The sequence below is a fragment of the Peromyscus californicus genome, unplaced genomic scaffold (assembly GCF_007827085.1).
Source record: "Peromyscus californicus insignis strain IS unplaced genomic scaffold, ASM782708v3 Scaffold_8__1_contigs__length_139910024, whole genome shotgun sequence".
Lineage (NCBI taxonomy): Eukaryota > Metazoa > Chordata > Mammalia > Rodentia > Cricetidae > Peromyscus > Peromyscus californicus.
This window is the reverse complement of record NW_026294606.1, coordinates 12,142,037-12,286,215: the sequence shown is the minus strand read 5'-3', so window position 1 is coordinate 12,286,215 and position 144,179 is coordinate 12,142,037. Positions and strand designations below refer to the sequence as shown.

Here is a 144,179-nt window from a genome sequence, read left to right as displayed (position 1 = left end):
TTATTAAGCACTCTCTCCTGTATTTACATTTGCATTTCTTGCCCCTCAAAACTACTGAAATTACTGCACACGAATATGGAGGGATTCAGACCAACATTCAAAGGAAAGAAAAATAGGGGAAGTGACTTCCTATTCCCTCCCTATTCTTCCCAGGTGAACCCACCTGGGAAAATCAAACCCCAAACAAAAATGTTTTGCTTGGTTATCACAATAATATAGGTAATTTAGGAGCTTTTCAAATCTAGGTCAACCAGCTATTTCTACCCTCCAGTAATTCCACACTCCTCTTTGCTCGCAATCGCTCACACAGACCTCACTACCATGGTCATATGGGGCATGCATAACTCCTTCCATTCACTGATTTTAATTAACTTTTAAGTGCATGTGTGTCAGGGTGTATATGCATGTTCATATGTGCCCAGTTGCACCTGAGTGCACATGGAAGCTGGATAAGCATTACCCTCAGAAATGCCATCCACTCCTATGATGCCATGTCTCCCATTGGCCTGGCACCCACCTATTAGACTAAAATGGCTGTTCAGTGAGTTCAGGAATCCTCTGGTCTCTATATCCTCAGCACTGGGATCACACTCTCATGCCACCACACTGCCTTTTTACTCGCATTCTGAGGCGCAAACTCGGGTCTTCGAGCCTGTGATGCAAGCACCTCTAAGCTTACATCGACTAAGCGCTCTCCCTAGCTCGTCCTTTTAAATCTTAATTAATTTATTTCAATTATATATAAAAGTAACAGTTATAAATACACACACACACACACACACACACACACACACACACACACACAATTGATGTAGCATGTTGAGTGTTGGTACCTGAATATGTTGTGTATCAGGCTAAGCATATCTCTCTCCTCAGACATTGTCTTCAGGGTGAGAACTCCACACTTGCTTGTTGAAATGCACAGTTCATTATTGTTATCTGAGGCTGTTGTTGTACCATGGCACACATGCTCCTATCAGTGAACAAGATCCCACTTGTCAACTCCTCCCCATCTTTCCCCCTTCTGCTCTCTGGTACCTGACAACCACCAGTGAAGTTCAAAGTGGTCCTAAGAGAGAGGGACAAGGTCAAGACAAAGGAGCCAGATGGTTGGCCAAGGTATTGAGCCATTGGCAGGGGGTGGGGGTGATAGATACTCTCTTTAAGTCTCGGGGAACCATTCCATATGTGAGGAGACGAAGATAACCTACTGACCTTGGATGTGTACACTTAGGGTGGTTGGGGCTAGGTGGTCACACTGGAAAGGTGAACCCATGCTTATGAAGGTTCAACCTTGAGCTGTGCTATCCTCAAGGATTGGATTTGAATGCCACAGAGAGCTGAGTGGATTCTGCATGGCTTTGCCTTGAATGCAGAGGCATGGGTTCTGACCATCTTCCTCTCTCAGATCAACCCCAAACTCAAAAGTTTCAAAGCTGTAACAATAAGGAACCAGCTGAAGGCCCTGAGTTCAATCCCAGCATCAAGCACACATAAAAATACCTGGAAATCTAGGGTCACAGGTAGGAAGCTTCCCCTCACCGAAGAATTCTTAAAGCTTCAATGCATGTCTGAAGACTACTCTTCTGGAAACATTAAAGAAGAAAGTGTGGTGTGTGCTTTTATGAGAGAATGTGCACAGGTGGGTAAGTGAGTATGTGGATGTATGAGTGTGTGAATGTGTGCAGATGTGCAGGTATGTGGATATGTGGTTGGGTGTTTGGGGGATGGATGTGTTGGTATGCAGGGATGTGGGTATGTGGATATGCAGGTACCTGGGTGTGTGTATTTGCAGGTATTTGGGTGTGTGGATATGCAGGGTATATGGGTGTGTAGATATGTGAATGAGTATATGGATGTATGGTATGTGGGTGTGTGGGAATATGGGTGTGTGGATTTGTGGATGTGGGTATATAGGTCTGTGGTGTTTGTATATGTGGGTATAAGAGTGTGTGGGTATTGGGTTGTGGATGTGTGGTTTTGTGGTTTTGTTGGTGTGTGGATGTTTGGATATATGGGTGTGTGGGTTTGTATGTTTGGATGTGTGGGTTTGTGGGTAAGTGGATGTATGGGTTTGTGGATGGGTGAGCATGTAGGTGTGTGGGTTTGTGAATGTGTGGGTTTGTGGGTATGTTAGTATATGGGTGTGTGGTTTTGTAGACTATGGGTTTGTGGATGTGTGAGTGTGTGGGTTTGTAGACTATGGGTTTGTGGATGTGTGGGTGTATGGGTTTGTGGATGTGTGAGTTTCTGGATATGTAGGTGTGTGGGTTTGTGGTTGTGTGGGTATGTAAGTGTGCAGGTATACAGGTGTGTGGATGTGTGTGGATATGGGTGTGTGGGTGAGTGGATGTGTGGATGTGCATTGTAAAAGCCCTAATGGAAAGTTCCTGAGTTTTCCCATTTTCTAAGAAAAATAATCCCTTTCCAGACATTAACTAGCCTTGGAAATTTTTTGCCTGAAGTTATTTACACAAATTGCTGGGCTCTTTCAAAGTCTCCCGTCATGAACTCTGAGCCAGAGGTCCCCAGTGGCATCGTCAGGTGCCTCTTCAGCCCTGACTGATCTGCCAAACCACACTGAACCCTTCCCATTCGGGTCATTCGTGACTCCGCTTCAAACTGCAGGCAGGTTTGCAAGAGTCAAGTGTAGAGAGTTACGTTCCACACAAACCTTATCTACTGATGTAAGAAATAAGCGTATTTAAACATTGATAATACTCATATTGGTGGCAAATAGCAACCGAAGATCAGAGACACAGTATCTAGCCACACAGCAAACCACTGCCTGCCCAGTGCTCATGAGCTTAGCAATGGCTTTGCTGGCACTTTCTCAGTAAAGGAACTTAAATATGAAGCAAATTCAGGTCAGTACCTCCTGGGACAGAAGTTGGTGCCTGTCGCTGGTTTCTGCAATAACAGAACTCTAGTCTCCAGGAAGATTAGATACAGACAGCTAATTCCCATAGAATCGCAGCAATTATTTAAGCTGGTCCCCCTTATTTACTGGCAGAGATGTTAATAAGAGGGCTGGGCAGGCAGCTCAGTCAGTGCAGTGCTGCTGTGCAGACAGGACCTGAGTCTGACGCCCAGTGCTCATAAAAAACCAGGGGTGCACATTTGTAATCCCAACGCTGGAAAAGTGGGGGCTAGGTGGCCAGAGAGTCTAGTCAAGCAGTGAGCTCCAGACTCAAGGAGAGGCACTTTCCCAAAAAATAAGAACACCTGAAATGGCCCTCTAGCCTCCACATACAAGTGTACCCACGTGCGTGTATACACACAGGCACACACTTGTGCATGTACACACAAAGAGAGAAGAGGCCCAGACTTCTGCAAAGAAAGAAGAGCCAGGTCTTTTATCAATATGACTATTTGTTTATTTATTTATTTATTTTGTTTTTCGAGACAGGGTTTCTCTGTGTAGCTTTGCGCCTTTCCTGGAACTCACTTGGTAGTCCAGGCTGGCCTCGAACTCACAGAGATCCACCTGCCTCTGCCTCCCGAGTGCTGGGATTAAAGGCGTGCGCCACCACCGCCCGGCCTGTTTATTTATTTTTAATGGTCTTAAATTGGCAATAGACCTGATGCTCTAACTTTTATTATTATTTTATATTCTTATTATGTTTTATTTCTTTATTTTGCATGCATAGGGAAATGTGTGAAGGTGAATGTTTGGAGATCAGAGGACAATATGCAAGAATTGGTTCTCTCCTTCCACCATGTGAATCCCAGGGGTTGACCCCAGTCAATAGGCTTGGTGGCAGGCACTCTTTCCCACTAAGCCATTTCATTGGCCTCTTTTAGCTTTTACTAGCCACTGGCCACACTGAGCACCTGATCTGTATTGAGATGTCTTGTAGATCTAAGATTTAGCATGTGGAAAGAAAAAGAGAAAAAAGTACTCGTGTTTTATACTGAATAAACCTTTAATTGATTAGTTTTGATATGTGAGATACTAAATTTAAAAATATTAAAATTGATTTCACCTGTTCCTTTTGGTCTTCTGCTATGAATAATAGTGCAGTTTGAATTATACATGTAACACTCCCATTCTGTGTCTATTGGACAGCACTGATTTACAGGACAGCACTTGCTGCCCCAGGAAGAGGGCTGCAAGGACTCTCTTTTCAGAACTTGCCAGAAACAACCAAAGAGAAAGAGGACATCAGTTCCCATCTCTTCAAAAACTTCTCACCAAGTCAAGGAAGAGACACTTTGCTGCCACATAATAAAGACTAAAGCATTGTTTAAAAGCAATGAGATAACATTATGTTCATGCCTAAATATGTATGCAGGTGTTAGTAAATTTAACTTTAAAAAGGGCCCCAGGGCTGAAGAGATGGCTCAGTCCATAGAGCTCTAGTCAAGGAAAAAAATCAAACCTGATTTCAGATCCGTGACACCCACATAAAAAAAAAAAAAGCCAGGGACAGCCTTTCATGTCTGTAATCCGGGAGACAGAGTCAGGAGGGTCCCTAGGGTTCACTGCCAGCAACTTAATCAAATCAGTGAGCTCCAGATTCAGTAAGAGATTCCACCTCAAAAAATAAGTAGGAGTGCCACCAAAGAAGACCCTCAACAATGATCTCTGGTCACCACACTAATTTAAGTACATGCATGTGCATGTGCATGTGTGTGCACATGTACCCACAAGTACTTGCCTACACTTGCACACAAACACACATACACAGAGAGAGGAAAGAGAGAGACAGACAGAGAGAAAGAACATCAGCAATTTTGACAACATGGAAACCATCATCATTTTTGACACATCAGTTGTTTCCTGGAAAAATCATTACCAAAATCAATTAATGTCATAGAAATCAGTTTAGACCTGAAAAGACATCTGTCCATGGCCAATGTGTCCCTGCCAGAAGCACAGATGACCAATAGAGAGGTTGGGGCCACCCTGAGAGGGAGAACGGGACACTGGTTATCTGCGCTGAAAAGTCAACGCTGAATACTTCCAACACTCAGGCAGTAGAGCTTTCACACCAGGGGCAACCAAATTCTCTCTTCGTCACGTAGAAATTCTCTGGTGCAAAAACATCCTGCGCTCATCCCGGATACATGAACTTTCTATCTGAATCCATCAACTGATTTCAACATGTCAGCCATCCCTTGGATGTCAAGAATCAACAATATATTTTTTACTACAAGAGGTAATTTCTTTCTTTATAAAACAGGCCCCATTATTTTTCAGAGATTTGGGTTGCTCAATCTGATGTCTGTCATTTGCGGCTAGAATAAGTCATTTCTAGTGGCAATACAGAATTACGTGTGCGAGGGAGGGTGGAACACATATGTGAAGCTGGTAACAAGGTCCCCATCTGCCCTTCTCAGGCTGAAATAGTTGTGTTGGCAAGACTGGTTGCTAGCCAGCTGCTGGAGTCCCCACCCTGCCCAGCATGCCTCTCCACCTGTGTGTCCCAAGCCTCAGGAGCATCCCTGCTAAAGCACCCATGAGAAAAGCTTCTAGAGGTTTCTGTCTAAGCCCTGCACATGGGTTTCCAACACAGAAAACTGAGTAGTTAGCAGTGACCCTGAGCCTGGCTGTATTCAGCAGCTAGCCCTGGCTCTTCCCATTCCTTGCCCGTGTTATCCAGGGAACAGCTACTAGCACTAAATTCAGTGTCCTCAGTCAAAGGGGCCTCCTTCCTCTGTCATCTTCTGCTTCTCAGATAAATTGGGGGTGGGGGGGGTGGGGGTGTTGTGTCTTCTTGTGCCCCAGCTCAGGGGTCTCTCAAATATGAAGGGCTAGCACAGATAAAACTGAACACTTTGCAATTTCAGGCAACAACAATAAAAAAAAGTATGATTCTCATACAAATTTGTTAAATTTATTCTAATTTTATCCTCCTCTTTTCTCTCCCCCCGCCCACTCCACCTCCTCGAATCCAAATGCCATGGGAAAGAGCACATTTGGAATGATTTGAGATGTAAAATACTTCAGCTTTTTGCTGTTACTTACAAAATATTCCTTTAAAATAATATTATATGGGTCTTTTTAAAGCAAATCATAAAACTTCTGCTAGGATAAACTAGCGTGCATGGGGGTAACAAGGACCAGAATGTGAAATAAATCCCCAAGCAAGGCCGGCTGTGCACGAATTCCTCCACTCAAGTTACATTGTGCTCCACCTTGGAAACCATGGAACAATTGAGGAGCGGGGCGTCCGGTTCCAAAGTCTCCCCCAGCCCCAGGGAATCTGAACGGAGGCGTGAAACTGCAAAATAGGGTGGAGAAGACCAAGCCGTGGGCCCCCAGCTGTCTTCGTCCTCTGATGGAGACCCACGTTCTTACACCTAGGACGAGACGGGGAGCCTGGCCTGGGTTCCCAGCTTCCCACCGGGAGAAGAAAGGGAGTCCCGTGGATATCCCAAGCCTGGTCTTTAAAATGGAAAGGAGACGCTGAGGTGGGTCTCTTTCCAGAGCATTAAGTCTAGAGGCCGGGGTCCCAAGCTTGAGGAATCCCCCATCAGTCTCTTCTCGTTTCTGAAAGCTTCTTTCTCTCGCTGTACCTCTTTCCGTGACTTTTTCTAAATCCATGGGATCGACTTCCGCATTCATGACAATACCTGCAGTCAAAGGATTTTCCCAACCGCAACTCCTGTTAGGACGGGATCCCTAATCTGTGTAAAACCCAGAGGTTTTGCTCTTTCAAAGCAATGTTAGCTGCTCAGTCTATCGTTCTCCCTAATGAGTTATGGATGGCTTCGTGCTCACCGCTCCCCTCCCCTCCTGAAGGATGGCTGGTCCCCCTCTCCCAGTTCGGGATGTATATTGCTCTTCACCCCCAGAGAGTAATCTGGATCCCCGGGACTTGCTAAAAGCGCCATGAACCCGCGAGCTGCATCCAGCTCCAGCTGAGAGCCGAGGTCGCTTACCTGGTGAGAGCCCGCTCAGCGCGGCAAGTCTCCAGGCGCAGCTCCGGGACCCTCGGCGCTCGGCGCGATGCGGTGGCTGCTGAGGCGGAGCGCGCGCTGCTCCCGGCTGATGACGCTGTCAGCTGCCCTGCGCCCCGCACTGCCCCTGTGCACCGCCCAGAGTACTGCACGCCCAGTGCAATGCCCAGAGCCCTGCACCTCCAGTGCAACGCCCAATGCAACGCCCAGTGCAACGTCCTGCGCCCTACTCTGCCCCTCGCTGCCTTGTGCACCCGCCTGGGTTTTGCACAGCCTCGCAACCACCAGCACCACGCCACCGACGTGCACCTCCGGTACACGCGCCTGGCCCTGCGCAGTCCTCCCACGCGGTGCTCTCTTGCTCTGGCCTCCTGCCTCCGGCTCCGCCCTCTTCAAGCTCTGGCTTTGGAGAGGCACCGTCGCTGCGGTGGCCACTGGGGCTCCAATGGCGCCTGCTTTTCGCCAAGAGCCTTTAGCTGCCCTCTACCGAAAGCTTCTGGAATAGATGGCAAGAGACTGGAATTTTCTGAAAATTCAGTGACTCGAAATCATTTTGTTGAAAGGACATTGGATTCTTCTGTTTCCAACTGAGCGCGTACCCTAGTGTAGTTAATCACTACTTACCACACAATAAGCCTTACTTGGTCACTGGGTAGTGTCTTGGCTTCTCTTCCTGTAGCTGTGACAAAGGCAACCTAAGGAAAAACGGGTTTGTTCCGGCCTGTAGTTCACGGGAGGGAAGTCAGGGCAGCAAACGCCTGAAGCAGCTGATCACATCTCACCGGTAATCAAGACTTAGGGCCGTGGAAGCATGCTGCTGTCCGGATCGATTTGTAGAGTTCAGGGTCCCCTGCCCAGTGAATGGTATGACCCACAGTCAGGCCATTGAGCGTCAGTTAAGTAATCAAGATGATCTCCCACCTACATGCCTGTGGCCGGTCTCCCAGGGGAGTCTAGATCTTATTAACTTGACAGCACTAATCACGTACTAAATCACGTGACAACCTGTCACTGAGCGGTCCCGAGAAATGCCCTGCCAACCATGCAGCACGAATGAATGCACTCTAAAAGTCTTTTTTCATCCTTACTTTGTCCTTAGTGAGTGATAAGATAACTACAAGATGAGGATTTTCTCCTCTAAACTTGGCTTAATTTATAGAGTCTATAAGCTATAATATAGAAAGTCACTTTTCTGTTTGGTGAGTTTCTGGGGTCCTGTAATGTCAGATGACATTGCCCCTTGAAGTTGATTTCCAAAGTAAATCTCTGCCCTGCTAGTCACAGGAAACATGCATTTTTAAAAATCTTACTTAAAGTGTGTTTTCACCATTTGTAGTGAAGAAAATGTCTTTTTGCTCCTGAGGTTAACCTGATTCTGGCCTTGCAGCTGTGGTCGCTAAAATATGAAAATAGCAGACCACTTTTAACAAAGCCATGTGAGAGTGGCCTCCACTAATACAGGCCTACTTCAGTCATGTCTGTGAGCAGGGTGTCCACATGCCCACAGTCTCTTCACTGTGAAGGGCTGTGTGGGGCCGGAAAGAGGGCTCAGTCACTACAGTGCTTGGGGAGCACTCACCTGAGTGTGATCCTATTCCAGAGGTGTGGAGTCAGAGACAGGACCCCTGTCCAGCCATCCTAGACAAATAGGTGTGTTCCAGGTCAATGAGAGACCTCAACTTAAAAAAAAAAAAGTATTTGACATCTGAGGTACAAAACTAGTGGTTGACCTCTGGCCTTTACATGCATTTACATACATGTGCACCCTCTTGTGCACACATGGGTAAGTGTGAGTGGGCACACACACACACACACACACACACACACACATACACACAAAGAAGGAAGAAAGGCAGGCAGGCAGGCTAGATCTTTGTGACACTGGGGAAAGTGACCAGAGCAGGGAGCCCATGTGTAGACAGGCAGCTGCTGAGTCTAAAAATCTGAAAAACCACCCAGGCTAACAAGTCAGGTTGCCGCTTGCCATGACAACCAAAGTGTAGGTTGTCGGGTTAGAGGACGAAACGGAACCTGAGACATCAACAAGAGAGTGATAAGGCTGAAGAGGGAGAAACACTGGGCAAAGCCTGCTCCCCTCCCGAAGCTGGAGCAGGGATCTCTCTGTGGGGCCCTGTGCTCGGCCACTGGACATCACCATTCCCTCTGGGACTCTGACACAGTGGACCCAGATGCCCTACTTAAGGACGAGCAACTGAAATGATGTTCCTGGCCTCTCTGCCATTTGTCATGCGCCCCTCGCCCCAGAGGCTAGCTAAGCTGCCTGTCAGCTGAGAATCAGAAATCCCAGCACAGCACAGAGCCTTTGCTGTGAAGGTTGCCAGCATAGCCACCTCTATGAAGAAGAGTGATAAAACAGTGAACCGGGCACCACACTGGAACCTACATGCCAGTGAATGCAGTTCTCAGACATTTCCAAGGTCCTTACGTTGGTAAACCTTTGTTAAGAGTAGAAGACCCCGACTCCCAACAATGCTGGGACCTAGGCTCTTCTCCTACCGACAGAGATCCCATCCAATACCCTAGGACCCTCCTGGGACCTCATTTGAGCTCCTTAGCAAGCCTTGAGGTTTGACTTCAGAAGCTACCAAAAGCGCAATATACTTGGTAGCTGCAAAGACACCACAGTGACTCTCGTGAGCAGCCCACGCCCCTGCTCTGGAGTGGGTCTCCTCCTTTCCTGGGTGTCTCCCTTTCCACTGACTTCTGTTCTTACATTTGTTGAAAATGCTTAACAAACAAACAAACCTCCAGCTCTGCTTCCAATGGCTTGTCCTGAAACTCTTTCCTACAGGGAAATCAAGAATTGGGATTTACGTCATAATGGACCAGGAACTGAGGGTAGGAGTGGGCTGGAGGCAACATGGAGCAAAGCAGTGTCTCACCCTGCTGCTTCTGGCCCTGTCACCTCCCATAATGTCCCCCTAAGCATCTGTCCCATTTTCTTCTGAACTGCTTTTCCTTGTCTGTATATGCCAAGCATGGGGCAACTGCTAATACCTCTTAAAACAAGACTCCAGTCCAGCAGCATTAAGTACAAATATATATATGTGCTACCAAAGCAAATCTAAACCATTACACCACATCACCCCAAACTTCATTTAAATTACATGATCCCACCTCAGAACTTCAACCTCAGAATCTCCTTTTAATTGAGACATCCTCATCCCCAAAACTGCCCACGCCTGTGAGAGGAGACGCTTCCAGCCACAGACTTCTGAATATTAGCAAACATCAGAATTACTGGAGAGAGGAGTGAGCCTGTTAAATGCCATGAACACTGAGTCTTGATTTAATTAAATCTGACATAGGATTCCTGGTAATGGGACTGGGGCTTTGAGCAGGGCCCTAGGTAAGGGATGCCCTACCGTGATGCAGAGCCAGGTAACAGATAATGGTGGACTTCTCTATGCTGGGGAGGAAGAAACAGTTCCCCTCTCTCAATGGCAAGTGTAAACTGGCATAGCTTGCCAATCCAGTGTCAATCTTTTGAGAAAACCCCGCCCTTCTTTACAGACTTGCTGCAGGGCATTTGGGTATATATGAAGAGGCTCCATACCTCCTCCTCCTCACTTTGCTCTTGGAACTTGAGACTGTGCAAGCTTACCCTTGGCCAGTGCTCATGTTTACAGAAGGCACCGTTTCTCCCCACAACCAAATATACATGGCTTTAGGAAAGGAGGACTCTGGGCAGGTGTAGACCCCTCCAGACATCTAGGCTGATGACGGCCTCATCGGAGGCATCTCTGTCCCACTATCGCCCTCTGCTGGTCATCTTTGTGTTCTGGCCAAACTACACCTCTCAAGGCTGTGCAGCAAACCCGCTTCCTCCCCATGTCTGTATAATGGTTATCAACTAAGCCCAGGCAGGACCTGAGTCCACAGTGGTAACCAGCCAGCAATAAGTGATTCTCATGAGCGGGCATAAATTGCTGAAGACTAGAGAGCCATGGCTGCTTAACAAGGAAACTTGTGGGTAATGGGAGAATGTACCTCTGATGATGTTCCCCTCTGATGGTGTTCCCCTCGGATGGTGTTCCCCTCGGATGGTGTCCTTTGGAATTTGTCCTCTTTTCACAACTTTTTCCTAAGACAGGATTTTCAGGGCCAGCAGCCTCAGGAGCTGTGGGAAACTGTTAGAAAGGTACATGCAGGGCTTCAGCTGAGACTGAACGCTCACCACATGCACAGCATTCCATCCCAACACTACATAAACCACGCATGGTGGTGCACATCTGTCATCCCAGCACTCGAGAAGTGGAGGCAGGAAAATCAGAAGTTGAAGGTCCTTTTTGGTTACATGCTGAATTTGAAGCTAGCCCCATGCTACATGAGATCCTGGGGGTCAAGGGGTAGCAGAAAGGAAGGAAGGAAGGAAGGAAGGAAGGAAGGAAGGAAGGAAGGAAGGAAGGAAGGAAGGAAGACAGGTAAGCATACTGCAGCTTCACCCCAGACACATTGAAACTGAGACTCTGAGGCTTGGTGCAGCATTGTTATTTAGCAAACGATCCCAGAGCTTCTGACACACAGCAGAATTTTAAATACATGGCACTAAAATTTGTCTTTTCAGAACTACATCCCTCTGCAGATGCATGTTAGCATATCTCCCCCAGAATTGTTGCAAGGTGCCATCTTGAGGGAATGCGCTCAGGGCAGCTTCATGCTCACGCCCTGGTGATGTGTCTGGCAAGAAGAACTCAGCAGATTCTCGCAGCATCACAGTAGCTGGCAACTGTCCCTGTAGCCCTTCCTGATAAGGTTCTACCATATATGGATTGAGGATTCTGCTTCTCAGAGAACATCCCAGCCTTTCTTAAATCCCACCCCACCCTGGTCCTCGCCCAGGTGCCTCTTCGCCTGAGGTGACTGTGTCCATATTCATAACCAAGGAGGAGCCAGACCTCACAAGCTAAAGCCTGAGCTCTGCATAGCAGAAAGCTCAGTACGTGTGTGTGTGTGGGGGGGGGGGAGACAAAAGGCTCCTCCAGAAGGGGAGAGGAAAATAAGAATTCTCTTTGTGTTTCATCGGAAAGTTCTCCAGCTCCACAATATGATCTCTGGAACCGGGTTGGCCATCCAGAGCTGGCCCACAGTGTGGCAAAGGAGCCACTTCTGCAAAAGTGTTTTTGCCCTGGGGATGTCATCTTGGGCAAAGTGCCTCTCTTTGGTAGCAGGGCAATGGCCAGAGAAGGGGCAGGCTCAGCTTCTGCTGCACATATACCCAGTGCCGAAGGCAGTGAGCTCAGTCTTGAACGGCAGATCTTGCACCCATGACCAGCTGTCAAGGGTGGTTTGCAGAGGACAACGGCTACAGATGAACGGTTTCTGAGGTGGGTTCCTCTGCTGAGAATGAAGAGGGTTAGTCCTGACTCTGTGTTGTTAATTACCCCTTTGGGCTCAAGCCAACCACACTGGATGCTTTTAAATCTAATGAGGGCTCTGGCTGTCTTTTCCTGATCCTCCTTGGATATTATGTATGTTCCATTAAGGAGGAGGCACCAGGCTGGCGCTCTGTTCTTAATCTTTGCAGCTTACCCGAGCTCCACAGATGCTAAAGCTGACATCTGTTCTCTATAATCTGGGGGGTTTCTTGTCCCTGCCTCCTGTAAGGCTGACCTAGTAGTTACCCAGGTCCACCTGAAATGCAGGTAGAAACATAGTCAAGATCGTATTGGTCTGTGACGGTTCATCTCGACTGTCAAGTGGGTGGGATTTAGAATCACCATGGAAACAAGCCTCTGCTGTGCTTATCTATAGGGATTCTCCATATTAGGTCAATGAAGGTGGGAAGACCACCCTGAATATGGGCAGCACGGGGTCCGAGGCTGAATAAGAAGGAGAAAGTGAACTGTGCACCAGCATTCATCACTCCCCGCTTCCTCCCTATGGACAGGCACGATGTGGCCAGCTGCCTCTCAGGCCTGCATGCACACCTCCCTGGACACGGTGGGCTGCACTGGGGAGGTGTGAGCCAAAAGAAACCCTCCTCAGATGCTTTCATCAGTATTTTGTCACAGCAATAAGACAAGTAACACACACGGGCACACACACACACTCACATATACTCTCACACACATGTATACACACAGAGACTCAAATCTGTGTACACACAGGCACACACAAACAGACATGCATGCACACACATCCACACACACACGTACACATGCATATAAAGCGAGCGTCTCCTGACTGCCTTGTGTAAGGCTGAGCAGCTTCCTGCTTGGAGTAGAATCGTGTTATTTTGGTTTTCAATCTCTGTGAGATTTTGCTTTAAAAAAATACTTATGAGGAGAAAAGATGTATTCCACTCACAATGTCAGAGGTTTCAGTCAATCATGACCACCAAGGCGCTGAAGAGCATCTCACTTCCTGTTAGACAGGAAGCAGCAGAAGGGATGCCTGCATTTTCAGGGCTTGCTTCTTTCCCCTGTTTTATTTCTTCTTTAATGGTTCTACCCACATTTTGGGGTGGGGGACGTTCCCCATGGAGCCACATCACAAACAGCAAGGTGTCTAACAATCCGGCGAGACCTGAGTCCCTGATTCAAGGACTCATAGACACACCCAGAGTGACTAGCCTCCTAGGTGCTTCTCAGTCCATTCAAGCTGACGGTCAAGGTTGCCCATCATCACACCCAGAAGAGATAGTGAAGTGGTGACTCACATGGGCTTTCTCTGGACATGGCATTGTGGATTCAGTTGGGAGAGGTCACACAGACATTGCGAGAGTGTTGCTTCCGGACACCTGCCCTTAACTCACAAAGAGAAAGTGGTGCCACAGATGCGATTTCCACACACAAACTCAAATACCAGCAAGTATGACCCCTTCTTCCAGAGGGAACTCCAAAACCCAGGCAAAAACCTGGAAGAGCTGTGATGAGAACAATGGCAATGGAGTGGGAGCCGCAGTGTGCAGGAACCATGGTTACAGGAAGACACGCACATATTACAGAATGGCTCAGACTATATTAGGCATGATGATTAAACTGCAGGCCAGCTCTGGAGGGAAAAATGGCAGAATTCTCAGGCTCTTTCCTCATCTCAGTCATTAGGAATCCTTGATAGACATCCTGACTGACAACTCGAGAAACCGAGGAGGCTGGAGAGGTGGCTCCACATGGACCAGCACGCGTTGTTCTTGCAGACGATCAGACAACTCCCAGCTACTTCCAGCTCCGAGGTATCTGAGGCCCTCTTCTGGTCTCTGCAAGCAGTGCACCCATGTGCTCACACTGCCCCCTACCCCCACACGGACACACATTAATTTTTAAGAAATTAATTTTTAAAAGACAGAAATTAAGGCTTGAGTCGTTTTTCTAAAGGCACTCAAGTAGCCAAAGGAAAGATTCAAATCTTTCAAAACGAAATCAGACACAAACAAGCAGCCAAAAGTACACAGTGTACACAGACCAAAGGGTGTCCAAACAAGCTTACAAACAAAATCCGAACTGGTGGGATTACAATATCCTTTTGACATCAATAAGTAGAAATAGTGTTAATGAAACAGGAAGGTAAGTAACTCTTTCCCTTTGGAACATTTTTTTGAATCAGCCATGTTGCTGAGTGAAGGCTGGGGTAAAGGATACTGAGGAGAGGTGAGGAAGCCTAGTGCATACCCAGGCAGCAGAGAACAGATGCACCACATGAAGCAGAGCAAGGCGGTGATCCAAGGTGAGCTTGGAATCAGGCAGAGAGGAGGAGGCATCTGTCAGGGTACCCACCTTGTGGGACAGAGATTCCAGCCTCCAGTCTGGGACTCACTTGTGGGTGAGCTCAGGGAGCCTGGCAGAAAAGAGGAAACCCAGAAGGTAGGCTCAAAGGAACTCTGGAGTGTGCTGAGGCATCAGAGCAATGGTTCTTTCTCTTTGCCAGGACTCACATCTCCCTGAAGAGCCTCCTGCCCACAGTTCTGTCTTAGACTTCTCCTGGCAGGCTCCACAGTTATCTGTCAGTCAGAAAGGTATTCGGGGAAAAAACACTGATTCCACACCTCTGAGTCTGCCCCAGCCTGGGCATGCAGAGACCCACTGCACCCCAGTGCTCCAGGTTCACTCCCTAAACAGCATCAGAGGCATGGAGGCTGTCCACATAAGCCAAGCCACCAGGCCAGCTTTGGCCATTTGAAGAGCTGATGGCTTGTACAGCTTTGTATGAGAATTAACTGCAAGATATCTCAAGGCCGAAGAAAGAAGCAGGTCCCTTGTGGTGGTATACGATGGTAGGTGAAGGCTGAGGGAGAGGAGGCAGGAGGATAATGGATTTACAGCTGCCAGCAGCTACAGCTTTACCAGGGTGTGGTGGTGCACGCTTGAAATCCCAGCAGTCAGGAGGTGGAGGCAGGAGGATCAGGAGTTCAAGGGCATCCTTGACGGTCTAGTGCATTCAGGCCAGCCTGGTTGTATTAAACCCTGGCTCCAACAAACAAACAAAAACAGAGCCAAGAAAATCTTTTGAGGACTTCCAAGATGAGCTGTGGTCCTGAGTGACAGGAAGACCCGGGAGGAGGACAGGGCAGCGAGTCTCCATGCTATCCAGACCACCCTGCACGCCAGCTTCTAACAGTCCCTGCAGTAACAGTTCACTAAGGCAGCACTCAGCAGAAAGGCTGATGCCCAGAAATACCTGTGGCTTTTCCAACGGAGCAGAACCTGGACACAGAGGAGGCCTGAAAGACAGCTACCTCTCCGTCATCCACACTGGCCTCGGGCACCCTCAGCTCAGTGGTGAGACCTTGGTTATGAGATAATATACTGAACATTCTGTGTGGGGTGGATGTTTGGCAAAAACTAGGTATGATCAGTCCTTTAGGACAGCAGGCTAGTCACAATCTATAACCCACCTGCATTAGGCAGGACCCCACACTGGACAATATTCGGGGCTCTGAGAACCAAGTAATCCAGCTCATCCCTGCTTACTGAAGACCACAGAAGAGAAACTTTTTTCCCAAGGCTACTGACTCACCGCAGGAGAGGCAGGTGTGCAAGGACCTAGTGGCAGAAACTATGTGTATAGAAACACAATTACGGGAGAACATATATGCATACAACATACACATATGCACATCTGTCCATATCGAGAGACACAAATGCACATACATATGCAGGCACACACATGCACACATACAGGCACATACACATCTTCATAGACACACATATAGACACACATACACAGATGCACATACACAGAAACATATATACATACACATACACACCCAGACACAAATATACACAGGTACAGACACACACACACACATACAGGTATATACACATAACACACACACACATATATATATATATATATATATATATATATATATATATATATACACACACACACACACATGCACACACAAACACCTATACATATACATGTACATATACACAGACACAGACACATACATACACACTCATATATGCATATATCCAAACATATACATGCACATACAAACACCTACATGTACACATGTCCATACACACAGAGACACATGCATACACATCCATACATTACACACACATGCACAAAAACATACACACTCAAGGCTGCAAGGCCATAGAATTGCAGCTGTGCCATAGCCACACTGGATTGCTTCTGTCTTGTGCATTATTATTGGCCCATGAAACACCACTTCCTTCATGATCTCTGGACAGGAAATGCACCCAGCAATCTCTAGGATCCAGCAATGCTGCTGTGGCTCTCCCCACAGAAGAGCTCAGACAAATGCAAGTAACAACTCCTGAGTCTTCGCAAAGGCATCTGGGTGGGAGGCAGCCGTGATAGCAACCCATGTCACTGCTCTAAGATCAGATCTGAGCCAGGGAATGCCAGCTGCTGGGTGGGGAGCCTAGCACACTGCACTGGCCATGGGCTGTGGTGGCACCAACATCTCAGGTGCCAGCGGCTGGCTCCCTTCGGCTAGCTTGCGCTGCCCCTAGCCACAGTGTGCCCGGCGTGTCCCCTTCCAGCCACTCACTCGTCCTCTGATTTCCTTTTCCAGTCCTGACAGTGGCTTTGTGCACGGTGTGCTCCTTCACCAACTTGGTAAGATCCCACATTGAATCTTTTTTTTAACTCTGCTTTGAGTAACAGGGGGAACATTAAAAGCTGATTAGCATTCAAAATCTGCATTAGTGGAAATAACTAGACTCACAGAACGAGACAGCCATCTGCATGGCTTCAGTGACAGAGGCCTACAGCTGAGCTGACTGGGTGTTTCAGTGACTGCAGAAGCTGAGGAGCTGGCCTGGGCTGCATTTCTTCCCTATTTGTGTTTTTTCCCAGTGCATTTACAGTCAGGAATGAGTGATGGCTATTTCCTTGCGGTTGATTTTACATGTTGAAGCTTGTTCTATGCAAGGGCATCTCTGTTTGGTAGGAGGCTTTGGGTGGCTTAGCCAGCCTAAGCTGTGTGCAAAAAGTCTATCTTGTAATGATACCTCTGGCCGGAATTCAGATAAGAGAGGCAGGGGAGTCTGGCCTCCTCCCAGGCACCCTGATGACATAGGGGTGCCTGGAATCTGCCTCCTCCCAGGCACCCCGATGGCATAGGGGTGCCTGGAATCTGCCATCTCCTTCCCCAGCACACAGCTGGCACAGGGGTGCCTGGAATCTGCCATCTCCTTCCCCAGCACACTGCTGGCACAGGGGTGCCTGGAATCTTCCATTTCCTTCCCAGCACCCTGCTGGTACAGGGGTGCCTGGAATCTGCCTCCTCCCAGGCACCCTGATGGCATAGGGGTGCCTGGAATCTGCCATCTCCTTCCCCAGCACACTTCTGGTACAGGGGTGCCTGGAATCTGCCATCTCCTTCCCCAGCACACTGCTGGCACAGGGGTGCCTGGAATCTTCCATTTCCTTCCCAGCACCCTGCTGGTACAGGGGTGCCTGGAATCTGCCATCTCCTTCCCAAGCACACTGCTGGCACAGGGGTGCTTGCCTCTTACTTCCTATACTAGTTTGGAGCATCCATACAGCTAATGAGAACCTCATGGAGAGAGTGCCTGGTAATTGCGGCTGCTTCAGACAGCCTTTCTTGGCAGTAACAGAGAGGAATGAAGAGGAATGCTGAGACTTGTTTGGTCTACTTTGTTTGGTCATTGTTCTGGCGTGTTTAGTATCTTGGAGGAATTTCATGACACCTCTGCATGGAAGAGGCTACTAATGGTGTCTCCTTTTACTAATTTGAGCACCAGGAACAGAAAGGTGAAGCAACTCACCCCAAAACCATGCAGCTTGTAAATGTAGAGCTTAACCACTGCATGAAAACAGCCTTCAGGGTGCATTTGATCTTACTTGGCACAATTGGCATTCAAAAGCGATTTCCCTAGTCTCCTTTGCCACACTTGAGGATGTTTGTAGCTGCAAGAGTTAGAGGCAGAGTTGTGGACATTATAGGAGTTTCATGAGATTGGCAGTAAGCTCTAGAAGTATCTTGAAGAGTCTAGAGAAATGTTGAGCCGACCTCTCCCCAAAGTGTGGGCTTTAAAAGATGCCAGAAAGGATACAGAGCATTTGCCTGAGTGAAGCCACACCTATTTCTGTCTATTTATTGATCCCATTCTTCACTGTTTAAAATGACACATCTTCTAGACCAATCACAAACTAGATTACCATGCTGTCCACGCTGAAAATGCTTGGCCACAGCTTCCTGTCTCTGCAGCCTGAACTGCACAGTAAACTGAGCAGTGAGGAAATAGAAATATTCTCGCTTCAGAAAATGGACGTGTCACTGGGTGTGAAAAGGCCCATGATAGCAGATCAAGCGCGGACAGAGATGGAGATAGATGGCAAATCCTCTTCCCCTTCAGCATCAGCACCACTGTGTACCCAGCTGCATGCCAGGACCAGGCAGAAGTTATCACCTAAAGAGGGGTGAAGAACACCGCCCTCCCATGGGCTTCTTGTTCTCACTTTATTTATGGTGACCTGGGGTGAAGCACAGTTGGTAGAATGCTTGCCTGCCACGCTCAGGGCCTGGGTTTGATGCCAACACAACAACAACAGCAAGCGTGGTGGTACATGTTTGCCATCCCAGCACTGAAGAGAGTCAGGAGGATGAGAAATTCAAGGGCATCCTCTGTTACCTGTTGAGTTCAATACCAGCCTAGGAGCTATGAGAACTTGCTGTCATTAGAAAAGAAGGGAGGAAGGAAGGAAGGAAGGAAGGAAAAAAGAAAGAAAGAAAGAGAGGGAGAGGAGGAAGGGAAGAAGGAAGAGAGAGAAGACAAAAGTAGAAAAATGAAAAAAAAGATAGTGTACATGATGAATCTTTTGACTAAGAATTAAAGGATGGGAGTGTCAGGTGTGGAGCCATTGGAATGGTGTATGGTAACGGATGGGTGTATATGGACAGTTTCTGCTCAACTATGTACCACACTATGGTGATATTTTATTTGTACTGAAATGTGATTTTATTTGTTTATTAATAAATAAAGTTGCCTGGGGGTCAGAGCTAATAGCAAGCCATAGCAGAAGCCGGGCGGTGGTGGCACACACTTTAATCCTGATCACATGACAGGGAGATTTCTGTGTGTTCAAGGATATAGCCAGCATGAAGACACACACCTTTAATCTCAATACCAACCATAGAGACCTAGAGGTCTGTATAGACAGGCAGTGATGAGGAGGTCATGTGGTTGGGTTTACAACCAATAAGAAGGCAGAACAGAAAGTCAATAAAAAGACAGACACACAGGAAGTAGGTCTCTCTCTGAGGAGAAGGACAGCAGCGGCAGGAAGAGTAAGAAAGTGGTTTTAAGTCTCAGCTCTCAGCTACTGCTCTGACCTCTTGGGCTTTTAACTCTGCATTTGGCTCTGTGTTTCTTTTTTAACAAGACAGTTACATCTACACCACACTTCAGAGCAGAAAGTATTGGTTTCACTCAGAGTTGAAAACAGGTGAAACTGGCATCTGAAAAACCAGGATTTTCTGTCACAAACCACACCTGCTGTTATTTTGACCAACTTTGAAGCTATTGATACATTTCAGTATTTTCACATTAAAACTGAGCTCTCATAGGCAAATGGAGATGCTAAAAATAAAAGTAAGGAGTCACAGTATGCTACCATTTTCTCATCTTTTTAGAGGAGTAATTGACAAACTAAAATCGTATGTATTTGGAGGTTTACATTGTGATATCTCGGCATATATGTGTTTTAGAGATGATTAACATAATTTTATCATTAATATGTCACTTCACATGTAAATCGTGTGTGTGTGTATGTGTATGTGTGTACTTAATATCCGCAGTCCATCTGTGTACATCATTATTAATTGTCATCATCCTAATGTTCCACAGATTGGAATTGCTCTGGAGTCTGACTGTTACTTGGTTAAAGAAATTTACAAACACATGAATGTTCCATTCTACCAGATCTGTATATATGCACATATATATGGACACACAAATATACACATGCACATACAAATGTGTACACATACATTCACACACATGCACATATACATATGCACGCACATATATGCATACACACATGCACAAATACATACATGCCCCACATGGTCTTTCATTAAAAATAATGATAGAAAAAAACATTTCTCTGTCTCCTTTTGACAGCATTAAGCATTATCACTAGGCAACATGGCCTGTGTAATGTAAGGTGGCTTTCTAAGTAGTAATTTATTTCCTCCAGTTACATAACTACATTGAGACACTGACAATCCATCTCCATGTAACTGTTTTATTAAGTGGACCAACTTCTTTTCTTGGCTACAGTTCACTAAACAAAATTCTGCCCTCTTTTCAGGGACTAGGCAATGGACTTGTAAAGCGTCAGTCATATGGACAGAACAGCATGTTTTGAGAATTGTGGCTCAATGATTGCTCTAGAATAAGTCAGTACAGCCACCCATTTTTTGTGAAGGAAACAAAATTGTCCCATTTATTCAGAATATGTTGTTTCTTAAACTGTTTTTGGTTTATGTTATGTCCATATCTTTCTCTACCCACCCCCACCCCGTGTGTGTGTGTGTGTGTGTGTGTGTGTGTGTGTGTGTGTGTGTGTGTGTGTTCACATGGGCACATGAGCACACATGCATGTACTTGCCATAAGAGGCCAGAAGAGGCATAAGATCTCCTGTAGCTAAGGTTACAGGATGCTACGAGTCACCATGTGGGTGCTAGGAAATGAACTCAGGTCCTCTGGAAGAGCAGCAAATGCTCTTAACTGCTGAGCTGTCTCTCTGACCCCAGAATGTATTCTTGAGTGAGAACTTCAGTGAATAAAGTCGATGTTATAGATTCCCTTAACCCTCCATTTCTCCATAATGTAGCCCGCTCAGGGTGAGCAGAGCAGGAAAGATGGGGAGTTCCTAAAAGCTGACCACAGATACTACTTATATAAAGTGTGTGTTAACTATGTGTGCAAAATATGTGCGTTGCTTGCTTTGTATGTTATATGGTGTGTGGTACATAATATGTGGACATTGAATATATGTGTGGTGATGGTATATAGCTTGTATGTTCTGTGTGAGTAAGGTATGCAGTGGATACAATATGTGGTGTGTTGCATGTGATTTGCATGTGCAGCATGTGTTAGGTATTGTATGGTACAATATGCATCCTGTGTTATGCATATGTATAGTGTGTAGTGGGTAGCTGCCATGTGACTTTTCCTGAGGATCATGAACGAACCTCTATTCTAAGAACCAATGACAGACTCAAAAGTTCATCTTGACAGACCAATGAGTTTATTGCAGTTACTTACAGAGTATGGAGGAGGTTAATTATAGAAACATGGATAATTCAAAAGTAGCTGTACCCTAGCCTGGACAATGACCCACAAAACCTGTACCCTAGAGCTCCTGCATGACATCGAGGGTAAGAGAGTCTTGTCTCTTGGTCTCTTTAGCAGTTATTATTGATTACACAACATTAATGGGCCTTATGAATCTTGTTAGTTTCAGGAATTTCCTGGGATTTGTGAATTGTTTTACTTCCTGAGTCTCATAAGTCTCTTCCCTCCATCCCTCCAGAATGGAAAGTTTCCATATGAAGGACATTGCTACACAACAGTGGTGTATGCAATATTCATCATGTATGTGTGGTGTGTGTGTTTAAGACAGCATGCATAGGGTAGGGGGTGTGAGTGAATGTCCCATATCTCTTCCATTTCTGCCCCTCAGAAAAATACCACTTTGGCCCATTAAATCTGGATATATACATGTACATATCAGATTGAATTTTTAAAGAAGGGCAGACACATGTGGTTCCCAGCCCATCTACAAATCCACTTTGAAGAGCTGAACCCATGAGGGACTCTTGGTAAGTGCTGACATGGACTAAAGCTCATTAGACAAGAAGTGGGTTAGTTGGTCCCTTCTCTTCTGACTCCTTTCCTTGAAGTCTGAAGAGTGCTGTGGAAACTGTCCGCATTTACCAGAAAGCTCCACACTGGCAGGTTTGGAGTATCCTAAAGTACGCTAAACACACACACACACACACACACACACACACACACACACACACATACACACACACACACACACACACACACACACACACACACACACACACACATACACACACAAAACCCTCCTGGGCAGTAATAATTTTCTTCCAAAATATCAAGTGACATCCAATCCTTTTACTGCAGACACTTGGATAGTTGACATTTCACTGTGCTTAATCATTTGAAAATGACTCAACATTTCTTCCCAAAATTAATATGCTGTCTTGACATATTTGGAGATAAGAAATGAAGCTTGAGGCATTTCAAGAAAGAAGATGCAGTGGTTATTGAAAAAGTCACTGCACTGGGGAAGGAGGGCTGGGTAGTTGCTCATTTTCTAGCACAGTGGATTATCTAGAGTGCAGCGTTTCTGCTTAGCAGGCATCAGTCAGGCTTTTCAGCTCAACATGTCAACACCTACCTGTCTGAAGTCATGTGCATGCCCACTGCTCACCATGCTCTTCACGCTCTCTGATGTGGAGGTGCATTGTCAGATAATGGGCCAGATAAGACACTGAGTCTCCTCCAAACGAGAGCTAAGAGACTGATAAGACAAGCCATAAGTTGGGGGAAAATATCTGTGAACCACCTCATTAATAAACAAGTTGCCTACAATGTACAGGCGACCTTCTGCATCCATGCATTCCACAGCACAGACAATGAGGAAGAAATAGCAGGAGAGAATAGTTCCTGTGTAGAACATCCACAGACTTTTCCCTAACCCTTTTTCCCAGAATAACAACTGTTACATAGTGCTTCGATTGCATTTGGTATCACAAGCAATCCAGAAAAGATTTAAACTCTTCCGATGTGAATATTCCATTATTTTGTGTAAGAGGCTTGAACATCCCAGCATGTGAACATTGACAGAGGATCCTGGGGTTAATTATGGATCCTGAGACAACTCTTCATGCCAAACTCTCAAAAGCCAATATTAAGGAATCAGAAACGACAAGGAGAAAAATCTGAACAGACATTTCATCTCAGAAAATGTAAAGATTCTCTCCAGTCATTAGGAAATTCAAAAGGAAAGCCTGTAAGAAACACAGGGCACCCCATTAAAATGGGGAGCTAAAATGTAAACAAATGGCCGACCAAGGGTGAGTAGCGGGGTAGACCACCTGAAGGGCTCCTGCACTGCTCCTGAGGTGTTCTAGTTGCATCTTTGACTAAAAGCAGCTTAGGGGAGAAGAGGTTTACTTCACTTTGCAAGTCAATGTCCATCGCTGAAGGGTCTAGGTAGAAACTCAAGCAGTGACCTGAAGCAGAAACAAGGGAGGAACCTGCTTGCTGGCTCCCTCACAGGCTAGTGTAAGGCCAGTTTTTTATATAGCCCAGGGGATGGTGCCACCCATGGTAGACTGCCCTCCCCCTGCATCAGTTAATAATCAGGACATATCCACAAGACAATCTGATCCAGGCTATCCCGCAATTGAGACTCCCTTCTCAGATGACTCCAGACTATGTCAAGTTGACAGTTCATGCTCACTAGAATAGACAGATTATTAAAATAATTAAGAATAGCAAATATCCAGCTGCTCCACTCCTCTTTATCTGTCCACAAGAAATGAATGTGGAAGCCACCACAAAGGTTGGACGTGAACACGCAAAGGAACTCTGCTTATAACAGTTACAACCTGGGAACAGCCCAAATGTCCACCAACTAAGCGGACAGTTAATTTCTGCTGCAGCTACAGGATGGAGTAGTACAACAAAAAAGAAGTAGACTTTTGCTTCACACTCCAGTGCTGGATGTGCCTAGAAGCAAGTGCCATGAAAGAAACCCTCCAAAAACAGGGCACACTGTGCAGTTACATTTTAATATAATTCTGAATAATGTGAATTATTGTGAGTGGTTGTGGGGAGGGATACGGGAGGAGAAAAGGGAGGGCTTACATGAAGATGGAGCAAGCTCCAGAGAGTGAAGGGTCTGTTCACTGCCTTGACTGTTGTGCTGACCATGTCCCATGAACCTACATACGCCAACGCTTACTAAATTCCGCACTTCAATTATGCCTACCTCAGTGCGTGTTAATTAGGCATTGTTGTGGTGTGGATGGTCAATGTTCACCATAGGCTCATATGTTTGAACACTCAATCTCCAGCTTGTGACGCCATGTTGAAAGGTTGTAAAGCTTTTAGTGGATAAGAAATGCAGCCTCAGTGGAGGACGGGGGTCACTGAGGGCAGCCCCTTGCGCACTCTGCTTCCTGTCTGCTCTCTACTTCCTGACTACAGATGCAGTGTGACCAGCACTCACACTCCTGTGACCATACCTTTTCTGCTGAGGTGGACCAGAGCCTTCATACTGTGAGTCAAAATAAGTCTTTCCCTCTTTAAGTTGCTCCTTGTTGGGTGTTTGGTGACAGCATTGAGAAAAGTGATTAATACACACAACAAAAATACAAAAAATCTTGAAAAATGCAACTGAAATGAAAAAAACTAACCCCCGAGAAGAACTTGCTTTTTCACTGTCTTGGACTCCAGGTCCCCTCTGCAGTGTCAGCAACTGGAGCCAGGCGAGGCGCTGCCACTGCCCTTCCCAGTCTGAGCAGGTTGTCAAAGCTGAGAGATCACCGCAGCTTCTCTCCACTGTGGACGAAGCTGGGTCAGGCTCAGGAAACCCTGCTCGTTAAACCGCAGGAGCCACCTGCTCCTCCCAAAGGCCAGGCTGAGCCAGGGAACCAGGGTTTGGAAGAAAGAGGTGGCTGAGTCCCAGCCACACAAGGTGAGTATTTTCTAGACAGCTTGGTACAGCATTGTGCCTACATGCAATAACGGTGCAGAACTCTCAGACTCCGCAAAGAGGGTGTCTCATGTCAAGTGTTCTTAGGCAAAAAAAAAAAAAAAAGTACTAAAGACTTCTTTCTTTTTTATTATGTATACAGTGTTCTGCCTGCATGTATACCTGCAGGCCAGAAGAGGGCACCAGATCTCATTATGGATGGTTGTGAGCTGAATGTGGGTGCTGGGAATTGAACTCAGGACCTCTGGAAGAGCAACCAGTACTCTTAACCGCTGAGCCATCTCTCCAGCCCTTGAAGACTTTTCTAGACCCTCAAAACTCTCCCCATGCGAGAGATTAGCTGGACCTGGGCCCTTTTCTCCTCAGTCAGCCAGGACTCTCCAGTCAAATGAAAAATGAAAGGCAGGCAGAGAAGAAACACCAGTGAACAGGTCCTATATAAGGGCAGGTTCTCCAGAAACAGCCAACGCAAAGGAGGAGGAAAATGTGAACAGTCTGTGAGGTGGCTACCTTGTGACTGTTTGCCTGTTGGTAAGGTGGGGCCCCCAGATCTGGAGACCCAGGCAGGGGAGGAGACTGGCGGGGAATAACTGGGGAAGGAGAAACCAGTCTCTTCTTCTCTAGAGGAGTGAGGAATAAAACCCTCAACTGGAAGCCGTGAAGCCGCAAACACAGGCACATCCTTCAGTATCCAGTACAGGGTGTCCAGGTCAGCCACTCCACATTATGAAAATGCCATTTTATGAATGGAAGGCTCAGCTGATCAATACGTGTGCTTCCTCTGCCCTCCTCTGCTCTCTCTGGGGACAGAGGCGCTGACCACAGCTCTGTGGAGATGAGGCTGGCAGAGGGAGTACACTGCCGGGGTGAGGACCCCAGAGGCAGGCCCAGACCTCCAGACAGGCTGAAGCCAGAGGAGGCAGCGCCAGAGCACAGAGACCCCTCCAGCTCCAGCAGGCTCCCAGGAGGCCACTTCTAGTGTCTGCCTGGGATTGGCTCACTCTTCCATCTCACTGCAGGGAACTGACCCTTTCCTCTCTTTTAAGGTTATTCTTGTTTTGATTTCTCCCCTGAACCTGTTGCCACTGAGGGTCGCCCTGTCACCCAGAAACTTCTATCAATTGCTGCCTCTTCCTAGGAGAGCAGATCCATGGTTACTACCACCAGCACAATTCCCCTGCCTCAGGTCCTCCAGAAATGCATGGTGTCTTCCCAGGCTGTCCCCCTAGCCCACACTCAACACAAATGTAAATCTTACGTCTCCCCCATTCTCTGTTCTTTTTTAGTCAGTGTGATGGTTAATTTTGTGCCTCAACTTGACCAGGCCACAGGATGCCCTGACCTTTGACCAAGCACTATTCTGAGAGCATCTGTGACACAACATTGGGGTAGATTGAGAGAACAGATGGCCCTTCCTAGTAGGTGGGCCTCATGCGTTCAGTGGAAGGTCTGAAAAGCACAGAAATTGGCCCTCCCTGGTGGCAGAGAACTTCTCCTGCCTGGCGGCCTCTGAACTAGGGCACTGCTGTTCCCCCTTCATTAGACTTGAACAGGAGTGCATTTCCTCTGAGCATGGAACCTGCTAACCTGGGGCGGATGCTACACCATCCTGAGATGCTCCAGCCTGGGGAGCATTTGTCAGTCCATCCTACAGGCTAATATGCTAGTGCTAATGAAGAAGCTAACGAATGAATGAGTGAGTGAATGAATGCATTGGTTCTGCTTCTCTAGAGAATGCTGGAGGCTAAAGTAGGGTTTGGAAGAAGGATGTACGGGTGAGTACAGCCTGGTCTCCTGCTTCATCCTGGGGAATACAGCCTGGTCTCCCGCTTCATCCCCATGGGTACAACCTGGTCCCCCCTTCATCCCCATGATTACAACCTGGTCTCCCACTTCATGCCCATGGGTACAGCCTGGTCTACCCTGCTTCATCCCGGGGAGTACAGCCTGGTCTCCCCCTTCATCCCCATGGGTACAGCCTGGTCCCCCCTTCATCCCCATGGGTACAGCCTGGTCCCCCCTTCATCCCCATGGGTACAGCCTGGTTCCCCCTTCATCCCCGTGGGTACAGCCTGGTGTCCCCCTTCATCCCCGTGGGTACAGCCTGGTCCCCCCTTCATCCCCGTGGGTACAGCCTGGTCCCCCCTTCATCCCCGTGGGTACAGCCTGGTCCCCCCTTCATCCCCGTGGGTACAGCCTGGTGCCCCCTGCTTCACTAACACAGAGGTCTGTGTTTTACAATCAGTGTAGATCCTGCATTTGGGACTAAAAGAAAGTGAAAGGATTGTGTAACCAAATGAGACTGGGAAGGTAGCTCAGTTGACAAAGAGCTTGAAGACCTGAATCTGATCTCTAGAACCCCTGTTAAGAAACAAAACAAGAGCAACAACATCCAGGAATTGTGTCAAGTGCTTCCATTCCCGGCACTAGGGAGGCAGAGACAGGTGATGCACTCAACTTGCTGGCTAGTCAGTCAAGCTTGTTTGTTGAGCTTCAGGCCAGTGAGAGATACTGCCTCAAAAAAAATGGTGGATGGTACCTGAGAAGTGACACCTGAGGTTGTCCCCTGACCTCCACATACAGGTGCATGTGTGCACAACACTGGCATGTGCACACACACACACACTTATCTAGCATAATTCTGTGAGAACACAAGGCCTTACCGAGTGAATGAAAGGCACCATGCCTTCCCAGAGTTCAGTGGTGTCTATGCAGCATCAAAGGGCTTCTCTGGACCCTCAGATCCCGGCAAACCCACTCAGACACTGCATCAGTGAACAGGAAGTATGCCCCAGCTCAAATAAGTCCTGGCAGTGGCTGTGGACACAGCTCAGTGACAAAGCAATTGCCTACAACATGAGATGTCGGCTTCGGTGTCCAGAACAGCAAGAAGAACCCCGCCCTCAGGCAGGGTACCCAGGACCTCAGACCCCAAGTGGTTCACAGAAAAATGGGGAGATGGCATCCCTTTGCTGGGACTCTGAGGGATGAAGTCACTATTTGTCCCCAAACCTTGCAGGGCTGTAGTGGGCCCCACCACGGGCATCAGAAAGCAGGCACGCAGGTGTCTCCCTGGCCTAGGACAGTCCTTTTAGACCCAGGGACACTTGAATTGAGAAATCTGGAATGGAATGGCAGTTGGCGTCTTACAGAAGCAAGTGCGAGCAGCTAAGTGTGCTGTCTATTTCTTATTTAAACAGCCAAGGGAAATGCGGTCTGTGGAGATGAAGGAAGAAGTCGCTGCCCTTGAATAATTAATTGCTTCATCTCTTGAAAAACTGGTTTATTATCTCCAACGGAAGTGCTCCTGCTCTCCTCTGCCTGTGCCTGCGTGACAATCAAACAGATCTGCTCCGGCACCACATCGCCTCTCCCTTCTTTAGACTTCTCTCCTGCACCTGAGACCGGGAGACATTTTTCATCACAGCTGGTTTAAAGGAACCACCCCAGCACACGTCCAGTCCCGAGCCCTGTCCCTCTCAGTGAACATCCACACAGTCAAAATGGCCATTTGGAAGCTGTGGAGCTTTGCTTAGGATTTTACACCTTTACCATCAAGTACGTTTTTGTTCACTTGTTCACCACATGCAAAGGGGTGGGGGAGCCATGACAGAGCTGAAACTAGACGGGGAAAAAACATATCTCTTGTCACGACTCCTGTCCCTTTGCCTGCATTCCATCCTCCTTCATCCCTGACATTACCCTCTCTTGGCCTCCTTTCTGAATGTGACTCTACACCCACACTAACATTTTTATGTATACGCATTAGAAGCCAGAATCTGCATCTGAGACTGGGTCACCTTGCCTAGTAATACACTTTCCATGTCCCTCCTCTTTCTGTAAATTTTGTGATTTCAATTTTATAGCTTAATAGTATATACACCACATTTTCACTATCTGGTCATTCGCTGATGGACTTCTAAGTCGGTTCAGTTTCCTTGGTATTATAAATAGAGCAGCAATGAACATGGATGTGCAAGTACCAAGACTGAGAGACATCTTGGGAAGATCCTTTTGGATGAGCACAACCCACAGAAAACAGGCATCCCCATTCCTTTGTTCTGTAATGGCGACTGAGCCTAGTTACTGCAGTAACAGTGATTTCTCACTGAGATGAGAAAATTAACCCAGAGCCAATGAAGACAAAGCTGGGGGTCTCCCTCCTGACGAGCTTCGATGCTCAGCATTTCAATGCATCGATTTTTAACAGTCACGGATTGTGTGGTGTGAGACCTCGTATGACACCCATGAATGTCTGTGTTTTCAAGTGACACAGACTGTTAGAACTGAAAGTCCACCGTCTTAAAATGGAGACATTGAGGTTAGGATAAACTTCTGACTGTTGACTCTGTAGTGCCGCTTGCAGGCAGGCAATCTCTGATTCCTGGGCTGAAGTGGAAGAAGAGGGAATCTGGGGGGAGGCACATCTAGTTATGGGGTACCCATTGTAACACCACCCTCCTGATTCCCCAGAGTCTGGTGACCTGAGCTCCCATGACATAGAGTGGAAGCAACACAACATAATCATCAAAGTGATTGGGAGATATTTGTAACTATACCTCAGAAGTCCCGGGCATACTAAATGGGAAACACAACCCTCTCCTGCTGCATCAGCACACCTTGGTGGTGTCTGCCAAACCAAGCAGGCCATCTTGGCTTCCCACAGTATCATTTTTTACATGTATCCTTTCTTCCTTGATCTACTGTATGGACCCACAGGGGAAAAGGAGAGGCCCAACTCCTGCATGTTCTGCTCTGACTTCCATATGCATACTGTGGCACACATGTGCCCCCCTACACACTCACACATACAAATAAATAAATGTTCAGATGTGGGGTTCCTGAGTGACGCTGAAATGGATTGTTGGGGACTAAGGAGTTAATTTAACGCCACAGACAGACAAACTGACAAATAGCATGGTGGTGGCTTTAAGGAGGGCTCAGGTCCTAGCTCCAGAGGCAGCATGGCAGAGCCTCTGAAGCAGAATCCATCCCTCCTGGCAGAGTCAGGGTCCTACAGCTTTCTGGGGATGGGTAGTCAAGGTTTCTATTGCTATGTTAAAACACCATAACCAAAAGCAACTTGGGGGAGAAAGGGTTAATTTTATTTTGTCCCTTTCAGGTCACTTTACTGAGGGAAGGGATGGCAGGAACCTGGAGGCAAGAGCTGAAACAGAGGCCCGGGAGGAAAACCGTTCACCAGCTACTCCCTCGGCTCGCTCAGCTTGCTTTCTTATACATGACCCACAATGGACGGAGCCTTCCACATCAATCATCAATCAGTTAAATGCCCCTCACTAATTAAGAAAATGCCCAACAGGATTATCTCCAGGCCAAGATTATGGAGGCATTTTTCTCAACTGAGGTTCTCTCCTCTCAGATGATTTTAGCTTGTGTCAAGTTGACAAAAGATTAGCCAGCACAGAGGTGGTTTCATGGTGTGAGCCTTCAGCCAGGCTCTCTGATCGCCAAGCAGGAGACATGGAAGGGAGTGGGAAGCAGGCTGTGTGACCACTGATATTCTTTGGTGCAAACTCCCTTCCCCAGGTAAGAAATCTAGGCACTTACAAGTCTGTTAGCTTGAGATTTCCCAGAGACTCGATGGGGGCCTGTCCACATCTGTGAGTGGGGAGGGGCTGCTGCCCCTGAGATGGCCTGAGAAGCAGCTGAATTATAACACCACATTCTTCTAGGGATGTAAATGCCATCAGAACACACCACCTTCCCTGCAGTGGGATCAGATGAACTCACTCAGGACTGTGACAATGGTAGCCTTGCTGGCAGCCGGAGATAAGAAACTGACCTATGAGGCAGAAGAAAAGCCAGCCACATCAAAGATGCTCAGAAAAGGAATCTGCAGAGGGAGGAAATGGGGAAGTCATCAGCCTGTGACAGATACTGAGAAGTCTCCTGCAGTGCTGTGGAGTTTGCTGTTGGCCTTGAAAATGGCCTGCTTGTCTGTGGGAGGCACAGCAGGGCAGAGGTGCCTAGAGGACCAGAACCCATGGCGGGCTCTGGAGGAGGACCAGAACCATAGGCAGGCTCTGGAGGAGGATCGGAACCATAGGCAGGCTCTGGAGGAGGACCAGAGCCATAGGCAGGCTCTGGAGGAAAACCTCAGCAGAAGAATCAGCTGACTGTGAGCTAGTATCCAGAGAGGCTACTGCAGATGCCCTCCTAAGACCCTCCCAGGTGAACCACGGAAGGGTTAGTGTGTGGGACATGAATGGGGAGACCAGGGAACAATCTCAGCTGTTGTTCCTCAGGCACAATCCACTTTGTTTCATTTCTTATATTAATTTATTCGTGTGTGAGAGTAGGGGGAGGGGCTCATGCATGCCACATTTGCATATGGAGGTCAGAGGAGGTCAGGCTTGCAGGAGTTGGTTCTCTCCTTCTACCATAAGGGGCCAGTAGATCAAACTCAGCTCACCAGGCTTGGTGGTCCAACACAATGGTTTCTAGACACGTTCTCCTAGGCTCGACTTTTCCAGGCAGACAAGGTTACTCTTGAAGTTACCCACCAGGGGTGGGAGGATGGTGAAATTCAAGTTTAGGGTATTAAAATGTGACAGAGGACTGTCACTATGGGTTAGCAGAAATGTGTTCTTTTACAAATAATTATGGTTTATATGTATGTGTGTGTGTGTGTGCACAGTGCACTGCACTCCAAGTGAATATGGGTGCTCAAGAGGCCAGCAGAGGGCGTCAGATCCCTTAGAACTGGATTCACAGGTGGTTGCAAATGAAAGAGCCACCTGATGTGGGTGCTGGGAACTAGGCTTGGGTCCTCTACAAGAGCAACAACTCTTGACTGCCAAGCCATCTCTCCAGCCCCAGGCATAAGTGTTCTTGTCTTGGGACTCTTGACCTGAGTCAGATGAGCCCACATGTGAGTTTCATGGCTCACTTACTCCCCTAACACTGCACCATCCCTCTCACCTGGGCATCAGCGACAGATACACTGGAGCAGACGAACATTCACTCTCTGCTGTGACACCCCAGACCCTGGAGGGTTGGGGGAGAAGAAATTGGAAAGAGTGACCCATAGTAACCTCTTGGGCTGTCTGGGAAGCTGCCCCAGCATGAACCACCTGTGCTCAGCTGCCAGCCTCTTGGGGTTACCCACCAGGGACCACAGGCCCAGACAGCCACATCCTCATAAACACCTATTTTTGTCCACATGAATACACTCAACACTCAGAGCTGGAACTTTCTTGAGGCCTCATCTAAACCTGACTTCTTAGAATGTCATTAGTTTGAAACACTACATAAAATGTTAGCTAGGGTAGAGATGGGTCCCAAAAAAAGTGAAATGAATTAAATTTAAAACTGTAGTTCACGTGACTGGGGAGTGACTGAGGTGAATAAGAGCACTTGCTGTGAAAATCCAAATCCCCAACACTCTTGTAAAAGCCAAGCAAAGGGCTGGGCTCAGAGACAGGCAGACCCGGGGAGCTTGCTGGCCAGCCTAGCCAAAGGGAAGCTTCATTTAGTGAGAGACCCTGTGTCAAGACAGTAGACAATGACACTTTCGTTCTTCTCTAGCCTTCACATGCACTTTGCCCAGGTGTGCATACTCTTGCATACATATGCATACACCACACACACGAGCACACATACACGTGCACACATGCACATGTGTGTGCCACATACATAAAATATAATTTGTATTTTAAGTTTATAATGAAGCTAAGGCCTGTGTTTCATGTTCTCTTATCTACAGTCTCGTGCCTTATGCCTGTTTTCTACTGAGCACTTCCCCTTTCTTACTGCTTTAATAGAATTTCTAATGTATTTGGTATCAATGCTTCTCTGGGTTACAACTGTAATGTGTCTTTTGAGGATCTAGAATTTTCAAACTTATTCTTTAAGATTGGCATGTTAGCATCTTAAGTATGGCATTCTTCGATCTTTTGAAATTACTAAAATATGACATTTTCCATATTTAATTGACTCTGACCATTGCTCTTCCCTTGGTAAACCACCGCACCAACTTTTGCACCTGAGATCAAAAACCGTCTCCTCACAGGTGGGTTTCCATGTGCCCGGTAAGTTTCTGGGCTTCTGTTCTGAATTTCCTGGTGTGTTTCTGTGTTAACAGCACCGCTCCATCCTACTGTGCTGCCTTAGCCAGCCTCAAGGAACAGCAGGTTGAGGGTCCCCTTCCCACTCCCAAGAGCTTTCTGTTCTGGACATTTGCACCTACATAGAAGACTAAAATTTATTCAAAGAAACCAGTCAATATGTTAATGGGATCTCCAAAAATAAGCTGCAGCTCCATTCAGGGGAGAAACAATATTTCTACTATCCCAAGTGTTTCTCACAACAAAAAAAAAGTATATATGTAATTTTTCTTCAAATCTTTCAGTAAAGCTTCAGAATTTCCAAGTATAGAGAATTATCAAATGTACTCCATTATAACTTACATAATTTTAAGAAAGCGATACATTACTATATATGAATCATAATTTAGTGTTGTAAGTATCAACTTACTAGCATGTCGATATGCTGAGTCTATGTATTTGGCATGTTTGATAATCATTGCACTTGGAAACATGATGTCTTTTCAAAAGCCTTCCCTGTAAATTCCCCTCTCAGATTCTGTTTAATTAGTCCTTATCTTTAGTTGTTTCATTATTCAATTTGTATTGTTAATTGTCTTTTGTAAAGATTGCATTTTTTTTTTTTTTTTTTTTTGGTTTTTCGAGACAGGGTTTCTCTGTGTAGCTTTGCGCCTCTCCTGGAACTCACTTGGTAGCCCAGACTGGCCTCGAACTCACAGAGATCCACCTGGCTCTGCCTCCCGAGTGCTGGGATTAAAGGCGTGCACCACCACCGCCCGGCAAGATTGCATTTTTAAATGTATGGGTTACTATTAATCCCACTGCTCAAAAATAAGACCACTACCACAATTCAAAGCCAAATTTGAAGCAAACTTTAATTAAATACTGGCCAGGTGAGTGGACTCTGGCCAGGTACATCTCTAGGTTTCCAGAAGACGGCCCCCAGTCACAGTTTGCAGTGGCTTAAGTATTTCCCATAAGGTACAACTGGGGGCAAGAATACATCCTGACGTATTTCCTGCCTACACTGAATCAGGAACAAGTATACATCCTGACGTATTTCCTGCCTACATACCTCCCACCTACATGTGATTAAGCACATCCAGTACACATGGGTCAAACAAACTTGTTTAGGGGAGTGAGAACATGTGTCCTGTTATCTCCCATAAACAATAGCCTCTTGTTTTTCAGAAACTATCTGTCCTTGGGCAAGGGGCTTGCAGATCAGAGACATTTTTGTTTCATGGATCTCTAAGGCATAGTAATTAAAACTTAAAATGTAACTTTGGCTCTCACATGACAATATAGAAAGTCAATTTACTCAGCAAATTCTTTTTCTTTTCCATGTTCAGTAACTTGTTCACTGGATTTTAAATGTTAGAATTACATTAAGCAGGCATGATGAGACTCCGTTCTCCTGATCTGACTCTCACTCATTTAATTTGCATCTCTTAAGACAAATTTTTAGACAGGGCTTCATGTAGCCCAGGGAAGCCCCTACCTTAATATACAGCTGAACATGACCTTGAATTTCTGGCCACCCCACTTCTCTCCCCAAGTTCTGGGGTGTGGGTGTGCGTCCCTATGCTGGTGTCCATGTCCCTATGCTGGTGTCCATGTCCCTGTGCTGGTGTCCACGTCCCTACGCTGGTATCCACGTCCCTGTGCTGGTGTCCACGTCCCTACGCTGGTGTCCATGTCCCTGTGCTGGTGTCCACGTCCCTACGCTGGTGTCCACGTCCCTGTGCTGGTGTCCACGTCCCTGTGCTGGTGTCCACGTCCCTGTGCTGGTGTCCACGTCCCTGTGCTGGTGTCCACGTCCCTGTGCTGGTGTCCACGTCCCTGTGCTGGTGTCCACGTCCCTGTGCTGGTGTCCACGTCCCTGTGCTGGTGTCCATGTCCCTGTGCTGGTGTCCATGTCCCTGTGCTGGTGCTGCAGGTGAAGGCCAGCGGTTTGTGCAGCAGCCGAGGCACGTAAACCCTCAGTTTCCTTCTTGAATCTTCTGTTGCTGTGACAGAAACACCACGACCCACAGCAATTTACGAAAGAGTTCATTTTGACCAATAGTTCCAGAAGGAGAATCCCTAACAACCTGGGAGGCATAGTAGTGAAATGCCGGGGCTGAGAGATCACATCTCCATCCACACACAGAAAGCAGACAGAACACACTGGAAGTGAGGTGAGGTGAGGCCCTGCACGCTCAAATCCTGCCCCCAGTGTATGTCCTCCCTCAAGACTGCACCTCCTCGAGGTTCCACAACCTCCTCACACAGTGTCACCACCTGGACACCAGGCGTCCAAACACACGAGCCTCTGGGGGACAGTTCCCCTCCAAACCACACACCCAAACAGTGCGTCCCTCTTGTTTCCAACAGTTGATGATCTTTCCACACTCGGTTGCGTTCTTTCCTTTGGCCATCTTATGTCACACTTTCTGCCTGTTGCTTTTTCTCCTCACCTCTTCCTTCTTCTCTCTCTTTGGGTAGATGGTGCTTCACCCACCCAGTCCACCTTTATCCTCCCTTGGCTGGTTTGGAGTTCGTAAGTGACGCGTCTCCTTTTCCATGAGTTTGGCTGGCATTCCACAGCCCATCAGCATCAACCCCACCCTCCCAAATGGCACAAGGATCTTAGCGACTTGGAGATGCAATATCTGCCTTCCACATCCTTAGCTCGTATTGTTGTTCACCATCTGTGTCAGTTTCCTTATCCTCTTTTGTTGGCATGTATTAAACAGAATTTATGTTCATTTACATGTGCTGCGTGTTTATTATTCCCTTTGGTCCTCATTCCTCTTCACCTTTTAAATCTTCATCAGAGCCATTGGTGTGTTGGACTGCAGCTAATTGGTTCTTCCTTCCCTGGCTGGTTTTTATGGTCTCTTGTGATTTTGTGTGTTTGGTGTACATGTTTGTGTGTGTGCAGGTCCATGCATATGTACAGGCACATGAGTATGGAGGTCAGATGACTCTCAGGTGTCATTTTTGTTCACATTGGTTTTTTGAGACACTGTCTCTGACTGGCCTGGGCCTCACCCATCAGGCTAGGCCAGCTGAACTTCCCCACATAGAAATTACACATGCTTGCCACCACACCCTCCTCTTTGTGATGTTTCTGGGAACAGACATTTACAACCTCACAAATGTATGGCGAACACTTCACTCACCATACAATATCCCTAGCCCTCCATTTGGTAATTTTCCATGTGCTCTTTCAATAATTTTAAACCCATGCCATTATATTTCACACATAGTCGTTCCATCATCTGCCCTCATGGCTGAGTGTGTCTGCGTGACTAAGGCTGATCCGCCTCTGTGGGCCTCCCTTCCCCAGCTCTTTTCCACTCCCTAATCTATGTGTCTTTGCTGTGGGAAGCTCTGGGGGCTAGAATTCTTCAAGGCTTGAGTTGAAATCCATTCTTCTGAAGAGAGTTTAGTTTGTTGCTAGGCACCTGGAATACCAGAAACTTTACTATAATCTTTTTGTTTCCCTTGAGATTTTTCAGGCAGATCTGTAAAGACAAGCCCCAAACTCACATAGAGATTTGTATCAGGAACCCTCAAACACATCTCTCATTCCCATCCTCCTCCTGTGCAGGGTCAAGGCTGGCATGATGCACCCACATCTAGTGCCCAAGAAAGGCAGTGCATCTTGTATTCACCTGGGAAAGGTATTACCACAGGAGCTTTTGATTTGTGGGTGAATTGTTCCTCCTGAGGCAGGTAAACACGGCAGACAGTTTAGTTAGCTGGGATCCCATTTGGGTTTTGTTATATATACCCTTGCTCATAATAATGCACTTGACAGCTTAGTTTCATCACCCAAAGGGACTACAAACACACATATCTCTACAAACAATACCCCTAGCAACTTCAGAACCCCCATCCACATTGGACAAGACACCTCTCTCTCTCTCTCTCTCTCTCTCTCTCTCTCTCTCTTTCTCTCTCTCTCTCTCTCTCTCTCTCTCTCTCTCTCTCTCTCTCTCTCTCAACACCAGATTTCCCTGCCCCTAGCAACAACCAAATTTAGACAATTTGTATTCAAGTGTATTCTTAATATATCTGGGAATAAAAGTGATGATCCAATTTGAACTAGTTGGGGGTGGACATGCAGTAAGACAAAATGGTTCTTTAAGAGAACTTTAAGGAAGACCCCCGTGCTTACACATAATTGGTCATGCATATGATCAAAATCAGATGCATTATGGAAAAGGGCATCACAATAGGAAAAGTGAATATGCAATGTGGTGGGTTTGAATAAAAATAGCCCCCATAGGCCCATAGGGAGTGGTACCATTAAGAGGTGTGGCCTTGTTGGATTAGGTGTGGCCTTGTTGGAGGAAGTATGTTACTGGGGTGGGCCTTGAGATCTCAGATGTTCAAGCCAGGCCTAGTGCGGCATTCTCTTCCTGCTGTCCACCAATCCAGATGTAGGACTCTCAACTACCTCTCCAGAACCATGTCTGCCTGCATGCCGCCATGTCCTGCCATGATGATAATAGACTGAACCTCTGAACAGTAAGTCAGCCCCAACTCAATGTTTTCCTTTATAAGAATTGCCATGGTCATGGTGTCTCTTCACCGTAATAAAACCCTAAGTCATACAGCTTAACTTGTCAATCAAGCTATAGCCCAAACTCCCCCTTAATACTCAACTCCTCCTCTCTTGAGCCCATAGAAGAAAACCCCAGATAACACCAGGGGCTGTGAGTTACTCACTCATGCGGCCACTGCTACCTGAGTGCGTGTTCTTCTGCTTCATTTGCTTTACTTCTGAATAATGTTTCCTTGCTGCATTGCACATATTGAGAACCCTAGCTCGATGCTCTTAGTAAGAGGCCAGGTGTGGTAGTTTAGACCAGAGTGGCCTTCAAAAGCTCATGTTTGAATACTTTGTCTACAATTAGTGAAGCAGTTTGAGAAGGATTAGGAGGTGTGGTCTTGTTGGAATAGGTGATTCACAGAGTGGGCTCTGAGATTTCAAAAGACATGGCCCATTCCCAGTGTGCACTCTGCCTCTGTTTATAGTTTGAGGTGTGAGCTCCAGCTATTTGTGCTGCCATTCCTTTGCTCCGCCATCATGGACTCTAACTCTCTGGAATGGTAAGGCCGATGAAATGCTTTCTTTTATAATGCTTCTTTTCTTGGTCTTGCTTTTTTTTTTTTTAATCACAGTCATACAAAGCAACTAATACAGCCAAGACCCTGGGAATACCAAGCTCAGACCCCATGCTCTGCAAATACTTCCAGCCTGTGAGAACCCAAGATTACAACCTGGTCCTAAGTATGGCCCTAAAACTCCATTCCAGCCAACTCCCTGTACAAAGAACATGTGTGAATGTAAAATTTTGGAAAATGAGAGAGAGAATAAAGAGTGATCTGTGTCCTCAAGGAAGGTTCTGGCACCATGGAGGTCTGTCTGGAGGGTTTTCACTTTCTTCTCTCTTCTTACACGGTTCTCTCATTCTGCTAGATAATCTGTGTGCTTCTTTAGACCATGTTTTTAAAAGACTTGTGGAGACATTACCAAGCATTTGCTAAACGAGGGAAGAGAAGCTCTGTGACTCTACGTTACCAGGAATGGAGGTGTGTTCCTTCTAAACTAAGGACAATCAAAATAACTGAGTAAATGAAAAGAAAGAAGAGAAATCAGTGCACTGAGGGGTTGGCACACAGAGTACATGAAAGACATCAATGAAGGCTCTTGACAGATGAGTAAATACCACTCAAAGGTCAAGGTGTTCAGAGCTTTCACTGTCCAGAGCACACGGAGAAACTGTTAGGAAACAATGACGCTCTTTGAGTCATTATGAAAATTAACATCATGGAAAGAGAAGACAAGAGGAAGGAGAGAGAATGGCATGGAGTCTGAACAGATGAGGAAGACAAGCCTACAAGGTCAGGCTCGTCTAAGCTGCCACATGCATACAGAAGCCTGCACAGGTGTGCCCACACATAACAGGATGTATGTGCACACACGGGATACCTAAAGAACAAGAAAGCAGAGCTGCTTGCTATAGGAACACACATAGGCCAACTGCAAAGCAATTTTCTAATGAGCCAAACTTTCTGACCCATGCTGATATGAGAGGAAGATGAGCATAACTGAGAGCATGTTCCAGTGTTCACAGTGGCTTCTGAGTTCCATCACACCTGTCCTGAGTGCACAGTCCACAGAGACATTCCCAAGCCCCATGTGAGTGGAGGATGAGCATAACTGAGAACATGTTCCAGTGTTCACAGTGGCTTCTGAGTTCCATCACACCTGTCCTGAGTGCACAGTCCACAGAGACATTCCCAAGCCCCATGTGAGTGGAGGATGAGCATAACTGAGAACATGTCCCAGCATTCACAGTGGCTTCTGAGTTCCATCACATCTGTCCTGAGTGCACAGTGCACAGACAGAGACATTCCCAAGCCCCATCCTAGCAAGAGAAGCCACTGTGTGAGACAGTGGTCAGGTTATGGGCATGTGAAGAAAAACTCATTATCCCCCGAGGGATTGAGCCTGGAGAACAGGTACTCTTGCTCCATCAGATGCAGAGAACCTGGAGCTCTAACTTACTTTTTCAAAGGAAAGAGGAAAAGGATGGGGTGAAGATGACAAGGAGCTGGAGGATGGTGGGGAGGAGAGGAGAGGGGAGCTCGGACAATGCTTCAGGGTCTGCTCAGTTCTAGAAGCATAGCAGGCTCTCTTCACCTCGCACTTGATTTGTCTCAAGCCCCAAGCCCCAAATTCATGCCACCCACCACACACATGCATCTGTATATGTACTGTGTGGGCCATATGTGTGCTCTGGGCATTTGTGTGTACAATGTATGTGTACATGTGAATACCATGTGTGCCACTTCAATAACATTGTGCACCAAGCATGCACCATGTGTGTGTGTTGTGTGTATACCATGTACATGCCACAAGTGCCATCTATGTACATGTGTAGAATAGGTTGTACCATGTGTGTGTATTATGCATGTCTAACACGTATGGTGTATATAGCACATGTATACTGTGTATGTGCCATGTGTATGCCATAGCATGTGTACAACAGATACGAGCCAAATATACACCATATATATTCTATATGAGCCATTAATGTGCCATGTGTGCCCCATGTGCATAGTGCTACGTGTACGGTATCCCAAGCAGCTGTGTCCCCCAAGTAGCTGCACCCTCAGTCCTGCTGTGCCTCAGCTTCTGATGCCACAGGTGGCCCTCGTGACACAGGAGAGCCCTAGAGAGAAGGAGCTCTTCACAAACTTGAATTACACTCACTCACTTTGCAAATGAAGAAATAACAGACAGGTGGTGGTAGAGTACAATCAGGACAGCTGCTCCTCATGCTGTAACTGTCTTTTACAATAATAACGATGCTCCTCTTGGTTGAGATTCATGTAAAAGTCCATATTGTCACTTAACAGTAAACAATAACCTGAAAATTTGTTCAACCAGTTTGCTTGCATGTGTAATTCCTCTGCCTGTCTTTGTAGAAAAGAATGTTTTCTTACTTCTATACTATAACAAAATGCACATAGAACACACATCTTAAAAGATTTTATTTTACTCTTAAGTGTGTGTGTGTGTGTGTGTGTGTGTGTGTGTGTGTGTGTACAAGGGTGCAGGTGCCTGTGGAGGCCAGAAGAAGACGTCAGCTACCCCTGGAGATGGAGTTTATAGGCAGTTGTAGTTGTAAGCCACCCAACAGGGGTGCTGGGACCTGAATTCAGGTCCTCTGTGAGAACAACAAATGCCTTAACCACTGAGCATCTCTCCAGCTCCACAGAGCACACTTTTAAACGTGTGTTAGTGAATATACCTTCAAAGGTCATGCCAATTACACCAACTCCTAAGCACTGTTTTCCTGGTGGGCTGTTCCTACCAGATACACATGTGTGGTCTTTCCTTCAACACCTGCATAGCAGTTTGTCATTTCAAAGGGTGCTGCTTTTGGGGGGCTTAGATCAAGTTTGGCAGATTCTGACAGAAATATCAAATTATCATAAGTGAAAGGGATAGTGATTTTTCTTTACTCATAGTCATACATAGCCCTGTAAGACAGTTGTTCACAAACAAGTCACACAAAACAACCAGGAAGTATCCAGGGAGTGTCTTGCCTCTCTCTGCTGCAAGGGAGGATGATAAAACAGAAGGAAGGCTGTGTTGCTAATGGAAGGATGACTGCTGCCATCAGCATCAACAAATTATCAAATGTCGTAATGAAATGTTATCCCAAGTACTTGCTTTTACTCAGAGAAGATCTCAGGAGAAAGGTACAAGCATGAATGGGTATAGCAGCCTCAGGACCTTGTCCCTCCGGAGCCACCATCTCTCCTGGAACAGCCCTACATGGTCTCGGAGACTGTCACGGCACAAGGCCAAGGCCTCTAGCTAAACACCAGTTGTGAAGGCAATACAGACTCCATCTTAGGGGAGCACTACCCTCTTAGACCACTTGCTGTACTCAGCTCCAGGAAGGACCTCAGGAATGTGCCATGACAACTCAAACAGATACAGGGCAATATGCTCCTATAGACATTCTGTCTATGATTTATGGCCCTTGAAGATATCTGGATAATCCTGTTGAACAGCCCAGATAATCTTGTTCAGCAAGTTGTGATTCTCTGCCAAAAAGTCCAACCCAATAGTTTCAAATGTGGTTTCATGCTGAAAGTCTAGACCAATAGTTTCAAAAATTCACCTTGTCCCATATCCCTTCTACCCAATCCCAAGTTGTCAAAGCATGTAATTCCTGACTTGTAGTTTTTCCCTATTAAAAACTCTCTACCCCTGGGCCTACCACCACTGCCACATTTCCCTCCATCAGCCATGCGGTGGCCCAGGTTTGAACCTGACAATAAAAGGACCCTTATGTGCTTGCATTGGAAACCTGCTCCTTGGTGGTCTCTGGGTGTTCTGTAAAATAGGTACAACACAGTCTCTGCATTTTCTACTGATGGATCCTTTTCCTAAGGACTCCAAATGTCCTTTGGAGCTTACCACTGGGCACTGAGATCTTAGATTACAGCTTTTGTTTCTTCCTGCAGACTGGGCTCTCAGACATTTAAAAACACACAGGATATCTAGGTGGAAACGTGCAGCAAAGGGAGATGGATAAGTGCCGCATGCCTGTAGCCTTAGGGCTAAGGAGATGGAAGCAGAAACATCAGGGATACAAGGCTAGCCCGGGACACACAGTGAGTTTAGATCAGCCCAAGATGCATAGAACGAAACCCTGTCTCAGAAAACAAAAACCAAAGAAGAAGGAAGAGCAAACTTTACTTCTCCCCTTCCCCACCCCCAGGAGGAATCAACAATGGACCAAAAGAGAAGTCACTGAAGACTAGCTTGGTGAGCCAGTGGGTTTACTGAGGTCACTTCAAGGCAGCTTCATCACCAAAAAGTCAACCCAGACTGGGTGACAGTTCACCAAAGCTGCATCCTCTCAGGCCCCTTCCTTGCCACTGCTTGTCCATCTGTCTGTAGCATCAATAACTTTTCCAACAAACCTCTTCCCCCAAAGAACAATTCACCTCAGGGTCCCCCTCAAGCCCCAGCTTTGAAACTTTTCAGGTACCGTTCTTTTATTTATGGCTTACCAAGTAATAAAAGCTTGCCCAGATCCTGAATGGTACTATTTTGTACCAGCTGGAATGGCCTGAATTCCCATTATGGAAAAAGGAAATATAACATAAAGATCTCTGACAAGCATATACATCTATCATTCCTTAGATATTGCAGCCTTGCTAGAGAGCTCATAGATAACGTTGACTTTTGTAACCGTGTCCCTGGAAGAGAAACTCACAGCAGTAATTTAATAGAGGGTTTTAATGCACATTATTTAAAGCCGTTTTGATTAACATAAAGCATTTTACATCTTCTCATTCTCTCTCACCCTTGAATACTCAAAGCGTAGATGAAACAAGACCCTTTGGCTTAAATCTGCTGGTAAGGTGACCATTTTTGCCAATGATCAGTGCTTTTCATTTCCACACACATTCACACACGCCAGAGCTGGGGGTGGGTTTTAGCCAGAGCCACGCCATTTCGTAAAGTTCCTCCATTTTGGTTGAACTGCAACAATTCACAAAATAAAAGTAATTTGGTTCCTGGAACTCAAGAAATTCATTTCTCTATCTCCCTCCCCTCCCTAAAATCAACTCCCAATAATGGAAGCCAGGAGAGATGCTGACCCATCACTTGACACTCTTTAGCTCACTGTCCTCTGCTTACTCTCCTTCCCACCCTCTTTCCAATGAAACCTACAAGACAAAATTTCTGCTTTGCCAAGTGAACATAACTCTCCTTGGACCCCCTGCCATGCTGTCTGCTTTTCTATCTATGATGACAATAATTCTAATAAATCTCTTACCCCAAAGGACAATTTGTATCAGTCGTCTGCCTTGAATGCTAAAACACAAAATCTTTTGGCAGATATAGCCTATGTCTTATTAAATTAGGAGGAGGAGAAGGAAGTGGGAAGGAGGAATTTCAGAGTTGAATCCCCAAGTTTGGAAGTTTCCTCGGTCTGTCAAAGATGAAAATTGGATTTTATTGCAAGGGATCTAAGCTTTTACTAAGCTCGCCCTACTGTGGCAGCTGCTAAGCCACTTGCAGAGAGAGCCATCTCTTTATTTAAAGCTCTTTCCAACCATAGAAGCCCACTCTTAACTTTTCATATTGATTTGTTATTCAAATCAATGCAGCAGGCAGACAGGAAGTGTTTACTCGGCCAAAATGTGTACAATTTGCATAGCACAGGAAAGGCAGCCTTGCTATTACCATAACAATACAGAATTGTTCTGCCTGCTCCAGTGGTGCAGGAATAGAGCAGCCCGGGTCACCTGACGGGGCCACTCCAGACAGTTAGCTAAGTAGGAGCTCCTCAGATGTCTGGGCAAGACTGAGCCACGCTTTACTTTTTGGAAGCCATGTAGTTTACCAGATTAGTTCAGGGACACATTCCCAAAAGTTTTTAACGCAAAAGCACCACTGGCTACAGTGAGCCCCTGTGCAGGCTGGCATTGTAGGAGCGTTAAAGGGCTACTAAGTGACATCTACTCTTTTAGCCAAAAGAATGGAATCTACCTCTGGGCAGAGACATGTCATTGTCTCCTCCCTCAAGAATTAATCCTTTTGGGCTGTCACTCACCTGGCCAAGGGACCATTCCTCAGGAAGGCTGATTCTGCATAAGCCATGTTAAGGAGATGAGAGGAACAATTACCCCTTTAATGAGATTTTGCCTTCATAGGATTTGTGCCTTCTAGGTAGTTACTACAGAGTCACTGCACAGAGCAGAAAGAGGCTTCTTCAGTCAACACTGAGAAAAGGCATTGATCGATGGGCATAAATAAATATTTAGAAGGCAGTTTGGCAATATGAGACCTGTGTTCTTATCTTATTAGCACTCTTTTGCTATGTATAAACCTGAACAATGCACCTCATGAACAACTTTATAGTCTCGTTAACAGGCTTTCTGTACCCCCTCATAATAGGTTTCCGTGCCAACACAGTAAGCCAGATCAAGCTGAACTGAAAAAGTAGAAGAACAGGTATACTGAGCAAAGCAACTCCCAGGTGGGTTCTCCAGTTCCAGAGATTGGGGCCAGAGAAGTCACGCCCCAAAACAAAAGCCAGGAGATTTTATGGGTTGTGGGTGAGGGGTGATGACGTGTCCTACACAAGCTGGGTTTGTGTTCAAGTGTGGTCAAAAGCTGAGCACTTAGGTGGGTACTTGAGCAGACAACTTCAGGGGAGGAAGCTGTAGTATCTGTCAGGAATGTGGGACTCTGCTTTTTGGTGCCTTTCCTTTGTTCAAAGACTCTCTAAGTGGTCTTGGGAGAGCGGGGCGGGGCGGTGGGGGGAGAAATAGGGCTTTCTGAACTATACAGAGATGAGCCAGAAGTTCCAACCAAATACTTTTTGATGAAAAAAACAAAAAACAAAACTCTTTAGATTAAAAAATAGTATACTGTAAGGGGTCTTTCTTTGGACCACTAGCTCCTAAATAATGACATAGAGAGTTTTCATTAATTATGAATGAAAGCTTAGCCTTAGCATAGGCTTGTTCCCAACTAGCTCTTAAAACCTAAATTAACCCATTTAACATTCTGCCACATGGCTTGTTACCTCTCTTCAGTACCATATGCCTGACTTCCTCCATGTCTGGCCTCTGGCTGGTGAATCCCTCCCTCAGATTTTTTTCCCCAGAGTTCATATCTCTCCCCAGAAGTCACACCTATTCTCTCTTGCCTAGCTATTGGATGTTCAACTCTTTATTAAACCAATGAGAAGGTACCTTAGGCAAGTGAGGAAGGACTTGGGCACACACAGGGTACAAAAAGATTATCTTAACGGTATACCAAATAGTTTTACTTCATTTTTTTAAACTTGGATATAGATTACCTCCATTGACCACTATAATTTCAAAAGCCTCAAAATACTTTAGAAAGCTATTGTTAAGCCTCTCTTTCTCCTCACCCCCCTCTCTCCATGGCCATGATTACATCACTTAGGTTTAAGTGTGACAGGGCACAACAGTACAGAAGCTCCTCCATTTTGTGTTCTTCCAGACACCATTTCAGGTTTAACTAAAATTTGATCTCCTTGATGAGGAATCCCATGGAAAATGACCCAATTCTAGTCTAGGAACCCAAAGTCAAGCTACCCCTTAGCTTCTGTTAAACTGCCTGCTTGTACAAACCTCCCCTGCAGGTGCTGAGTGAGATAGCAGGGTGAAGTTTTTGGCTTTAAAAGCCCCTTGGTCTAAATGCTGGAGGCTACAGGTGGGTCTCCTAATACCTGGGTATAGTTCCAGCCAGCTAGAATAAAGACTTTCAGTTGGCTCTAATCTGGGTCTGAGTGGTCATCTCTGGTAGGCACCCAGTAACATAAGCATGCCAATATTCTTATTTTAATCATCTCATCTCCAATTCACTGACTCGTCCTGAAATTCTTCTCTGCAGTGGAAGTCAGATCCCAACTGCATCTAAGTCAGTTTCTCAGAAGAGTTCCTCAGACAGTTCAGCTGGCAATGTCCAGTTAAACCACACAGAGACGGCAAGATATTCATCTTGCTCTTGACCTGTAACAATCGAGTCATTCAGGTTCCAATCAGTGAACTTTGGAAAATGTTTAGCACAGGTATGATCTTTTCAGAACTTCAGGTGATGATGCCAAAGCCACCTACATTTATCTCAGGACTCAGAGAGGGGCAAGACAGCCAACCCTCAGACAGAGCTTGACAAAGGGATGGTGGGTGAGGCTGTAGAAGCTACGCAAGGTACACAGCCAGCCAGGATTTTCCTATGATGCAGATGAAGTACGTCTCTTAGGTAGGAGCCATGGTGACCATCTCTGTGAGGTCAGGTGTCAGCCCGTTACACAGAAAAGTAGATGGCATAGAACTAGCTCCTGTCTGCATCCATTGTTTACAAAGGCAGATTGGAGCAAATCCCTTTATACAGAGGACAGCCAGCCTTTCAGAATCAATCCTGCATCTCCAAATAACCAGTTTTTCAAGCCTGTCCGCTAATAGCTAGCACAGGTGTGTCAGGGAAGGGACTGGGCGGGCCACCATCTCCAGCTCCTCCTGTATCAAGTGCCCCTCCCCCAAGGTGGTTGATGATGCTCTACTGACTCTCACAAGATTCGCTGCTGTGGCTGTGGTTGAGGGAGAAAATCCTACCAGGAGCCCCAGCTCTGAAAACCATTGTCTGGGCTGAGCTTCCCACTGAGCATCTCAGGTGCTCCCCTGCCAGTCAAATCAGGTGATGAGGTCACCTGTTGTGAACAGTTTGTGTGCTCACATGGCTGATAGTACTTAAAAACACCCAGTCTGCACTGCTCACTTTTGTCCAATGTCTTTGGTTTTAACCTTGAAACTGTGTAGCCAAGGATGACCTCGAGCTTGTGATCCTTCTGCCTCTACTTTCTGGGAGCTGAGATCACAGGTGTGTACCTCCACAACACGTTATGTGGTGCTGGGGCTCAAACCTCGGACCCCACGAATGCTAAACAGACATTCGACCTGCTGAGTCACAGCCCCAGTCTTATCCTGAGAACAGCTTCTTTTTTCCATGAAATTCTTAAGCAGTGGGTGCTGGGAAGTCTTTGACAATAGCTTATTCACTAGAGCACAGAGAGGATGGGGAAACCCCACGGTGACTATGGAAACCAAATGCTCACTGTGCACAGAGGTGGCTTCAGGAAACCAGGTAAAGGTATGTAATCAATGACCGGACCTAGAGGTCACATTCAGGATGAAGACAGGACTAAACCTAGGCCAAGCAGGAGTCTCTACTAGACCATTATAATCTGACATTCAAGACGGAATCCTAGCAATTGTGGCTATACCTTTTCTTTTTTTTTCCCCAAGGATTTTAAAACAACCTGTGACATGTACACTCTCTAAATGGGCAATTCTAAGGCAGCAGACCATACCTAATGCTTGGCAGAGGATGTCATCATGCTGTCATTTAGCCTCACAGTCAGTTCCCCAAGGGCAAAATAGCTCCCGTTACAGGCACATTAATAACTGCTATAAATAAAGGTGGTGGGGATAAAAAACTCTTATTAGTCTATTCATTTGAAAAATGCAAGGACTCTGTATTAAAGAACACGAGGCCTCCTGACGCCTTCTAAGGAACACGTCCAAGCTGGCTCTCCAGAAACGGGATTTCACCCAAGTCTTTGCTGTGCCTCCTTAACCTCTTTTCTGACAGGACTGGTTCTGGTCCAGCTGAGACTGGTTTTTGCTTAAATGCTGTTGGATTTTGCCTGTTCCTCACTTAGAGGAAGGCAGGTGTCTAGCTGGCACTCTACTGCCCTCTGCTGGATATCAGTCAGGTCAGGCAAGGAAGATCTCAAGGGGACAGTCTCTCTCTCTCTCTCTCTCTCTCTCTCTCTCTCTCTCTCTCTCTCTCTCTCTCTTTCTCTTTCAGTGTGTGTGTGTGTGTGTGTGTGTGTGTGTGTGTGTGTGTGTGTGTGTGTGTGGTTATGTGTGTGTGTGTGTACATTTGTGTGCAGGTACATGTGTGTACATGTGTGCACATGTATGCAGAGTACAACCTCCAATGTCATCTTCAAATGCCTTTTGCCCTTTTGTTTGAAGCAGGGTCTCTCTTTGGCCTGGCACTTTGCCAAGCAGTCTTGGCACTCCTGGTGTCCACCTGTCTCCATTTCCATCTCCCTGGCACTAGAACTACAAGCATGTGTGGCCATGCCTGGATTTTTTTGCACAGGGTTTGAACTCAAGTCCACATGCATGTACAGCAAACACTCTGCACACTGAGCTGTGTCCCCAACGTAGGTCACTCATCTTTATTAAAGCTTTTGAGAGTTATGAAGAGATCTGCATGGGAAGTCAAGGAAGGCTGTTACAGTGGAAAATACCTCACTCTCCAGAGCCAAAACAAGGATATCTGAAGCTCATTTGAAGCTGGTGATACAATAGAGAGCACAGGAGTCCTTTAAGGTAGAGAGAGCTCATTTGAGGCCCCAGGGTTGTGGCCCCAGTTGGGTCTCTTTGGAGTCTCCAAAGGTTAAAAAAGAGAATTCATGTAGACGGTTGACACTGTGTTGCACTTCACCATCTGTGGGGGTGTGAATATGTATGGCCCCCATAGACTTGTGTTTGAATGCTTGGCCCGTAGGGAGTGGCACTATTAGGAGGTGTGACCTTGTTGGAGAACATCTGTCACTGTGGGGCCAGGTTTTGAGGTCTCATAGAGGATATGCTCAAGCTACACTCAGTGTGGTACATAGTTCCTTCTGCTGCCTGCGGATCAAGATGGAGGACTCTCAGCTGCCTCTCTAGCACCATGTCTGCCTGCATGCAGCCATGCCTCCCACCATGAGGATAATGGACTAAACCTCTGAACCTATAAGCCAGCCCCAATTAAATGTTTTCCTGTATAAGAGTTGCTGTGGTCATGGCGTCTCTTCACAGAAATACAACCCTAACTGAGACACTGTTCAACAAATGCCAGTCACCATCTTTCTTCCAATTTGTTCTTAAAGCTGCAGAGATTAAAACTTAGTGTGTGTTATACTTTGTGTGTGTCTTTGCATGTGCTTGTATATATGTGATGTGTATTGCATGTATATTATGTATATGTGTGTATTATGTGTATGTGTTGTGCATGTTGTATGTGTGTTGTATGCATGTGTTGTCTGTGTTCTGTGTGTGTGTGTGTGTGTGTGTGTGTGTGTGTGTGTGTGTGCACTGTTCATCCACCAAGGCTAAAAACTTGCAAACCTTGGGTAAGAATTTACTTACCACATGTCTGCTCAGGGACAGAGAAGGGATGAATCTCAGCCTCCACTCCCTTGTGGGTGTCCTGGCCTCTGAAGAGCTTCCCTAACTCTTGTGTAGATGAATTTCCAAACAGTCTTATTAAATAAGAAACACAGAGCCAAATACAGGGGTGTCGTAGAGATCAGAGAAATAGTGAGAGCCACCAAACTAACCTTAGCTCACCACACCACCATCTCTTCCCAAGAGAGCCTCTTCCTGTCTAACCTGTGCCTTTATTGCCTTCCTGTTCTGCCTTCTCATTGGCTCTAAGCCCAGCTACATCACTTCGTCATCACTGCCTGTCTATACAGACCTCCAGGTCTCTGTGGTTGGTACTGGGATTAAAGGTGTATGTCACCACACTTGGCTGTGTCCTTGAACACACAGAGACTCTGCCTGCCATGTGATCGGATTAAGGGTGTGTGCTACCACTGCCTGACTTCTGTTTATGGCTGGCTATGACCTCTGATCTCCAGGTAAACTTTATTTATTAACATACAAATAAAATATCACCACACTCTTGTCCCAAGCCAGTGCTCATCACAGAGGAGCCTTTGGCTGGGTCTTCTGGCCAACTAATTTCAATATCCTTTTACCAGGAAATTTGGGCTGGGCCTAATGCTCTCCCTAGCAGAACAGTTTATCAGAAAAATACCAGAAACACAATGTAGATCCAGGAGTTTTCAAAGTGGAAAAAAATTCAATCTGACATCAGCAGGCCAGTCAGGGAGCAGAGTTCCCAGGAGAGGAGTCATCAATGAAAAAAATATTACCAGAACTTCATTCATTCATTCTTCATTTGTTCATTCATTCCCAAGTAGTTGCTGGGCATTGCCACAGGCTGAGCATGACTTCTTGACCCCCATGTTGAGGAAGAGGAAAGTGTGTGGCCTCTGGTCCCCTTTGGGCTGTCGTACCCTCCACCACCTGCTGGGTGGACCTGTTCCCCTTTCTTGTGGCTCGTCACACTCCCAGGGCTGTGACCAAAGCCACACACAGAGGCGTTTTCATAAGACCCTGCAGAGCATGAACCCCTCCAGTAAACAGTTTGAGCAGGTGGAAGGCTTGCACCGAGAGCTTTTTGTCACCAAAATCCCATATGTGCTGAAGAAATGGCATGCACTGTGTGGGCACTAATGGCTACCCCTTTGATGTCTTTGGTATAGAGTCTGGAGGCATTTACCATACAGCACCAGGGGGCTCACACAGGTACATATCTGAATCACTACTGCTAATGGAACCCCAGAATGCTTGAAGGTTGACTCTCACTGCCTTGTGTCTCTTAATAGAATCTTCCCATCTGAGTCTTCCTCAAACCTTGGGAACAGGAACACATAGTTTGCAAATTGTTGCAAAGATAAGGGATAGTAGAGATAAAGACTCTGGATGCTATATGAATGGTAGCCATTAGTATTTCATAGTTAACTGAAATACATGCATGGGTCATGTGTAGTTCATTTCACACACACACAAGAATGCATATAAAAATATTCACACTAATCACTTTCAACTCATTAAATATTTAGCCTAATATAGAAAAGAGAGGAAGAACTCTACTCATTTTATTACAAGGGACAAGTGGGCTTATTTAAAGAACTAAAAAAGTCACAAAGTCATGAACACCACCATCCCTTTCTCATCTCTTACTGAATTTAAGACTTCTGCTCATTAAAAGGCAAAATAAACAAAAGCAAAGACAGCTGTAGCTGGGAGGGAATGCTTGCCCTGTAAGCCTGGTAATGGGCTTTGATCCAGTCTGTAGTTCCAAAACTTGTAATAACTAAAAGATAATTCAATTTAAAGTAGGCAAACACTAGTCAAAACCAAGAGTAATTTTTATAGGATTAGTGAGCAAAATATTTGGCAGCATATTAGATAGGGTCTGTAAAAAGAATAGAAAACTCTGTAAGTACACAAGACATGTTCAGCACAACTGGCCATCAGGTCAACCCAGACCTCAGTGTGGTGGCACTCAAATCTCAACAGGAGACTGAAGGCGCTGAGGGGCCAGAGATGGAGGCAAGGCCAGGAAGCACAGGCCCTCCTGCTCTGCAATTCCTGACTGGAGTTGATGCAAGCCCTTTGGAGCCTTGGGCAGTTTCCTGTGACTCAGCGGGTGTGTTTGCACATCCCAGTCACTTAACTAAGAAATGATGCAGCAAGTCTGTAAGATCCACATAAGAATGCTCACACAGCTCCACTGAGACTCCTCAAAGTAGAAGCAGCTCCAACACAGGTGGATGAATAGTATACACACACACACACACAAACACATGCACACAACACACATACAACATGCATAATACATACACACATATACATATGTGCAATACACATCACATATATACAAGCACATGCACAGACACACACAAAGTATAACACGTATCATATACACTACACACACAAACACATACACAAAGACACAAAAGGATTACTCAGTGCACTGCATACATACAACACACAAATATAAACAAAACACAAACACATCCACAGACTCAACACACACACACACACACACACACACACACACACACACACACACACACACACTGCAGTAGAAAAACAAGTATATTGTTTACTTAACACTCAACATGTGTCCATCTTGGGAACAGCGTCCCACACCAAGCCAATCCACAACTTCAGCTGGGTATCTTACAGTTCAATTTATTCAACACCACCTACCTAAAGACACATCCCATCAGTTCCCGGAGCAGAGTCCCAGAGGACTGCCCTGTAAACCCTAGGTTGGCACCTACACTTCTGATCAATTTGCTACAAAGTTGAGTCAGATGACCAGATAGGGCAAATCCCAGAACTCTGAGAAACATTTGGCATTTATTATGAAATTTGTTACGCAGCTGAACAGTTGGAGGTGTGTGGGAGGCTCTAAAGGTTCCAGCTTGGTCACCATTGTCGAGATAGCCCACACGTTCACTAACCCTGGTCTTGAGAGGTCTACAGAGGTCCCGTTACTGCTAGGGTAGGGGAAGGCCTGCGCCTTTAAGCCAGATCCCACAGTCTGAATCAGGCTACACCTCATTGCAATTCTCTTGGACAGAATTAAGGTGTCTGTGCTGTGATTGGACAGCCCTCAACCATGGGACCTTGCTCTTCCATGCTCTTGACCAGGTTTACTATGGAGAACTAAATCATGTGACATTACACTTCCTGCAAACTCTAAAAGCTCCTAAAAGTCGGATATTCCCTTTATTCAGGGGATTTGGGTCTGAAGAATCCGTGGGGAGATTTGTTTGGGGGGCTTTCCGAAGAGACTCTAATGACCTCCCTTCCACAGCCCTTTCATGGGGGCTCTCTTATTCTTTCTCTTGATGAAGCTCCTCTCCAGACTTAAAGGGGAGCTTCTCCCTCCCTTCAGGCCCCTCCTTGCTTCGATCATCATATACTGTACTGCTTCTGGCTAGTTCTCCCTCCCACTTTGAGGCCTGTTCGTGGCCATGAGACCACTTCCCTGTAACAACTTTGTTAAAGGGAATTGTGTCAGCAGACTGATTTTGCTTCTTTTATATCACTTACACCTGACTGATCAAATCAACAGCCACTGGTGGCCAGATCAACAGCCACTGGTGGCCACATCAACAGCTTCCAGTGACCAGCCTTCTCGTCTTTCTGAGGATTGCTAATTTAGTAACCTTCTCACTCACTCACATAGAAAATGTGTTTCCTTCAGACAGCTCCCTGCCCACTCTCCCTTCTCATGCTCATGGTTCTTTGCAGCATTAACTCTACCTGAAAAACCACTGTGGGTTGCCCATCTGCCCATGAGGTGGCCAGCATCAGAAGGACAGAGACCTTCTGTGTGGTGACTCCGGAGATCAGCACAGCATGAGATCTGCAGACACTGCACACATAGAACATGTTGAGTGGCCTAGCAAGTGACCTAGCAAAGGATGCAGGGTCAGCTTCTCACTGCTTGCTAGCATGAAGTATATATGATGTTCTGAAGTTTGGATTTTACAAAACTTTTGGGATAAATTTTTGCAGGTAGGCCTGATTCCCTACAGGGAGTTTCTTCTTTTGATATGTGAAAAAATAAGGTTCTTTAAAAAATCGTTATTGAAGTTCTTGCCAGTACACCTCCCTTCAGAAGTGTTTCTTCTTCTTTGATTCTGCTGTTGGTCGTGGTTTGAGCCCTGCCAACTCCCCGCCCTTCCAGGCTCCAGGAGCAGCTTTGTATGCAGCCACACTCCTTCTTAGTGCACAGGCCAGGTTGATCAGCTCAAGCTCTTCCTGGGATTCCTTATCAGGCTCTCTAGGAAAAGTGCCAAAGGCCATCTGTTCCAAGGAAGACAACCCCATAGGAGGAGTCAGGATTTCCACATCACCCACCGCATCACCCACCACACCTTTGCAGGTTTTGGGTAACCAATTAAATTCACCATCTGATTTTGCATCTGGTCCGTGGGAACACCTTTCACCATCCTGGCGACAACTGTTCTTGGAACAGCTTTTCTAACACCCACTTCTCCACACAGAGAATCTGCCTTCCGGGTGGAACGAGGCAATCAGCTCAAAGATCCAGACCCTATGTCCCAAACCTCTCAGTGCTGATAATGGCAAGGCTTTGCACACACACACACACACACACACACACACACACACACACACACACACCGCCTCCTGCCTTTACCGGTCTCTACTTCACCTTCCCATCACCTTCCACCGCTTTTACCTGTTCTCTGGGGCCAGTGGAGGCGGCTGCTGATAGAGTAGACTGAGTCCCTCAGTAACCTTGCAGTCAGCTCTGGGACAGTGCCAGGTGGGAACAGCATTGGCTTCTCTCTGCTTTCAGAGTTCTTCACTTTCTTTCTTCAGTTTGGTATTTTCAACTTAAAGTTTCTTCTCTCAAAATTGTCTGCAAAATTGTGTCCCTAAGAGTAACTTAAAGCTTATGGCATCCGATGGTTCGCTCTGCCTTTGCAGCCATCTGTCCAAGAGAGCATTGCTAGCTGCCGTTTTTAACAAGAAATGGGAGAAAGTCATAAAGCAATGGACAGCATTTACCTTCAACCTTATCTATCTCTATCTCTATCTATCTATCATCTATCTATCTATCTATCTATCTATCTATCTATCTATCTATCTATCTATCTATCTATCTATCTATCTATTTAGAGGGTCTCAAGTATCCAGGTCTGGCCTCAAACTCTTTCTAACTGAGCATGAGCTTGAACTTCTGACTCTTCTGCATTAAGATAAAGAAATGAGCCAGGATCATACTGAAGATCAGCTGCACTTGAAATGCTTTTTTTTTTTTAACTAAAGATTAAAAAAAAAATGAAAAGAAAAACAAAACCCAAGGTATGGCAGCAGCCATCTTTAATCCCAGCACTTGTGAGTCAGAGGCAGGCAGATGGCTGTGAGTTCCAGGCCAGCCTGGGATACATAGTGAGACTCAGGATCTAAATAAATAAATGAAATTTAAAGATTGATTTATATGGGTTTATCTAGAAAAGTTAGTTAGTAGATTGTGAAGATGTCTGATACCATTGTAACTTGGCTCAGTAGCTAGGTGACCAGGAAACACCCTGCAACAATGTTGTAGATGACATTCAAGAATAACAGCCCTGTCAGCAACATGAGTACCCCACTGCAGAGACAGCCTTTTCAGACGGCACCTCCAGGGTTGAGGGGTGCATCAGAAAACTGGTTCCCTGGCACAGTTTCTGTGTAGCTCCATGGAAACAGTCATGGAGATGAAATAATAGCATGAAAATAATTTTGATTCTGAATTTCTCTAATGTCCCTGAATCATTTTTCTTCTCATAGTTATTCTCATACCACCCCCTCCCCATCCTGGGCCTCAAGGATCATTTCTGGTTCCTGCATTTGGGCCAAAAAAGGTTACAATCCGGCTGCCTGGCATCCTCTGAACCAGGGTGCATTTCCCAGTTGCCCAGGTCCCCAGCAACAGCAGACTCTAAGTATGTAGCAACAGTAAGTGTGGTCACAGGGTCCTGGCTGTAGTTTTTTCTTTTTGCTTCTTATTGTTCTGAAATGACAGTGGCAATCTTATTGTGTGTTGTGCTGGTCTGTTGTTACTCTAAAATATGTATGCATGTGCCTGAAAACTTTTCACAGGACTGCCGTGCCATGTGTCCTCACTCTCAGGAACGCTAGAGCACCCTGAAGTTCAGGCATCTAGAAACCTGGAGACCTGGGTTCAAATCCTGATTCCATAACTTCCTGTCTGTTTGACTCGGGACACAGAACCTCTTCTCTCTAGTTCCTCCACCTGTGAAACAGACATGGTAGTATTTCCCACTTCACAGACTAAACCAGAGAGAACCAGGTTATCCGGGTAAAAGAATTAAATAAAGGTGGTTGGAGCTCTCATAAACAGCTACTTAATGTCTCTTCTGAGCAAAATTTGCCAGAGGCTCTACACAGATGAAAAAGGGAAGTGCTCTGACTGTTGTGCTGGGAAAAGGGGAACTGAGCCCTAGAAGGAGGAACTGAGCTCAGCTGACACTCATTGCTGTCAGGGGTCGCCCTTGGACTGTATCCCTCAGTGCAAAAACAAGATGTGAGGTGGTGTACATCATACACTTTCAGTGGCCAGAGAGGGAAGTCCATGCCCCTGTGACCTCTCACCCATGTCCCTGTGACCCTCACCAATGCCCCTGTAACCCCTCACCCACGCCCCTGTAACCCCTCACCCACGCCCCTGTAACCCCTCACCCATGCCCCTGTGACCCCTCACCCATGCCCCTGTAACCCCTCACCCATGCCCCTGTGACCCCTCACCCATGCCCCTGTGACCCCTCACCCATGCCCCTGTGACCCCTCACCCATGCCCCTGTTACGCCCTGTAACACCTCACCCACGCCCCTGTGACCCCTCACCCATGCCCCTGTGCCCCCTCAAACATGCTCCTGTGACTCCTCACCCATGCCCCTGTGACCCCTCACCCACGCCCCTGTGACCCCTCACCCATGCTCCTGTGACTCCTCACCCATGCCCCTGTGACCCCTCACCCATGCCCTGTGACCCCTCACCCATGCCCTTGTGGGTTACCTCTCACCCACGCCCCTGTAACCCCCTCACCCACGCCCCTGTGACCCCTCACCCATGCCCTTGTGGGTTGCCTCTCATCCATGCCCCTGTGACCCCTCACCCATGCCCCTGTGACCCTTCACCCATGCCCCTGTGACCCCTCACCCATGCCCTTGTGTGTTACCTCTCACCCATGTCTCTGTAATTCCTCTCCATACTCTATAGGTTATCATCCCGTGTCCATTGTGTTAGTTAGGGTTTTGTTTCTGTGAAGAGACACCATGACCATGGTAACTCTTATAAAAGAAAACATTTATTTGGGCTGGTTTACAGTTCAGAAGGCCAGTCCATTATCATCATGATGGGAAGCATGGCGGCACACAGGCAGACATGGTGCTGGAGAGGTATTTAAGAGTTCTGCATCTGGATCAGCAGGCAGCAGGTAGAGAGAGTGACACTGGGCCTAGCTTGAACTTCTAAAACCTCAAAGACCCCCACTGACACACTTCCTCCAACAAGGCCACACCTACTCCAAGGCCACACCTCCAATAACACCATTTCCTATGAGTCTGTGGGGAGCATTTTCATTCAAACCACCACAGTCAAGCTCCTGTGAGTTACCTTATCCATGCTCCTGTAGGTAACCCCTCATGCATGATCCTGTGAATAAGCCCAGTAAACTCAGTGGCTCACAAAACAAAACAAAATGTAGAGCATATCCTTTGTTCCGGAGAGAACAAGAATCCAATCACACTGGAGGCACAAAACACAAACTGTAATTGTGGAGATTCTGGGTGCAATTAACTGCTGTCCTGTTTCTGTGGAAACCAGGACTAGACAATGCCATGCAAAGATGAGCCATACAGCTCATGCTAGTGACTTGTCTACACTTGGAAGGGCAAGACACAGCAAATGCACGCAGGACAAGTGGATAGACGAGAAAATAACATTTTACAGACATTTAATCGTGATTTTGGACAAAGACCCATGTGTCCATCTTCACTTCACCTGAATCGTGGAACTGGCCCAGGTCTAGGAGCACCTGCTCATTACTGCTGTCTTGTTTATTCTTGGGTGGTTTTAGAAGACATCAATCCCAATCCTAGTACCTTGAAACATCCATTTTGATGTTAAGAATACATTTATTTATGTGCGCGCGTGCATGCGTGTGTGTGTGTGTGTGTGTGTGTGTGTGTGTGTGTGTGTGTGTGTATACAGGTCCACACGAGTGCAGGGTGGGCATGGTACCGCATGGGTGTAGAGGTCAGAGGACAACTTTGGGAAGTTGGTCTTCTCCTCCCATCATGTGGAACCCAGGGGTCAAAATCAGTCCTCAGACTTGGCTACCATTGAGCCATCTCTCTGGCCCCATACAAACATGTTGCAATATTGTGGTGGCTTAAGTTGTCTTTTAAATTTGAATTACTGTGTTTAAGAGATCTATAAAACAAAAATGTTTCTAACCTGTAAGCCCCACTTGCCCAAAGACAGATAACTTCCTGGAATGCTAGGGGCTGTTCATGTAAGATAAAAATCCACGTTTTCACTTTTGTAAACAAAGTTGGTTGCCCCAACTCCATAGGATGTGCTTGATCACACATAGGAGAGAGGTACATAGGCAGGAAGTACGTCAGGATGTATGCTTGCCCCCAGTTGGATGAAGGCTGGAAGTATATAGCCTTGTGGGTTTTGCCTTTATAAGCACCTGACTAACTAATTTGTGGCCATTCTTTGGGAATCCCAGGTATGGACCTGGTCAGTATCCATCATCCTGGCCAGTATTTAATGAAGCTTGCTTCAAATTTGACTAAAAAATTGTGGTAGGTCTTATTCTCACCCAGTGGGATTAACAACATCTTATAATGTGTGTGATTTATAAAATAAATATCCATGTTCCCATTCCCCAGAAATAATAGTCACCAACACCAATAAAATCTGACTTTAATGTCCTTATGTCAGGGTTGGAGAAATAACTTCCTAGGTAAAATGCTCATAGTCAAATCATAAGGACCTTAATTCAGATCACCAGAACCAAGAATAAGGTGGAGAACAGTCGAAGAAGACATTCAGTGTCGACCACTGGCCTTCACGCACCACACGTGTGTGCATACACACACACACACACACACACACACACACACACGAGAGAGAGAGAGAGAGAGAGAAAGAGAGAGAGAGAGAAAGAGAGAGAGAGACAGAGACAGAGAGACAGAGACAGAGAGACAGAGAGAGAGGAGAGATGGAAAGAGAGGAGGGAGAAAGCAAGTAAAATATGCAATGAGACCCTATAGTAAAAACAGATGACATTAAGTTCTGGATAAGAGTAGCAAAATAGTCACAGAATATCATTAAAAACACCCTCCCCTTTCTAGTTATCCACCCTATGGGAAAAAAAAGGGAGAATGGAGAAAATAAAAAAAGAGAGAAGCATTAAATGAGTTGTATCTTGAAGTCAGCAGTTCCCATGAAAAACAGAAGTACGAGAGGGACATGAGGACATGATGCGGTCAGATGGCTCCCCACCCTCATCTGTGAGTCCCAGCCTTTTCATCTCACTCAAAGTGTGAGAGCAGCTAAGAGGCTCTGCCTTGTCCCTGCCCTTGTCGTTTCTGACTGCAGGACAGTGAAATGGCAGCCGGTCAGATGTATGTAAAGAGAGAGTGCCAGTAATCACTTATGCTCTGGCTTGGGTGTCATTTGTATGTATTTCAAAGGTTCATGGGCCAGAAGCTCAGTCCTCAATGGCATTGAGTTGGTGCAGCCTTATAGATGTGGATGTAGTTAGGTCATTGGAAAGCTGCCATCAGAGGGGATTAGCATAGGTTTCCTAGGACTCAGGTTAGTTCTTACGAGAGTGGAATATCATGGAAAGGGCAAGTCTGGCTTCAGACCTTTCTCTGGGCTCCTGTCTCTGCCTCTCTTGTGTATACACTGCCACAGTTGTGATTCCATGAGGCCCTTGTCCAAGGCTGGACCAGTGAGAATCCAGTCTCCAAAAGTATGAGCAAATACAATTCTTTTCATGGGGCAGGGTGGTGCACCCCTATAATCTCAGCACTTGGGCTAAGGCAGGGGGACAATGAATTTGAGGTCAGGTTATCTCAAAACAAACAAACAACTAAATCATTTATAAAATAAATTTCCCAACCTTAGGCATTTGGTTACATTGGCAGAAAACAGAATAAAATAGCAAGTTGTGAGAAATTAGACAGAGACAGAAACTGGTTATTTTTAGATTTCTTCAAAGCCACATTCAATGCTCCGAACTCAGAACAAGGGACTCATTCAGTCCCACCCTTGCTGTCACTCATTCCCACACAGATGGCAGCACACGACCACCTGAAACTTGAAAAGATTGTCAGGTTTGGTAGTGGGGGCCAATGGTTGGAACAAAGAAGGAAATCAGAAATGGGAATGCTGTGCAGGAGTGTCAGGGATGTGGGGTGGTGGCCCAGGAGTCGGGATCCTTTCTAGAGGTGGACAAGGAAAGAAGTAGACACCCAGAAGTAGACAAAGGAAGTAAAGACCCAGAAGAGGTGACAACGGGCATTTACCGAAGCAGAAAGTACCCGATCAGAAAGGGTGGGGTCCCCAGAACTGGCAGACCAGCGAACTGGTGGTCTAATCTGGTCCTTTACAGGGCCCTGGCTCTCCCCTCTTTGGTTCCCTCTTTTCTTTCTCTCTTCCTCTCCCATTATATCACCTCCTCCTTTGGACTGTCCTTGGCCCGGAAAGATAACCACAGTGAGTAAGGAGACATCCAAGCTGCAAAGGAGGGTGTCATCTCTCTTCACAGTCTAGCTGCTGTGTGGGAATGTTATCTCTTCCCCTCCAGCCTCTTCCCCAACAGCCTACTTATTCCCTGCGAACTCTTCACAGAATCACTGGGGAAAAGACCCTGAAGTTGACAGAGTCCTTTAACTGAAAAAAAGAGAGCTTGGTGATCTAAAACTCATACAAGATGCACCACTGGGGCAGGGAGACAGGGAACAGCGGTGTGAGAGAGGTACTGATCTCAAGTCTCACAGAGGAATAACTCTCTAAAATCCAAGCAGACTGCCTAGCAAAAGGGTTAAAGCCACTTCTTCTAAGTGTAGTGAGATAATTTAAAAACAACAACAACACTTATTTATGATAGTCATTTCTGTAAAATCAGCTCACCTTAGATGTTTACTCTGTCAAGTCCAACTGTCATATTTTGTATGGATCTAGGGATAGATAGGGAAGGTATTCTAGTTAAAGCAAGGCTGTTGTCCTGTGTCTACAGGGGGAGAGAAGTCTGCGTTCATTGTCTCTACAACTTTCCTCGTGGCTATGAACACACACCTGACAGGAGCAGCTGAAGGGAGGAGGGGTTCCTTCTGGCTCACAATTTGAGAAGAAACAGACCAATGTAAGGGGAGGTGTGACAGGAGGAAGGCCCTGTGGTGGCCATCGTGACAGGCGTGGGAAGCGGCTGGCTCATATCTCCACGGACCAGGAAGCAGAGAGAAGACAATAAGCTGTCTCCACTCTAAATCTTCCAGTGGGCCCTACACACACACACACACACACACACACACACACACACACACACACACACCACGGACCTACTTCATCCAGTGAGGTTCTACCTCCTAACTTCCTAAACAGAGCCTGGGCTGGAGACCAAGTATTCAAACACAAGCTTGTGAGAACAAACTACAGTACTCAAACCTTGGGTAAATGTCTTGAGTTTGGTGTCTTTCTACTTTCTCTGTACTTTTGTTTACTTCCAGCATTCTAGCAAAATCAAAGGTAATTTTTTTTTTTGAGTGGTTCTAGAGGCTCCGCAAAACTTACATACAGGCAAATAAAATCTGTCCCCAAAGAGATCTCACCATTTTGCTCTCACCAGTAGTGACAGAGCTCTGGTTGCTCCACACTCTGGCCAGCATTTGGTGGTGTCAGCATCTGCATTTTCGACAGTCTGATAGCCCCGCAGTGGAAGCTCCTGACTGTGTTACTCTGAATCTGTGTAGACAAGTAATGGGAGCATCTTCCCATTCTCTCTCCTCCATCTCTACATCTTCCTCGGTGAGATGACCCTTTGAAATCAGAGTTCTCGCTCACTGTCGTGTCTTCAGCTCTTGGTAGATTTTGGACAGCAGTGTTGTCTGCTGGTGTCTTTGGGGCCCTGTTCCTGGTTTGTCTCTCCTCTCAGTCTCTTGACGCTATCTTTCAACAAGTTAAGTATTTAAAAAAAAAACAAAAACATGTATTTTGATAAAAAAAAAAAAAGCTCTAGTCAGTCAATGGAACAAGACTAGGAATAGACTTGGTGTGTGGTGAGTCCTAGAGTTTGTGTATGAAGAAATTGGACATCTTTCAGCTCAGGGCAGAAGGATTGTTTATTGCAACTGGTATCATTGTGTAAAAGCACCTGGCACTTGCACCACATGCCTAAAGTCCTGAGATACATCCCCCTAAACCATAAAGGTGGAAGGAGAGAGATATATACACTATGTGCACACATGCCCATGATCACATCACACACACACACACACACACACACACACACACACACACACACACACACAGGAGAAAGAGAGACAGAGACAGACAGAGACAGAGACAGAGACGGACAGACACATAGACAGACAGAGTGAGAGAGAGTAAAAAACAGTTTTAATTTTTTCTTCATTTTGAAGACAACTATCAGTTTTACATATCATATCATATACCAAGTCAAATTAAATCTCAGGGAAGAAAGATCCAAGCATAAACAGAATGATTAGAAGAAAATGCAAGACTAAGTGTGCAAGGCATTTTTATTACTTTACTTTTATGGGAAGGTTAAATTATTTTTAGACTTTTTAAATGTGTATAGGAATTTTGCCTGCATGTAGTACCCATAGAAGCCTCTGGAATTGGAGCTAAAGACAGTTGTGAGCCATCATGTGAGTGCTGGGAACTGGAAGCCTGGTCCTCTGCCATGAGCAGAAAGCATTCTTAACTTCGAACTGTCTCTCTAGCACCTAAAAGATTACATTTTCTCTGTGAAGTTTTATTTAAATTTTTTCCAGGCTTGTTGAAGTTTAATTGACAAAAATGATGTATATTTTCAATGTGCAATGTGGTGCTTCTGAAGTCATTACCGTAATCGAGCTAATTAACATCTGTCACCACAGTTGGAAAGAGGAAAACATGAATTTATAAGGCCTAGAAAATTCAAGGTGGTGGTGGAGTACACCTTTAATCCCAGCACTCAGAGGCAGAGGCAGGTGGATCTCTGTGAGTTCGAGGCCAGTCTGGTCTACAGAGTGAGTTTCAGGATAGCCAGGGCAACGCAGAGAAACCCTGTCTTGAAAAAGAAAAAATAAATGAATAAATCACTCTCAGATACACTGTACCCATAAGTTAAAGGAAATTATACTCAGATTTACAGTCCACATTTTTATCACCTGCTGAACATGTAACTTTAAAATGTTCAAGGACTAGTTACAACCTAGGTTTCTGTCAGAGACAAAAGCACTTTCTTATTGAACGAAAATGCCTTCTTCCTGGCTTCACCCAATTCCCACAAATAATTTTTCAGGGCTGATGAGTGGCTCACAGTCAAATGTCACTGAGAGCACAAGGAAGTGAGGCACCATGAGCAAGAAACAGCAGAAATACAGACAAAACAACCAGATATGGAAAGACTTCATGACTCAGAATTAGCATTGAAAACAGCTATACGGCACATGCTATTTTTAAAGTCTTATTAAAGAGCCTGTAGTCAAGAAACAGATTTTTTTTAAGTTGCTGTGCTGGGAAGTCCCAGGTGCAGAGATTAGCAGAGGGCTTTCGGGGCTAGTATACTGTCACAACAAGGATGCAGGTGTGTGAGGGGAAGCCTACAGGGCAGTCTTCAGAAGAACACAACATGTAAAGAGAAGAAACACTGGGGAACATGTTGACTGGTAAGAATTTCATTTTTCTAGGTATTTGTATGATTAACTTCAGTGGCAATTAACACTGAAGATGACTCAGAGGTAGGGAGGACCATGATGTCACCTTGTCTCCACTGAGTGAAACTCTAGAGAGACACAGCCAGTTGAAAAAAGTTGGGTTTATTTAGCACACACAGATCCAAGTCCCATGTCTCACTTTCTAACTGCTGTGTAGCAGTTTCCTCTGAGTTAAAACATCCCATCTTTGAGGGAAGTTAATCAAGACTCAGGATGTCCTAAAGGGAAGCTCACAAAGACTCAGGAAGTAAATTCAGAAGCCTCGGGAAGTTCCTCAAACTGACCAGATGCACTACGCCCCTTCCCCTCCCACAAGGTCATATAAGTGACAAGGACTGTTGAGAAACACCTGCAGACCAGACAAGCTGCCTAGAAGAGAGACTGCAGAGTTCTCGCTTGCTGGGCTGGGCTCTCCATTACGCAGCTGCCTTTGAGTCATTCCTGCTCCTATAAGTAGCACCTAACCCCTACTCCTAAAAGTAACCCCAATAAACAACTGGTTCGCCAAACTGGACTTGGATGGTTTGGCTATTTTTGGTCTGTCATTGAGTCCCTATCTGGGGTGAGTAGATGTTTGTCCATCTCTCCCTAGAGAACTGTCATTAAAAATCCACACCCTTGAAAACCCCTATGGACTCTGCAGCCTCCTTTAAAATAACAATGGCTATTTTCTGGTTCATTGAAACAAAATTAAGTCTAATGATTGACAAATAATTAACCATAATAAATGATGAAGAACAATAAAAATCCTCCACTCAGGTTAAAATATTTAAAGGCAAAAAATGAGTAGAAATGGAAGCCCAGGAACATTTTAGGGGGTAACAGCAGAGGGGCTCCCGGTGAGTGTAAACAGCCCGCACCCCTTCATTTTCTTCGGTGGTGATCACAATCTGATATGTTGCCTGGATGACTCTGCTTGGGCTTAGGGCACAGCTTTTAACATAGGTGTTTAAATAATCAGGGCTGCCAAGAGACTCTTGATGCTGTTTGTGGGAAATTTTAAAGAGCAGCGTCCTATGGAAAGACTCAAATGGGAATGGAGAGATGAGTTAGTAGGTAAAGTGTTTGCCATACTAGCACTCGGACCTGAATGTGATGCCCAGCACCCATGTGAAAACCAGGGTGAGAGGGTGCAGGTAGGAAGCAGAGACAGGCGAAGACATAGGCTTGCTGCCCATGTAGTAAAATACACAATACAACTAGTGTAGCAAAATAGATGAACTCCAGGTTTAGTGAAAAACCCTGTCTCAAGAAGTCAGGTGGAGAGGGATTGAGGAATTAATCTGGTGTCAACCTCTGGTCTCAACATGTTTTTGTGTGCATACATGTACACATCTACACACACACACACACACATACACACACACACACACTTGCACATAAGAACACATGCACATACATGGACACTAATCAGTTAAAAACAAGTTAAAAATTAAACTAAAAAACAAAACAAAGCTCACACAGATTTTACAGAAACAAAGAACTTGTTTGGTAGTCTCAGAGTGCTGAACTGGGAATATGCACACCAGAACACTAGGAGTATAGTCATGGGGGGGGAGCTTTTAATGGCACAATGAGTGTGTCAGGCCCCAGTGCTATGTACAAACAATCCTCCCTTGTTTGCAAAGAGCACTAATAAGGGCAGCGTCTGTTCAAAGTAACATGGGAACTAGCTGGATCCATGTTCTTGCAGAAAGGTTTTCTGTGTAAGGTTGTGGTGGCCTTTGTATAAGGTTGCTTTTGACACTGCTTTGTGATAATCCTTGGAATTATTCCCATGTGTCTTAGGTACTGTCTTTCACTGTCTTCCCATTGTGTTTACTGTTTACCTGCCTCTCTACTCCAGTTTTCACATGGGTACTGGGAATCAAACTCAGGTCATTCTGATTTCATGGCAAGTACATTATCTCTTAGCCACCTCTCCGTCCCTGTTTCCGTGTTTTGACAGGACACTGATCTTTAAAATTCACCACAAACAGCATCTAGAATCTCATTGTGTTTATTTATCTATTGACTATATCTAAATACTCATAGTATTTATTTATTATTGGTTAGAGTTTGACAGTGACCGTTTCGATTCTGACAATGGTAACAGACTAACAGAAAACAAATCCAAAAACAGGTCAAGAACTGCAGGACAAGATTCAAGAAACAGACTGTGGGCAACAGGTAACGCCCTCAGAAACAGCTATTTTGCAGGCAAAAGCCTCTGGGGTCACCTTTCTGATCACTCATGTTCCCTGACCATGGTGGTGGCAGGAGCATCTTGGTCTATTGACCTTAAACACACCGCATAGTAAGCAGTCTCAGCCTTGGGCTTGACAAGTCGGGCTGTGGTGGAGGGAGAAGGGGTCTGGGGGAACTTGAGGTTGGGGCCTTGGTCCCTGGGACTTCCAGATTTGGAGAATGGGTATGTCCGGCCAGCGGACTAAGGGCCAGTTATATAGAGGTGCTGCCTGACTCCAGCCAGTTTGTGATGTTGCCCCACCCAGGTTCAGCGGTGCTGACCAACTCCGTTTGTGATGCTGCTCAGCATCAGCTCAGCTCAGGTTCAGGGTGATAATCAGTTGAGCCTTGGCTTGGGGATCTGGGACTCAGGTTCAGGTACCGGTGCTACTTGACTAGGTTCAAGGTACTGCTCGGTTTAGGGTTCTGTCCCGTCCAGATTTGGGGTCTTAATTATCTCAGGCTCGGTTCAACGTGCTGTCCCGTTCTAGCTCGGGTTCGGGGTGTTACTACACTGGATCTTGGGGTACTTCCTAGCCCGGAATCCGTTCCGGGAGCTGCACAACTATGCTGGATTCTGGGCGGGTGCTCAGGTTCGGGGCCGCGGAAGAAGCGCGGGCGCTGCCCGGACGCTATGAGGAAGTTCCCCGGAGGAGGAAGCGGCGAGCCTGGCGGCGAGAAGAACCGGGGACCCGTGAGAACCAAACAGGAGGAGAAGGCCGCGGAGAAACAGGAGGGGGGAGGAGGAGAAGGGGTTGGAGGACTTGGCCACCTGCCCAGGTAGGCGCCACTCCGCTCCGCCGCGCCTTAGCGCAGGGCCTCGGCCTCCCCTAGGCGACAGACCTTGGCTACTCCAGGCTGGACCGCGGCTTCGCACCAGCGGCTGCTGCAGAGCGCGGACCCGCCTGGCCCCCGCGCGCGGGACCGGACTCCGGCGAGCACAAGCGCGCGCCCGGGGCGCAGGGAGCGCGGCCGGCAGCGGGGCCGAGCCGGGAGCTCCGCCCCTCGGCTGCGCACCTCGTCTGGCGGTTCGGCGAACCCCGGCACTGCCACTGTGCGCGCCCCCGAAGCGATGCAGAGTCCCAGAGCCTCTGAAATGCGGTAGGTGAGGGAAAGATCAGTCTCACCAAACTCTGAACCCCTGCCCAAACCAGCAGGCTCGCTCTGCTTGGCGGACTTCCTTTGTGAAGTCGCCTCTCCAAATCCTTGAAGTTTGTTTAGGCATTAAGGTTACATTTGACTATATATCACTAAGGCTCTCAAAACTTAACCTCACCTAAAAGTCATTGAAAAGAGACTCACTTCCCTGAAAGTCCATGGAGTAGAAAGGATTGGGAAGGTCGATCAGCTTCCTGTTTTCTTGGGAACGACTTTTTGGGTTTTGCCTGGCTGACCAAAATTGTGTTCAAAGTTAAGCAAAATTCTCGATTGGGGGTATTATTTTTCCCTTGGCGTCTTCTCTCTCTCTCTCTCTCTCTCTCTCTCTCTCTCTCTCTCTCTCTCTCTCTCTCTCTCTCTCTCTCTCTCCATTTTAGCAGGTGATATAAAAAGAGATGGACGGGTGGACGCCTCTGATTTTAACGTTAAAAATATACCATGCGAGTGATGTGGGGCATTCCTGGAATACTGGGATCAGGCTTTTCCTTTATTCATGACAAACCCTCAGTCTTTACACAGAGAGTTTAAATCGAATGTCATTAAACACAATAATGTGTTCTCTCTCTCTGCGATGGCAGTTCAAATACTGTGTGGATATATTTATATTTGAGTAAAAAATATTTAAATACTTACAAGATATCAGGTATTTTAAGTGATAAATTTTGTCACTTGAAACTATTTCACCAAGTCATTTTGTTCTATCCAAATCAATAATTTTGTTTTAATAGATTCAGGGAAATTTTGCAGTAAAACAAAAATTTATTTGTATTTTGTATTTGAAATGCTTAAATATGCCAGATATAATTTTAAAAAGTTTTAAAAACGAATTTTTTTATGTTTTAACTTAGGATAAAGAATGTGAAATAATTTGGGGAATATATTTCATCCCTGAAAGATGAAATTGATAGAAAATATTATTTTATTGCTAGGTTGGCATGAAATGGTTCTTTGGTCCTTTTAAGGCCATATTTAATATTCAACATGTAGGTACGATCTCTCTGGTTTGATCTTGATTTTTAAGCAAAGAACTCTTAGTAGACTTACCCAGCAAACTGTCCCTCATGGTTCAATGCGTGTTTGGGATTTAGGAGTTTTCAAAATTTAAGGTTTACATTTAGAATTCAGAAGGGTATTCGTATACAGGAACACTGTTGCTTGTGATCACTCTGGCACTGTTGGGCAGTGTGTTGCTATCCCAGGCACCACCATTTCTTCACGCTCCGTAGTGTCTGTATTCCGAGGGGAATAGATACCAACTATAAATAGCTTGTGTCAGTTTAGACCAGGTGGTGTCATTCAGAGAGGTTCCTTAAAACTTAGAGCGAGAAAAGAAAAACAAACCCTGTTTTTCACAGCCGGGGCTCAAGGACTGGGTCTTGTGTTCTTTTGAAAGTCAAGTGCATTTACTGCGGCACAGCTCACCCTTTCCAGTAGCTAGTGGGCAGTTCCCCATTGTCGGGGCGCGGGAAATACCAAGGGCCCACCAAATGTCCATGCATTTTAGTTAATCCCATGACATCCAAGTAACAGCAGGCGGTTTCATCCTTTAGAAATAAAGTTTCAAAGAGACATATTCCCATCATTCCCGTGACTTCGGGAGAGAACAAAAGTCCCTCCAGGAAGGGGCGTGGTCATTCCTCACAGCTGCAGTCCTGGGAAGACACGCTTCCGGTTCCCACCAAGGCGGTTGAGCCTTTGTTACTGTTTCTGTTCTCTTTGCCCAAGCCAATGTGCAACCTCTCAGCTTTCGCTGTATGGACCTGTTTCCAACTACCCCAGCTGGCCTCTTCTACCCTCGTTTGCAGCTTTCAGCCCTTTTCTCTGTTTCTGGATTGGTGTTGTGACAACTGGGTGGTGCCTTTATGTCAGAAGACAAAGTCTTGACAGAGATGTAGTTTAATTGCTTACCTTGGTTGGCTTGGTATCAACATAGTCTTCAACCTTGCATTTGAACCCTAAGCAAAAGAGGTTTTCCTATGGGAATGCTGCATAAAGGCTAAAATAGTAACTAGGCTGACTGGATTTTACGAAGATTCATGAATTCTGATATATTTTCAGGGCTATTTTTCATTTGATTATAACTTTGACAAAAATATTGGCTTAGATCATTTTGAGGGTTTTTTGTTTTGTTTTGGTTTTAGTTTTTTGGGGTTTTTTTTTTCTCTTTTAAGAATCAATTATGGGAGAAAGAGAGGGGGTTCATCAGCTAAGAACACTTGACTACTCTTGCAGAGGACTGGGGTTCTTTTCCAGGCACCTAGTCTGAGGCTCACAACCATGTGTAACTCCATTACCTGGAGGCTCCAACTCCCTCTTCTGGCTTCCACAGGCACTGCATGATTATGCACAAATGTACACTCACACATATACCTGCACATAAAATGAAATAAACCTTTAGAAAAGAAACAATTATGTAGGCAGGTGTGGGGACACTTCTGTAATCATAACACTTGGAAGTCAAAGGCAGGAGGATCAAGAGTTCGAGGTCATCCTTCGCTATATAGCAAGACTCACACTAGCCTAAACTAAAGGAGACACTTTAAAAAGAAAAGAAAAGGAAAAGAAAGAAAATGGTGTGCTGGGGAGCAGGAAGTAGCTAGGGATGCAATTCAGTCAATACTTGCCTAGCATGAAGAAGTCCCCAACACCAAATCAATCATATGTGGTAGCACATACTCATAATCCTAGCACTTGGGAAGTAGAGATCAAAAGTCCAAGGACATCCCCGGGTATTTACCCAGTTTGAGTCCAGCCTGGGCTACACGAGAGCCTCCCTGTCTCAAAAATAAAAAGTAAAAATAGAACTATATAACTTTTTGTCTGTATCTTTTAAAACTCATCGATTGAATTTAAATATCAAATATAATCAAATATGGTTAAAACCAAAGCTATGCAGAGAAAGCATATTTCATTAAAGCATTTGTGATCAGGTTAGTAGATCCAAAGTGGCCCTCTCTTTGTCTTTCATTTCGTGGGAACTTGGGGTGGGAAGAAGACGTGCGGGCATTGGGAATATTGTAGTGGCTGGTTGGGGTGGGGAGAGAGCAGCTGTCATGAGGGAAGACAAAGGAACCCCTTGCTTCCCCATACGGAGTCCTGACTCTGGAAGCTGTGGTGTGCCCCACACTCCTAGGACAGCCTTCAGGCTTGGGTGGCAACACAGGTGTGGGGGGCGTTGAGCCTGCTGGAGTAGGCCAGCTAGGAGAGGGAGAGCAGACGCCCGTGTGGCAGACCTGGTGCTGTGAGTGGAGAGGGAAGGGCTCAGGACAGTTAGGGAAATCCTTAATTTCAGTACTGGTGAGCTTACGTGGATTCAGCACGTCTATAAAGATATTGAAATACCCACCACGGAACTCACGGCTGCCTTTGTCTGTAGGCTTAACTGCACTGACGGACCTTTGCTCTAGCTAGATCAACCTCATATGTCATTCACTTGACAGTTCCTGTGGTGTTGCCATGGAAATGTCTTAATGTGACCCGGGTTAATTCTGTCTTTTTACTTCATTTTAATTTAACTGAAAATTTTCGTCCTTCAGCCGTAGCGTCCTGTCTTTCTGCCCCGTAGTCCTGCTTCCAGGAATCAAGCTTTTCATTCTGGAAACTGCTCATTTCCTCTTGCAAGGCACACTGGCTAGTTTGTTGCATGATTCCGTTTCAGACAGTGTATCTGAGAATGAGGAGTGGGTAGACTCCAATGATAATCGTCCTGTGATTTGGGTTTGACCGTTTTCAGCATTTGTTGACTGATGTTGTCTACTACCATTCATGAGTCCACACTTGGCCATGGCATCTCCACTCTGAGGACCCAGCCAGAGTCCACTGTCCTCCCCGCTGTCCTCCCCTCCCCCCATGTTCCCTGCCTAGTGCTCCTGTGTAGCCATCAGGGTTGGCAGCCTCGCCAGCTACAAGCACTAGGACCCCTTGGGTATTCTATGATTTGAATAGTTTGCCTAGGGCCCCTGAAGGTCTGTGTGCTTGGGTTAAGTCCTCAGAGTGGGCGTTGAAAGGCAGTTGTACCCTTAAAAAGTGGGTCCTAGCCAGGGTGGGGGGGGGGCTATGGGGGTATTGTCCTCAGAGGAGATTTGCATACTTCCTCAGGAACCCCAAGCCTGGCTACTGATTGTCTTTGGCTCCTGTCTCTACATTTGCTCTCTTCCTCACTCATGACCCCTGCCAAGGTTCCTTCTGCTGTGTGGCTCAGTGGCTCAGAGTGCTGTACCAGCAGCAAAACAGATGGAATCACCCTGTCCTGGAAGTCCAAAATTGTGAGCTCAGTAAACTTCTACCAAGTGCTGAGCTTCAGGTATTTTGTTATAGCACCAAAAGATAGGCGAGTCCGTTGTGCAGTGCCCTGCCATTCCCTGTCTTGGTCTTCCTTTACTCCCTCTGCTCTTCCTAGGGCAGAACTTGATTTTGACACTTTCTTAGTTGGCACGGCACTTAATAGAATTTTTTTCTCAACTTTATGACATAAAACTGAAACCTCTTTTGCACAAGTTTCCACATAGTCAAAAATGCACCAAATTATCTCTCAGTTCCATTTTCTTCTTCTTCTTCTTTTTAACCCCCTGGAACTACCTCCTGTCTTGCTCCAGGTTGACAGAGCTTCTTCCCTCTGGCAGAACATATGTTAAGAAGAAGGCCCTTAAGGAGTTTGTTGACTATATTTCTTGGTACCCACTGCACTCAGTTCTGCGTTTGGGAGGCCTTTGTATAGATCTTAAAACCATTCACATCAGTAAGTAGATACATGGTATTACCATAATCTGTTGTCATAATTGCTGGGCACATTTCCCATAAGCTTTTTAATCTCTGTGGTTATTTATTTTCTTATTTTCAATAGAATTTCTATGGTTTCTTCCATTTGAATGGATTTTGAATCATGCTATGTGAGCGATCGTTTTCACCTCCAAAGCAGCAGTCAGACATCCACATTCTAAATCGTGTATTCACCCATCACCGATGCTTTATTATCTTTGAGAGAGAGAGGAATGGTGCTCTCTCTGGAAAGCCCAGACCTGGCCTTGCCCTCAATTCTTATAACCACGCTAAGGTGACTAAAGTGAGCTGTGAACATCATCTCTTGAAAATTATCTTTGAACCACTACGGCAAACATAAGAAGGGTAAAGCTTACATAAGAAGGGTAAAGCTTAGCGAGCAGAACTCTTCTGAAGGACGTGGTGAAACATCCACTGTCACTCTGCCAACCTCTCTAAGTCTAGAGTTGTACGTGGCCAGAAACGTGTCTTTTTCAAGTTGGGGGAATTATAACAAAGGAAGGTTTTGTTGGAAGGATGGGTAGTGAATGGACCAGGAAGGAAACTAATTTTGAAGCATGACATTTGTCATAATAGTTGGGCAAATTCTGTCCACAGATAAGGACTAAAGCTTCCAGAGACTGAGAATTGCCCAACGTCATGCAGACTCAGTTTTCAAAGGTATTTGTGCACTGCCACCTGGAAGTTGTCTAGGCCCCTGGTGCTCAGGTCCATCTTGAGATGTGGAGAGATTTGGGGTGTGGCCTCCTGCCCCATTCTACCTGGAGCCACAGGAGGTCTCTGTTTTAGAACAGTTTACGGGATAAATAGCACATTCTTGAGGGCTAAGGAGTTTCAACTGCATTGGGATTTGTGAGTGTGCTGGGTTGTGTGTTGTTAGTTGTGAAGACTGGATGGTCCAGAAATGTGTGTGTGTGTGTGTGTGTGTGTGTGTGTGTGTGTGTGTGTGTGTGTGTGTAGAGACAGAGAGAAGTAGTGAGGGATCATGCAACCAGTTTCCTTCTGTACACAGATGTTTATATTCATAAAATCTGCCAGTCTTGGAATTTTCAGGTGTTTGAGAATGTCAGTCTATTCTCAGCCGACTGACACACTCACAAAAGATGAATACGTATAAAATAACTCAGGAAGAGAAAGTGTACATCCACCTGCACCCACTTCTACACAAGTCCGCTGGAACGGTTTCCATCTTCGTGATTCTTTTCTCACATTATTCTTAGTCCATCCGGTATTTTGAGATCACACCATTGGTTCTATGCCTGCTTCTGAGAACTGGCTTTTTTCTCATGAGGACACACGCTGCCCTTATTATGGTTGAGAGCTCCGGCTATGGTTTCTGGGTGACTGTGGCTTCACATCTGGGTGTCTCAGGCTGCAGCAGAGGGTGACCTGAAGGCTGCTCTTGTGTAAGCCGTATGCTGACTGTGTATGCGGTCACTTGCTCGGCTCCAAATGTGTCTATCTGCACTGCTGTACTGACCACAGAGAGCCCCAGGACTTGTCACATACACCTTTTGATGCTAACTCTGGGACTGTGGCTTTGATCAGCAGCCATCCAACTCTGAACGGTGGGTTCCTAGGGCCCCTTGGAGCAGCGTAGTTGACAGAGGCATCCAGGACCCCGACTCCACCATTACCTTCAGTTACTTAGGCTCATGTTATCTCATCTGCAAAATGATGCTGAACTCCCCCTTCTCCTGGAGGCCCTGTCCAGTCTCACAGCTGCGCTACGCAAAACTGAGCTGCTGGCCTCAGAGATTGAACCCTCTGCAAATGTTGGTGGGAGAGTACTGGAACCAAGGATAAAAAGCTGCTGGTCACCTGGAGACTGAGGAAAGGGTCTTTTTACAAGCAACATGACTTTGCAAGGCACTGTGGGAAGGTCATGGATACAGAGTGGCTCTTGCCCAACAGTATCACCAGATTTTTGAAGCAAACTTTCAACACATTAAGGATGAGTGTGTTTATCATCAATAATCTGAGTGTGTGTGTGTGTGTGTGTGTGTGTGTGTGTGTGTGTGTGTGTGATTGTGTGATGTCTATACATGTGTGATACAGGTGTGTGCAAGTATATAGAAACCAGAGGGCAACCTTGGGTGTCATTCCTCAAATGCCTGCCATCTTGTTTTTGTTTTGTTTTGTTTTCATTTTGTTAAAATTTATTTTGCTGGGTGGCAGTGGTGGTGCATGCCTTTAATCCCAGCATTCAGGAGGCAGAGGCAGGTGGATCTCTGTGAGTTCCAGGCCAGCCTGGTCTACAAAGTGAGTTCCAGGATAGCCAGGGCTACACAGAGAAACCTTGTCTCAAAAAACAAACAAACAAAAAGATTTCTTCATTTTATATGCATGTGTGTCTGAGTGTGTGTGTGTGTGTGTACCCCATGCATGCAGGTGCCTGAGGAAGCCAGAAGAGGGTGTTAGATCTCCTAAAACTTGGATTTCATGGGCCTATGAACCACCTGATATGGGTGCTAGGAACTGAATCAGGGTCCTCTGAAAGAGCAGAAAGTGCTCTTAGCCACTGAGCCACCTCTCCACTCCAGTCCTGTTTTATAATCACTGCCCTGGAGCTCAACAAGTAGGCTCTACTGGCTGGCAAGTGAGACTGAGGAATCCTCCTGTCTCTGTTTCTCTCCCCAGCACTGGGGTTGCAAGTGTGGGCCCCCAGGTCCAGCATTTTTACACGAATTTTTGAGACTAAACTTGGTCCTCATGCTTTGGGAGGTGGGTTATTGACTGAGCCATCTCAGCCCTCTTATACACTCATCTGTCTGTCTGTGCCTGTGTATCTATCCATCCATCCATCCACCCATCTAGCTATCTAGCTATCTTCCTACCTACCTACCGACCAACCTATCTCCCTATCAGATATGCTTTGGACACAGCAGAGCAGATATTTGGAACAAGATGTACTACCCCTTTAATAAAAATGAAAATCCATAGCCTCCAACTTTGGCCTTAATGGGAGAAACTTCTGGAGGGAGAATTATACAGAGCTCACAAACTGCTGTGGGATGTTCTGTATGGCAAATGTGTTGCTGATTAGTCAATAAATAAAACACTGATTGGCCATTGGCTAGGCAGGAAGTGTAGGCGGGACAAGGAGGAGAATAAAGCTGGAAAATGAAAGGCTGAGTGAGAGAGACACTGCCAGCCGCCACCATGACAAACAGCATGTAAAGATGCCGGTAAGCCACGAGCCATGTGGCAAGGTATAGATTAATGGAAATGGATTAATTTAAGCTGCAAGAACAGTTAGCAAGAAGCCTGCCACAGCCATACAGTTTGTAACCAATATAAGTCTCTGTGTTTACTTGGTCGGGTCTGAGCATCTGTGGGACTGGCAGGTGATAGAGATTTGTCCTGACTGTGGGCCAGGCAGGAAAACTCTAGCTACACACAAACTGTCCCTTGAGGTATATTTATACAGTGTCAATCATGGCCTCTCTTCCAGAACATGTTAGTCTCAGGGTGGGCATGCATGCTTCCCAGATGGTCCAAGAAGGCTTCCCTCTAGCTTCCTTGTCAATGGCGTTCAACATGCAGCATGTAGCCATGTATATTTGAACTAAACTTAAACAATTCTGGGCTACACTACCCATATTGCAAGGGCCTTGTAGCTGGTGGCTCTGTGTCAGTGTAGATAAGCATTTCCAGGGTGAAAGGACTACTGGACCCTAAGTTAGACCTGAGCCCTCCCTCGTGCTGAGAGGATGCTTGGGTAGCCTGGAAGTGGGAGGAGTTTTTGCCAGCCTTCCCTGGGTGCAAAAACTGCTGCTCACGGTTAGTGCATCCTGGGTACCACTTGCCGCTTTTCCGTTGTAGGAATAGTCTCTCTGTTGCTAAGTTTCTCTTCTACGGCTGTAACAAATACCATGGCCAAAAACAACTTAGGGGAGGGAAGGGTCTACTTCAGCTTATACTTACTCCTTTCGCTGGGGGAAATCAAGGCAGGAATTCAAGTCAGAACTTGAAACAGAAACCCTGGAGGAATGCCACTTGTACTTCGCTCACAGGTCCTGCTCAGCTGGCTCTCTTATGTAACCCAGGCCCACCCGCCTAGGGCTGGTACCACCCACAGTCGGCTGGCTCCTGCCTGAATTAACAGTCAAGACCATTCCCCACAGACATGCTCACAGGCCAATCTAAACTGGGCAGTTCCTCAGTCCTTGAGGTTCTCCTGCCACATGACTCCAGTCCATGTCAGGTTGACAGTTAAAGCTCACTAAGTCACCCTCTCAAAGAGATCTGAGTCCAGATCATAGGGGACCCAGGGGCGAGACTCTCACCACGTTAACACAGCAGCCTTCCCTACACACACACACACACACACAGAGAGAGAGAGAGAGAGAGAGAGAGAGAGAGAGAGAGAGAGAGAGAGAGAGAGAGAGAGGAGAGAGGGAGAGAGAGAGAAACTAACTGGAAACAGTGTGAACTCTGTAAACCCCAAAGCCTACCCCCAGTGAGCACACGTCCTCCAACAAAACAAGACAACACCTAATTCTTCCTAAATATTTCCACCAACTGGGGACCAACTACTCAAACATATCAGCCTACGTGGGACTGTATCTGGAAATTTCTCCAGTCCCACCGAGCCCTGTGGTCCTGCCGCCACTCATAAAATAATCACTCCGAGGCTTATATTAATTACAAACTGTTGGCCAGTGGGCCAGGCTTCTTCCTAGCTAGCTCTATCATCTTAAATTAACTCATTTCTATTAATCTATATGGCTGTTGGCATGCTGCTCCTTGGGCAGCAGGCTGGCATCTCTCCAGACTCTGCCGTTCTCTTTCCTGTCTCTCTCCTTGGATTTCCCTCCTGCCTCCAAGCTGCCTTTTGCCATAGGCCAAAGCAGCTTATTTATTAACCAATGAGAACAACATATATTCACAGCATACAGAAAGACATCCCCCAGCAGGGGACATTTTCATTCAAACCATCACACCCATCTTCACACACACCTTATCCATCTCTAAGATTACCTCTAACACCTAACACATAGTGAATGCTGTGTAAATATATGGTACTGTCAGGGAACCAGGGCATGAAGGACAGTGAAGTGTGCATATATTCAGGACAGAGACAGAGTGGGTGTCTGAATATTCTCTGAGGCTGGGTCAATCTTCAGGAAGCTGTGGCTGTGAGGGCTACGAGTTCACTGAACCAACCCCTCTGTTTAAGGTGAGAAGGTGAGGATTTGTTACAATTCTTAGTGGTGGGGTTCTTGTTTGTAAGACTTGAGCAAGGCAACCACTGGAACCCGTTCAGTTTTCCTTATGACTCATAAGTAGCGTGCCACTGAGTGGACCGTATGAGCCCCTCTGCTTGTGGATTAAAATGCAAGCTCTCAGCTGCCGCTCCAGTGCCGTGCCTGCCTGCTGCCATGTTCCCCACCGCGGTGATCATAGACTCGAACCTTCCGCTCTGAAAGCCTCAACAACCGTCTTCATTTCTAAGTTGCCTTGGTCGTGTGTCTCTGCAGCAATGGAAAAGTAACCAAACAACAGGCATGTTCCACACAATGCCGAGGGCTCAAGCAGCTGCAGAGCTGGGTGCTGCCTGAGGTAGGGGGTGCCTGTCAGCCAGTCCTTTTCAGATACTGTCTGTGCAGCACTCAGTCCCTGAAATCATCGTTTTTAAATAGTATTTTTATTTATTCCTTGAGAATTTCATACATAGTCATATAGTGTGTTTTGATTGGATTCACCCAACATTCTCCCTCTCAACAAGCCCCTCCCACCTTCATCTCTTCCTCCTTCCTCCTTCCCCTTCTCACTACCCTTCTCTCCTCATCTCCTCCTCCTCTTCCTTTACTAAGCCACTGAGACCGGTCAGGGTTGCCAGTTCCTACAAGGATGCAGAGCTGTGCACTAGAACATGGGCAACCTGCCGGCAGCTGCACCCCCAAGGAAAAATGTCTCCCTCCCTCTCTCCCTCAGCAGCCATCGACTGCCAGTAACTTCTCAGCTAGGGCTGGACCTTCACTGCCCCCTCCCCAGTCAGTGCTGGAAAGTTGAGTGGCCTGACCCTGTGCAGGCTCCGCAGGTAACACACCTCTGTGAGTTCTTGCATGCAATAGCTAGGACATGGCCCAGCTCTCCTCCCCTTCCTGTGGCTGTTGCATTCTTTCCACCCCCTCTTCCGTGATGCCCCCTGACCCTTGGGACAGGGCACAGCAATGACATAAAGGGCCAGTTTAGGGATAGACACTCACAAAGCTTATTTTTTTGTTTGTTTAGGAGGATTTAGAGTTTTTAGGAAGATCCTTGGTATTTGTTCATTTCTCTGCAGCTTTAAAAAAATAATCAAGGTCTCGATTGGAGTTCAGTGGTAAAAGCACATGCCTAAAATGCATGAGGCCTGGGGTTTTTAATTCCTGGTAGTTCACACATGCCACATGCATGTCCATACACACACACACACACACACACACACACACACACACACACACACACACACACAGAGAGAGAGAGAGAGAGAGAGAGAGAGCATCAACATTGTGCAAAGAGGGATCGTGTCCCTTGTGGGGACAAGCTGTAAAGGCCATGTTGAGCAAGTTGCCCCATTCAGCTCTTTTGACTATAGAAGAGTAAGATGATTTGCTGGGACAGAGCCCCATCTGCTACGATGCAATCTGAGAGCAGCTGGAAGGTCCCTGAGACCAGCAAGAGGCCAGAACATCATTAAGTTCTTTTGGTGGACAGAAGTGAGGGGGACTTGGGGCTGTCACAGGGATTAGGGGCCCCTCACACTGGGCCCCGTGAGTCTCCTCAAGATCCAGCCCCTCCACCTGCTCACTTGGAGTCTGGTAAGAGACCGAGTAGCCTGCCTCTAGAATTCCTGTGCTGTGTAGTTTGGGAGAAGATAAAACACCACAAGAGGTGTTGCTCTGAGGGGCCTTGCAGATTAGGAGACTTCCTCCTTCCCGTGAATCAGCCTACTGTCAGGAAATGCAGCAGCCTGGGCTGGCCCAGTTACCCCAGCCATCGCTGGGCTCCATTGACAGCTCCTAGCACCATCGTGACTTCTTCCAGAATGATCCTTTTAACAAAACCCGTGTCTGAGGATTCGTGGTGGAGGAATTTTAACTGAAAGAGTGTATTGGTTATTCTTCTCACTGCTGTGACACACACACACACCCCCGACACACACACACACACACACACACAAGGCAGCTTAAGAAGAGAAGGGCATATTTTGCCTCACAATTTAAGGATCCAGTCCATCAAGGCAGGGATGATGTGGCGCTGGGAGCTTGAGGCCCCTGATCACATTGCATCTTCAGTGATGAATCCGGGAGCAACAAATGTTGGTGCTCAGCCTGCTTTCTCCTTATTCAGTCTGAGACCCCAGCCGATAGAACGGTGCCATCCATAAGGATGGGTCCTCTCCCCTTAACCTAATCTAGAGAGAACCTCACAGACGGGCCCAGAGATTTGTTTCCATGGTGACTCTGAATCCATCAAGCTGTCAGTCAAGACGAACTATGACAACTGTTTCCCCGAATGCTGGCCTTCCTCAGGACTTCCTTAGAACCCCAGGGAAAATGTGAATATTTTGCTTCGATAATTCCCCTCCAGTCAGCAGCTGTGTGGTTGTCCTATATTTCAGGAGTTAGTTCAGAGCCCCAGCCTCCTTATGGAGACCAGAGTGCCAGGCACTCTCTGTGCAGGCTGCCTGCTGGCCTTACCCGAGAGCTGCTCAGAAAATCTGATTTCTGAGCCCAGCCCCTAGAGATCTGAAGATTCTGGAGGGCTTGGGACCCCACTGGTACGTTAGGGAAAGTGATCAAACCCTGGCATGTGGTGGAGCTGCTGTTCTTGTGGCTGAACTTGCTGGTGCCAAGGAGTGGTCCCCAGCAACACTGGGAGGCATAGGGGGCCTTACACAGCTTCTGCTGGCTGCCATGGGCTCTGTGTCTGAGTTTGTAAGAACCGCCAAGGCTATGAAGCAGTTGTTTAGAAGATAGGCAGCCCTCCTGTGCCCTCCTCTTCCTCTGGTAAAGACAGAGTGACTTTCTTACAGTTTATTCCAAGCTCTAAAATTCCCTTCTGCTCAGCCCTGAGTCCAGCTGGGCCACCTTCTCCTGGGCTGTTATGTAGACACTGCCCTCTGTCTTCTGAGATTGAGGTCTGGTCAACAAGAATCCCATGGTGCTAGGCTGTGTCTAAGCAGCCAGGAGTGACCAGATCAAGCTCATTAGCATACTCCTGGCCTCAGACCCCAAGACCACCACTCCCTGCCTCCTGGCCACACCCCAACCCACTGGAAACCAGCATTCTGTTCCTATGATTGTGTTTCAGTGTTCTTGAGTTCACTGCTGTTTCGTTGACCTTTCTTGGGGAGACATGAGCAAATGTCTGCTCATCCCAAAGTAATCATTTGGACCAAGTCTAGCCTGGTGAATTAGCAGGTTTATTGGTACTATGGGAAAAAGATGGGGGTGGCCAATAGGAGCACAGGGGCTCAAAGGCAGCCACTTCACCAAAAAGCTCACCAAGGTGGAGCATCTGTAGAACCCCCTGCCCAGCTTGCCGGCAGCTCCCAAGAGAGGTCTCCTTTCCCTGACTTTCTTTCCCTTAAGTTTTATGAGCCTGTCCCTCCAGGAGGGAGTGTTTCAGCTCTGAGGAAAGAATTCCCCAGCATCTAAGTGATAATGCATATTGTATCTCTATACCCAACTCATTTCATATCCTCAAGCTCTATGTATTTGTTACAAGTGGCAGAGTTCACTTCCTTTTCATACCGAGACAGCACTCTACAGCCTATGCCTACCGTATTGTTTTATCCACTCATCCATTGGTGGACCCTTAGGCTGTTCTGCCTCTTAGCTATTGTGGGTAGTAGTTCGGCGAACAGCAAGCATGCGGCGTCTCATCCACACACTGATTTCAAATCCCTGAGATGCATGCCCGGAAGTAGGAATTGGTCCTATTTTCAGCTGAGGTTGGGTCATTTACTTTTCCTTTAGTCTTGGGATGTTCCTTTTACCCCTCGAGATGAGGCCTCTTTTGTTCTGAAAATGTACTTCTAACTGAAGCATGCATTCACCCCTTTATTTAACGCTGTATTTTTGTGGGATATCAGTGTTGCTTATCTTGGATCTTCTTTGACTTTTAGGATTTTTTAAGTTCTGTCCCCTTTTTCTCAAGCTATTGCCTCGTCTTGTGAGTCCCTTACAGACTCACATCTGCCCTCTTTGTCACTCAGAACAATAGCTGCCATTTATTTTCTGGTCTTTACCCCTCCACATATAACCTCAGTCAGCTGATCCCCAGTGCCTTTCCATTCCTGACTCTTTTTTCCCTAATAGACAACTGTGGTTTAAAAGTCTTTGTTCAGAGCCGGGTGGTGGACACCTTTAAGCCCAGCACTCGGGAGGCAGAGGCAGGTGGATCTCTGTGAGTTCAAGGCCAGCCTGGGCTACAGAGTGAGTTCCAGGAAAGGCTCCAAAGCTACACAGAGAAACCTTGTCTCAAAAACAAACAAAAAAGTCTTTGTTCAGTTACCTTTGTTGAACAATGCTTGAGTAAACATTCTCTTTCTGCTGTTCATTTTCCCTGTTGGCTCTAGCCTTTCATTTCCTTTGAGTAACTATGTAGACTCCCAGTGGGCTCGTCTTCGAAAAGAATCATGGATGGAGCAGGACATCAAACCCAGATTGTCACAGGGAGGTCATGTGTGCTCACAGATCCCTCCAAACAAACAATACTCTGTGCCTTGGAGGACAACATGGAGAAACAGCACAGGGCTGAGTCCTGAGCTCATGAGGGACTTCGGGGGGGGGGGGGGGCGGGCAGAGCCTCTCCTGTGCTTCCTGTAGGAAAGCACGAGAAGACAGAGCCGAGCAGGCACAGGGCTAGTTGGTTTACAAAGTGATGTCAGGCTCTGGTGAAGAGGGCCTTCCCTGGTTGCCTGCTCCTGTAGAGTAATCAGAATAGGTGACCAATAGGTTGGCATATGACAGCCTGATAAAAGTGGTTCAAGGTAAACTTTGGATTGGTTTGTTTACATACGGAGTGTTTCACTTTCTCTAGAGATTGCTCAGTGCTGGGATGGATAGCACCCCTAACATCAGCAAGTCCCTGGGTATCAAAATATCAGAAGATAGAGTAAAAAGCTGTAGTTAATACACACCTTCACTAGGTTCTCACAGTGAAGATCTGAGAAAGAGGCCAGGGAGAGGGCAAGCAGTAAGTATGGAAAGCACCCAGAGCCTTCTGCACAAGACAGGTACCTCTCCAAGGCAAAAAACACATTGTCAGAGCTACAGCCCAGCTAGGAATTCCCAAGTGGGAATGTCAGAAGCCTCCTTGCAAGTGTTACAGCTCTGGAGGGAAAGGTACCCTGACTTGCACGGTAGTCAGGCTATACCTGGAGCTACAGAAATGTAGCAATCTCCTCCAGCTTCGGGGAAAAGTTACTTTTTTCTGCTCAGTCCCCCTACTGGAAAGTCTCAGCAAAGGTTCTTCTGCTGCACACCAGCGAAAGGAGATCTTCACCCAAAACTCTTTTAAGAAAGAGATTTATTTGGGAAGGAAGAGTCCAGGAGAGTGGCTGTCTCCACCAGGGTGGAAAAGGAGAGCCCACAACTGACCAAACAGAGAGGCTTATATAGGGCTTCTTAGGGTGACGTTTCTCCAGGGAGATTTTCTGCTCAGGATTGGTTGGTTTCGTTGGTCAGGGGCAGAGCTGGCTCTGGTTTCAGGGCCAAACTGTGTTTCTTTCACTGGCTCTTTATAGCCTTTTGGCTCTAGCTTTACGGCCAGAGTGTATTTCTTTCACTGGCTCTGATTCTAGGGCCAAAGTGTGTTTCTGTGGCTCTGGTTTCAGGGTCAGGGTGTGTTTCTTGGGTTCTGGGTTCAGGGCTAACGTGTTTCTTTGGCTGGCTCTGGTTTCAGGGCCAGGGTGAGTTTCCTTGGCTGGCCCTTTTCCCCTGTACTCCACACTTACTGAATCACTTACAGAACAAAAACCTCTACAGTAAATGGGGTCAGGGCTTCAAGGAAATGGTTGCGTAATAGCAAAAGGGTTAGACATCCAAGGAGACACAGCAGCCCTAAACATGTATGCACAGATCAACAGGGCACCAAAATTCACAAGGTAAACCTTGACAAAGCCGAAGACATAAAGAGACAGCGCCAACACCAGGATCTGGAATAAGTTTCTCTCTTTCTATAACAGATCAAATAGAAAAGCAATAATAATAAAAAAGGCCAGGGCAACACTGTCAGTTGACCTGACCTTTGTGCAATGGTTAGTCTAACAACAGAAGAATGCATTCCTCTCCCGCTGACATGGAATAGTTACCCAAATAAAATGCTTGCTTAGAAAATTTGTTAAGTTCAAGTTTTAAAAGCCATGTGAATTATTTTTAGAACACAACAAAATTAAACCATATGTCCACAACAAAAATTTAACCGGCAACTAAATAATGGGCTTTGGTACAACCTGTGAGTCAAAAAAAAAAGTCTCAGAAGAACTCTTAAAATATTTTGAATAGCATAAAAATGAAAATTCATTAATTAGTTCAGCACTTGTTGCTCTTGCAGAGGACCCAGGTTTGATTCCCAACATCCTGACCGCTCACGACTATCTGTAACTTCATTCCCAAGAGACCTGATATCCTCTTCTGACATCCAAGGGTACCAGGCACACACGTGATACACATACAACTATGTAGGCAAACTATTCAAATACACACAAAAATATTTCTTTTAAAAAATGAAACTGCAGGTTACCAACATTTTGAGAATGATACCCAAAGTAGAGCTTAGAGGGAAATTCCTAACACGGAGTCCACTGCTGTAGCCAAATTCCTGAGAGTAAGTACTTTAGAAAGAAAAGCAGTTTAATTCAGCTAACAGTGTAGGGCTTAAAAACCCACGTTCAGGCAGAGCACCTCACAGCCATGCAACCCTGCCCGGTGGCACCAAGTGGTAGAAGAAGGTGATGGATGGGACCAGATTGTTGGGATGACCTCGATTTATGACCATCTACTGTCAGTAACTAAGCCAGCCCGCTACACTTAACTTAGTGCTCTTAGCTAGTCGTTCATCGTTTCCAAGGATGGTACCCCAGTGGACTCACCCCCTCACACCAGACCCCACCTTAAAAGTTCTGCCACTCAAACATGCCCCAGCCCAGCCAAGCTTCCAGCACCTGAACCTTTGGGTGGCACACCCAAACCATGATGATTCATCAGATGAAAGGAGTGTGTCGAGTCCGCCTCCTACAGTCTTAGGTGAGGGTGCTCCGTGGAATTCTAGTAAATTAATCTTAAACCACATTGGCGAAAACTTTGAAACCCAAAATAGGAAACTGCAAACAAAAATTAATAAAACCCATTTCGAGCCTTTAAAATTATCAACAGAATTATTAAATCGTCAAACATGGTTTACAATAAAAACAAAAATGAGAAGAAAATTTGATATACCTTAAATTTGGTACATGGTTTTAACCAGGATGTGTGGGAAATGTGTGGGAAACTGTGTGCCGGGGACCGCCATCTCCACTGACTCTTCTCGGCGGGCGGGTGTTTGTATGGGATCCCTGCCTTCCGACTCGAGCTTCATTTTGAATATGAAATTAACAAGCGGGCCGTCCCGGGGCCCCTCACTTCTGCTTTCTGTCTTGTCTTGCTTACTGACACTTTGAGGAAAAGCCACTTCCCTAGTTACAGACACCAGTCAACAGCAGGAAGCCCCACTGCTCTCCTCTGCCCGTTCTCCACGGCAGCCATCCCGTTTTCAAGCCCGCCAGCTTGGTGCTTTCCACGCTCCATGCCCCCCGGGGCCTGGTGCCCAGGCCTTCTGTGAGTCCAGGAAGGTAAGTCAGATCTGCAGCAATCAACACTGTGACCCTAGAGCTCACTGCGATGGACCAGCACGAGAGGCCACGCCAGTAGCTGAGTGTGTGTGTGCTTCCCTGGTGCACACCGTGTCCTGGCTACATTCATCGAGCTGTGGAGGACTTGACAATTCCTATAGTTCTCATGTGACAAAACTATATTTCTTCCTGCTTACAAAACCTTTGCCGCTTTCTTTGAGCTTTGGGGATAATTTGTGTATTCAGATACAGTCATGAAATCACAGGAGCTCATCGAAATTTCCTGGAATATTTTATAGTCACGAATTTCAGAAAACCTGGGTTTCCTTGAGCGGGCACGGCATGTCCTTTGTGTCTAACTTGGGTTGCTCGGCTTCTCTCGGGGCCTTGAGGGCCCTGTGTCGATTGTTCTCATGAGGTGGGCAGATGGGGAAGTAAAAATAGTGCCTAGACTTGAGCAGCTTCAGCCAGGCCCCCGTGTCCTAGACACAGTGGAGTCTGCTGGTCATGGTGTCCACTGCAACCTCCACCCTGGCCACCTAACTGGGCTTCTTTGAGTTGGAGCTTCTTGGGGCTTGAGGTGGGAACCAAAGGAATACTGTAACTTGGCTGTTCCCTTGCCCTGGTTGCTTTGACCCAAGATGATGGTGGTGAAAGCTAGAAGACACTTTTATCATGAAATGTCTGGTACTTGGTCTGTTGTTGGCATTTTATGTGTGAGTGTACATGTATGTGTATGTGTGTATATGTATATACCTGTGTGTATGGTGTGCATGTGTGTGTGAGAGAGACAGAGGAGAGAGAGATAGAGATAGATAGATAGATAGATAGATAGATAGATAGATAGATAGATAGATAGTAGATGATAGATGATAGATGTATATATGTGTATATACCTGGATATGTGTGTTTGTGTTTGTGTGTGTGTGTGTGTGTGTGTGTGTGTGTGTGTGTGTGTGTGTGTGTACTGACACGTGTATGCCTTGGTGCACATGTGCATGTCAGAAGACAGCCCTGAGTGAATGTCAGCCTCTTTGTTGTTCAATGCTGCATATATGGGCTTCCTGGCCACACACTTCGGGGATTTCTCCTGTCTCTGCCTTCCATTTTACTGTAAGGCACTGGGGTTACTGATACGTGGGGAGTGGCTTGGATGGTTCACCCTGGTTGGCTTCTCTGCTGTGCCAAGGAGCTGTTCAGTTTGCTCTACCTGCCTGGCCAGGGGGAATGTGCTCTACCTGCTTCCCTCTTGGGAAAATGCTGGCTTCTAGCAGAAGTTTTCAAGTTTCCTGCTTCAAATCACCAAGAGAGACGTTTGTACCAGCTTCCTGTTCTCCGGCCTCCTTGCTGAGTCTTCGCTGGTCTAAAGGCATGTGTGGAGCCGGCGCCCTGGGAACGCAGAAGCTCGACCTGAGAGCGTTCTCTTCCTTGTTCCAGGGGTACCATCTGCAAGCCCTGTCAGCTGGTCACCAGAAGACACAAAAAGTAGACTGGAGAGCCGGGGCATAGGCAGTCCTGGCTACATCCTGGCACCTTTCGTTCCAGAACTTTCTTCTCCCTTCATGTTGCCAGGGAAACAAGCACATTTATTCGTGTTCTCCCTGGCACAGCACTGGCTGACTAGCTTGTGGTATCCGTTCAGCAGGTCTGTCCAATGGAGCTGAGATTTAGATTTGAAAATTAAGTGCACTAGAAGCTGTGGAGATAGCGTAGTTGGTAAGGTGCTTGTCAAGCAATCACAAAGACCTGAGTTCAGTCCCCAGGACTCATTTAAAAAGCTGAATGGCTGGCACTGTGTAATTCCGGTGCTGGGGAAGTGTGGAGAGAGGCAGATCCCTAGGGCTCAAAGTACATGGTGGATGACACCTGAGGAACAATAGTGAGATTGATCTCTGGCCTCCACACATATGCACACCCACAGGTACACAAGTGTGTACAAATATTAAGTGCACTTAAGTGGGTTAAGTTGATGTTTGCAAGCAAACAGTTAATATCTGTTGACAACAGGCATCCTCTGTGACCTGTGCTAATGTGAGGCCGGCGTAGAGACCAGCTTAGGGAACTTGCCTGTGGAGTCTGAGGTCAGCCTCTGCCAGGTGTGTTTTGGGGTTCTCTGCTCTGAAGCTGCCTCACACTGATCTGGTTTTGAAGTATCAGGACGTGCTTTTGTGCGTTTTATTGGCTGTTTCTGAATGGCGGTGGCCATTATGCAGGCCAGCCTCGGCTGTGCTTCCTCTGTGAAGGACAGGCCTCTGTACTCTGAGAAGTCTCCTATGCTTGCTGTCAGTACAGAAGAGAGAGGTGCTCCTCAGAGAAGTGTGGCTCCCCCTTGAGAGGCTCGGTGTCCGTGCGCTGTGACATCCAGGCAGGGTACGGGAAGGCTGGTGGCCAGACCCCTACAGGACAGCATCCCCGAGGAAAAGCACCCATCTGCCACTGAAACCAATGCAGCTGTCCTGCGCAGTTCAGGCTCAGCATCCCCTGGGTCCCATTCTTCCTGCTCAGGCCTCGGCCTTGTGCCCATGTGTTTTCTGCATGGTGAGATCCCACCTAGAAGCCGTGTGAATGCTCACAGCTCCAGGAAGAGCAGTTGCTGCGGTTAGCTGCAGAGCCCGGTGCTGTGGGGTAACCCTGTGGCACCTCCCTTTCCTTTATTATTTCTCTCTCACCAACCCGCCTGACTAGCCTAGCGAGACTGACTCTCCCTCTAGGCTGGGTTCTTCCCTCTTTTTCATGAAAATTAACCTAACCCCCAGAGGAAGTTTTTCTTTTTAATGAAGTTCTGGCATTTAATTTACTCAGCCTAAAGCTGCAAGGAAACTTCCCAGGTACACTTGAGTGGGGTTGTTTTGCATCGGGGTGGCCGTGTGGCTTCAAGTGCCGTGAACTTGTATTTGCATCTTCCTGATTTTGTTTCCCTGTGTTGCCCAGACTAGGCGGAAGTTACCCTTGGGTGGTGTTTTTTTCTCCAGCCACAGTCCACATTACACCAGGGGTTCTTGTGGCCAAGTGTGGGGACACCAGCAGTTTTACGTAGCTGAGAACTGCTAGAAGTGTCCTGCAGGCGGTGGGATGGCAGGCGGGGAGGCGGGTCTACAAAGCGGGGGAGCCTCACCTGCAGAAGCCCTGCTCCAGTGGCCTCCTAATGGGCCGAAGCCTTGACCCCACTGATCAGAGCCCCTTCGATAACAAGGAAATAGCCCAGTGCTAATTACAAAAAGGGTACATGGCACAGACTACTCTTCTTGTTCATGTCCAGCTATGAAGTGCAGGAAATAACAGGTTTAATAAGTGGGAGTTGAGCATAGTTGAATATAGTCTTAACACATACAGGTTTTCTCAAAACTGCCGAGGCCACGTTCTGTGTCTTTTCATGGAAGTGTGGAGAGAAGGGAGGAAATTACCTAGAGCCAATGAACTCTGTTCATGGATTCCTTATTTAAGGATTCACTGTTCCCTGATTCTGGGGTGAGTAGCCCGGTTGGTAAGGTATTTGCCTTGCAAGCACAACGACCTGAGTTCAGTCCCACGCACACCTACAAAACCACAACACCAGTAGCAGCGGGTGTAGTGGCTCACACTTCTCAGCTCTGGGGAGGTAAGAACAGGTGGATCTCTGGGGCTGACTGGCCGGTCTAGCCAGTTTGGAAAGCTCCAAGCCAGTAAGAGAGCTGTCTCAGAAAACAAAATGGCTGGAATCTGAGGAACAACAGCGAAGGCTGATCTCTGGCAAGTGTGTGCGTGTGCGCACACGCACTTCACTATTCACTAAAATGTCTTCGCAACCCCAGTCGACCACGGCACCTTTGCGGCTGTTTGTAGACATGCGCTAAGTGATTTCATTCTGTTTCTGTGATAAAACACTCTGACCAAAAGCAGCTTGCGGGAGGAAATGGTGTGCTTTGTTTACACTTCCAGGACACAGTCTGTCATTGAAAGGAGTCAGGGTGGGTACCTAAGTGGGAACTTGAAAGAGAAACCATGTAAGAACGCTGCTTGTTGGCTTACTCTCAGACTCGTGTGTAGCCAGCTTTCTTACACAGCCTAGGATCATTTGCCTAGGGATTGTGCTGCCTCTGGTGGGCTGGGCCTTCCCACATAAACCATCAGTTATGACAGTCTCTCACAGACATGGATGCAGGCCAGTCTGACCCAGGCAACCCTTCAGTTGAGACTCTTCCTTCCAGATGACTCCAGGCTGTGTCAAGTTGACAATCACAGGACAGTGGCCCTCTTCTTGTCTCACAGCAGAAACAGTCACCATTTTCTTGATCTATTTGGGGCCACTTTTTAATGGTGGTTTTTGTTGGGTCATCCCTATTGAAAATGGTTGAAAACATGGGGCTAAAGTGCTGCCTAGTGTCTCTAAGCACAAAAAGGCTGTTGTGTACTTCATTAAGTAAATCTCCATGTTTGATGAGCTTCTCACAAGCATGGCAATGTTGCTACAGTTCAATGTCAGTGCTTTGACAATGGATATAAGTTGTTTCTTTAAACAGACACTCTCTGCTACAAGGCTGTGCCTTCTCTGGCTGATAGAAACATGACCAGGGCATCTCCAGGATTTAACCTTAAAAGTTCCCTGAGAAACAGTGTTTGAAAATTTGTAAGTGTCATGCTGAGGGCACCTGTGGAAAGTATCTACTGTTCATCGCAGGAAGTAACTATATTTAGTTTCATGCATTAGAGGAAGAAAATAGGGTCAAGGTCAGGAATAGGAATGGGATGGAGAGAGGAGAAAAGAGAAAGACTTTTCTTCACTGTGAAGACATGTGAACCATGACACATGTGGTGATAAACTAACTAGAACACTGGAGTTGTCTCTGATCCCAACCACAGTAGATGGTAAGTCCTGGGCTTGGACGGTGCTGCCCTGACAGAACACAGGCAGAGTGCCCTGGCCTCTGGCTTGTGAGTACAGGTAGAGAGGAGGTGAGGGGAGATGAGATGAGGCTGGTGGCATCCTGGAACACGCCCCAGGCATGTGTGTCTCAGCATCTTCTTTGCGTGAGTTGTCCTTCCCTCTCGAATTCTGGGTACCGAAAGCCTTCTCCTGACTGCTGGAGCTCAGACCTAAAGCCCCACTCACTGCCCACTGGTTTGTTAACAGTCCATTCAGATATTTGTCAAGTGCTGACTGCTTCTGCAGTCTGTTTTTTTTACATGCTTTCCAGGATCTAAGGATCTGCCTGTGACTGCCCTGAGAAATGCGATTCTTTCGTTAGCTCAGTGGCTATCAGAGACACTGTATTGCAAGGGCAGGCACACCTATTGCTCAGCCTCTGTGGAGTTGTTGACTGACAAGATAGCGTTACACTGATACCTGTGAAAGGACAAGGGTCATACAGTCCACCTGAGTCCCAGGACGGGGGAATTGGCATATGATTGTCTAATGGGAAAGCAAGTCCAGAAGTCAGTCAGTAAGTAAAGTGCTTGTCCTGCAGCCCTGCATCCCAGGGCTAGGGAAGCCGAGATAGGTAGGCGGATCATGGTGCTCCCTAGCCAGCCAGTCTAATCAAGTCAGGGAGCTCTAGGTTTAATGAGAGAGCCTGTCTCAAAAAACAATGTGGAAAGGAAGACAACTGATGTCATCCTCAGGCCTTCATATGTACATGCATTATAGTCTCTCTCTCTCTGCTCTCTCTTTCTCCCGCTCTCTCTCTTCTCTCTCTCTCCTCTCTCTCTTTCTTTCTCTCTCTCTCCTCTCTCTCTTTCTCCCCTTCTCTCTTCTCTCTTTCCTCTTTCTCCTCTCTTTCCTCTCTCTCTCTCTCTCTCTCTCTCTCTCTCTCTCTCTCTCTCTCTCTCTCTCCTCTCTCTCTCCCCTTCTCTCTCCTCTCTCCCCTCCCTCTATCTCTCCTCTCTCAGATTTGTAAGAGCTTTGGGTTCCTTCCTGGCCTCGCTAAGCATCTCCTCTTCCTTATACAGATGTGTCTGTCCCTGTTTGGTGAGCACATGCCCTCCTGCCAAGCATGCGCATCTATTCCCCCTCTTCATATCCGTGAGACCCCGCATTCAGTTGCCATGGAATCCACCTTCCATTCATAACCAAAGCACTAGTTACTCTGACACTGTGTCTTCTGTGTCCATAGGAGAATTGCTGAGGCGCACAGGTGTCAAGGCCACGCAGAGCCGGGTGGAATCCCAGCAGAGCTTGCTCCCAGCCTCTGTTCTACATCCCATCCTTGCTGCCTTCTAGGTTTAAAGGGCATCATATGCAAGCGTCCTTCTGGGCCTCCTGTCCTCTGCTGTTGTACAGCACTATCCCAAGAGCAAGACAGCTGGCATCCTCATCAGATTAGCTGTTCCAGCTTGCTGGAGTCCATCAGGAGCCAGTCTGGGGACTGGGGACCATGACCCAGCCTCAGAGAAGGAGGGTGTGATGTGGGTCACTGGACCCTCAGGTGATACTATAGACCCTCCTCCCAGTCATTTGTATGCAATTGTGCCTAGTTGCATGTGGCTTGGGGGTCTCAGGGAGGGTCTGGCGTGTGTGGGTTGGGGAGACTAGAGAATGGGCATTCTAGCTGTGTAGTTGTAGGGAAACCATCATCCATCCATGCTGGGTACTGATTCTCTGGTGCAGTTGATTTAGGGTCATCCATGTTCCTAACCATAAAATCCTCACCCATGTTCTGTCACTAAGCCTCATGAACTCATTGGTCCCCCAGGGTGAATTTTGGTGGACTCAAAAATCTTTGGGACCTTATGAAGAAGGGGAAAATATTGTTTATGTCTCCCCTGGGGAGGAATTGCTGCAACATCTGCTCATTGTTGAGAATCATCATCAAATAGATAAGGGAATGTTTGGTTATTTAATATACTGGTAAGATCAAAGACAAAAGACAGACCATATCAGGTTTGTGGTCAGGACGCAGCAGCTAAGCCAGTGGTTTCCAGTCGAGGGCATCTTTGCCCCAGGGAAGGCCTGGCCATGCCTGGAGGGGGCTTTTGGTTTGCATGGTTGGGGGGTGAGCTGCTATAGACACACAGTGAGTGGAGGGCAGGGATGCTGCTAAATAGTCTCCAGTGGGAGAGAAGGCCGGGCAGCTCTGAGATAATACTGTTAGAGGCTCTGGAGAAACCAATGAGTGTTGTAAGGTGCCAATGCAGCTGTCTTCATATGTAAATAGAGGGTGGGAAGAGTGTCGTGACCACCTGTGGAAGAGAAAGTTCTCATTCTCCAGAAGCCCAGGGCAGATGCTGGACACCTGGGGCCACCCAGGGCTGTGTTCGTGGACCCCTGCCCAGACCAAGGAGATCAAAGCAGCAGCATTAAACTTAGTGATGCTTTTTAAAGGGGGCCTGTACGACAGGAAATCACGTGGGAAAATGAGAAAGACAAGAACACTTGGGAAATACTGACAAGTAGGGAGAGTGTTTGGGCAGGATCTCCTCTGTGGGCAGGCCTTTAGGTATTGGAGCACAGCAGCTGTGAGTGGTGTCCCAGGAGTATCCGGAAGACCAGGGCTGAAGAGAAGAGGCAGGAATCTGATGAGACAGCGTTTCCTGCTTGAAGCATGGAGCATGTGACAGAAGGCTCCTTCCCCACAAGAAGCCATGAGCTCATGCAAAGCATGAGTGAGCTCCATCAACACAACCACAAGGCTGGGCATTTGGACAGCTGATGTGCTGGGCTCCAGGATCCTCTGTGCGCATACAAATTGGACTTGAAGCATTTTCATTCAGAAAATAGCTTATACTCACAGTAAAAACTCTAAAATGAAGGAGAGGCATGTGTCCATTAAGTACATGCTTTGTGGACTTTTGGTAAACCCTGAAATATGAACAAGTCAGTTGAAATGCCCAGACCTTTGAAGGTTACATTTTAGCATAACGGGAGGGTGGAAGTAGGAAATGAACACTCAAGTGAGTTTAAATCAGAATGTGTTGGCAGGGAGCAATTCAGTAGACAAAGATAAATACCTAAAAATCAGATCATCGGGCTGTCTGAGGGGATGGCAGGAACTTAGACCACAGGCCTGGGAAGGAGGAAAGTCACTAAGGAAAATGCTGTAACCCAGACACGATAGGTCTGGCATGTGAGGAGGCATAGAAACACAGTGCAGAACACAGCTGGAGGGGCTGGAGTCGGGCCAAAGAGGGCCTTGTAGGCTGGGGAAGGTTTCGGATGTGCTGTGGATGTGGACATCTTAAGTTCACTCTATTTATCAAGAAGGAAACAGACACAGAATAAGGGGAGAGCCAGGTAAGACTTGGAGGTGGCGGTCACCACAGGCAGCGCTGGGGATGGGTGAGGAGCACAAGCGGCTTGAGAGTCTATTTGTGAATCTGTGTTGTTGCTAGACAGACCCTAGAAACTGGCTCAGTGAACCTCCCTTCAGATCCTCCAGCCTTTGGCCGCATCAGTGAAGATTGGGACAACTCTGCGCCGGTGTGTGCCCGTGCTGGGACAGAGAAGTCTTTCCTGATTCTGGGAGACCTATGGAGGAAGGGTCTTCAGCATTGTCTTGACTGGCTGTTGCTGGTGCTGTCACTTCCATTAGAGCAGGGAGAAATGTGGTGGTCCCTCAAAGCGAGGGGTCAGAGTGAGAAGTGGAGCTGGGAAGTCTGAGTTACTTCTTGGGCATCCAAGAGGAACTTGGGTCAGCCAACACACAGTGATGAAATCACCAGAAAGACTGATGTCCGATAGTCAGCAAATATTCATATATTTATTTTTATGCACCTCCACCAAACATCAAGAGCTGCCCCAGGCATAGAGGTGCAGCAGTGCTGTTCCTGCCCCCACAGCCAGCCCTGTTGATGTGTGGAAGGGATGTCACCTTGTGGGGATGGACCGTGGAGAAAATGAAGTGAGCGGGGTAGACAACAGCCAAGGGACTCCCAAAATATTACTTCCTGTTGAAAACCATCCCCTCAGTCTGGGTGGTAGCTTAGTCGGTAAGGTGCTTGTCCCGCAAGCACCGGGCTTGAGTTGAATGGCCAGGACCCATGCCCAACAACTAAGCTTGGTGGCACACATGTGCATGTAATCCCAGCACGGGGGAGGCAGGGGCAGGAAGAACCTGGGGCTTGCAGACCAGTCAGTCTAATCTATCTGACAAGCTCCAGGTTCAGTGAGAGGCCTGTTTCACAAAGAATGAGGTGAAGAGTGATTCAAAACCAACACCTGAAGTTGACCTCTGACCTACATATGCACACATATGCACAAGCATCCACACGAACATGCATGTGTCCACACACATTTCCTTACTACTAAGGCCTTGTATGTAACTTACGTCCTAAAAGGCCCCAAGAGAGTGATGGATTTACTGTGTACTGACAGGCTCCCCTTATACATCACTGCTCTAGAGCTGCCTATACAGGTGTGTGCAGAAGTACTGGGCTAACTCTGGGCACAGGTGGGGTAAGGAGGAGTAGGGGGGTGGTTTGTCAGGACTGGAGGCCTCTTTAATCCTTCTCAAGTTTGTGCTTTTATACAGTGGCCTCACGCTCTTGTTGATGTCTAACTCTGTAGTGTTGAACTGAGGAAGAAGCAGGAGTCCTCAATACTGTTGAGGGTGTTGACATGACCTTGAGCTGTGGACTCTCCCTGCAGTCAGAGCAGGAGAGCCCAGACAGGACATGCAAGCCACAGTGGCAGGTGTGATGAGTTCAGGGACACCCAGAGGAGTACATGCATCAGGTAATGATGACTCTTCCAGGGGTGGGAATTATGGAGGTGCCAAGGCTGTGGCCAAGACTGGGTGAACAGCTGAATCTCTTTGTTTTTGTGTGAGGTCCTTTGGGAACTGGTTTGGTTGGTATCTCTCTTAGTTGATGTTTCTATTGCTGTGAAGAGACACCATGACCATGGCAACTCTTATAAAGGAAAACATTTCAATGGGACTGGCTTACAATTCAGTCCATTATCCTCATGGTGGGAAACATGGTGTCATGCAGGCAGACATGGTGCTGGAGAGGGAACTGAGAGTTCTACATCTAGATGAGCAGGCAGCAGGAAGTGAAATGGCTTGAACTTCTGAGACCTCAAAGCCACCCCCCAGTGACACACTTTCTCCAACAAGGCCACGCTTCCTAATAGTGCTGCTCCCTGTGGGCCTGTGGGGCCATTTTTATTCAAACCACCACAGTGTCCTAGTCTCGTCTCTGTTGCCATGATATAATATTTTGACAAAAAAAAATCTCAGGAACAAAAGGATTTATTTGGCTTATAATTCCAGGTTGTCGTTCACCATTATGGGGAAGTCGAGGAAGGAACTTAAAGCTTTACACCCAGTCAAGACCGGAGAGAGACTAAGCGCATGAACCTGTGCTTGCTCGCCCGTTGGCTGCTTATATAGCTAGCTCTCTTCACACGGACAGTTCAGGGCCCAGGAGGTAAAATGGTGCTACCACACCGGGCGGTGGTGGCACACGCCTTTAATCCCAGCACTTAGGAAGCAGAGGCAGGCGGATCTCTGTACTGGCAGTCTCTTGTATTTATTTTATTTATTTATTGGTTTGTTTGTTTGTTTATTTGACAGAGTCTCGCTCGCTTGCTCGCTCTGTAATCCAGAGTAGACTGGAAATCACTATGTAGCCCAGGCTGTCCTCCAACTTGCTGCTACCTCTTCCTTCTGAGTGCTGGAATCACAGGTGTGTATCACATGCCATGCAAGAAGCTGAATTTGTGAGTTTGGCATGGTAGCACAAGCTAATGTTCGTAAAGCAGAGCTGAGACCCGTATTCAGCCATGAGACTTGTGTGGCTGGTGGCCAGAAAGCAGGTGGCCATCTTATAAGGTAGCCTCGTTAAGAGGAGGATGGAGACCACAATGAGGTCCCAAGTGGGCACTAGGAGTGCCAGCCCTGGAAAGCTATACGTGTAAGGGCAGGTACTGATGCTATCCATGTTCCAAGTTAGAGGCCAGGATAGGCTGGGAGCAGCTGCTGTCTGCCGGTCCACAGACTGCAGCGGACCTCCTCCCTGCAGGCAGCTCATGCATTACCCTGGGTGTCAGAGGTCAGATGGTCAAAATGGAGGTGGCTACTGGGCCAAGAGAGTGCCAACACCAAACTTTTCCCTTCCCACTGAAAATGAAAGGGGCTTCCTGCTAGGGAAGGAAGCTGCATTCTAGCGTGTGGAATGGCGATTCCCTGAGGCTGTGGGCCATGGTGGGGACAGGGAGAGGCTAGTCAAAGGGGACAGATGGAGTTACAGTGAGCTCCCAGAAGTGGGTCAGCAATAATAGACTGTATATTAACAAATAGCTAAAAAGGAAGGATTCTGAAGGTTCTCACCACAAAACTAACAAATGTCTAATGTGATGAATATCCGAGAAACACATTTGATCATCAGCTCTTGTAAACACAGATCAAAGAATCAATTTGCCACATTACACATCAATTAAAAATGAAAGATTCCAAAAAAGAAAAATGAACAATGCAATGCAGTGTGCATGCCTTAGGCAGATTGTTATTTATTAAGACAAAGAGTTTATTAAGGGAGAGGAACAGAAGGGGATATTTAGGCCTATGGAAAGATCATGCAGGAAGAAAGGCAGAGGGATGAGTGGAACCTGCTTTTATAGATATCCCCTCCCCGTCCCCTGCCCCCCCTCCCCCCCCCCCACTGCAATGAGCATGGGCTTACGTAGCTACATTCTGAGTTCAAAGTCAGCATGGGCAATATAAGAATCAAGAGATGATAGATAGATAGATAGATAGATAGATAGATAGATAGATAGATAGATAGAGATACATAGATTAGATAGCTCAACATCACCTCTTGAGAAGGAATACTCAGGGTGTGCCCTTGAGCACTGTGTCAAAAGACTACTGTGTACTGCTCTTTTTCTGTGTGTCTTAGTTGGGGTTTTATTGCTGTGAAGAGATGCCATGGCCACAGAAACTCTTATAAAGAAAACATTTAATTGAGGGGGGACTCACAGTTTCAGAGGTTCGGTCCACTATGATCATGAAGGGGAGCATGGTGGTGTGCAGACAGACATGGTGCTAGAGCTGAGAGTCCTACATCTTGCAGGCAACAGGAAGTCTACTGACTGTCACACTGAGTGAAGATTGAGAAGAAGACCTCAAAGCCCATCCCTACAGGGATACACTTCCTCCAACAAGGCCACACTTCCTAACAGTGCCCCTCCTTTTGGGGGCCATTTTCCTTCAAATCACCACAGTGTTTTTTCTTGGAGTTCTTTTTTTTTTTCTCCACTAGAAAAAATAATAGTGAATTGGGTCACCTTTGTCAAAAGCCATGGATTTGGTTAACTAACCACAGGGTGTTGCGGGAAACTGGAAATTAGGAAACAGAAAGGACCACGCACCAAATAGGGCAGCGTGTCCATTCTCCACTAGAAAGTCCCTGTGGAGTAGGTTCTGGTGGGCTTAGTCAGTGCCCCTTGCTGTCTGGGCTCCTCACTGTGGCTCACCTATCTTTGCTGTCCCCAGGCACTTCTCTACATACCTCCTGGAACTCTGAAGGGGTGCAGACATGGCAGGCAACGCGGCCGACAACGCCAACCACCTGCCCTACTTCTTTGGCAACATCACCCGGGAAGAGGCTGAAGACTACCTGGTCCAGGGAGGCATGACAGATGGGCTCTACCTGCTGCGCCAGAGTCGCAATTACCTGGGTGGTTTTGCTTTGTCGGTGGCACACAACAGGAAGGCGCACCACTACACCATCGAGAGGGAACTGAATGGTACCTATGCCATCTCCGGGGGCAGGACCCACATCAGCCCGGCAGACCTCTGCCAGTACCACTCCCAGGAAACCGATGGCCTCATCTGTCTCCTCAAGAAGCCCTTCAACCGGCCCCAGGGGGTACAACCCAAGACCGGACCTTTTGAGGACCTGAAGGAGAACCTCATCAGGGAATATGTGAAACAGACCTGGAACCTTCAGGTGAGTCTGGTGGGCACTGTTCCCTGAGACCATGGAGCCCTGTCCCAGAATCACCCAGAGTCCTTTGCATCCTTTACACGAAGACTGGGGCAGCGTGTCTGAGTGGATTTTCCAGCGTTTGCTACATTCCATGTGCCTGTGAGGCCATGCGCCTCGCGGCCTTTGTTGGCACTCCGTCTGCGCATGCGGTCAGAGTGGAGTCTTCACATCCCCTCTGCACTCTTTCCACCCCCTTTCTCCATGTGTGAGAAGGTTGGGTTTTCATTTTACTCCTTTGTGGGTTGTTTCTTTTTTTTAATACATGTCAGTAATCAAACTCTGGCTATATATCACCAGGAAGATCAGTTTTTCTCTCGAGGGGAAAGTAAAGAAATCAATCCCCTCAGCTCTTAAGGAGACTGCTTTTATTTCCACCTTGTTTCCATGTGGTCCAGGCTGCTCACCTGTGACTCCTCTGATGGCGTTTCCTGCAGGTGTGTGTCGGGTAGGGTGGGGTGGGGAGGGGATGGGAGTGAGGACAAAGCCAAATCCTGACAGACAGAAAGCCTTCTTTTAAACTTTTTCTTTGGTTACATTTTATTTATTTATTTATTTATTTATTTATTTATTTATTTATTTATTTATTTATTTATTTATTATTTTAGTGTGTGTGTGTGTGTGTGTGTGTGTGTGTGTGTGTGTGTGTGTGTGTGTGTTTGCTGTGACATGCATGTGGTGGTCAGACTACTTGCAGGGTCAGTCTCTCTTCCACCATGTTGAGTCCTAAGAATCAAGCTCAGATGGTCAGGTTCAGGAACAAGCGCCTTTACCTGATGAGCTACCTCACTTCTCCTGGCCTCACACACATCTCAAGACTTCTTATCTGTCATGAAATGCTTAGGTTTTCATACAGAACCTAGTTTGAGTATATAGCTGTCTTTGGAGGATCCATTCTCTGACTCCAGGAGTATATGACCTGCATATGCAAATTTTTGTCTGGCTTTTTAAGGACCGTCTCTTCATTACAAAACATTCCCTTCATTTACATACTTGAAGACATGCAAGTGATACACAAAGATCTTACTGGTTCCCTTATTTTAGGGAATGGATGAGAGAGGGATGAATGAGAGGAGAGGAGAGTTTGGTCCTGATTTGCTGCAGAAGACCTGGGACACAGGTCTAACTTCTCTGAACCTGGCCGTCTCACTCCCTGTCCATCCACTGCAGGGCCAGGCTCTGGAGCAAGCCATCATCAGCCAGAAGCCCCAACTGGAGAAGCTGATCGCCACCACGGCCCATGAGAAGATGCCCTGGTTCCATGGCAACATCTCCAGAGATGAATCGGAGCAGACAGTCCTCATAGGATCGAAGATCAATGGAAAATTCCTGTGAGTATCATTGCCATCCCCCTACCTCCTACTCCAGGGTCACCCACCTAGAGGTAGCAGCTTCCCCAAAAGTGAACCGAGGTGGCCCCAGCTAGGTGTCAGACATTCCCATCTACCAACACAGGAGTTGGTGTCACTGTGACCCAGCATGTTTTATCATTGTGCTGAAAGAAAATAGTGTTCAGACCCATGAGGGTTGAGTTTGTTAACCAACATGGTGGGACCAGAAGCGCTTTGGATTGGGGATGTTTTCCGATGCAGGAACATTTGCACATATGTGAAGAGATGTCAAGACATCTTACCCAAGCCTGCACTAGAAATTCATTGACTTTTTAGAAATACTTCATGCTTATAATATCTAGGCGATTTCTCGTGTGTGTAGGTTTTCCTGCTCATGTATGTAAATGTGTGTGCAAGTGTGTACACATGCATGTGGAGGTCAGAGGTGGACATTGGTGCCTTATCAGTTGCTTTCCACCTTATTTATCTCAATATCTCGTTCTTATTTATTATTGTGTGTGTGCACAGTGGTGGGGGAGTACATGTACCATGGTGCATGTGAGGAGGTCAAGGACAATTTCCATGGAGTCAGTTCTTTCTTTGCACCAGTACATGGGTTCCAAGTATTGAACTCAGGTCATCGGGCTGGGAGACAACCACTTTTACCTAACTAATTGGCTTGCTGGCCCTCCCTTCCCAACTCATATTTTGAGAAACAGTCTCCCACTGAACCTGGAGCTTGCTGATTGGTCTATACTGACGGGCCAGCAGCCACCCTCCCCCACCCCCACCTCCGGATTCTTCCTGTCTGTATCTCTCCACGCCCATATTTTTACATGGGTTCTTGGGACCAGCCTGGGACCTCACGCTGTGCTATAAACATTTTACCAACTGAGCCGCCATCCCAGGCCCCTAGCATCAAGGTCAGTTTTCCCCATGATATTTTTAGTGCTTTCAGAGTAGGGTTGCTCAGCCTGAATTCTGCTTCAAATGGCAGACAGGGTGCACACAATGTGGTGAGAACAAAGTAAAACAGCACGGTTTGTTCACTTAGATCTGCCCCCACATCTTGGACTTCTGTGTGTGCTTGGAACTCTGTGCTAATGCAGACATTCAGGAGCAAACTCCTGGGAGCAGCTTACACAAACCTGGGTGTCGCTGTCTGAGCAGAAATGGGTCTGTGGGCTTCAGCCTAGGACAGCTCGGTAACATGAAGGCTTGGATCCTGGGTTCCTGGCCTGAGCATCTGCAGTGGGTCTGTGCAAGCCAAAATCCAGAAGGTCCTGGGGAAGCTGGACAGGGTCTGTGGTCCAGAGAGGCGAGGAGCTGTCCTTGTGTGGGTAAGCCTTTTCTTCTAAAGATGCACCTGCTGAGGTGGTGCTGGGGGACTGCCTGTATTTGTTGTCACTCAGTACCCTTACACCGAGGCCTTCGGGGTTCTGAAGACCCACCCCCACTCCTTCCAGTAAAACTTCCCCAAAATCAGTGATGTCACCTCGTGGTCAGGCACGTTGTTCAGCACCAGGCTGTTGTCCTAGAAATGCAGGCGTTTTCTCTGCATTTGCATCTAACTAAAGAGTTTTCCTCTTCCTTCTGATATTAGAAAATTATCTTAGGGGCTGAAGAGATGGCTCAGTGGCTAAGATCACTAACTGCTCTTCCAAAACACTTGGGTTCAATTTCCAGCAGCCAAGTGGTGGCTCACAGCTGTCTGTAACTCCAGTCCTAGGGGATCCACCACCCGTTTTGGCCTCTGCATGAGCTGGGGATGCCAGGGGTGCGCAGACAGACATGCCGGCAAAGCATCCACAGACATAAAAATAGTAGTGTATGGAAATAATTTTTAGATGATCTTAACCATTTCTTAAAGAAAGAAAAGAGTAGACAAGGTGACAAGAATGTGATGTTTCCGTGGGACAGGAACCCCGCCACAGTGAGACTGTAGGGGAAGGAAGACAGTTTCCCCTTGAGTAGATGTATAGTAGAACATTTTCTTGAGATCTGGCTACATTCCATCTTTGAGCAACAGCTTCTGGCACAAATACCCTAGGGTAGCTGGCAGCATTGTGACATACTGGGCACCCAGAAGACACGCTGCTCCCCAGAAGGCTGCTGCCCTCCTGCTGCCTAGAGCTTTTGTTCTCAAGCTCTTTGGGGAAGAGCTGGGGCTACAGATTTCCCCTATGTTCTGCACTCCGGCTTTTTCCCCAGGGACATGTCTAACTCCATGCAGAAGGCAGGAGGGCCTCCAGTAGTCTGTCAATCATTTGCACAGACATCCTATGCCTCTTCATGCCACATTCTACCTCAACACTGGGCCCTGTGGTTTATGCAGGGGATTCTCAAAGCTTGTGTGTGTCCATATCAACTAGTATCAGAGATGCAAAGGCCTCGTGGACCAGGGACCTACCTGGGCATCTGTGTTTCCACAGTATGCTCACAATCCCTTTGGGAATGGGACCTTACTCTGCTTCAGGTTACAATCACCTCAATGTGCCCTGTAGACACGAACCTCTCAGACACTGCCCTCCCTACCCTGGTGTTGCCAAAGAGCCAGCTCTACCCCTTCCCAGACTCCTGCTACACCTGCAGAGCTTGCCTGTGGGTGGATATGTGGAACTTCAGCTAAGGCCTTCTGTCAGGTAGGGTGATAGTTAAAAGGAGGTGTTATGCATGGAGAAGGCAAGACCCTTCTGCAGACCCTACCTTCAGGTCAGTTATAGGATCCAAGTCTATGGTACTACCTTCTCCAGGCTTGGTGACTGAAATCTCTCTCTCTCTCTCTCTCTCTCCCTCTCTCTCTCTCTCTCCCTCTCTCTCCCTCTCTCTCCCTCTCTCTCCCTCCCTGTCCCTCCCTGTCCCTCCCCCCTCTGTTTCTCTCCCTTTCTCTCTCGAAGGTCCAGGCTGGCTTCGCATTCACTGTGTAGCCAGGCTGTCCTTGAGCTTATGGCTCCCCTGCCCCGCCCTCCTTAGTGCCGGAACTCCCAGTGTGCACTATCACACCTAGTTCCTGCAGTACTAGGGATTGAACCCAGGGCTTCATGCATGCCAGGCAAATGCTCTACCCACTTATCTATAGCCCTCGCTCTGCATCATTGCCTTGAGGAATAAATACAGATGCATGTGCGCTCACAGCCCAGTGTGTGTGGTCAGCATGGGACTGAGTTTCCTCTCTGTGACTTCTGTGTGATTTCCCTGTCATTAACATCAGGCCATTCTCTTGATGAGGGAATCGGGTGGATCTTCAAACAGAGGAAACAGGAGGCAGCATTCTTACGGCTTGGTGGCTGTCTCGTGGCTCCCTACGGAACCTGACGGGCTCAGCTGTGTCTGGCGTGTGTCTTTCACTCTCTTCTTTCATCTGGGTGTGTGAACAGGGCATGTAGCCTGTGGGAAGTTGGCCACTAGTGCCTCCTGTGCCCCCATGAGCCCAGGTTGCCCCAACCCTGCTCCATCTTCTGTCCTCCACACGAGTATCCACAAGCCATGAGAAATAGAGTCAAAGGTTCCCGAGAACCTTGTGAACCAGCCTTGACCCCCAATCCGTAGCAGGCATCTGTCCTGTTTCCCCAGTAGCAGTGAGCCAAGGCTTAAGGAGATCTTGAACTTGACTGAATAACCCAAAACTAACCCACTTATAGTTCATTTCATAAAATGTCCCTTACTTCTAATGAACATCCAGGGCATAGAGTCTTTAATGTCAAAACTGGATTACACTTAGAGCTGACTGTCCTCAGAAGGGACACGTCACCCAGGAGTGCCTACCCTGCCTGGAACAGCCAAGGGCCTAAGGCAGCTGTTGACTTCTTCCTTCTCCTCTTTCTTTTCAGGAAGGTTTTTCTTTTTGTTCATATTTTCCTAAAGAATATGTCTGCTATCAACTGTTAATCTCTCTGTGAGTCCTCCTGAACGAACACAGGTGGACTCTTCATACACAAGAAGCAGCTCCCAACACTGTCATGGTCACTGAACTGCAGAAGGAAGTTCTGCCAGAGTCTACCCTCATACACACAACATTGAGCAAGGTGGGGAAGCCCTGAGTTGTGAAGACCTTGTAGTCTGTCACCTGTAGCCTCGGGTTTTGGTTCCAGGAAGGTTGCAGATGCTCTGCACACAAAGTGGCAGATGTGTGCATTCTCCGTGGACCGTGAGTCACCTCTAAGCCACACCTAATACAATGTCAGTGCCATATTGTCCTACTGTATTGTTTAGAGAATGGCAATGGATCTAGAGACAGGAATTAAAAGCACTTGCCGAGGACCAGGGTTCAGTTCCCAACATCCAAATTGAATGGCTTACAACCACCTATAACTCCAGTTCCAGGGGATCCGACACTGTCTTCTGGCTTCTATGGGCAACTGCTACATGCATCACACACAAAACTCCAAATAAAATAAGTCTTTATAAAAAAAAACAATAACAAGAAAAAAATCTGTACATGTTCAGTCCAGACACGATTTTTCTCTGTAAATATTTCAGTCTGTTGTGGTGGCTCCGTGGATGTGGAGTCCACATACACAGAGTGCTGACTTCTACTGAGGGATGTGTGAGGGAATAGAGCATGCTGGGCTGGGTGCCAGAGTTCTGTTTCATGCCCACCTCACTGTGCTGAAGGGATTAGAGGCTATGCACAAGAAGGAACCACCTGCCCAGGGAACAACACATGTAGGTGTCTGGAGGCAGGAACAGGTCAGCGGGCCACACAGCTGGTGCAGGATGAGAGGCATGAGATGGAGGAAGAGGGCCAGGATGATGAAGGCTCACAGCATAAAGGTTTGCCATGTTGGATGAGCTCAATAGTCCTCCTGTGTTCAGGACTGCTGATGTTCAGTGAGTCCTGCCTGCCTATAGTGTCCTGAATAGGCTGTGGCAAGGCAGGGCAACCCTGTGCTCTGAGCTATTAGATGCCAACCCACATACTGAATATTTGGTATCATGGCTGCAGGATCCTGCCCTCTTATGCCTGAGTACAGATGCTACAATTAATGTTTGCTGAAGGGCAAGGTAGCCTGTGTGTGGCTGTGCTGTGGGGACCCCAGGGCACGATACAGGATGCACTGCTCACTCTGGGTGCCAGCTTCTACCCCACTCATGATAAGATGGACCCCAAGTCCTCTCTGTTCCTCCATCCCTTTGTGCAGTTCTCGGCAGGGTCTCTGTATCATTTCTGTACACACCCCGGCTGTGCGGGAACTTAGTGCATGGAACATGGTTCATCTCCACCATCCTCCCTGGTTCTCAGTGCTCACTGAAACAAGGTGAAGGCTTAGACAGCCATGCGGGAATAGGTAGTTGGTAAAAGCAGAAGACTGCAACCCCGATCCCATTCAGATCTGTTTATGGTCCAGTGTAGCAAGTCTCTGTCTGGGACAGTGTAATGTCAAATCCCACACTAGCAGTAGTGCTGTGCCACCTTCTCTCGGGTGTGAGCGCAGGATTCGGAAGCCTTCTCCACCTCCTTTCTTTCCCCACTCTGTCACTTTCCCACCCTCATCTATCAGCTACCTGCAGAAGAATGACTGTGGAAGACCCAGACAATGGAAGGAGACCACCAAAGCTCTCCCCACACTAAAGAAAGAGCACACAGCCACCTCCCCCTCACATCCTTGGCTCCCAGGCATTTGGTCTGGGATGGAGCTCAGGGGTCACTCTGCTCTAGGAGCTGAGTCCACTCTGGTGTGTCCCTCCTACACTTGGAATGCCACGGTGACAGGCAAGACGGTCATTACCACGTCCTTCATCCCCACTCTCCTTCACATCAAGGAATTCATGAGTGAATAGAAGCTTCAGGCCTTCAGCCAGAGTCTGCAGGAGCTGTTGACAGAACTTCACAAAATACCGGAGTCCCCAGGGCAGCTGTGGAGGCAGCAGGTCACCATTGTAATCCCAAGAGCCATAAATTTCATATTTGTGAAGTCATCAAGTCAGGAAGTCACTAAACTGCTGTTTGAGCCACAGTTCCTATTTTCTGACTTGGGACATACATTGTGCAAAGCCAAAAAAAGAACGCAGAAGCAGTTATTCATTCACCAAGAGAGTCATGTGTCTGACTGGATAAGCAGCCAGCAGCATGGTGGGAGCTGGGGTTCCGTGACCACAGACACAGGCCTTCCTCTCCACCTCATCATCCTTTCTATGTCAGGGGAGATGTCTACAGAGCCTGTGATGGGAAAGCATGCCACTCCCTGCCATGGTGCCTCATCCGTATGTGTCTATGCATGCACATATTCATGAGTGTGTTTGTACATATGTATGTGTTGGGGGGGTGTTCAGAAGTCAACACTCTTCTATTGCTTTCCACCTTGTGTTTGGAGACAGGGTCTCTCATTGAATCTGGAGCTCACTGGTTCTGCTGGTTCGGCTGGCTAGCAAGCCCAGGGCATCCCCCTGTCTCTGCCTCTCCAGTGCCGGGATTGCAAGTGCACCCCATTACACCTAGGGATTGAACTCACGTCTTCATGTTGTGTACTTCACACTTCATGGGAGATGTCTCCCTGGCTCTGTTGTCTACTAGAATCTGATGACACTGTTTCTGCCCGCTGTTATGGCTGCTGTGTTTGTCTACACCTTTCCTCCTCTTCAGTCCCACTCACTCTGCGTGCCTTGGGAGCAAGAACCAGGCTCGTGTCCTCAACATCTACAATCTTAGCTTGTAGAATAGTATGTCAGTGGGAGGAACTCTGAGGAAAGGGACTTGCACAGGGCTCTGAGAGAGGAAGAGGTGGTTAGCTGAGGAGGGGAGTATCCCAGCAGAAGGAGTATCTGTGCGAGCCCTAGGGACCTACATGTGGCATGTGACCAGTCATGGGAAGGGAGGTGGCCAGGCCAGAGAAGCCCCTGTGAAGTAGCTGACCGTGTGACATTTTCAGAGTGTATAAAGACGACTACCTGGAGGGGCAGAGGGACAGTGGGAAGAGAGGCAGGAAGAGGAGAGGTAGGGGAGGCAGGGGGATAGGGAGGAAGGAAGTTACACAGCCTGGCTGGTCATCCTGTGGGGCAATGGTGGAACTTAGCATCTACCACTACCAGCATCCGGGGTTGATGTTCTGTGAGTAGATGGGACAGTAGAGGAGTGGAATTAGGAGTTCAAGGAGGTGGCAGGAGTGAGGTGAAGGCCTGGACTCCAGCAGGAGAGGTGGGGAGCTCAGCAGGGCAGATGCCAGGGGGAGTGTCCTCCGAGGACAGGCAATTGCAGTCCCAGCAAATAGGTGGATGCAGCATTCTGGTGAATCCCAGACTTCCATCACTGTGGGGAAAGACTTGAAGAAAACCGAGGGAGGTCTCAGGAGAGCGGAACCCCATGGATAGAGGAATGCCCCCAGGTGATACAAGATTGGCTGGGTGGAAGAACAGGTGGTCCCACTATTGTCTTGCGATCACTTGCTGAGAGGGGACACTCTGAGGGCCCCCCCAGGAAGGGGAGCTGGAGACCATGTCTGAAATGGACCCATCACCGATGTCTTCAGGGGGTGAGAAGAATGTTGTTGTCCATCTGGGTGATGGAGGTGGGAATGAGGTGGGGAGCTTGAGAAACTTCATTAGAAAAAGGAAACCCAGGTGATTTTGAGGCACCCGTGTGGACACTGGGTAAGGAAGATTGGAGCTATGTCCTGTGGCCCGAGCTGCCCCGGGAGCTCAGGATCATCCCTGTCACTTGCAGTTTGGATGGCCCTTGGCACTTTGCTTTGATCTTTGTCAGTGTGTGATGAGAAGGGACTGCCACATGTTCCTTTTCCACAATAGCTCTTTAGAACCTTAGTTAAAACAACCCCCAAGAAGCCCTTGTTCCCTATATTCAGAGCAGAGTGTACGCACAATTCAAAGGGGATGAAGCCCACAAGTATCTCTCAGGCATGTATGTGAGTGTCTCAGTATGTCCCTCTGTATAGAATGTGTGTGTGCATACACATGCATATATGTGTGCACACAGGTGTGTGTCCCTGAGAACTTGGCAGGTGTGTATGATGGGTCCCCAACCCCTGAGCTCTTAATTCCCTGGGTTTGGTTTACAACTTAGCAGTTCACATTTCCAAGTTCTCCAATGCGGCTGCTGATGGCTGTGGCGGTTGCGGTCGTTTGATGGCCTTGCCCGAGTCTGTGGAGATGTCTGGTGCCTAGGCAGGCTACGTGAAGAGCAGTCGTCATTTGAGACATCTATAGGCCTGGGGAAATATTCCTACGGCACATCCAGATGCTGTAGTATTTGCCTGGGGAGAGAGAGTGAACCTTCAGACTACATGATGCTTCTACATGAGAATGTTTAAGGGACCTGCAAAAACCCCTGCTAGAAGGGCTAAGGGCCAGTGATAGAGCCTTTGCCCAGTGTGTAGAGGGCCCTGAGATCAATCCCCATCCCAGCCGACAAGATACTAAAAAGACAAGTGAACTGCCGAGCTTGCAAGGCAAAACTTAAATATGCATTAAAAGGGAAATTAGGTGCTGGAGAGATGGCTCGGTGGTCATGGGCTCTTGCTGCTCTCCCAGAGAACTGGGATTTGGATCTTAGCACCCACAGCAGACAGCTTACACCCACCTGTAACTTCAGTGCTGGGGAATCTGGTGCCCTCTTCTGGCTTCTGAGGCCACTTTCATATGTGCCACTTTCACTCACACAGACAGACACATATACACATAAGGGACAATAATAGAAATAAATCTTTTTGGCTAGGCAGTTGTGGCTCATGCCTTTAATCCCAGCACTCAGGAGGCAGAGGCAGGCGGATCTCTGTGAGTTCGAGGCCAGCCTGGTCTACAGAGTGAGTTCCAGGAAAGGCACCAAAACTACATGGAGAAACCCTGTCTCAAAAAACCAAAAATAAATTAACAAACAAACAAATAAATCTTTTTGAAAACAGAATTGTAAGTTGGAGAAAAGTGAAGAGTTAACTTCCCATCTGTTTTGACCAAGGGAAACTTGAGAAAACGGTAGGCCACACAGGTAACAAACCAGACTCTCCTGGCACTGTGAGCTCCATGGTGCAGACGGCCCTCTTGAGGGTTAATTTAATATCTGAGCCTCGTTTTACTTAGTAATAAGATAAAGGGAATACGGTAATCCCTTTATCCATGCTTTAACTTTCCAGGTTCCAGTTACCTGTCATAAGCTAAGTCTGCAATTGCTAGATGGAAATTTCCAGAAATAGTTCACAAGTTTTAAATGTGCTCACTCTGAGTAACATGATGGCCTCTTGTGTTACCCTGCCTCAACCCATGGGGCATCAGGAAATCCTGTATCCTAGGATGAGAATCATCCTTTGTCCTGTGTGTCCACCCGGTACATACCACCCATCCACCAGTGACACCACAGCCATCCTGGTTATTGGTTCCTGCCATGCTGTGGCAACTGTGTCAAAGCCCTTATTTTACTTAGTAATGGCTCAAGAGGAAGAGTAATGATGCCCAAGAGGAGCTGTGCTTGACACCCTCTAGTGTCGGGCATCTGCTGGGAGCCATGGTGAGAGGTCCCTGTAGATGTCTGCTGTCCTGTTCCACCCTGAGTTGTTGAGATGAACTGGTCAAGTGTTCAGAGCTAAGCTAGTGTGGTGTGGTGTGCCTGTCTTCCTACATCCGTGGACCTTTCCAGTCAACAGTGCCTACTTTCCCCTTACCCATGCTGCCCCCCTCCATTCACAAACCGGTCCTCCCTTCAGAGGAAGCATGCTGGGCCTCCTTATGGTATCCTCTCCAGCCGGCTCCATGTCCACTACCTCTCATTCAATGTCACATGGGTTCGGTCACCGTGGTTCTTCTCATACACTGACTTTGGCTGATCTCTGTCCAACCTGATGTTTTACTCACACATTACATTTTTTCAATGTCTATAAATTATATTTGGAGTAGAGGTTTTCTTTTTTTTCCAGAATTGTTTCTTGACATTTTTGGGAGCATCTTGTTGCTTGATAATTTTTATGATTCCATAAATGTTCCATGAATAGCTAGTTTATATTCTGTACCTTGTGGTTTTAATAATACTGAGCATGTCTGGGTATGTAATCCCCCATTTTTCCCCTTGTCTCTCTTATTTGATGTCTCTTTTCTCATAGTTCATGCTTTCTTACATTTGGGGTGGTCTTTTTGAGCTCATGACTGGTTGATACTCATCTGGGCGGAGGCCGAGTGTCCTGCACTGGGAATGCTTTCCTACAGGAGTCAGGAAGTTGCTGCTGGCCTGAAAGTCAGCTCCTGCCCACTGCAGTGCTGGTATTAGTGCTTGTCTTAAGCCAGCTCGTGTGTGTGTGTGTGTGTGTGTGTGTGTGTGTGTGTGTGTGTGTGTGTGTGTACGTGTGTGCAGGTGCACTTGTAAGTGTATACACACAGAGGCCAGAGATCAACCTTACATGTCATTTCTCAGGAGTCATCCACTGGGACCTGGAGTTCATCAATTAGACTAGGTTGTCTGACCAGCAAGTCTCAGGGATCTGCCTCGCTCCAACTCCCCAGTGCTGGGATTAAGAGGATGCGCCCCCACTGTCAGCTTTATATGTGAGTTTTGGGGATTGCACTCAGTTCCTCCTGCTTGCTAGGCAAGCATTTTACTGACCGAACCACTTTCCCCAGCCCCAAGCTCATGCTTTTGTTTTTATTTGCCAAGTGATGTCGCTCCTTAAGTTTCAGCTCACTTTGTGTTCTACACATGCATTTTCAAATTATATTGTGGGCATCAAAGAAACCCTTCTCTTTGTTCATTAATGAGTGAAACAGAGGCTGTTGTGAGCCTCCCATGCCACAGTGAAAGCCAAGTTCAATCAGTCTTCCCACACTGCCATGCTTGATCAAAGCAGGTCATTCATTTGATCTGTGTGGCTTTGCCAGTAGGGTCAGCAAAAAAGCGTCCCAGCCTCTCTGAAGGAAGAGTTCAAAGACAGCTGCAGACTGATGTCAGTATCAGTTCACTGCTGCTGCTCAGAGACCCTGGGAAGCTGGAAAGGAAGCCCCCAAAAGAAACTCTACCTTCAGGTACTGGAGCAGAGAGCCCAAAAGAAGGAAATATTTGGTGAGTGTGTGTAAAGGTCAGAGGTCATCCTCAGGAGTTATTCGTCAGGAGCTGTCCACCTAGTTGTTGACACAGGGTCTCTCACTTGGACCTGGAGCTTGCTGATTACGCTGGTCCAGCGACCCAGCAAGTCCCAGAGATTGACCTGTCTCTGCCTCCCAGTGCAGCAGGGATTACAAGCACAAATCATTAGGCGTGGCTGTTGCTTGTTTCAATAGGGATTCTGAGGATTGAGCTCGGGTCATCATGGTTCAAGGCAAGCGTTTTACTCAGTGCACCACCTCCACCACGCAGGGAGACACATTGGTGAAAAAATGTTTTACAAGATGCACTGTGGAGAACACATGCTTAGCGTGCCCCAGATCCTGTTTGCTTTAGGAACTGATCTTGCTTTCAGGGTCTGCACAGAGGACACCAGGGTGCCTATGTGTTGCTAGTTCAAGGTGTTGGCAGACATAATGTTTTTGTGCAGAGTGTCTGTTACTCCTGGATCCCTGTCTCCCTCTTTCCTTAGGCCTCCTGGAAAAGCCACTGTGCATTCTTAGCTCTGAGTGAGCTTTCTCCCACCTAATAGTCCTTCCTCTCCCCCTCCCCTCCCCTCCCCTCTCCTCTCTTCTCTCCCCTCCCTCCCCTTCCCTCCTCTCCCTTTTCTCCCTGTCATCCCCTCCTCTCCTTCCTCTCCCTCCTCTTCCCTCCTTTCCCATCCCCTCCCCCACTGCCCATGCAGACATCCTTCCTCCCTCTGACTGGGATGTCCCACCTCAGATTCCCCTGGACAATAGCAACAGAGACTGAATGGTCTGTGGGCTAGGGTGTACCTGCTGCTCTGTTCTGTTTGTAGCCGATGATGCAGACCATATCCCTAGAGTCTCAGGGAGGCAGCCTACAGGGTCTCATCATCTCCCAGGCCCTCAGCTCAGTGCCTGGCCTCACCACCACCCACACATTCTCTAACCCTGGAGGGCACAGGAGGGTGGAGAAGAGGGTCAAGCCCTTCTGGCAAAAGTAACACCTTCTCTCTCAGCTCTGTGAGGGGCTGGTACAAGATCTGTTTAACCAAGAACCAGCCTCTGGAGGAGCATGCCTAGGAAGAACAAGGACTCTTGTAAGGACAGTTATCACAACATCCCAGCATAATCCTCAGGGCATCACCCTAAGACTGGCATTTCATAAGGGCAAACTAAAGGTCTGTTCACTTACTTATTGCAAGGAAAACGTTGGGTGGGAATAATCAAATGCTGAGCTAGGGAGGTAGCAAAGTCAGTGAGGTGGTGAGGTGGTTTTCTTGCAAGCTTCAGGACTGTGTTCAGTCCCCAGAACCCACACACATGCTTGTCATCCTAGCACTGAGACAGGGTAGGAGAATCTCGGGAGCTTGCTGACCATGTTCAGTTAGAGACCCCGTCTCAAAAAGTAAGGTTGAGAGCAATCAAGGACCACCCCAATGTCAGCCTCTGTCTTCAGCATGCACATCCATGTACCTGCCTGCATAACACACACACACACACACACACACACACACACACACGCACGCGCACACACACACACACACACACGCACGCACGCACACACGCACACACACACACACACACACACACACACACACACACACACACAGAGTTAAACAATTGGTCAATGAACAGTCTAGGGCCAGTAGAACCCAAAGATTAACCTCGGGGCTCTGTCCATAGACTCGGGCTAGAGTGTTGCCCACGACACCTGCCAGGTTTTTAGAAACAGAGGACAGCCAAGACAGAAGCCAGGCAGCAGCTTCCTAACTAGTTCTTCTATTTTGAGTTAAAAATAATCCGAGTCAGGCTCTGCCTGTAGCCTGCAGATACCTCAAGTTGCTGGGCGATTGGCGAGGCCAGCCCTTCTGGTCTTTGTCACTTACAGATGCTGAGCCTGTGGGTTCCTGTCTCTGCCTTCATTTCCTCCCAGCTACCACGGGCACTGCTCGGGCCCAGGGTCCAGGCGGTAACCACAGCTGTCAGCTACCTGTTGCCCGAGGGGAGCTTGGCCTCCAAGACAGAGAGTCGCTTATACACAGTCCCCTTGGGGAGCCTCCAAGAAGAGGGGTCTTAGCAGAAAGACTTGCCCAAAAACAAGGGGCCGTCTCCGTTTCCTCCTGTGTCTTCCCTGCTGTCTTTACAGTGAGATACTAAGTTCAGCAGAGCCAGACAGGGGCAGTTTAATGAATAAACACCAAGCAAACACCACCTGAGTCAAGAAGTGAAATATAACCCAAGCTGCAGAAGCCCCTCCCCCAACCCCCTACCTATCCATCAAAGGGGATGCGCTCCTAGTATTTACATTTTATGTCGCCTTTTCTTTTTCTTTCTTTCTTTTTTTTTTCAGTTTCACCACCAAGATGTACATCCCTAAACACAATCTTTTGCTTTTGCCCTCCTGGGACTTCGTGTATGTGGAATCAAGGAGTACGCTTACTCGTACGTGGTTGGGATGGGGGTTATGCATATGTGTACATGCTGATGGACATGTGCATGTGGGGGCATTTGTGGAGGTCAGAAGCTGGTGTTGGGTGTCTTCCTCAGTCACTCTCCTTCTTGTCTTTTGAGACAGGGCCCCTCCCTGAACCTGGAGCTCACCAGTTCAAACAGGCTGGGTAGCCTGCGAGCTCCTAGGATCCTCCTGTCTCCATCCCCTCAGCACTAGAACTACAGACACCCACCACCACACAGGAAATGTGAATCCTGGGGATCGGAACTCAGGTTGTGTGGCAGGTGCTTCAGCAATGGAGCTTTTCCCTGGCCTCAGTGCCTCAGTGCATTTCCTGTTTGTGACACTTAGTGCCCTGGGTAGCTGCCACTCACCCACTGTTGTTCCAGCCCGTTCTACTGTATGAATGGATTTGTTGTAGGATGTGACAATGTATTCAGTGGCTGTGAACATTGGGATTGTGTGCAGTTTCTGACAAGCACAGAGAGCCAGTCTGTCCTTCCAACATACCTTCTGGGGTGCAAGTGCACATGTTTGTTTTAGCAAAGGATCCCTTTTATTACAGTACTTTCATAACCTTGTTGATCTAAACCATGTAGTACCTGTCTCATCACAGGACAGGGGCCCTGCACATTTCAACAAGGAAAAAAAAGAGGGTTTAGGAAATATAATGGATCCTCTACATTTTTTTCTTACTTTCTTGAGTGCATTTAAAAAAATGAAGATGTGGGGCGTGTTACCTCAGTGAGCTTGCAATAACTTTCCTTAGGTTCATGAGATATTTTGTTTTTTCCTCCATACAGGTTCAAAGGAGGTTGTAAGCTCAAATTCTCTGTAGATGTTTTCCTGTACCTTAAAATGTTTTTCCTTTTCTCCACGACTCCTAGCCAGTGTTTGCCTAAACTCTGTGAAATCTATTGAAGAGTCTAATTATGCAAAATACCCTGAGCATCCATGGCAAGGAGAAAGTATATGAAAATGAGTAGTCGCTATCACAGTTAGATTCACAGCATTTAGACTTGCCAGTTCAAGGTGGAAAGTACGAAGTGGAAGGGTATTTAAAGGATAATAAAATTGGACTGAGTATGAGATGCAAATTTTAGAGATTAAAAGGGCTCCTTAGAAGGACCATGAGATGAACATCTCCAGGGGAAAAAGGAAGGACGTGGGAACAGGGCTTAGTTTGCTCCATTGATTTTTCACTCTGCTGACCCTGTTTCTAACACCCAGACGTGGAACTGTTGACCCTGTGGCATGAGTAGTGACAGGAGCCCCTCCCTGGTGGTTTTCCAAGTGATGGGGCTGATGTGTGCTCCCGATGGGAGCATGGGAGGCAAGTGTTGATCCATCTCAGCAACACTTGGATTACTCATTGTTCAGACATCTGCCAGGGACCATGGTGTCACGGTGTTTCCACTGTGAGCTTTATTTGGATTCCCCAGATTGGTCCCGGGTTCAGTCGCACCGTCTCTCTGGACATCTGCCTCATGGTGGTACCTATGGTATGCTGTATTGGGTTTATTTTTAAAAGAGAAACATTCTTATGTTGCCCAGGCTAGCCCTAAATTCCTGGTCCCTGTGGACCCTCCTATGAGAGAGGTGAGCACCACAGAGCCTGGAGCTTTCTTGTCAAGTTTAGCTAGAGAAAACCAACCAAGGCCTGAGGCAAGATGGATTAGTTAGCAAGTTGAACATGGATTTAGAAATTGGAATTCAGGCTCCATCTTTCATTTCTCTGACCCTGGGATCTCAGGCATGAAGGACTCTCAGAACGGAGAATGGCACTGAGATGTGTCTTCTGGTCATTTCTCTCCCAAACCAACTTTTCTAGGCAAATGCACAAATTCTTCATGTGCTGACACCCGGGTGCTTCTTGTTTTGGTTTGTTTTCCTTGAGACAGTGTCTCCTGTACACCAGGCTAGCCTCCAACTCACTATGTAATGGAGGATGGCCTTGAGCTACTGACCCTCCAGCCCCTACTTCCTGTTGGTGGAATGATAAGTGCACATCTCGTCTCTTCCTCCTCCCCCTGCCCCTCCTCCTTTGTCCTTTCTTCTCTCTCTCTCTCTCTCTCTCTCTCTCTCTCTCTCTCTCTCTCTCTCTCTCTCCCCCCCCACCCCGCTTGCCATCAATCACTGTGTTCTATGCCTATTTATGTGTGTGGATGTGCATGCCATGCATGTAAGTGCAGATGCCAAAGGAAGATTTTCTACCTTAGTCCTGTGAGGCAGGCTCTCTCACTGGACCTGAAGCTCATAGCTTCACCTGAGCTGGTCAGCCCGAAAGCTCCCTGAGTCTGCCTATTTCCACCCTCCAACACTGGGCTTACAGACACATGTGGCTGTGTCCAAGTGCTCTACCCCCTGAGCCACATGCCCAGCCCCTCACATGTGTGTTTGTACACACATTATCCTTTCTGCAAGGCACTGGTGTCTATGAAATAGAGCCAGCACACATTGTGCATGGCTTCCCTAGAAAACAGGCTCAGTTCTCTGTCCATATATGGTGTTTTATTGCGTGGCTAGGCATTACCCAGTAACCAACAAGGCTTTAATCAGCCCCATGACCATCTGAAAGGAGTTGGCATCTCGGGGTGCTTGGTGACTCACTGTAGGGGGGAGGGGCTGTTTCCATAGTGGCGAAATTTCGGAATAGCCTCTTGCAAGGGCCAAGAAGGGATTGGCTGCGCATCTTTCGCCCCCTGTATCTTGTGTATCTTGCCAGCTGCCCTGAGCTTCAAGCAGGGGCTTGGAGGGAGCCCTGGCCACTGTGCCAACCAAACGCCATTTCAAAAGGAAGTAATTTTTAAAGTTGCAACCTCCCCACCACTTTCAAGAGACGGGCCGTGTGGCAGGAGAAAGGGAAGTGTGGTCACATCCGGTTCCAAGGCCCAGCTCGGCCTCAACTGTGGCTGCGGCCTCAACATCTTGTACCCAGAGAAAGCAGTGTGAACTGCCCTAGTTTGCAGACACCCTTCTCCTGGCAGCTGGGACCTGACTGAGCTCTTCCCAAGTTCAATGCATGAAGGTGTTACTGAATGTTCTGAAACCTCATCTTCCTTGTTTTAGCAACACAGAGGCCACAGAGGCGTTCCAGGGACTCACTCTTTCCCAGATCTCATGATAGAAGTCGTGATTTGATGGAAAGGGTGGGGGGATGGCATAACTGGAGAGAAACGAGACTCTGAACTGGAAAAGTCACATCTCTTGGTGCTATGTCAGCCTGGAACACACCCTCTCTGGGGCCTAAGTTTTTGAAGTACCTCTTCCTCCTAAAATGCCAGGACTGCCCTGTTCAAGTGACTCAGTTTTAAGGATGCACCTGTGTGTTGTCACCCGGCATGGGGGCCTGGAATGCTGCATGTAGCTCATGATACCAGTGAAAATGGAGTCTTCAGTTCATCTTCAGATGCCTGCTGGACCTCAGGCTGTCTCTGTTGGCTCATCTCATGTGGCTACCATTCCCTGCTCAGGCACGGGATGTCGATGCCACCTGGTAATATCAAATAGTGTTTTAAACATGACCCTGGCACTGGGGAGAGGGTAAGAGAGTGAAGAAGAAGGCCTTGGGGGAGTAGAAGCATTCGTAGTCTTTCATGTGTGCTCCAGAAGGTTCTGTTAAAATGCCCCCTGGATTCCCCATCTGCACCACACCTGCGCCTGTGGTTAAAAAGTGGAGGTGAATCTAGGAGCTTCAGAGATACCTAAAGCCTGTGCCTGAGCTACACCGATCCCAGCTCTCTTACTGATCTCCGGAACTCCGCAGCCCTGCTGGATCTGTGCCATGGTCCACCTCCACCTCTCGGCATTTCCTTTTTTGACGGCGCACTGGCTCTGGTACTGAGCCTTCCTGTGACCTCGAGGTCTGGGTGCTGCCTGCCAAGCATGTACCCACTTGCTGGTTCTGGTGAGCACCTGCTGCCCGCTGTGGCTAGGTTCCTGTTTCCAGGTCAGAATGTCAGAGTAGGGGGTGACGCAGTGTGTTCTCTCTCCAGGATCAGGGCCAGAGACAACAATGGCTCCTACGCTTTGTGCCTGCTGCATGAGGGGAAGGTGCTGCACTACCGGATCGACAAGGACAAGACGGGGAAGCTCTCCATCCCTGAGGGGAAGAAGTTCGACACCCTCTGGCAGGTGTGTGTGTGTGTGTGTGTGTGTGCGTGTGTGTGTGTGTGTGTGCGTGTGTGTGCGTGTGTGTGTGTGTGTGTGTGTGTCTATCTCTCTCTGTCTCCCTGTCTCTCACTCTCCTCTCTCTCCCCTCTGAAGGGCACAATGCAGGCCCATGTGGCTGCTAGTTCCAAAGCTCTTAGAAACAAGAGGAGGGATAAGGCTATCTGTCCCCTATACCCCATCAACTTACTCTGATTTCTAGATGACTTGTTTGAGAAATCTTGACACAGAGAGACCACCATCAAGTCAGTGAGGTTGCAGAGGTTCCATCACCTGGCTCGAGCTATTAAGTTCTTGGTGCCCTGATATCATGTGCTTCAGGGCAGTGTTTGGAATTTAGCAGGAAGTCCTGCCATCCGGGACTGGAATAGCATGGAATATCACACACACACACACACACACACACACACACACACACACACACACACACACACAACACACACACACACACACACACGATGATAGATGACCAAAGAAAGAACCTAGGGACTGTGACCCAGCTGTTTCTGGAACTGCGAAATGCCGGGTGACATCAGGGTGGATAAACTATGTGGCATCACCCTCATAGCAGAGCCCCTGTGCGAAGTTAAAACAGCTGCGTGTCCAGGAACTTTGCAGGCCTGCTCTGCAAAGGGTTCATTCTCAGCCTAGTTGTCTGTAAACCTAGAGGCAACTCAAGCATGCAGAAGCACTCCAACATTGTTCACCCAGCTCCCCACAATTGCTACTAAGCACATTTTGCTACCTTAATGTGACATCACAGCTGTGTTAACTGTGGAGGCAGAAGGAAAAAAAGTTGAAGGCCAGCCTCAGGTACATAGTAAATTCAAGGCCAGCCTGGGCTGTATGGCAAAATCCTATCTCAGCAAACAAACAAACAAACGAGCCAATAAAGGACTAGATGATGGAGATGGTGTGGAGACTCCCAATCTCTAATGTATCATCATCTGGCTATGTGATGGTTAGTTTTAACGGTCAATTTGGCACACTCTGAATCACCTGAGAAGAGAGTGTCCGTGAAGGATTGTGTAGGTTGGATTAGAGCATGAGCATGTCAGTGGGGATTGTTTCGATTACATTAACTGATGTGGGAGGCCCCAGGCTGTGGTGGGGGGCACTAGTCCCTGGGTTGGGGTCCTGCTCTATGTAAGAGTGGAGAATGTTGGCAAGCAGTAAGCAAGCATGCATTCATTCACTCTCCGTTCTTGATTATGGATGTGACCCACTGCTTCAAGGCTAAAACGTGTGTTGGCTCTACCCAAGGACATCCGCGGCCCATTCCCCATGTGCCTGTGGAAGAGACTAGCTGGGTTCCGAGGGCTTTGACGTCTGTGAGGGCTGTGACTCGTCACTGTCTCCATTTCTCCCCTGCTAACCGCTGGCTTCTTGCTTCTCTTGCAGCTAGTGGAACATTACTCTTACAAGCCGGACGGGCTGTTAAGAGTCCTCACCGTACCGTGTCAAAAGATTGGCGAACAGATGGGTGAGTGACTGGGACACAGAGGGTCTAGTTTGAGAGACATTGGTCACCATCAGCCTGGTGTCAGATTTGTCTGTAGCTAGAGTTTTCCTGCCTGGCCCACAGTCAGGACAAATCTCTCTCACCCGCCAGTCCCACAGCCCCTCAGACCCAACCAAGCAAACACAGAGACTTATATTGCTTACAAACTGTATGGCCGTGGCAGGCTTCTTGCTAACTGTTCTTACAGCTTAAATCAATCCATTTCCATTAATCTATACCTTGCCACATGACTCGTGGCTTACCGGCATCTTCACATGCTGTTTCTCATCATGGCGGCTGGCAGTGTCTCTCTGACTCAGCCTTCCACTTCCCAGCTTTATTCTCCTCCTCGTCCCGCCTATACTTCCTGCCTGGCCAATGGCCAATCAGTGTTTTAGTTATTGACCAATCAGCAACACATTTGCCATACAGAACATCCCACAGCATTTGTCTATTCCAAATTCAAGCAGGATGAGGCTTTGAATTTACCATGTGACTAAACTTGATGTCACTCCAATTCTAGGAAGCATTAGTTGAAAGATAATCAATCACTATAACTTTTAAAGAAAACTGTGGATTTCAGTTGCATGTGTTGCCAGGGATGATACCACACACCTTTAATCTGAGCATTAAGGAGGCAGAGGCAGGCAATCTGTGTGAGTTCAAGGCCAGCCTGGTCTATATAATGAGACTCTGTCCCCAAAAATTTTTTTTACTTAATTGAATGTGTGAAAAATCCAGTAAAATAGGAAAGTATTGATGCAGAAACTTTACAGTCTGCTCAGTATGTTCCAGTCATATTGATTGATCTAACAAGTAGGTGGTTCACACGAACACAGCAGTAATTGTCTAACTGTAACCATGGCATATTCCTCTTGCAGGTCACCCACAGAGTTCAAATGCCCACCCTGTGGTGAGTATTACTGTAGGTGCCTCTGCTGGGGGAGCAGTTCTGTCTGAGTACACGGGGAGTCAGGTTGTAGTTAGCACAGGTTCTGGACTCCAAGCACAGCCCTGAAGACCTGGTAACTCCAGCGAGTCTGGGAAGGCACCTGCCTGTGACCATTGCTAAGCCAGCCTGTTTTCATGGTTTCTTGGCTGGTTTATTTTCTCTTCATCCTCTAGAAGTATACAGACTGAGGAGGAAACCCACAGTTAGATCAGAAAGGCCTTCTGTCAGATGTAGAGAAAGGGGGTATATTGTTCAAGTACAGCCTTGCACTGTCTGTGTGAACAATGTGTGTGCCATCCACAGGCCTGCCTACATGCATATCATTAGGACGTGGCTGGCAGATGGGTGTCTCCTTGAGTTTAGCTACCTAACTCCCTTGGCCAAACCAATTGACACAGAATTTCTAGGGACTTGACCTCCCGGGTAAATCGGCTTGACTGATGATTAGGAGAAGGGGGGGGGGGTATTCTTGATAAGAACTCAAGAGGACGATGCAGAGAAGGAACGTGTCTGGTAGTCTTGGCCAGAGCCCACATCCCACTCCATGTCACTAGATAAGACTGTATCCCAGATGTCCCTGTGTTAAATTATCCCTTTCAACATCATGCCCACAAAGAGAGAAGAATCTCAAGTCCCTTCTCAATCTAGGATGTCAGAGTTGGCACTTAGGTTGTTACTCAGCAGGAGATGGTCTTCTCATGTCTTGGGGACTTCAGCATGGACATCCCAGCCCATTAGCACCACTGGGGAATAATTCCTGACTTCTGTCCTGCTAACTCCTAAAAAACAAAATCTTCTGCCTCCAGCGGGGACAGGTGGCCACTCAGGACTGATACTGTTGATTCCAGGGTTAGCACTTGTTACCAAACTGAGAGATCTTGAATTGGCTAAAACACCAGTAAACTTGAGGGTCCTTTGAAACACAGTGCCTCAGGTCCTCACTTACATGGGGTCCTCATGTTTCTCATGGACCTGGTGTTTATCATTCGGTGTCCTTGAAACAGATCTGTTGTCCCTCTCAGGCATGTCCAACTTGTGGCCTGAGGGCTGCATATGTCTCAGGACTTACAGATGATGACAGTGTCATAATTGCAACCAGTGTCACTGAACAGAGACACCACTGAGCAGTCAGTAAGTAGAGTTTCTCATGGAGCCTGAGACACAAGATTTCCACAGACAACATGGTGGCTTCATGTAGCACCTTTAATTTTGTAGACTTCGGTGGAAAATATTTACTGAATATTCTAGACATCTCTGCCCGAATGGTAGACTCTTCTGGAAGCATCTCAAATGATCCAGACTTGCATGCAGGAAACCTCCCTGGGGCCAGTGAAGGGGGTAGGCAATGCACCCGCAGAAACAAGGCCAGCCAGCATGTCGGGTAGCTTGTCATGACGAAGAATATCTTGTGTGTATTTTCTGAAACTAAACACTCTATTCCTCTCTGCCATTGTGGTTTCTAGAGTTGGTCACCAGGTGGAATAATCTCAAGAATCAAATCCTACTCCTTCCCAAAGCCTGGCAGAAAGGTGCTAAAGTGTCCCCTGCTTGCTGTCCCTGACTAAGTGGTAGGATAGACCCGCACGCAGACCACGCTTGGCTCCCTACCCCTTACCCAGCACAGCTCTGCCTCCATGCCTCTGCCGCACGCTGAGTTTTGAGTGCACCTGCTGAACCTGGCAGGCCCTGCACAGTGCATTCCATGCTTTGCATGCAGGTTCTCTGTTGCTACTGCTGCATAGCCGGACCGTGATGCATTGTTCTCCTCCAGCACATAGCTTCAGTCATTTCAGTGAGTGCAGCCAAGAGTTGTTGATTCTCACATCAGATGGTCTGCATGGTCAGCTTGCCTCGTGTGTCCAGAGTCACATGTTGCAGCCTTAGAGCCTCTGTTACACAAAGCTCTTCACAATGGGCGAGACTGAGGTCTCGGAAGTGCTCTGTCCCTGAGACATCAGGCTGATTTTTGGATTAGTTACATGACTGTATTTTGAGGGACAATAAAAAGAAGACCTTGTGGGCAAGATGGTTCAGGGGCCAAAGGCACTTCCCCCAACTCTGACAGCCGAGTTTGATTCCTGGAACCCACATGGTGGAAGGAGAGAACTGACTCCTGCAAGTTGACCTCTGACCCCATGTGTGTTCTGTGACTCATGCACACACTAAATAAATAAATGTAAGAAGTTTTTTCAGGGTCTGGGAATCAAACTCAAGTGCTTTACCACTGAGCTATGTCCCAGCACTTGTTTTGTTTTGTTTTGTGTGTGTGAGACACGATTTTGCTCTGTATCCCAGGCTGTCTTTGAACTTAATTCCACCTCCCAAGTCCCAGAATTGCAAAGAGTTCCATCCTGACCTTTGTATCAACTTATTTATAGTGAACCACACAAAAGGGCACACACGCAACACATACCTACACACCTGTATGTGTGTATGTATGTATATGCACAGATATATGTATATACACACATGTATGTGTGTATAATATGTATAGATTGCTTTTTTCATATCTATTTTTATCTTCTTTAGGTAAAGTTGATTCTATTAACAGCTACTTTCATTTTATATTAATATTTTCCAAGCATGTGGGCACATGACTAAGCATGGCCACACAGAGTTGAATCTTCAAAGTACTTATTAAAACAAAAGGCATAAATGCCCAGAAATTTTACTCAGTAATTATTCTCTATATTGATCCTAATCCTGCTGACCAGAACACAGAAAAGAGAGTAACATGACGGCTGAAGAGAAAGGAGGCCGTGTTGTACCCTGTGCGGTCAGTGATAGTTAATACTGCAGCTGCTCCATCTCAACAGCCTGAGCCTTGCTCGGATTCCGACATGCTCTCCTTGTTGAGGGCCCCGTTTTATGACTGGGGTAGCTCATGTCCAGCGAGCCCAGTGGTAAGCACAGTGTCTCACAAGCTGAGGTACTTAATATTCACCTGTTTAGGGAGCTTCTCGAAGGTGTTCTTATAAGTCCACTCAGGCCAGCAGCTACAGCACTGTGGCTCGGTGTTAGACTCAGAGGCACCATAGTCCTGAGTGTGACAGCGTCCTTACCAACCCTCACAGAACACTGTGGGACACTGAGTAAGCCTGTGTCTCCTCCTCCTCCTCCTCCTCCTCCTCCTCCTCCTCCTCTTCCTCCTCCTCCTCAACCTGACTCCTCGTGTGCTTCCATTCTGCCTGTCCTTCCACTCGTCCTAGTCCAAGGCCTGTTTTGAACTCACAGCCCCAGCTCTGCACAGACCTAGCAAGGAGCACCATCTTTCATCCTAGCAGCTCACATTTTCTCTCTTGAGTTCCCTCAGAGACACATCAGCCCGAGATGCTGTATGTGCAGGAGCACACATAAACATGTGAATGACACACTCATATATACCTCCATACATCTGTGCCTGTGTGTACACATTTCTATAATATATTTGTATTATATATGCACTTCCATACATATGTATAGTATGTATATTTAAGCATGCATATATCGGTGCTCACATATGCAAATTTATTACAAGGACTTACCTTACCCAGGTGCACAGACCAGCTAAGCAAGTGCAGCGTCCTTCGAGGAGGTTGTCAAGAGGGGAAGGCCTAGAGCCATATGGAAACTCAGTGGCATGGCTAAAGCTGCCCCATGGTAGGGGTCAGCTAGCTTTCCTTTACCCCTTTTTGTCTTTCCTCAGAAAGTCTAAACTTAGGGACCCTCAACTGACTGAGTCAGGTCCATGGGGGGTAGTCCTCATGACATAAGTCAGCTGGCTGGGGACTATAATTCCATCAGCAGAAGCCCTTCTTGGCGGCAGTACTACCTCATGCTGAGATTTCCACACGATTCGGTAATGATCACTCAGGAGAGCCCGTTGGTGTGTCAAAAAACAATGCTGCACTGGGAGAGATGGCCCAATCAGTGAAGTTCTAGGTGTTCAAGCTTGAGCACCGGAGTTTAGGTCCCTGTCACCCATGCAAAAAGCTGGGCACAGTGGCACATGCCTGATGTCACTGTGCTGAGGAGGCAGAAGCAGTCTAGCCAAAAAGGCAAGTGCCAGGTTCAGGGAGAGAGAAGCTATTAAAAAAAGATACCTTCTTTCAACTGAGGCTTTGCTTCCAGAGCTTTTGGTGGTAACAGTGGTCCTAGCAAGGCCTGTTCTCAAGAACTATGGGAAAGCTGGAAGTGGAGCCTTGTATCTTCATTACATCATAAAGCAGCCAACTGCTGCTCTTTAACTATCTCAGTGCAAAACCACCCACCCCTTCTGCAGAACATGCCCCAAGTGGGGTGCCATTATTGCCCCGAACCCATAGATCTCTGCCTGTGCATGAAGTAGGAGGTGGTGGTTGCCTGCTGAGGGCTGAGGCATCCAGATGAGAAAAGTTGTGTTTCTCTTGAAGGGTCTAGGGGCTATCTGTTTCTGGATCATGAACACTCATTCTCATAGGGTGCTTTGTGTTGGGTAGCATGGTAATGAAGCCCTGAGCCACATCCACTTAAAATGGAGTCCTGCTTTCCAAAAGAGGTACCCAGTCTTTACCTTTATCTAACAGATAGACACAGGGATAGCACCTGTCAGTCTGGATATGAAATCCCTCCAGCAGCTTGGATGTTCAGGGTCCCTTGCCACTGATCCCCACTTGCTTCTGATACACTGCCATTTTTTCAGTGATTTTTCTGAGACCCTTAACTCTGCTTTAAAAATATCCCTAGCAGATTTTATTATGAAATTGTGGGTGCTGGTTTATTATAACAAGCCTTTTGAAGTCCTCTTACTCTGGAGAATATTCTAGGGAGGCTGCATGCAGTCCTAGGATGAGGCACTGAGTGGCAGAGGCAGGAGCTCTTCTATCCACAGGAAGGGTTAGACCTGTTTTCCCCATCTCGGGGCATCCTTTAATTCCATAATGGATCAGAGTTTGTCTTGGGAATCTCAGAACCTTCTTATGTACAGAGAAAAATCAAGAAGACTTAAAATTGTAGTCGTGCTAACTTGAAAAGACTTTTAAAATTTGTTTGCAGCTGGAGTTTGTTTATAAAGAGAGCAAAGTAGGTTGGGAAGGATAGATATGGTAGGAATTACAAGTATAAGCTAGGGAAGTTCTCCTTAGGCAGGACAATGATAGTATAAATGATAAGGGGAATCCAAGCAACACCCAACACTACTGAAGTCATATGTAAAAGTTTAAGAGGGTCATGAGAGATTTACCTGGGTCTATTTCCCTTTCTGAGTATGAAGACTTAAGAGAGAACTCATTTTAAACTCTGTAAGTTTACATTTCACATCTCCCATTTATGAGAGGTTGCTTTAAAATCTGTTTATCCAACTATCCACTCATCTATCCACCCACCCATCCATCCACATATCCATTCACACACCCACACACCTATCTAGCCATCTGTGCATACATACATACATACATACATACATACATACATATATGCATACATTCACCCACCTATCCATCCAACATCCATTTTTTCACATATTGTGTTGTGCGTTCTCCTAAGCATCCATTACCAGCATGGCCCAGCTCTGGAGCTTTGATTTAATGCCTACATTTGCATAACTTCTGCTCTGTTGTCATGGTTAGTTCTATTACATGATCCAACAGGAGTGTTGGACAGAAATTTTCCCTAGAAAATGAATCCAGTGACATCTCCATGACATCTGAGACCAGATGTCCTTTGGCTCTTCCGCAGACATTGCCAGCCTCTAACTCATGGTAAACACCATGAAGCTGGGAAGTCAAAGTATCTTGAGACATGTGTCCCTGTGTTGGTAATGACACAGTGTGACTCCATTGTTAAATTTTGATGCATGGGAATGTCGTGTTAGTGAGACAGATGAGTATTTAATGTGCGCTTCAAGACCGTGGCTGCGTAATGTTAGCTGAATGTCTCTGTTCCTTTAAACTCCCCCCAAGTCTGGTGCTGTCTCATTTCTTCATGGCAATATGTGGATGCTGATAAGGTAAATAGATACACAAGATAAACAAAAACTGGAGGAGAGGAGGGTTAAAGTTGAACAGTGGTTTGCTTGTGAGACAAGTGTAGTGGCCATCACCTTTTTTAATTTGTGGTGAAAATGGGTCAGAAACAGAGAAAATGTTTCCAATGGAAAATCCTTCAGAATATCAGGAGATTCCCCTCCACTTATTTCATGAGGCAAATCAATGTTAATCAAATCAGTGAGAAGCCCCTATGTGTAAGAGCCAGTGAGACCTCCCTTCAGTTTCTGCCTCAATGACCAGCCACAGGTCAAAAAGGAAGAGTCCCTTCCCTTCAGGAAAGCAAAGAGAACTTCTCTTGTGGCATGGCACATGCCTGCCACCACCACCACTGTCGTTATTGTTATCATCCATGGCAGTGGTGCACGGGGTGGGGGTGGAGATTCTGCAGAATACAGCCTTCCTCTTTAGGAATTGCAGCTAATTTCCCGGGCTACCCTGTAGCATCAGTGCATCGTGCCTAAGTCTGTATGGAAGGCAAAACAGATGGACACAGCTTGACTTTACTTTTTAGATAACTTCCACATGAGGAAGGGCAAGTTCAAGGCAGAAATGAATCCATGGGGAACGTATGAGATCCTCCTTCTGGGAGGTGGGAAACACACACCCGAAGGGCACTTAATTGGGAAGAAAGTTCTACTGGAATGAACAGAATGGATTCCCTCCTTCCAGCTCTGAGGCCATGTCAGGGGTGTGAGCTGTAAGGCGTGAGCCTGTGTAACCTTCTCAGGTCCAAACAGTTGCCTGAAGAATGAGAAAAGCCTTTCTGACCTCTTCCTAATCCTTGTCACCTGTCTCCCCTGCATAAGCTAACGTGTGATCATTTGAAAATAACGGCATCAGTGCAGAAATGATAACCTGCTGTCATTCCTGTGCTTTAGCCTGTCCCGCCACCTGGGAGCCGTCCAGAGAGTACTGTGTCCTTCAACCCCTATGAGCCAACAGCAGGGCCCTGGGGCCCGGACAGAGGTGAGAGATGCGCTTTTACTCAATGAACATTCAGAGCAGGGTGCATGGATGTCTGTCAGTGTGCAGAGTCAGCTTACAAATTCCTGGCACTGTTCCAAATTTGCCTTACAGTGATGGTCAATATTAAACAGCAGTCACATCCGGCCACAGGCAGAAGATATCACATATCATTAAATAAGCAGTTCTGTCATGTGAAAACACTTTTACAATGAAAACAAACACCCAAAACCCAACCGTTGTCAGCAGTGACGGCACCATGCTTCTGCTTCCAAATCCTGTGTGTGTGTCACACTCCATAGACCACAGCTGCCTTTCTTGGAAAAACGTGGTCTTGGCAGTAGGTTCAGCTCACAGTCATGATGACTGGGAGGCCACAGAGGTGACTTGTTCCCAGAAGTGGGACCTTTGGATGGCTTCCTTGGGTTCATGAGTGTCTCTGTGTTATTTTTTGTATTATTAATGAACGTGAGGTTTGTTTATTTCTAGAAATTGCCACCAAACAAAGAATTAAAGCAACAAGAGTCAATTATCTTTCATTTAATTTATAGCTTGTGGCTGGGGATGTGGCTCCTGATAGAGCTCTTGTCTGGCATGCACGGAGCCCTGGGTTTCATTCCCAGGACTGCAAAATCCAGGCATGGTGACACACACCGTCAAGGTCATTGTTGGCTAGACACTGAGTTCACGGCCCTTCTCACAGTTTGGTAGCCTCAGAACAGTGGAACTCCATCCACGGCATCTCAAACACTAAGCATTTTGGCTTTTTATAGCCTTGCCTTGGTGAGCACATGCATCATTTCTCTTGAACTCTGTTGGTTCCGTTATAAGAAACCAGAACATGTCACTGGTGGCACCTCGCAACTGGAGAGTGTCAAAGAATGTTCACATCTGGCTTAAAACCTAACAGGTTTGCCCAGCGTTACTCCTGGTGTAGAAGGCCTATCTTGAGAGCTCTTCCCTTGCTTCGGTTCTCAGCTGCGTGCAACTGCCCCATAAGAACACAGGAGTGGAGGGCAGGGCAGCACAGCAGTGCTGTCTGGAGTTATGTGTTGCCTAACTACCTTGCAGGCCTTCAGAGAGAAGCCCTGCCCATGGACACAGAGGTGTATGAGAGCCCTTACGCTGACCCTGAGGAGATACGGCCCAAAGAGGTCTACCTAGACAGAAGCCTGCTGACTCTGGAGGACAGTGAACTGGGCTCTGGTAACTTCGGGACCGTGAAAAAGGGATACTACCAAATGAAAAAGTAAGTACCATTGCTCCGTTATGTTACTGTCATCCTCAGTGTGAGCATGCGTTATGGAAACTTCTAAGAATGCAGCTAGAGTGTTCATTTAATCCCACACATGAAGTTTCACCTGGCATGGCTAAGTACTTTTTCACTAGCACTATAGTTATTCATTTCTGATACAGTAATTTTTAATTTATGTTTTATTTTGTGTGTGTGCACATATGTCATGGCATTCATCTCGTGGTCAGAGGAGCATGAGTTGGTCCGCCCTTTCTCACATGGGTTCTGGGAATTAAACTCAGGTCATTAGACTTGGCAGCAAGTTCTTTTTACTAACTAATCCGTTTCGCCAGGCTTCATTTCTGGCTCATTTGTAACAAAAGCAACCTTTGTGTATGCTAACTGTAGTTACGTAATGAAATGTTTATTTTAGTATATGTGCCCTGTAGAAAGTAACTAAATAGAAATAAGCAAATTCATAAGAAAATATGAATCTATTGTACTCCCAAACATAACTGCCTATGACTAACCTTAGTCTAGCCATTTGTTGAATCTTTACATGGGTAGAAAATTTTTGTTTCTGGTACCTCACTTTCTGTGCACACGCATAGAGGCCATTTTGCTTATTTTTAAATATATGCATGTGAATCACAGTCACATTTAAAGTTGAATATTAAGAGATAGAAAGACGGCTTAGAGGTTAAGAGGGTATACTGCTCTCCCAGAGGACCTCAATTCACTTCCCAGCACCCACATCAGACAGCTCACAGCTGCCTGTAACTCCAGCTCCAAGGAATCTGATGCCCTCTTCTGGACTCTGAGGGTACCTGCACTCAACATGCATGTACCCACACACAGATATATTCACTTAGATACATAATTTAAAATAAACCTTTTGAAAAACTGAATTTTTAATTTTTATGTATTTAAACATAGATTTTCCTGATTTGTCTTAGTTTGTTTTAATTCCTTGATAGTTAATCCCTTGATTAATTAATATGAAGTAATATGATTAATTAATATGAATTTATACACAACTTCAACTGCAGGTTTTAGGGAGGTGAGAAGCTATGTTCTACCAAGGCCATTGGGAGGCAAAACAATGTCTTTCCATCACTGGATCTTCCAGTGGGTAAACTCAGCCCATTCTCTCCCCAGACTCAATTCTTTACTGTCTTTCAGATTTCTCTCAGCAGACTTGTTTAGCTTGTGTGAAGGTTTTGGTCAACTTGCCTTACATGCATTCTCAGGTAGTTTGTATGTAGTACTAAGTATTTTCGGTACTCAGGGTAATTTGATGTTAATGTGTGATATCATGTAGCATTTTCCTTTTCTTGATCCTGTGTACCTTATATATGAACTAAGATGATTTTACACACAGATGTGACAACCAGCATCACTGCTGAGTTCACTTGTGACCAGTAGCAGTTTATCTAGCTATCCTCTTCAACAAAGACGTGTCACTTATAATGGCAGATCTCTGTGTGTGTGCATGCACATGTGTGTATTTATGTGGATATGAGTGTCTATGTTCAGATATGTTCAGAGGTATGTGTGGGTGTGAGTACACATTTGTGCAGGTGTGTGTGTGTGTGTGTGTGTGTGTGTGTATGTGTGTGTTTGTGCAGGTGTGTGTGTGTACAGGTACAAATGCATGTAGAAGGAAAAAAATGAACCTCAGTTGTCATTTCTCAGGAGCCAGCCACCTTGTTTCTTGAGACAGGGTCTTTCACCGGCATCTGGGGCTTACCAATTAGCTATGGAAACTGGCCAGAGAACCACAGGGATCTACCTGTCTCTGCCTCCCCAGAGCTGCAATTGTAAGTGTGTGCCACATCCATTCTTTTACATGTTGGGGTGTTGGAGGTTGGTTCCCAGTCCACATGATTTCATGGCAATCACTTTACAAGCTGAGCTGCCTCAATAATGATACTTTTTCATCATGTCTAATCCTTATTCTCTGAGTATTTTTCCTTGCCTTAGTATATTATCTATGGATTGGAGAGTAGTGTTTTATAACTGGCAGGGCCTCATGCCTGGCCACGGACAGAGAGATCCCAGCATTCCTGTGGTGGTATTGTGTTCCCCAAAATATTGTGCACCCTAATAAACTTATCTGGGGTCATAGACAGAACAGCCACTAGATACAAAGGCTAGAAAATGGTGGCACTCACACCTTTAATCCTAGCACTCCAGAGGTAGAAATCCCTCTGGATCTCTGTGAGTTCAAGGCCACATTGGAAACGGCCAGGCATGGTGACACATGCCTTTAATCCCAGAAAGCAAGCCTTTAATCCCAGGGAGTGAGGCAGAAAGCAGAAAGGTATATAAGGCATGAGGACCAGAAACTAGAAGCATTTGGCTGGTTAAGCTTTCAGGCTTCTAGCAGCAGTTCAGCTGAGACCCATTCTGGATGAGGACTCAGAGGCCTCCAGTCTGAGGAAACAAGACCAGCTGAGGATCCGGCGAGGTGAGGTAGCTGTGGCTTGTTCTGTCTCTCTGATCTTCCAGTGTTCACCCCAATAACTGGCCCCAGGTTCGTTCTTATTAATAAGACTCATTAAGATTCCTGCTGCACATTCCCCTTGGGTATGGTTTGTAACTGTACATTATGGCTGCTGCCTACCAGGCTGAAGAAGTGTCGTTTTGTTCCTCTATTTCTGGGAGGTCTTTAATCATGGATCTATGCTGAATTTTGTTGAAGACTCTCCCCCTCCACTGAGCTCAATCTCTGGTTCTTTTTCTCTACTGTGCTCCTCTGGTGACTTACACCCATCAGTTTTCAGATCTGAAGTACATCCCTCATTCTTGGAGTAAATTTCCCTAGTCTTTCATCAATTCTATCTTTTCTTCAGAAGTGATTGAATATAACTTCTGAGTATTTCTCTCAGAATTTTCATATCTGTGCTCATGAAGTGTCTTAATTACTGTTCTGTTGCTGTGAAGCAACATCGTGACCAAGGCAGCTTATAAAAGGAAACATTTAATTGGGAGCTTGCTTACAGTTTCAGAGGGTGACTCCATGCACATCTTGGCAGCAGGAAGGCATGGCACTGGAGCAGTAGCTGAGCTGAGCGCTTGTATCTTAGCCACAAGTTGGAGGCAGAGAGCAAGGAACTGAGCCTAGATGAGCTTTTGAAACCTCAAAGCTGACATGCCTCCTCCAAAGAGGCCACGCCTACTCCAACAAGGCCACACCCACACCAAGGCCACACCTACTCCAGCAAGGCCACACCTCCTAATCATTCTCAAAACAGTTCTACTAACTAGGGGCCAAGCATCCAAATATATGAGACTACAGAGGCTGTTCTCATTCAAACCACTGTGTGACATTATCAGTCAATTGCTTTCTTACGAGTCCTATAATGAGTCCTTATTCTCTTGTCTGTAAAAGAGCCCAGGGATTGGAAGATGAGGTGTTTCAGAAAGTCTCTTCCTGGGGCAACAGACGTTCAGGCATCAGAACCACAGCAGCCTCATACAGTGAGTGGGGAATCGCCTTCCTCATTTGCTTTTCTAAAAGAGGTGATATTTTCTTGTTTAAATGTTTAGAGGAATCAAGAGACTTTTTCTTTTTTTAAGTTCTTAATTTGGATCCCTACCTCACATCATAGATGTAACCATAAACCCAAATACAAAAGTCACAGTCCGTGACTAGAGATGACAGAATGGAACCTCTCATGGTCCCAGGAGGACCCAGCGAGTCCCCTTGGGTGCTGATACTATCTAAATCCACCTGTAAAGACCTCAGGCTGATCCCGAATCAGTACAACGCTAGTGTGTGTGCTTCTCTGTGTGCCCGTCACATTTATTCTGTTATTTGTTGTATTCTATTTGTTAGGGGTGTGTGTGTGTGTGTGTGTGTGTGTGTGTGTGTGTGTGTGTGTCCGTCCATGGTGTGCGCGGGTGCTCTGCCACACCACCCATACAGAGATCAAAGGACAACCTTGGGTGTCACTTCTTACTTTCCACCTTGTTTGAAACAGAGCCCCACAAGTCATGGGGTCATGGATCCTCCCATGTCTTCCTTTCATCTTGCCCTAGAAGCACTGGGATTACAGGTGTATGCTACTATATCCAACTTCCTGTGGCCCCTGGGAATCTGAACTCAGGTCCTCACTCTTGCATGACAATTACCTTATACACTTTGCTATCTCCACCCAGTGGCCATTTTCTGAATGACTTTAAAAGACTCTTGTTCTGCAGCCAGTGTGTCAACATTCCCCCACCCCACCCACCAGGCATTGGAGTTTGCCCCACATGAGTACCAGATAATGGGGTAAATCCACGGAGTCTGTTTAATGATCAAAGGAATTTATTTTGGGGGTAAACTCACAACCATGGGAGATTTGCCATAGGATCTGGGAAAGCTGAGCTATGTTCCATGTTGAACAGCTTGGCCCAAGATCTCAGCATCTAGAACCACCACAAGGTAGCCAAGAAGAAAGGGCATACATGCATCCCTGGTCTTAAAGGTCCTCAGTGGCCCAGCCCCAGAGGCCGGTACCTCAAGATCATAAGCAGGTGTAACAGCTACAGCTGCCTCACTAGGTGATGCTTTAGGGCATGGCTCAAACAGCTATCTACTACTCGGGACATCATGCATTCCCCAACCCTGGCCACCCCCGGGCATCATGCCTCACAGAAGAGAACTTCTAGACAGTTTGCAAAGTTTCTCACGAGTTGCAATCTGTGTTCCAGAGTTGTGAAAACAGTAGCTGTGAAAATCCTGAAGAATGAGGCCAACGACCCCGCCCTGAAGGATGAGCTGTTGGCAGAGGCCAATGTCATGCAGCAGCTGGACAACCCCTACATTGTGCGCATGATCGGGATCTGCGAGGCCGAGTCCTGGATGCTGGTGATGGAGATGGCGGAGCTGGGGCCCCTCAACAAGTACCTGCAGCAGAACAGGTGCCGGGGAGCTCAGGTGCACGGAAGCTGTGCGCAGGCCCTGCTTGGGCTGTGCTGGGGCCTGGTTTCCGTGGAAAGACACTCTCTCTCTCTCTCTCTCTCTCTCTCTCTCTCTCTCTCTCTCTCTCTCTCTTTCTCTGTGTGTGTATGTGTGTGTGTGTACACCTGTGGGAGCACACCTATGTGTGGGTGTATGTGTGTGGAGGACAGAGGTCAATATTAGATGTCATTCTCTATCCCCTGTTACTCTCCCTCTTATTATTTTTTTATTTATATGTATATGCCTGTGTGAGTGTGTGCCACATGAGTGCAGATACTCACAGAGGCCAGAAGAGAGTGTCAAATCCCTTGGAGCTGGAGTTACAGGCAGTTGTGAACCTTCCAACCAAGCTCAGGCCCTATACAAGAACAGTTCATGTTCTTAACCACTGAACTGTCTCTTCGACTCTCCATCTTACCTTCTTAGACAAGGGTTCTCACTGACTCTGGAGCTCACCAATTCAGCCAAACTGAGCTGGTCACAGAGCCCCAGAGATTACAGATCCTGACTGCTATACCTGACTTTTATATGAGTGCTGGGGATCCCAACTCAGGTCTTCATCCTTGTACCAACTGAGGCATCTCCCTAGCCCTGCCAGAGAACAACTCTAACCCATCATTTGGTCTTTACCCTTCTCTTTGAATCTCTGTCCAGTGATAAAATCCTCAGTGTTTGTGGACAGGGCATCTCCTGGCAACAGGCAGAACTTTTTTCTTAGATAAACACCTTGAACAAATGTTTTCCTGGGGTACTATCTTTGTCTTCTCTGGTTGACCTCTTGAGTACCTGGATCTGAAGGGGCAGGCTATAAACAGAGGCAGAGCTTTCTGTCCCATATGCCCAGCCGATTATACATGGCAGCCACTTCCCAAATTACCACTCAGTGGCTTCTATTAATTATAAATGCTTGGCCAAAAAAACCCACAGAGACAGCTGACCCAAGCTAGTGGGAGCCCATGGACACTGGACTGACAGCTGGGGAGCCTGCATGGAACTGCACTAGGCCCTCTGAATGAGGGTGACAGTTGTGTGACTTGAAGTGTTTGTGGGTCCCCTGGCAATGGGAACAGGACTCATCCCAAGTGCATGAACTAGCCTTTTTAGAGACCATTCCCTATGGTACCATGCCTTACTCTGCCTTGATGCAGCGGGGAAGGGCTTGGTTCAGCCCCAACTTGGTAAGCCAGCCTGTGTTGAATTCCCAAGGGAGGTCTTACCCACTGTGAAGAGTGGGTGGGTGTGGGAAGGGGAGAGTTGGGGGGTAGCAGGAGAAGGAGAGGGAAGGGGAACAGTAGGTGGTATGTAAGATGAAAAAAAATCTTTAACTAAATAAGGAAACCTTTAAAAAAATAAATAAATGCTTGGCCGATGACTCAGGCATATTACTAGCTAGCTCTTACATTTAAATTAACTCATATTTCTTATCTATACTTTGCCACATGGTTCGTGGCTTGTCACCTCATTTTCTACAATCTTGCTTCCTCTGTGGCTGGGTGGTGTCTGCCTGGACTCCACCCTTTTTCCTCTGAGTCCTCCATTTCATTGATCCACCTACCCTTATCTTGCCTTGCCATAGGCCAAATTGCTTTATTATATCACTCAATGAGAGCAGCACACATTCACAGCATACAGCAGGACATCCCACAGCAGCAGGCTGCTGTTCACTGATTGGTCGTCAGTGGTCTAGGCACAGCTGCTCTAAGGCTGTGGTCAACATAGAGAAGCTCTGTTGGAATGAACCGCACTCCATGGCTTAGCTCATCACATTGTTCTCCATCGTTTGTACTTTACTGTTGTCTCAGACTCTGTAGAAAGGGGTGAGCCCTTCTTTATAGGCAGGAAATGGAAGCACGGAACAGGTTACAGCTTGTCTTTATTATTTCCAATATGCATGTGTGAATATGAGCCTTTGGGCAGGTGCTACAGGTAGAGGTCAGAGGTCAACCTAGAGCATTGCCCATCCCCTGGAATACCACCTGCCTCCTTGGAGACAGGGGTCTCTCATTGCCCTGAGCTCATCAGTTATGCTGGGTAAGCAGCACCAATCATATACCAGCTTCCCTTCCCCAGCCTTCAGACTGCAAGCATGGCCCCCACCCCGGCTTTGTTCTCACACCGGCGCTGGGCATCAAACTCAGGTCCTCATGCTTGCGAGATGGACACTTTGCCACCTAAGCTGTCCCAACAGCTGTGACTTTCTGTACATGCCTGAAATGAAACGCGTTGAGCACCGTGAGAACGGTGTTCAGTCTGAAGAGCTGTGTGTCAGAGAGGTTGCCTGCCATGCCCGTGCCTCCTGTGGTTGTCTTTGTGTCTGTACGGAGCATATGCGTGTGTATACATGGGCACGGGTATGCATGTATACATGCAGAGGCCAGAGCATTGCATGTCCTCCTCTGCCACTCTCGACTTTGTTCCCTGAAGACACTGCCAGGTGTGGCACCCCCTGTCTCTAGTCCCAGCACCAGAGCGACAGAAGCTGGTGGATCTCTGTGAGTTTGAGACCAGCCTAATCTACATAGCGAGGTCCAAGCTAGTTAGGGCTGCACAGTGATGCCCTGTCTCAACAAAGGGAGGGAGGGGAGTTCTCTCACTAAACAGGATGTTCTGCTATTTTGTTTTGTTTAGGTTTTTTTGGGGGGTTGGCTTTTTTTTGTCTTGTTTGTTTTTTTGTTTTTTTTGGCTATGCTGGTAACCAGCAAGCCTAAGGATCTTCCTGTTTCCACCCCCTACCAGTGCTGAGATTACAGGCATATGTGGCCACACCCAGCATTTTCACATTTTCTGGGGATCAAAATTTAGGTCCCCATACTTATGCACAAGTGTCCTTACACTGATCTGTCTTCCCAGCCCCTGTCCTACTGTTTATAAAGAAGGAATGCATGGACCCCTCTTCTAGTACACAGGGAACATGGCTGTGTGTTTGGAATGACCACCGTCTACACTTGCTAATGACAGCCTGTGATTCTAGGCACATCAAGGATAAGAACATCATTGAGTTGGTTCACCAGGTTTCCATGGGAATGAAGTATTTGGAAGAGAGCAATTTCGTGCACAGAGATCTGGCTGCGAGGAACGTGCTTCTAGTCACCCAGCATTATGCCAAGATCAGTGATTTCGGTCTTTCCAAAGCCCTTCGTGCTGATGAAAACTACTACAAGGTAGGACAGCTCAGTGCAGGCTCATGGCAGCAGATCATCAAAACATTGAAAGATAAATATCTGCTCTCTGTATTTTATTTTGGTAGAAATATCACTAGTAACCTTATGGAAAAGTATTCTTAAGATTAATTCTGTCAATCAAGAAACAAAACCCAAAAATACTTAACATATCTCAACTGAAGACTTGTTCAGACTAGCATCTTATGTTTTTGATTTTTTTCATATTTGTTTATCTTGTGGTGTGTACATAGGCATGTGTGCCACAATGTACTAATAGAGATCAGAAGACAACTTACAGGAGTTGATTCTCTCCTTCTACCATGTCTATCCCAGGAATCAAACTCAGATCTTCAGGCTTGGCAGCAGGCACCTTTTCCACTGAACCATCTTGCTGGTCCTGAATTTTGAGTTTTGAAAAAAGGATGGAATGTTTGTGATAACTTGGTTTCATCAATGTAAATTGAACAAGTTGATTTTTCTTTTTTTTAGACAGGGTTTCATGCAGCCCAGGCTGGCTAATGGGCGCTGAGTTCTGGGGTTACAGACATGCACCACCATAGTTGGGTTATACCGTTCTGGGACTCAAACGGAGGGCTTCATGCTTGACCACTACTAACTAACCCACTTCCTCAGCCCCAGAACTGATTGATTCTTGAGAGATTTTTTCTGACTCCTCATTCGAGTTGACACTACGAATTTCAGTGGAGGCTTTTCTCTGCTCCACTTCTCAAACCCAACTCCTGCGTGGATTGGCATGTGCACATCTGACTTAACTCGTCACAGAATGTCCACTCTGCTTCCAGGCCCAGACCCACGGGAAGTGGCCCGTGAAGTGGTATGCCCCCGAATGCATCAACTACTACAAGTTCTCCAGCAAGAGTGACGTCTGGAGCTTCGGAGTCCTGATGTGGGAAGCGTTCTCCTATGGGCAGAAGCCTTACAGAGTGAGTCATGCTTAGCTGTGTGTTCCATGCCTCAGCCTCATGGCCTTAGGAAAGCATCACTCAGTGTAGGATTATTGCCACAAGAACCTGGGGACACCCTGAGGTCTCATATCACCCTCTAACAGAGAGCAGTTAGCACACCCTCAGCTTACAGTAGCCTGGAAATGACACTTGATGCTAAGTGAGCACGTTTTCACCATGTGCTACGTACACTCACCAGACACAGCCCCAGGCCATCCTCCTTCAGAGCTAAAATAGAAATGGTCACGCCGACAGCATCAACTGTGTTAGCTGTCGCTGTGTGTGTTCTCGTATGTGTGCACGTGTGTGTGGAGGCCAGAGAGCATCCTCAGGCATCATTCCTCAGGGACTATTCACCTTACTTTTTGAAATAGTCTCTTTATTGACCTGAGTTCACCCAATAGGCCAGGCTGGCTGGCCAGTGAACCCCAGGGATCTGCCTGTCTCTACACCCCCAGCACTGGGATTACAAGCATTCACTTGTAATCTTGACTTTTTACATGGGCTTTGGGGATCGAACGCAGGTCCTCATACTTGCAAGGTAATCACTCTGCAGACTGAACCGTGTGTGTGTGTGTGTGTGTGTGTGTGTGTGTGTGTGTGTGTGTGTGTGTCTTCCTGGATGTATGCAGATCCTAGGATGCCACTCAATAGACTGTCATAAATGAAGGCCCTACATCCCACAAAGCCAGGCCCTAAATAAGGAATCAGAACAGAAACCCCAAAGGCCCCCTTCTCCCCAGCATATCCAGCCCTTCACACTGGGCAGCCACCTCTGACTCTAGGATTCCAGAGGAAGGGCCCCAGCATTGTGACTGATGTCACCTGAAATTGCACAGCCTGTGCCTGTGTCTCTCTGTCTCTGGGGGCGAGGTCTTTTCTTTGTTGGCATATGTTTTAAAAGCTTGTGTGCATTTTCATGTCTCAGGGGATGAAAGGCAGTGAAGTGACCGCCATGCTGGAGAAAGGGGAGCGTATGGGGTGCCCTCCAGGATGCCCCAGAGAGATGTACGACCTGATGAACCTTTGCTGGACCTATGAGTGAGTACCCAACCCTTCCTTCCATTGACCTGAAGGTTTATAGAGGTAGATGGCATGACTAGTGTCTCAGTTACTTATGTAACTGTGACAAAATGTCTCAGTCAAAAACTAACAGTGGCAAAGGATTTATTCTAGCTCAGAACTCCAGATTCCAGTCCATGACCACAAGGAGGTCAAGGCCGCACAAACTGAAAACATTTGGTCACATCATCACAGTGGAGAGCTGAGAGAAAAGATGTCATCCATGCTTCAGTGGTCAGCTAAATTTCTCCTTCCTGAGAAAGTCCAGGATTCCCTGACCCAAGAGTGGTAACCCATGGTGGGCTGAGTCTTCACATCAAATAACATGATCAAGACAGTTCCCTACAGGCCGACTTGTTCTGACAGTCCCTTGTTGAGATTCTCTTCCCAAGCGGTTTCAGACTGTGTCAAGTATAATTAAAATTAACCTTCACAGCTGGTGTTATGGAGTTTGTGACCCCTGGGAAAGGACCACAGACCCAATCCAACTATAATTAAAAGTTTTATTGGTTAGCTCTCTAGGACGAACAATCTCTGAGCCAAATTTGAGGTTACCATGAAGGAGGGGTATGGGGAAGTTTTTGTTTTTTTTTTTTTTAAGGCAAAAACCACAAGAAGACCTTCTTATCTAAGCAAGCAAGCAAAAACTGGTCTGTTCTGCCAAGTTAAGTGCTTAAGGCAACTCAAAACAATCTTTGGGTATCTGTGTAAGCAAGTTACAGAAGTCAAAAAAGCAGTTAGTCATATGGTAACAAGTAGATAGTCACGACTACATTTTTGGGTGGGAGGTCGCTGAGTCAAAGTTACTGGGAACTTACCTTCCAGGGACTGGAGTCAGAGACACATGGCTAGTGGGTACCAAGATGGATTCCCAGCATAAAATGAAGTTTCTTCAGCCATCACACTGGGTGTTAAAATAAAGTATGGATTCTTTTGCTGTGTCAGGAATGCGCTGCCTTCTACATAAATGATGGCAGGGGGTGGGCCAGAGATTGACTGCTTTACTATCCAATCACGTCTCTTCGAGGCAGGGACACTAATATATGCATTTTGCAGCTGTGGGAACATGATGGAACACACTCAGGCAAGCTAGGACAGCTATAAAGTTACCAGCTGTTAAGATTTTATGAGATCACAGTGTGGATTGGAGGAAATCAGAGTCCCAGGTGGCATCTCAAGCATCTGGAGCAGTCCCTGCCTTTGACAATGTCTGAGCGTGTCCCTGCTTCCACAAAGCCTTATTGTATCCAGGCTGGAAGCTCCTGGTGACCACAGACAACTCAGGGCCAGAAGTCCCCACACAGTGGAGCAGGGTTGCCACACGCCACACTCACAGACTGCTCAGAGCACGGGGTCAGAAGCCCTGTCCCTACTCTAAGGTGCGGTGTGCTTTGCTTTCCCTAACAACCCCTGAGCAGGACACCATGTGCAAGATGAGAGTGGGAACAGCACCAGGAGCCACGGGGCCTGTCCTGTGGCACCTGTCGGGGAGGGTCCCAGCCACTGGGCATGTCCTGTGTCACTGCCACTGTGTTGCAGCTATCTGGTGCCATTGAGATGCTCGCTGTTAGAAAGCCAAGCTTGGGCTGGGCGGTGGTGGTGCACGCCTTTAATCCCAGCACTCGGGAGGCAGAGCCAGGTGGATCTCTGTGAGTTCGAGGCCAGCCTGGGCTACCAAGCGAGTCCCAGGAAAGGCGCAAAGCTGCACAGAGAAACCCTGTCTCGAAAAACGGAAAAAAAAAAAAAAAAAAAAAAAAAAAAAAAAAAAAAAAAAAAAAACAGAAAGCCAAGCTTGAAACCATCTATTAAGATGCTACTGGGCCCAACCGCCCATTCAGCTCTGCGGAGCTCTGCCCTGGGAGAGATTCCTGGCCCTGAGATTCCTTGCCCTGTGGAGCTGTTGTTGTGACAGGGCAAATGCCAGAATAGGGCCAGTTCAAGTTTAACCCCAAGTGCTGCCCCAACTTTCCTACTGAAAACTTTGTCTGCTCTGACTGTCACAGATGAGAATCTAAGAAAGGGGGGGGGGATGTAAGTTCCCAGCAGGGCTGGGGTCCCAGCGTCTTAGGGAAAACGCTGACTCTCAGACCCCATTGCCAGCAGCTTTGCTAGGTTAATTTTGAAGTGCAGCTGGTGTGAACAAGTTTTTCTTGCCATCAGTCCCATGCATATAGACTAACAACTGTTCTCGTGTGCTACAAGAAAACTAAAGGTGATTTAAAACACCAGAATCATGTGCAAGGACTGACCCTTGTGGGCAGGGGATGCATGTCTGTGTGCACAAGTGTGTATGTGCAGGTGTGCTTGGCCAGGCATGCACCACCTTGTTTTTTCTTCATTTAATCTTTTATTTGTGTATGCATGCATGTGTGTGTGGGTGTATGTATGTGTGCAAGTGTGTATGTATGCAAGTGTTTGAGTGTGCCCCAGCACATATATGGAGGTCAGAAGACAACTTTCGGGACTCGGTTCTCTCCGTCTACTATGTGGGTGCTGAGGACCAAATTCGGGTCCTTTGATATGGTACCAGGTGCCTCTACCCACCAAACCACCTCACTGGGCCTCTGCTTTATTATTTGAGGCAAAGTCCCTTCCTAAACCTAAGTCACACTATTTCTGCTGTACTGACAGCCAGCAAGCCCCAAGGGAGTCACCTGTGACCACCCTCCAGTGCTGGGGTACAGAATGGTACAGCCATATCTGGCTTTTATGTAGCTGTTGGTGACCCACACTCATGTCCTCACACTTGGACAGAGGTACTTATACACTGAGCTGTCTCTTCCGTCCCATGCCATTTTATAGAAGGAACTTGAACACTGGAGGATTTTGTTAACCTGGAGGTCCAGGAACCATCCCCTCATGAGCACAGAGGGAGGTGAGCTCCCTTTCAGTCAGGAGGTAAAAGTTTCACCCACCATTTGCTCAGAGCCTTGCTTGTCAACAGCACAGACTTACTGTGCAGAGTTAGGAGGCACAGGGTCTGGGGCTTTGCTGTGGCCACAGAAGTCTGTGAGCTCTTGCCAGAGCTCATGCCAACAGGCCTGTCTCTGAGAGTCCAGCTGGAGTGTGGGTAGGGTGTGTTACAGCTGTGTCCATATTCTCCTCTTCGGATTTTGAGCCAAGAGACTTGGGAATCGGCTCCATTGGTAGTTCTCGGTGTACAAATAGCAGGACCTGAGTTCAGTCCCAAGAACATATAAAAATGCCAGGCATGATGGCGTGTGCTTGTGGGCCTAGCACCAGGGAGAGAGATGGAGACAGAAGGTCCCAGAGACTGAATGATCAGCCAGCCTTGCCCACTTGGCAAGTTCCAGGCCATTGAGAGATCCTGTATCAAAAAACCAAAGTGGATGGTGTCTGAGGTGTAGCTGGAGTTATCTCCAGGCCTGCCTGGGCCCACAGCCACTCAGACCCAAATAAACACACAGATGCTTATATTATTTAAGCTGTTTGGCCTAATGGCTCAGGTTTCTTGCAATCTAGTTCTTATATCTTAAATTAACCCATTTCTATTAATCTATAAGTTGCTACATGGCTTGTGGCTTACCAGTACTTTACATCTTGCTTCTCATAGTGGCAGCTGGCAGCGTCTCCTGACTCAGCCTTCCACTTCCCAGAATTCTCTTCTCTGCTTGTCCCGCCTATACTATACTTCCTGCCTGGCTACCGCCTATACTATACTTCCTGCCTGGCTACCGCCTATACTATACTTCCTGCCTGGCTACCGGCCAATCAGTGTTTTATTTATCAATCAGAGCAACACATTCACAGCATACAGAAAGACTTCCCCAGCACTGAGGAATGACACCAAAGTTGTCCTCTGTCTTCCACACACGCTTAAATCACACCTCCATACACATCTACCCGCATTTATGAGAAAACACACAGTATTATGAGTCAGCTGTTTAATGCATCTATAGCACAGGGATCAATTAGCTGTCTTCAGACATGGAAGATGTTCCATAACACAGTGCAGAATTCTTCCCGCTCACAAGGACAGGGGTCCTTGGATTCTTGTAAAATTCAGGCTTGAGTTCTGTAGTTTGGGAGTGGGAAGAGACCATTCTGACCATGCTGGTGCAGGGTGCAGTGACCAGCATTCACCACCAGGGGGCAGTGACTTAATCATGTTTCCACCGACTTATCTACAAACACTAATACATGCATCTCTTCCTCCTTCAGGGTAGAGAACAGGCCCGGATTCACAGCTGTAGAACTGCGGCTTCGCAATTACTACTATGATGTGGTTAACTAACTTCTCGGGTGCCTGTCCTTGGCCACCTTGGGTCCTCAAGCGACACAGAAGCTTCATTCAGATGAACTGGCTTTCAGAGTTTCATCTCCCTCTGCCCAGGGTGAGAGCTAAGCAATGCTAGGACTCACCTTCACAGTGGGTCTGGCCCAAAAATCAGAGCAGCAGCAAGACCTCGGGGCCCACGGATTCATCTATCTGGTTTTCGTTTCCATCTGTGTGGTTTTCATTATGGGTTACATTTGGGAACTGTTTCCAAATCTTCACATCGTTACCGTTCCTCCGGGTCCAGGATTGCAATGTTCTCCTGCAGATCGGGAACGTGCCGTGGCACTTAAGCAAAGGAAATAAAGAGAAAACTCACCTGTGCAGCTGGCAAGCACGAAGGTGGTTAAGGAAAACAACAAGCCTGGACACCGTTTTTTGCACTCGCGCTGGAGACAGAAATACCACACGGATGAGACACACTGACATGGCTCTGGAGTCCGCCTTCCTGCAGAAGGACTTGAAGTCTGTCCTTGTATGCTTGCAGGAGGGGATGTAAATAACGCTCTGATGGAGGCTGCCAGGGAAGCTGGCTCCCTTGACCCTCTGCGACTGAGTTGAGTGTGTCAGACTCCCTGCCTTCTGCAGAGGGAGTGCAGCCCAGCATCCCTCCTGAGTCCATGGTGGCCTGCGCGTCTGTTAGGTATTGTTCTCATTGCTCACAAACACCGGACAATTGAAGGGAGGAAGGGTCTGTGTGGGCTCCCGGTTGGGACAGGCCATCGTGACTGAAAAGACATTGCAACAGGAAGGAAAGGCTTGGCGGCCCGAGCAGGAAGCTAGACGGTCCCCTGGCATCCACACTCAGGAAGCAAAGGGTGAAGAGGACCTGGGGTCAGGCTATAAGGCCTCAGAGCCGCCACTACCCCAGTGACCCACTTCCTTCAGCCAGGCCCTACCTCCCAAAGGTCCCACAAGCTTCCTAGACAGTGAGTGCCACCAGCCGGGGACCAAGCGTTCAAATATGCGAGCCTCGGTGGGGGGAGGGGCATTTCACATTTCAAGAGCGACAGGATCTTGAGATTTTCTGTTGCTGTAACTGAGCACCTTGAAGGGAATGTACAGAGAAAAGGAATGTATCTGTTAGACCTGTGTCCGTCCTTTCTGCTTGGGAGACTGGAACCTCCCCCAGCGAGGTGCGGCACAAGACAGAGACCTTCCCACAGGGTTAAACAGTGTGATGCCCTGACAGAGCAGCTGGACCGTCTCAGGCTGGTCCTCCTCTCATGAAAGCCCTGATCCCATCTCAGGGCCCCCTCAGGACCCCACCTCATCCCGCAAAGGCCCCATCTCCAAACACCATTCGAGTGACTCTGAATCTTCAACACATGGACCCTGGGGGGGGACACATTCATACCAGAGCAGAGGGCAACATGGTAACCAAGGCCATCTCAAGAGGGCAACATGGTAACCAAGGCCATCTCAAGATGAGTTTCTGAATGGAATTTTAATTCACAATAAAACCAGAGATTTGATCTTTACCACAGTTAAGCCTTGCTGAGTGCAGTTCTGAGCTGAGGACATGTGACCTGAGAATTTCACTCTATCCTTTTAGACTTGGCTTATGTGTGGCTTACTTTCTGATCATACACAAAGTGTCACCCATTTGTAGCACTTTTGCTGAGGACTTAAAATTACAAAGGCTGCATACATTTGTTCTGTGTCTGGAAATATATACAGATGTGAGCCTCTGGTCTTCACTCTGAGACACTGTGACATACACAGGCAGGGATGGTACAGGAAGCCCTGCTGGTGGTGGGTGAGGAATGGAGAGAGGGTGCGATCGTGCCTTTCAGACTACGGACACAATAAACTTAGCCTCTCTAAGGCAAGCATCTGTTAAAGCATGGTTAAGAAGTACTTAGAAGTCATCCATGTGTCTTGGAATTGTGCCGACAGATCAATCTTCTTGCTAAAAAGGGAATCCCTGTATGTTGAACTCACTGAGCTGACCCACAGAACACAGAATTGGGGATGAAGTCTCATAGGTCAGGCCACCACCTGCAGATCTAGATTCAGGAAAGCAAGGGGCCGCTGTATTGGTTATGGAGACAGAACCATCTGTGCCACACCTGAGCAAGTTCTCTGCTCCCGCCTTCCCCTGTCCCCAGGGTGGGGCTATGAAAAAGGTCGCTTTGCAGGTTGGGAAGTCTGTGTGTAAGAACCCTGTGGAAGCCTCTGTGTTCTCTCTGGCCTCTCTGGCATTGTCCCTCCTTTCCAGGGGTTTGGAACTGACCATTGTCTAGATAGGACTGAGCAGGATGGAGGCGGGGCCTTTGCCTTCCTCTGGAAGGCCAAGATAGGTTCTCATGTGCAGGAGTCGCACTGCGGCCAGTGTTCAGCACTCTCATCTGGAGAAAATCCTGCCTTGCTGTCAAGATTAATCCTCTCCTCTGGGGCCACAGAGGAGGGCAGGACCAAGGGCAGATCCTCCCTGGATGATCTAGACTAAGGATGCTCGAAATTTGCAAGGTCAGGAACCAGCCAAGGTCCTTAGCTGGGTCTCTTTTCACGAGCTGCCTCTGATGACCGGAGCCCCTTCTACCTGGCAGCTGGGCTCACTGTGTGCCTTTTACCTATGACCCTTTGTCAGCAGAGCACAAGGAGCATCCCAAGCTGCCTAGTCACACCCCGCTGACTGCAAACACCAAGTACCTCATGCAGGAGCGAATATCCCTCCAGCAAACCCCCCATCCAGCCAATCATTAAAATGGTCTGTGTGTGCATTGGGACATGTCTTCCCTGCACCCAGCCCTGCTT

At 47.1% G+C, this 144,179-nt stretch overlaps 2 protein-coding genes and 1 long non-coding RNA gene across 8 annotated transcripts in view; 2 read left to right on the top strand and 1 right to left on the bottom strand.

Annotated features, from left to right (window-relative positions):
- The window catches only part of Diras2 (DIRAS family GTPase 2), a 32,359-nt gene extending 25,076 nt beyond the window's left edge, over positions 1 to 7,283 (bottom strand). Inside the window, exon 1 of the mRNA XM_052728127.1 lies at positions 6,889 to 7,283. The gene's annotated coding sequence lies outside the window, so the exon portion shown is untranslated. The remainder of the gene's footprint in view (positions 1 to 6,888) is intronic.
- A 9,040-nt stretch (positions 7,284 to 16,323) lies between these two features.
- LOC128104118 (uncharacterized) lies at positions 16,324 to 40,641 on the top strand. 2 transcript variants are annotated; one of them, XR_008215887.1, is made up of 6 exons: positions 16,324 to 16,962; positions 24,628 to 24,699; positions 24,877 to 25,117; positions 28,336 to 28,693; positions 30,258 to 33,167; positions 38,380 to 40,641. It is a non-coding gene; the product is annotated as an uncharacterized LOC128104118 (long non-coding RNA). The 2 variants fall into 2 exon arrangements; XR_008215888.1 differs by lacking the exon at positions 24,877 to 25,117.
- Positions 40,642 to 66,352: 25,711 nt separating this feature from the next.
- On the top strand, positions 66,353 to 142,905 carry Syk (spleen associated tyrosine kinase). Of its 5 annotated transcripts, none has more exons than XM_052728642.1 (15): positions 66,353 to 66,809; positions 94,962 to 95,073; positions 96,882 to 97,338; positions 98,545 to 98,705; positions 116,154 to 116,292; positions 117,730 to 117,811; positions 118,711 to 118,742; positions 120,245 to 120,310; positions 125,665 to 125,752; positions 126,821 to 126,998; positions 131,685 to 131,894; positions 134,906 to 135,095; positions 135,899 to 136,039; positions 136,989 to 137,101; positions 141,305 to 142,905. In XM_052728642.1, the coding sequence occupies exons 3-15, from the start codon at positions 96,925 to 96,927 to the stop codon at positions 141,375 to 141,377; spliced, it is 1,887 nt and encodes a 628-aa protein (XP_052584602.1). In that variant the 5' UTR covers positions 66,353 to 66,809; positions 94,962 to 95,073; positions 96,882 to 96,924; the 3' UTR covers positions 141,378 to 142,905. The 5 variants fall into 5 exon arrangements, with proteins under 5 accessions (XP_052584602.1, XP_052584599.1, XP_052584601.1 ...); XM_052728641.1 differs by lacking the exon at positions 66,353 to 66,809 and adding an exon at positions 84,332 to 84,474; XM_052728639.1 differs by lacking the exon at positions 94,962 to 95,073.
- The last annotated feature ends 1,274 nt before the right edge of the window (positions 142,906 to 144,179 follow it).

Excerpts from the sequence above, each read along its gene's own strand:
- Syk (XM_052728639.1), top strand. The coding sequence starts at position 96,925 with ATGGCAGGCAACGCGGCCGACAACGCCAACCACCTGCCCTACTTCTTT. Across the intron at positions 97,339-98,544 it reads AACAGACCTGGAACCTTCAG|GGCCAGGCTCTGGAGCAAGC; the intron begins GTGAGTCTGGTG and ends CATCCACTGCAG. Across the intron at positions 126,999-131,684 it reads GGATACTACCAAATGAAAAA|AGTTGTGAAAACAGTAGCTG; the intron begins GTAAGTACCATT and ends TCTGTGTTCCAG.